Below are 138,033 nucleotides of genomic sequence, written 5' to 3'. Positions count from 1 at the left end.
TTCCTCCCAGGCCAGGCTCAGCAGGACGGCAAAGCTTTCCTGGGTCTGAGTGTGACACTGACAGTGGACAAACACTGGTGTTTATGAAGGGGTGATTAGTGTAGCAACTGCAGCTTTCTCCTCCAGATGTTTATAGTCTTAGCCGCTGGCCTACAAGCAACTCCTCCCTCTGTGCTGTCCTTCTGAACACACTGAGGTACCAGGCTGCCTCCCATGGGAGGTACCACGCCACCAGAGTGCACTTGGCCACCTGGCCTCAGCTTTTCTGTACTGTGTCTGTGTGTCTGTCCTTCCTTCATTCCCTTGAGCCCCCTACTCAGGTCAGGGCCCCAAGCCGACAGGACATAGCATATGTCTGTGCATTATATGCATGCCTGGTGCCCACTGAGGCCAGAAGAGGGTATTGGATCCTCTAGGACTGGAGCTACAGATGGTGCCAAGCTGCCATATAAGTTCTGAGTTACGGAATCCTGGGCTTACCGTATTTTTCGGACCATAAGACATACTTCCCCCCCCCCAAGAGTTGGGGAAATTAGGGTGTGCCTTATGGTCCAATTGCTATCTATCAGGTATCAACAAAGAGGTGACTTACCGATGTCTTCGGTGTGCTGGCTGAGGAACTCATGGAGGATTCAGTGTGTCCACAGGAACAGGAAGAGTCGTGGGCAGTATTGCTGAAATCCTTCTCCGACAGAGCTTGGTCTCCACCCACCCATCCTAATCACGCTGATCTGAGCTGAATGCCAATCCAAGCCTGCTGGGTAAGCGTGTCAGCTTGTTGCAGGGAGCGGGGCAGGGGGAGTACAGTAAAATGTGTAGCAATAAGGAAGCTCTAGCTACCGTTTGTTCCTTCTTAACTCCAGTGGCGCCACAGTGCTATGCAGAAATCATTACTGGGCATATGGGAGAAGACAGAATTGTTCATTCTGCATAGTGAGAAGACAGATGGATTGAAAAAGTGTAGTCCAAACGTCCTGGAGGGCTTCTGAAAAAAAAAAATCTGCTTTACTAGTGCTGGACCAGTTCAGAACACATATTAGCAAAACAACAAAAAAACAGGTTTAAAGAGGTGAAGACTCATCCAGCTGTGATTCCTGGGGCTCTTACCAGCCAGTGGCAACCTCTTGATGTTTCTATCAACAAAGCATCTAAAGTCTTTATGAGAGAAGAGTGGAACAAGCGAGTGGCTGCTGGGAATCATGAGCTGACTCCAAGGACAAATGAAGAGGCCTGCTATCACTCGAGTGTGTGAATGGGTTAGAACATCATGGCAGTCAGTGAAGGAGGAAATCGTTGTATGATCATTAAAAAATGTGGCATTAGCAATGCCTTAGATGGAACCGAAGATAATATCAAATATAAAGATAGTGAAGAAAGTGATACAAGTGATTGTCAGCAACTGAGCTTCCTAAATTCTGACACTAATGATGATGAGTTTTTGGGGTTTCCAGAAAACTAGAAAAGTGCTTGAGTCTCTAAGTCTTTCCTCCTATTGAGTTAACATTGTTTAATATTGCTGTATTTTGCTATATTTTATTATACTAGTACTAATTTGGTTTAGATTTTTTTTTTTCTTGTTTTACTGCTCTAAAAGCTGGCTGTATTTCATGGTCAGGTATGTCTTCTGGTCCAACAAATATGGTAGAAAGAATAGCGGATGCTTTCAACTGCTAAGGCATTTCTCCAGCTCCTTTGCTCCTAGATTTGAAGAAAACAATCTGTCATCAAAAAACATCTGGACTGTGCTCATGTCAGCAGCACATATACTAAAATTAGAACGATACAGAGAAGATTAGCATGGCCCCCAAGCAGGGATGACATGCAAATTCATGACGCAGTCCATATTTTTAAGTGGAGGAAGCACCAGAATTATACAAACATATTGTCAATGAAGTATACTTACAGTGTTGTTAGTATCATACTTTCTGTTGTACACATGTATGGGCTATTTTAAGGTGCAGCGACCTACAATGAGGTGCATGTGAAATTCTCTTGAGAAGAGTGGGCTTTGCTGGACCCCTCTCAGAATAGTCTCTGCAAAGATGTGATGCTGGAGACCTGCAGGAGCCTTACTGCTAGAGGCTACAACTAGGAAGAACCCTGATATTGAAAAACACTGTCAAAGTTCTAAAGAACATGGAAGGTAATTTTCATGTGCAAGCTGATATGAATATACTTGTGAAGAAATTTTAATGTGTTCTGTAATTTTTAAAGAAAACTAACAGTGTTTAAAAAATAGCGTGCTTGAAGTTTGTTTATGCTTAGTAAATTCTCACAAATCCATGTTTTGAAAAATTTGGACCATGTTTCTCCATTGCATGTATAACTGTGTCTGTATAGGTATATGACAATAGCGTGGGATATTACCCGTCCAGAATTATTTTGATGAGACCACAGGGAGATGTGAAAAGAAGGTCATTTCCCATACACATGCTATCTCTCTTTCACCACTTTCAAGATGGTGACTCACTTACAACCATGATTTTTATACTTATAACGTATTAATTGCTCCAATTGGCCACATGTAAATATCGAAGGCAGTCTCTTAAGACTTTAGCTTCTGCACAGATTGTAAAAGATGCTTACCCAAAATAGAAAAGCCATTCTCTCAGTGAGAGTTGTCACAGAAGCTGTGTATTCCACCACTTAGACTCAGTGAGAACTTCAGTGTGATATGCAGAATCGCTTTAGGCATCAGGAACCCATACGGGTGCTCATTCATTTATACCTGTAATGGAGATCAGCGTTTCTCCATTTTCCCATGCCGCGCTTTTGGAACATTAGAAACAAGCTCTTTTGACTTCAGAGGCCCAACAATCAGACCTAAAACACCAACCATGAGTAGATCTCAGGCAGCTTGGAAGTGTCTCAGCGGCTAGAAGCAAGGCAAAGCAGGCATTCTACCTAGGTGGAAAGCTCTTTCCTATATTCTCGAAAGTTTCCAAAAGAAAAACTTCGAAGGGCTCTCTTTCTTGTACTTCACTTAGACATACTACAAGGTGAGCGGCGAGGATAATGTCTGAGGACGGATGTACCCTTTTGACCTGGTGGTGTGCTTTTTCAGCCGAGTTGCTTACCGCCCAAGGGCTCCATAGCCCAGGAGAACACAGTGAGAAATCAAAGCCTCACAAACATATCCAGAAGGGTTATCAACACCTCAGCCAATTGCCATACCGTCACCGTCAGCCACCATGTCCAGATCAATACGTCCATCAGTGACAGATGGCCAAAGCATCCTTGTCTGCTCAGGTCATTCTTAGTTCAATGGTCCAACAGGGTTTAGGAGTCTTGTGTCATTAGACTGTCTTTAGAAAACAATCCAGCCATTAAAGGCGGAAGCGGAGTCATGTTGGATGTCAGACAGCACACTGTTGACAGTCTAAATATACTGAGAAAGCTTAAAATGTGCTGATTTTCTGTGGACTATAATTACATTTTTACAGGTGGAGAATATAGCATTAAAACATAAATGCATGTTGAAAGCAAGGCTATAAAAAGACTTTCTGTCACAAAGCATTTCTAGACACACCATAGCAAGGAAGAAAAAGTAATATTGTTCAGCATTGATTTGATCAAAATTGTAATTCCTGTGGGAAGGAAAAGGGACTTTGGTTCCAAACATAATTTTTAATGCGGTTTCTACTTCACAGAATCTGATTTGGGAATCCATTTAGTCTGGAGACAGCACAGGAACAGTGTGCCTACTCTGAAAGAACCTCAGTCACATTACACGAGGACTTGGGAGTTTTCTGGACATTGCTCTGTTGACTGTCATTGCTCTGTCAGTCACACAGGGCCATGTTTCTACTGTTAATTGCTCAGCCTGTCCCTTGAGTCACCTAAGGTAGGTAAGAACAAGTCTCGGAATTAAACAGCAACATTTATACAGTCATTACTCTAATGCCCCCACATACACTGAAAGAGGAAACTTGAAAATAAAAGAGTGTTGGCTTCTGAAACTGCAGCGGGCCTACTCTGGACCTTTGTCTAATTTCTTCTAGTTCATTTGCCTCTAAAAGTGAAATTACTTGCCAGGCGTGTTGGCGCTCGCCTTTAATCCCAGCACTCGGGAGGCAGAGGCAGGCAGATTGCTGTGTGTTCGAGGCCAGCCTGGTCTACAAAGCAAGTCTAGGACAGCCAATGCTACACAGAGAAACTTTGTCTCAAAAAACAAAACAAAACAAAAAAGTGAAATTACTCATACAAGGAAGTGCCTATGAGGCTCTATTTATCCAAATAAAGAGATCTCGCCTATTTCAGACCTCAATGAAGCCTACTTACTAGCAATTAATATCTGAGTACAGCACTTCTATGAATAGTCACTGTATTAGTTATGGAAACAGGGCAACCCACTTAACTAATTCCAAACAGGGCCTTTGAAGGCATCCAGCCAAGCCATTCTATGCTTATGACATACAAATGATAGATTTATTACCATCACAGGGCAAAAGTACCACTGACTTCATTATCTGAAAGTTGGACCTGGCCCAAAGTGTGTCGACTCACAGTGTTTCCCTTCAGGGTGGGATTTCTGTGAGCAGTTGCTTTAAATTGAGAAAACAGATGCAGGGTTGTTGAGGGAGGCAAAGGAAGGGTGGTGGGCCATGCAGCCACTGAACACAATGGGCCAGTTCTGATCACAGAAAGGTCACAAATATTCCATTTAGAAAGAGATTTAAATATCTTAGGAGAGAGAGAAAAAAAAGTTCTTTAGGAAGGAACTTCCTTTGGGCAAATCTCAAAACTAAACAGCAACATTTATACAGTAATTGCTATCATGTCCCCACATTCATTGACAAGAGATGAGACTGGAAAATGAAAGAATGTTGGCATCTAAAAAAAAAAAAAAGCAGTGGGCAGCCTCTGGACCTTAGTCTAATTTCTTCTAGTTACACTGTGAAAAGTTTTTTGAAACTCAGAGTCTCTGGAGCCTCCCTTCTCTGCTATTGAAACAAGGCCAGCTGTGCAAACAGCAGGACTGTATGGACAGACTGTGGGAAGATGCACACTCTGGCTCTTCCTGGGAGGATTTTTGTTAGCCATGCGCATGGGCCTCTGAGTTGGGAGACCGTGGGCAGAGGTGACACCAAACTGATGAGGAGCTGTAAGCAATGGAGCAGCAACGTTGTGATGACTGTCAAACCCAGGAGAAGGATGAGGAGGACTAGCAACTGAAGTGCGCTCTCTCTCTCTCTCTCTCTGTCTCTCTCTCTGTCTCTCTCTCTCTGTCTCTCTCTCTCTCTCTGTCTCTCTCTCTCTCTCTGGTTGTCTCTCTGTCTCTCTCTGTCTCTTTGTCTCTCTCTCTCTGTCTCTCTCTCTCTGTCTCTCTCTCTCTCTGGTTGTCTGTCTCTCTCTGTCTCTTTGTCTCTGTCTCTCTCTCTCACACACACACAAACATTTTTTGTTGGTTTTGTTGTTGTTGGTTGGTGGGTTCTGGTTTTAAGATTGTTTGCTTTGAGGCAGACTCGCATGCAGCCCAGGCTGGCCTCAAACTTACTAGGTCACTGAAGCTGATCTTGAACTGCCCATCCTCCTGCCTCATCCTACCCAGTGATGAGATTATATGTATGGGCCACAGGCCCGTCTTCTTTTGTTTGGTTGTTGTTGTTGGGTTTTTGTTTTGTTTTGTTTTTTTTGGGTTTTTTTTTGTTTTTTTTTTTGAGACAGAGGCTTACTATGTAGCCCAGACTGTTCTAGAACTCACGATCTTCCTGCTTTGGCCTCTCAGGAGCTACAGTTACAGGCATGTATAGCCACCTCCAGCTTTGTCCCTTCTGCCACCTTCTTTTCTACTTGTGAGGTCACAGGCTCTGGGGCAACCACCGGGGTTCGAATCTCAGGACATCAGATAATTCCTCTGCTTCAGGTAACTTACCTAACATCTCTAAGCCTCGGCTTCCTCACCTGTAGAATGGGTAAAATGACGTCACAGTTTTAACGACTCTGTGAGATCGTGAATTTGTCCCTGGTTCATGAGAGAGGGGGTGTTTCCTGCTTCAGGAACTATGAACAGAATCTGAGACCTCAGTGAGCTGAATCCCTGCCTCTGGGATCATATAAGCCCTAAGATGTCTCACCGCCAGCTTAGAAATGCACTAGCAGCTTCCCTCTCCTTCTTGGATCCTGTTAGCCTCGTGATCTGCGTTTCACAGCTGATGTCAGTTTAGGGCCTTTTCCTCCTTACTCATTTTCTTGGGGTCAGAGATGTGGGAAGAGGAAATGTCATAACACCTGGCGTAGGTGGATGGCCAGGTGCAAGGGCCGATTGGCCTCCACAGTTGCCTGAGCTCGAATAATGAGATTTCTGTCGCTCTGATAAAGAACTGCTTACTTTTGGTTTTAGATTTATTTTGTCTTATGTGTATGACTGTTTTGCCTGCGTGTGTGTGTGTGTGTGTGTGTGTGTGTGTGTGTGTGTGTGTGTGTGTGTGTGTGTGTATCTATGAAACCACATACATGCCAAGGAAATCAGAAGAGGGCTTCCGAGTCCCTGGAACTGGATGTATGGATGGTTGACCCTCACATGTGGATGCTGGGAATCAAACCCAGGTCCTCCTTAACCTCTGTAAGAACAAGTGCTCTTAACCTCAAACCATTTCTCCAGCTCCAAGGAACCACTTTTTACAACAGGAATTTTTTTTTTTTTTTTTTTAGAAATCTGGGAATTAAAAACGAGAAATGTCGGATTTCTCCTGATCAGAGTTTGTTCTACTTGGATCCCCTCAAACAATGTGACCCTATGTTAGTCAGAGGCTTCAAGTGCAGGACAGACTTCCACATAGCCTGAACTCAAGCCTCCCACTAATGACACTCAGGTTTGGAGTGGGGGAGGGAGGGAGAGGGGAGACTAGCCTATTAAGTTAGTTACTAAGCAAATTTTGGGAGCAGAGATGTGAGTTATACATAGAGAAAAGTAAATTCTGTGTGGTTCTTCATAAAACCAACCATAGCTCATTTCAGCATGTGTTCACTGTGAACTCGGTGCATATACTGTCAAGTGACTGGGGGGACCCACCTTCACAGCAGAAAAGAGCCATTTCTTAAAATGGGAAGAGGGTTAAGGTAGTAGGAGAAAGAGAAGGAAACATCTCCTGGGGGGGGGGGGCGTTGCAGTTCTCCTTAACTGGCCCTTTGGGATCACCCTATCCCTTCCCCAGCAGGGTGGAGAAGCGAGGAGGCAGCAACAGTACCGGCTGCTCACCCTACCCCACCCCCACCCCGCCACCATGGGAATTCCTAGGGGTTGCTCTCTGTTTGCCCTTTCTCGAGGTTCCTCCTTGCAGCTTTCTCTTCTCCCATAAGAAGTGCATTCATCCTGTCTTTCCAAAACCCACGAGCCATCTTGGCCACCGCCTAGAGTCCGGTGACTCTGCTCTCCCGCCATCCACACCCGGTGTACCCGTTCCCACAGCAACTCTGCAGTCAATTCCTTACTGCTTCTACTCCCAAATTCAGTACTGCTGACGTTGCCTCCAGACTCCCCTCTCTACTTTGTCCCCTTCTGGTGCCATCATGACAAAGGGTTTGTATGAGACTTTCATCACTGCTCGCCTGAATTCCTGATTTCTCTGTTTCTAGCCTATTTCTGATCAGACCTCACGTCCAACTGATCTCTTTACCACCTAACTACTAATATTTTTCTTTTAACAACTTTTTAGAACATCTGATAGAGCCTTCTGCTTTAAAAAAAAAAAAAAAAAAAAAGGCCAAACTGCTTTTCTAACTCAGCCTTGTGATTCCCACCTCTGCTTCTCACACAAACCTTGTCTCAGACCCTAAATCACACCAGGCTGCTTGCTGCCTTCCAAAACACAGCAGGATGCTTTTGTCCTGTGCCCTCTGTAGGAAATGCTTTCTCCTGCCAGGTGGGCTCCTCCACACTGCTCCCGAAAGCTTTCCTCCCTTGACCAACGGGATTCGGGAATCCTCTCTCTGTACCTCTACTGGGACACTTTTAAAAATATACTTCAAGAACTGGCTTCTACAGTCGTCTCCTTGAGACAAATGAGGGGAAAGACTGGCTAGCATCAGCTCTTCCCCCGTTTGGTGTGCCCAGCTGTGCACCAAATACTCAATAAATGCTAATGGCTTGGGAGGGGGCGCAGCTTTCCACACAAAGAAGCCCTGCACCCACCAGGAAGCGCCTCCCTTTCCTGGAGCGGGCTATTCAGGTTGGCGGGGTCTGACCCTATGAATCAGCCCGTAGCTGGAGTGAGGTCAAAACATGGTCCCTTAGCTTAAAATACCAAGGGTGCAGCACCGAGAGCAGTGCTTGGTGGTCCTCTGAGCTTTTCCTCCCCTGTTCCTGAATTCGGACAATAAATAGAACCTTTTCCAGAGCTGTGTTTCGGATTCTCGGGGAGCGCTTGAAGAGATTAAACTGCGGTGAGCTCGGCTTCCCACACCCACCTCTGCCTCCTCCTTTTTCCTGCTTTAGTAGAAGTCACATGCAATAAGCGTAGGGAAGCTAACATGGCCACTGGAAACTTCTTTTAGCTTCTATACCCAAATTCCCCCTGGAAGAATACACTGACTCTGCAGTCACAGTGCGTCCCACTGGGAGTCTTAACTGTAAATCTAATGCAGCAATTGTTCCTCTAAATATTTCCTTAATTGTATGTGAGTAACAAACACAGCCTTTAACGACTGCAGGTTCTGATCGGCTCCAAATGACGGCTTTTCATGCCATTGCTACCATACACTTTCTTTATGTAAAAAACTAAATATTTCTAAACTGCTTCCATTAACATAGAGACAAAAACTTGTTATTTGCTTTTAAATGGCAGAGGGGAGTCTATGCATACTGTCAGAATCAAGCTTTTATTTATTTATTTTTTTTGGTAGCAATTCTTTAAGCACAGTATGTTTGAAAATGCAGTACTTATACAGCAAACACTGCATTAAACCTAATATGCTTTTTCATGAGTTTGTCCTTCATAAACAATTTGATTTTTTAAAAAATACGAGACAACTTTCCCTGCCAATTCCATATCAAAGCTCTAACACTTTGCCTGTCTCCAGAGCAGAGTTCATGAACTCCTGCTAACCTTGTTAACAATCTACCAGGTTCCCAAAGGCACAGCAGGGGGTTAGAGTCAGAAGGCTCTGCCACTAACATCAATAACAGGAGCTGTGACACGGAGGGAACACTTCTATCATGCTCGCCAAGAAGGGTTCGGAACATCCAGAGACTGTAGCTGAGCCTGAAAGCAAGCTATGGTTAGTAATCCAAACAGAGTGCAGAGGGACACATTACTTCAGGGACACATTGTTTTTAAACAGTGGGAGCTTTAAACATCGTGTGTGTGTGTGTGTGTGTGTGTGTGTGTGTGTGTGTGTGTTTGTGTGTGTGTGTGTGTGTGTGTGTGTGTTACACTACAATGGACATACACTATTTTAAAGAGTTTTACCACAGGCTTTCCCCTCCATTTTTTATTATGTTTCCTTTTTTAGCATATACATTTATATTATTACACATGAATAAAATAAACTACATTCATCAGGAAGAACCACCAATCAGGGATTATAAAAATGTTACTTTCATAGTGATTTGGCTATTTGTATTTGGCAAACTGGAAGTAAACATCTTTCCTATCTTGTTGGGTCTAAATTTCTGAATGAAAATCAATATCTATCATATCTCATCTGTATTAACTTAAAACATCTATCTTGATCTAAAAACATCTTAGCCCCTAACCAGCTAAGCTTAATCATAGGACTAAACTATCTGTTCTTCAGCCCCATCAGAGACTTGAGAAGGAATAGAACTTAAATATCTGAATGAACTGGAAGTGCAGGTTAGCAGCTTCCAAAATGAAAAAATAACTGAGCCAGTTTGCTGCCTGAACACTTACCCAACACTCTCTATGATGCTGGAGCATCATCTTCAGCCTTCTGGCCCAATATCTCTGACAGACATATTTGGGAGGCAGGAACTATTGAGGACTTGCCTTCCCTGTCTAGGCTGACTTTGCCTGCATCTAAACTTGCCCATTTTTAGGCAGAATTCTGTCTGTGGCAGAAACGAGGACATTTTGCCCAGTGGCTGGTTTGCTACATTTGAAGCCAACTCCATAAGGAGGTTCTTTGATGCTCATCTTCTTCTTTGGGATAGGCTGGGTGCTGCCAGAAGTTAACTTGTCAAAGAATCTTTAGAATAATAAAAATATCTTTAAATGCCATATTCTGTGGGTCTCTGAGGCTTTTGAAGACCTTATTTAACTATTTTATCCTATGTATCTATAGAGTCATAGCTATCTGTTAGACCTAGGATATATATCCTTGTGATAAAATTAGACTAGCATACCACAGGCTTTTTAAATAGCCAGTCTATCGACAAACTACTCATGTTTGAAGGAACTTAGGGTTCAAATTTTTTGTTTTATGTCATAGGCAAGAGTATGTGAATTAAGTCACAAATGTTCCCAAGGAAAGGCAGAACAGGAAAATGGCTTGTGTATTTAAGATGGGCCCCAGACAGGTAGCAGACAGATTCAAAGACACACCAGCCTTTCTGGCACAAGAGACAGGCTCTCAGGGCTGAGAGCCCCTGCTCTTCCAGGAGAGTTGAGCACTTGAGTTCAGTTCCTAGTCTGACAACTCACAACCAAGGGATGGAAACTAAATCTAGGGGAGCCATGCCCTCTTCTGTCCTCCAAGGTCACCTATAGTCACAAGGCATTCAGACACTTGTGGCGTACAAATGCATGCATATATACATAAATGAAAGCAATCATTAAAGACCACAACAGAAACCAAACAAAACCAAAGAGAATACATCTGCGTTTACGGAAACACATTACAAGCTAATCTTAAAGCATTTCAAAACATTTTAATTCAATTTCAAGGCATTTCTTAAAATTAGAAAAACACTTTGCACCAATATCTATGAATATTTGCAAGCCAGCAAGAAAGTATGTTTCCTACGCTCCTTTTAAAACAATTCTCAAGCTGAGCATAGTGGAGCAAGCATTTAAGGCCAGCACTTGGAAGGCAGAGGCAGGCAGGTCTCTGTGAGATCAAGGCCAGCCTGATCTACATAGTGAGTTCCAGGACAGCCAGGACTATGTAGAGACCTTATCTCAAAATAAATAAATAAATAAATAAACAAATAAATAAAAACAGTTCTCATGTGGGCTAGAGAAGCGGCTCACAAGTTAAGAGCACTTGCTACTCTTGCAGAGGACCAAGGTTCAGTTCACAGCACCCACATAATAGCTCACAGATGTCTATAACTCTAGTTTTTTGGGAGATCCATCGCCCCCTTCTGGTCTCCTTGAGCAGTGCATACACACAGTGCACAGACTACAGGGAGGCAAAAGCAATCATGCACACAACATAAAAATAAATCTTCTTTAAAATTCTCACTCAATTTACTTCAATACCCTTTCTTCACCAAAGTTGATTATTTTGACTGGGTAGTTGAGTCTTAAAAGCAAAGAGTGCAGTATGGGCTGGCAAAATAACTCAGCAGGTAGGGGAGCCAATCCTGATGACCTGAGCTCAGTCCCTGTGACCCACGTTGTAGAAGGGGAGAGCAGACACCCACAAGTTTCCCTTTGAATTCCATATACATATCTCTGTAAAATAAAGCGTTCTTTTTTTAAAAACTGAGGATAATATTCAAATCTTAACACAGAACATTTGAGCCTCTCAGAGGCTCACACATATAAAATATCTGTATTTCTCTGTTGCCTGTGGCAGGAAGACAAGGTGGTGTCTCTCACCAGTTGTCCAAGCTGCAGGCCACGTGATAAAGATGTCAGAGGCAGGGCTTCCTCGCTGGTGGAGCCAGCATGATGGCTGTCTGCACACAAAGTCTGCAAGCTAAGTCTTCTGCAGCTTTAATTTTGAGAACGTCACTGTCCGTCTATTGATAATGGCAGGCTTTTTTCCTTCTAGCTCATCTGCACTGTGGCCATGCCTGCACACTAAACAAAGACTTCTGTGAGACTTTATGGGGCCCTTGTGAACTATCTCCAATTAGACTAAGTAATAAACTCAATTTGGATTCTTTCAGAAAAAAAAAAAAAGAAGCTAATTCAATAAAGCCCAAGCGTGATTTCATAAGAACGTCTACCCACCTGCCTGGTCCAGGAAGCATGACCAGGGTAGCCATGGCAATTTGCACTCTACAGCTAAACTGTCTCTTTTCTAAATTGCCATATGTACAAACTCTGCCTCTGGAGGAAGGGCCCTGTTACTTGCAATCCAAGAACAAGCTATTTACAGTGAAGCCACTGGAACTGGGAGAGAAAGAGAGAGAGAGAGAGAGAGAGAGAGAGAGAGAGAGAGAGAGAGAGAGAGAAGGAAAATAATGTGAATAAGCAGGAAGAATTTACACACGTCTTCAGCTTGTCTTCTGTCACTCTCTTTCCATATCCCTCCCCCACAGCAAAGGGCCACAGACTGAACCATACTGTCACCTCACTCTATTGTCTGGCATTTTTATTCATGTTGCTCTGGCAAAGCAATATATTGTTCCCTTTTGAATTTAAAATAAGGCTTTTGCTCCCTCTTTTTGGTTAACATTTTTTAAGGATGACATTTTCACTCAATTATGGCTATCCATTCAACATTTTAAAATACATCTTTTTGGGGGATTTGAGGATCTCACTATGTATCCCCTACTTGGCCTGGAACTCTCCGTGGATGCCAAGCAGGCTGAACTTGAACTCACAGAGATTCTCCTGTCTCAGCCTCTTGGGTGCTTGAATTAGAGGAGTGAATTATCATCATATACTTTTGTCACATTTAAAATTTATGTCTACTGAGCATGGTGATGCATGACCTTAATCCCAGTACTACGGAGGCAGAGGCAGGAGAATCTCTGTGAGTTCCAGGCCAGCCTGGTCTACATAGTGAGTTCCAGAACAGCCAGAGCTATATAGTGAGACCTTATCTCAAAAAAACACAAAATAATAATAATAATAATAATAATAATAATAATAATAATAATAATAATATTATAGTATAATCATTATAGTATATTTATTATAACATATATTTGTGTAATACTAATACACAGTAAATATTTAATTATTAAAACAATGATTAAATAATTAAAAGACATGTTATATATTAATTATGTTGTTTTTATATCTAAGCCAGGCATAGTGGGACACATATTCTGTAGAGTATAGGTGATGGACACATACTATGATATGCAGTACACAATTTATCCCATTCATAGATGATTGAAGAGTTTCACAATAAAATGCTGGGAAATTTGGAGGTCAAATGATATAATTTAATTATGGAGGATTAATAAAGATCTATTTTAAAAATTAGAAGCAAAATGACAATGCTATTTTCCTCGCATGAATTTTTTCTAGAGATTGTGTTTTTGTTATATGCAAACATTTATTTTGCGGGGTGTGTGCAGGTAAGCACTGCTGCTTCAGAGACCAGAAGAGGGTCTTGGATTTTGTGGAGCTGGCGTTTCCGGCAGTGGTGAGCCACCCGAATTGAGTGCTGGGAACCAAGTCCTGATCCTCTGACAGGGCAGTCTTCCCTTTAACCACTGAGCCAGCCGACCCTCCAGCCCCTCAGCAGAGAAGCTTGATGCATTGATTACCTCCTCTCCTCTCGGAAATGTATTTCCAAGATTTGTATTTATGACCAAAGAGAGCCTGACAGTTAGAAAAACAGTGTTTGAAAACAGTGCCACTGCTGGGCACTTGGGCAGGCCTGTAATTCCAGCACTTGAGGAGGCAGAGGCAGGCAGATCTCTGAATTTGAGGTCAGCCTGGTCTACAAAGTGAGTCCAGGGCAGCCAAGGCTACACAGAGAAACCCTGACTCAAAAAAACCAAAGCCAAAACCAAACCAACCAAACAAAAACAACAACAAATGAAACAAAACAACAACAAAAAACAATGCCAAGGTATTTTGTGAACTTATTCAGATGTATACCCTTTATTCCATAAGTACTCCCCACATACCTGACACTATGTTCAGGAGCAGAGTCACAGTTACAAACAAAACACCCTAAATGCATGATAACTGGGGAAAAAAGAAGGGGGCCAGGAAATAGCTCCAGTATTATGTGCCAGCGTGTGTTTGGCAGCACAGCACAGAGGTGCCACTGCACACCACCAGAGCCTCGGGGAGTAGGTCCAACCCCAGCCTCACAAGTAGAAAAAATGGCTTTCTTGAGTAAGTGACAAGTGAAAGCAGGGAGTTAGATGTTAGCCAGATGGGGCCAACGTGCAGCTCAGCCCAAGAGCCTGTGCTTAGTGCGTTGCTAAGGTAATTTCCAGCACCATGTCAGGTGGCTGACAACTGCCCCTAACTTCTGCAGGGGGTCCAACACCAATTTCTGGGCTCCTTAAGCAATGTGGGCACACACACACACCCTGAAAAATACAATCTTAAAACAAAAAGAGAGTCACGGTGCTCCTAACACAGCTGGTCCACACTTAGGAAAGCTGACCTCGGAGAATTACAGCTAAAGCCCTGAGTTCAGCCCCTGGGTTTCATGTGGTATAAGGACAGGACCAACTCCTAAATTTGTCCTCTGGTCTGAATTTTTGAAAGAAAAGGGGAAAAGAGGTAAAAAGAAAAGAAGGCTTTCCTGGGGATTTTACCTGACATATGTCCACAGGGCAAAGAGAAAATGCCCTTGGTTCAGTTGTTTTTATACGTCCTCTGTCTTCATTGAAGGAAAAATCAAGTCCAAATTTGACTGTCCTTCAGAGTTACTTGAATTTTAATGAATTGAAAAACGTTTTTCTCATGATAGACGAGATGGTGCATTGCCTATAATCCTGCCACTCGAGGGTGGTCGTGAGTTCTGTGTCAATCTGGGCTACGTAGTGAGACGCTGCCTCAAAACAGAAACAAAACCCCCAAGTTTCTCAATTAACCTCAGAAAAGGTTCCTAAAGTCATAAAGGACACAAAATATGCCGTGACTCATTGCAAATGCCAAGAGCCTTGCTATTCTTAATAAGTATATCCATAAAATGCAGTTTGAAAGGCCTTTCCTGGAAATTGAGGCTGGAGAAATTACAAGTGTCATCCATACTACAGCGTTCACTGTTCATCTGCATCGCCGTCTCCATGTCAACAAAGTGCAACCAATCCTTTCATGACATTTCTCTCTCCTTTCGTGTGATTGTTCATTCATTTTCTTTTATTCTTGAGAAAGGGTCTGATGCAACTCATTGCAGCTAGAGTTTACTATGTCCCATCGATGGCCTTGAATTCCTGATCCTTTCTGTCCTTATCACCCAAGTGCCAGATTACAGGTGTCTGCCACCACACCTGCCTCTCATCTGGTTCTTTTAAAATGAGACAGACAGAGAGAGACAGAGAGAGAGAGAGAGAGAGAGAGGCAAACATGGGGGAGAGAGCCTTTGAACTTTTGTCTAAACATCAGAAGCAATGTGAAGTCAGCAGGGCATGGTATCAAACACCTTTAATCCCAACACTCAGGAGACAGAGACAGGTGAATCTCTGTGAGTTTGGGACAAGCTATGAATTCTACATAGAGAGCTCCAGGACAAGCAAGGCGGCATACGTAGTAAGCCCCTGTGGTGGGGGTGAGGGGGGCAGGAAGGATCTTCATTAACCATAAAAATCAGGAACCAGGAAATGCCTTGCGACACAAATAATGTAAATTGAAAATAGTTGACGCCTCACTCAACCCACAAAAAAGCGTTGGTGTAACACTGATAATTTCACATTAGAATTTTCCAGGTGTAGTCATTTCTAAGTACAGCGGTGAGCTGCCGTGTCACCTGACGCGTTATTCCTTTTCTATCCACAGTGGGAAACCAGGGCTTCACACCAAAATGATAACAAAAAGTCCCACACATGTGGCTTCTAACCTTAAAGGGGCAAAGATAAAACTTGCCCCATCCTATCATCAAAATAAAGCCTTTATCACCACATACTGCACATCTAAGATATATTGTTTCTGTTTTAAACACTTTGCCCTTTCCCGGGGCATTTTATTTGACATGTGTCCACGGTACAAAGACAAATCCCTGGCTGCCTGATAAGGTGTCAAGGCTTACTCAGAGCTTCAAGAATGAGCTGGTGAGCTGTTTTCTTCAACTGCAAGTTACATGAGAGAATTGGTAGCAGCCTGTTGAAAGAACCTTACCTGTGAATAATAGCCCTTATCTCTCACGCTATCAATTTCTTTATTACAGGAGTTTACCTTTGGGCAGCTCGTACACCGCCTGTCAATCCGTCCTCACCCCGTGACAGCAAACCAACCTCAGGTGCTCGCGGCAGCTCCACCAGAAGAGGTTGTTTTCCTTCTTTTTCCCCAGCGAACAGCTGTAGCCGGAAGTGCAGCCCCTGGCACTCCAGCTGGGCTCCGTCACAAGGCAGGACCGCTTCGGTTTAGCTCTTTATCCTATTTTAACCTTTGCGGTCTCCCAGCCTTTCACTAAAGCATTTAAAACAGCAACTGTAAAAGGGCCTAAACCCTTCAAATGTCCATCAACAGAGACCTGCTTTAATGTAATGACATTCCATAAAATGAATTACTAGGTACTGAGAAAGGAAGGAACGAAGGGGTGGGGGTGGGGGGGCCACGATGGAGCTGGAAGGAAAAGCAAAGGCTTCTAACTAACAATAGGGAATGGTTTTCAGAATATGTTGGGGGGGGGGGATGAGAGATGCACAAAAATGGAACAGTATTATCTTTTGTGTTTAAAAAAAAGTGGAAAGTCGTAATTATTTCTATACTCATGTAGAAATACTGAAGACACATTAAGGACCACTAAGACTAGAACCAGGGTCCGACTGCGTGTGAAACCAGCAAGAGAATCTTCACAACCATCTTTCTTACACTTTTTATTTTTAAGCTGTATAAATATATAACCTATTCCAAGAAAGGAAAAGTAAGCGATTCCATGCAGGATGCTAGAAGAGTGGAGAAACAGAGGAAACCGTCTGGGCAATGTAGTTTGACAGAAAGAAAGACATTATCGGGAACTCAAAAAACAAAATTTAATTTAAAAAGTCTTTAGATGTATGTATTTTATGTGAATGAATGTTTGCCTGCATGTACCATGAGCATCGTGCGCATGCCTAGTGCCCAAGGAGGTCAGGAAAGATGGAGCCTCTCGAACTGGAGTTACAGATGACTGTGAACTTCCGCGTGGGGCCTGGGGAGCTGACTCGGGTCCTCTGTAAAATCAACAAGTGCTCCTAACTGCCGAGTTGTGTTTCCAAACCCCGGAAAAGAAAAATTTTTCAAAAGCACCATAGAAAGCAGTTCGGACTGGCTGTGGTTGTGGCACAGGCTGGACGACCTCTCGAAAGCCACCAACCCTACGGCTCATTGCTTGTGTCTGTGTTTTAAAAGGGAGCAAAACAGTGTCTTGAAGAAAAGCAGGATGGTGACTGCTCTCTCAACCATCTCATTCCGCTTTCTAAGCGTTGTCCCCGCAGGCTGCCTGCCTCACATCTTGATGGCCAAAGTTGGGGGTTGCCTGAGCCCTGAGGCAAAGCTGAGTAGAGCTTCCAACTCTACCAGCCACTGGGGGGAGGGGGGGCTGCCATGCCTGAATCGTCAGGCATGTCTCAGGGTACTAACATCTGAAGGACTGTGGCAGTTGGTAGCTGCTGCGGGAGGAAGGGTCACTTGCCTTTGGGGACACAGCCACTAGTGTATTGGCCATACCTCAATGGATAGTTCCATGTCTATTTACATACGGGCAACACTATTGGGCTAGGGGGTATTAATAACAAAAAAAGGGGGAGATACATGAAGTTAGGGGGTAAACAGTGTGGAGGCACTAGGGGAACTTGGAGGGAGGTAGTAGTGGATGGCTGTGATTAAACACATTCTAGAAGCTGGACGTAGTGATGCACGCCTTTAATCCCAGCACTAGGGGAGGCAGAGGCAGGTGGATCTCTGCAAATTTAAGGGCAGCCTGGTCTATGAAGCAAGTCCAGGACAGCCAAGGCTATACATAGAAGCAAACAAACAAAAAGCACAAAACAAAAATTCTAGAAATAAATGTATGTTTCAAATACTTTTTTAGTTGTTAAGGAAGAATACCTGCCTCAGAAGGTGGCTGGGACCAAAGAGGTCACAAAAAGCTTTGGCTCCGCATAAGCTGTCATCTACTTTATTTTCTCTTTGACTCTTTTCTTTCCCTGTTTTTGTTGTAGTTGTTGTTGTCTGGGTGTTTTATTTTGTTTTGTTTTTTTAAACATTGCCTCCCCGACCTACCACTACCCTTTCTTTACTCTTGGTGTTTGAGACTTTTTTCTTCCCCTTTCCTTTCTCGCCACCTTCTTTTTAAAATAAAGATGTAGCCTAAAATGACTCCCACAGAGTTTGTGAGACAAGCTCTCCCTAAAGAAAGACCCTCACACAGGAAATGGAACCTGTGGTGTTTGCCAAGAAAATTCAGAATTTAAAAACGTCATCGTGAAGGTAGTTCCTGGCGTTTCCAGCTTACTCTGTAAAACTACAGGTCAGCTCACTTGATCCTGGAAGCAGCCTCCTGAGACCCTCAGGGGCGAGCAGCAGAGGACACGAGAGCTTCAAAGGGTGCCCTGAAGCTATCCTGCACACTGACAATATCTCAACATGCCTTATTGAACAGCTGTTAGTGTGGCTATTATGCCACCCCTGCCCCCAGATTCCAGAACGTTCTGCGCCACAAAAAGAGTCAACAGTAGGAAATTCTTCTCAGTCTCATGCAACGTGATGATCAAGTTACTTAAAGCTATCATGTGGTAGAAAGGACTGGGGTCCCTTAAGCATGGAAGACAAGAACTTAAGCAGACTGCTTAACCAACACCAAGCCAGTTTTTCTCATTCAGAAACCTGTGACTAGTTCTTTCCCACAAGGTGATTGTAAGGGTTAAATGAGAGAATGGCTATAAAAGTACTTTGTAGACTGTAAAGTTCAGTCTCAGGTATGGGGGTAGAGGAGATGTTATCTGGTTTAGCAGTGGAATGCAAGATCAAACGTAGGTTAGAGGTTGGGCGGTGGGGAGGGGGGGTTATTTTTTTTAAAAAAAACTTAAAAGACCTCCCAGGGAGAGTGGCAACATTACAAACACCACACTGCTTCCCCTGCAGGGGGCACTCGGTGAGACACAAAGGCAGACCCCATGGTCAATCCCACCTTGAACAAATGAACTCCTTTCCATTTGATACAGCTGGCTGGTGGTAAGAGGTAAAGGGAGCAGACCAGACAGCTGGCAAGACATGAAACAGAGAGGTCTACGTATCACCTTAATGAGAAAAAAGAGAAAAGAAAAAAACCTGTGGGAAATAGTGAGAGACCAAAAAGTAGCAACAAGTGCTTGGGGCGTTTCAGCTGGGAAGTGAGACAGAGGCAGACCCAAGACAGATGCAGCCCACACCCTCCATCTGCAATCAGAGTGGCTGAGGCGTCAGAAAGACAGTTGTCCTCCCTCAGGGCAATCTTGAAGGCTGTCAATGTTCTAGCCATGAGAAAACAGAAAATCTATATAGAACATTCCACCAAGTGGGGGCCTGATAGAGCTGAGGTGCTGTATGGGAGCCTGAAGATTGCATGCCTCTCACTTGGAGGTCTGGGGATGTCCGCAGCGGGAGGCATCACTGGGGAGGTGGAGAGTGGTGTCTGAACCTGCCTTGGGCCAGGCCACTGCTTCGGATCTAAGAAGCCAGCAGGGCAGGGCAAACAGCCTGGGTTCAAACCCAACCTCACTGCTTACCTAACCTATGTATGCCTGCTTCTTTTTGCTAAATTGCTCAACTCAGTGGCAGATGAGATTCTGCTTAAGAGGCCTTAATTTCCTGGTCTGTAAAACAGGGGTGTCCCACTGCCCAAATGATAGCTGATAAGGCATTTAGGAGGTGCCTGGCACAAAAGCAGCCATCAATAAGCATTGGCTATTACAGAATTGTTTCCAAAGGGATGCTTATTAGCATAGTTCCCTTGGTTCCTAAAGCCTAGAGGTTGGGAGCTGGATGGAAGCAAGTAAAAAGTGTCCCGTACCATCAAGTATACCAACAGACTTTACACACTCACAAATTCCTCAGACACACTTCAAATGCTTCTGTGGGGTTTTTTTCACATGTGGGTGCTACACCATGGCGAGAATGTAAAGGTCAAAGGACAACTTGCAAAAAAAAAAAAAAAAAAAAAGAGTCCTTTCTTTTCCCCCATGTAAGTCCCAGAAAGATCAAATTCTGGTCCTTGGGCTTGGCAGTAAGTAGCCATACCCACTGAGCAATCTGGTCAACCTTCAAATGCCTCTATTTTATGAATTGGTTTAGATAAGTCAGACAAACAGACATCCAAAGGGCAATATACCTTGTGACTAAGCATTCATACCAGAGGTGTGTTTAGATCCAGCTCCATTTCTCACATGTTGTGACACTTTGAACAAGTCACAGCTTTGTGACTCTGTTTCACATTTATAAAATGAGAATAATAAACACAACATATAGCAGTAAGGTTGGTACAGGTTTTCATTCCGTCCTTGGCAAATGAGCTGTGCTTAATAATTGGTTGCTATTATTATTTCATTCACTTCAAAAATAATAACCAGAAGAATATTATTAAGCTCAAAATGTTTTAATTAATCACATTGTGTGTGTGTGTGTGTGTGTGTGAGAGAGAGAGAGAGAGAGAGAGAGAGAGAGAGAGAGAGAGAGAGAGAGATTGAGAGAGAGAGAGGTAGGCATGTGATTTGTGTGCAACCTGTGCAATATAAACCATATTCCTTATTCCTTTGAGTCAAGATCTCTCACTGAACCTGGACTTAGCTGGCAGCCAGCAAGCCCCAAGAACCCATATGTTTCTGCTTCCCATACTGCTGGGGTCACAGATGTGCACACACAGCTATTTACTTGGTCCTGGGAGTCCAAACTCGTGGTCTCATGCTTGTAGGGCACTCTACCCACCAGCCCACCAATCCAGAGCCTCTTTTTATTTTAAACAACAGTGCTGGAGATGAACCTTGGGAAATAAGTGCTCTACCATCCAGCTATGTCCCCAGCCCCTACTCGTGAGAAAGAAAGAAAGAAAGAAGAAAAAGAGAGAATGAAAGAGAGAAAGAGAAAGAACAAAAGAAAAGAGAAAAAAAGAAAAGGAAAGGAAGAAGAAAGAAAAGAGAAATATCCTAAGCAGGCCTGGAGAGATGCCTGAACAATTAAGAACATGTACTGCTCTTACAGAGGACCAGAGTTTGGTCCCCAGCACCCACGTTAAGTGATTTACACATGTCTTTGCCTCGAGGGGGACTGGTGATTCTGGCTTCCACATTCACTCGCACACACACCCCCGACAGACACATACTATAATTAAAAATAAGATAAATTTCTATTTTGAAAGTTCTCAAACGCCTACTACTTGCCAGACACTTGAGCACTACCCTCTGTTGTCCAGATCACTGTCTTTCTCCATCACTGCTGTTGAACTCAGTTTACTCTGCCACGACTCCGCATTCCATTATTTCCCACACTTATTAAAACATCTACGTGATTCGACTGCAGTCAGACTAAATCAGTGAACAACAGCAACAACAAAAAAAGAACCTGCCACTTTAAGAATTTGTGGCGTTTTTCACATTAACATTCCTCTCTGGTTTTATCCACTTGGTCTGTGCTGTGGGATGCAGCATAAATTATCTGCCTTCAGCAAAACGACCAGCTGAAATGCATGCCTGCCTGACAGTGCTTGTTAGACCATTAGCTACTGTGAGTGCTCACCAGTGACTGCCTGCCTTTCAGCTGTCTCCAGATGGCTTTAAGTGATGCAAAGGGTACATGTCTGGTAAGCTAGTACCTGAACAAGTCCAGTACTCAGCATGATGTTGATTAACAAACAATCCTCCGATGTTTATATTTAATGTAAAATATCACCACAAATCAATGACTTTTGCATTAGTAAAAGCCAGCTTTGGGGGGGGGCAGAACAGTGTTTCAGTAAAATCCTTTTAACAGAGGTTCTCTCTCTCTCTCTCTCTCTCTCTCTCTCTCTCTCTCTCTCTCTCTCTCTCTCTCTCTCTGCGTGTGTGTGTGTGTGTGTGTGTGTGTGTGTGTGTGTAATAGAGAGAGACAGAGCAAACATGCAAGATGAAAATATACACATATATATGTGTATATATGTGTGTGTGTATGTATATATTTATTTCAATGGAAAGTATTCACTGTTTATTAACTGACCTAATGACAAAAATACCATAACAGACTTCGTGAACCCTCCATTAACCCTGTTCATCTGGGCACCCCTGTTGCCAGTATCTTTGCCTTCTACAAAATGGGTAGTATTTTTCTTTTTTAAGATAAAGAATAAAAAAAAGATTTATTCATGTGTGGATGTTTTGTTTGCATGTACATCTGTATACCTAATGCATGCCTGGTGCCTGTGGAGGTCCAAAGAGTGGGTTGGCTTCCTTGGTACTAGAATTCAGTTGTGAACAGCCATGTGGGTGCTGGGATACTCAGCCCAGGTCTTCTGGAAGAGCAGCCTATGCTCTTCATTTTGAGCCATCTCTCCAGCATTTGGTAGCATTTTGCCTTGTTCCAAAGGATATGTGTTTCTCTGAAGCACTTCAAGCTAGCTAGATCTCAGAACTCAGATCCTCTCTGCAAATGATACCTTATTAACCAAGTGCTCAGACGATCGAAGTGATGTGTGCTGAGGAATTCTCTCGTTGTTGCTGTTCCTTGTAATAAGTTCGTTTACTGGCTTCAGGTTTGGCTGCTGAGCAATGTCTGGTTCCACAACGCCCAGTCTGTCATCTGAAACCCTGCAGGACTTAACAAAGGTGCTCTGAAGCTCTGGCAAGTGTGATGAAGATGCAAAGCTTCAAGACCTTTGGTTCACACCACTGATCCCTCTCACCCATGGATCAGTGTCTGTTGGGTTCTTCAGGGACACAGAACTTGCTGGGTTTATTCACCACCTCAGCCACTGGGATCTCAGTTCTGGGGTTGGGTGTGTAAATCCAGCGGCAGAGCATTTGCCTAAGATGTCCACAACACTGGATCTGAGCCCCAGCACCACAGAACACCAAGTCCCAATCATGCACATCCGCCTATATTTCTGGTGGCAGTGTTTGCTTTCAAAGATGTTTAAAACAAATTTATTTCCAAGGCACTTGATCTTCAGCTCTGAGAAACTTCTTTCGCTCCTTCTTTCCAGCACTCTCCATGTTCTAGCTAGAAAAGAAGGCGAGTACATTTCTAAAACATGAAAGCAAGATGTTCAGGAGTCGGAGAGATGGCTCAGCAGTTAAAAGAGAGCACCAGGCTTCCGATTCCAGCCCCCAGGTCAGGCTGCTCACCATCACTTGTGACTGACTCTAACTCCAGGGGCATCTGATGCCTCTGCGCTGTCTGGACCAGCATTCACACACACACACACACACACACACACACACACACACACACACGTGATTAAAACATAAAATAAATCTTTTTTTTTTTTTTAAGAAATAGCTGTTCTTTTAGCTAAAACTTATTCTTCAGGTATCATCTCGTTCAATGCCATATTCTTTGTTGCTCTATCTGGACCACCTGGCCGAACTGTCTCTCATGTGCCACTGGTCTTCCATGCCTGAGAGAACCCTTTTCTGCTCTATACAATTCAGTGCAGACACTGCCATCTCCTGCGTCTCCATCCTCACCCAGCTCTCACCCCAAGTTGCTTTCACAAGAGCTTGGGAAGAAATATGAACACCAAGAGAAATACATGTGTGTGTGTGTGTGTGTGTGTGTGTGTGTGTGTACACATACATGCGTACACATATATAATGTGTATGTATACATTATATATCCAACTGAATACAATAGCACTTTAATTTGTATTTATAATCTCACTAGCTTTGCTAGTCTCTGAAAAGCCAACCAGCTTCCCTGCAAACTTCTCAGGGGGTGCTGTGTGAATTAATGGGTTAATGTTCTTAAAGCTTGGCCTAAGTGCCAAACGATGCCCTTAGTGCCCAGTGTCTATCTCCCTGTAATTATCTGCATCTGAAACCTATGGCTTGTGAGGTGCCCCCTCCTGGAATATTTACAAAAGGTTAAAGCTCATGATGAAGAGAGGGAGCAAAGGTAATGTAGGTTAATCTAGAGGAAGGAGAAATTCAAATTTGGCACATTTTCTTGTTCTTTGTTGTATCAAGCTTGTGCTAGAATAAATAAGTTATTCACATATGCTGCGTGTAAGTTGAAAACTACTGGCTGGCTCAGCAGTTAAGATGGCTTACTATTCCTGACAGAGGACCCAGGTTCAGTTCCCAGAATACACATAGCAGCTCACAATTGTCAGTTAACTCCAGTTTCAAAGGCACACACATATACATAAAAAAATAAATAATCTTTTTAAACCCTCAGGTCACAGTCCTTGGAAGACAGCGGCAGGAAGATCTCTATGAGTTTCTGGGCCAACCAGGGCTACACAGTGGGAGCTTGTCCCAATACTCAATGAACTAACTGATTAGTTAACTGATTAAAATAATTAAAAAATCAGTTCAGGGCTCGAGTTATAGCTCCGTGGTGTAACCTACACCTAACACACATGCTTTCCTAACTACACAAGACCCTGGCTGAACCGCTAGCCCTGCAATTACTATGTAAATAGTTCAGTTCAGTTACACCTGGCTCCTTCCCACACCGCCATCTGCCCCGAGAAGCCTGTTCACACTCGCCTGTTCTGACTCAGCCTGAGGATTCCTGCCTTGCATTCTCCTTTCCCAGCTATGCCTATGAGTCTGAAGATTCTAGCAGCTTGGCTCGGAGGACAGTCCTGTTCAACAGCTCACAGACAGCAGTGCACTTCACACCTAAGTGAGACAGATGCTCAGGTGCAATGATGGAAGCATGGAGATTTCTTTTTCAAAAAACATCCATGGGGCTAGAAAATGATTAAGAGCAGTGGCTGCTCTTCCAGAGGATTTGGGTTCAAGTCCCAGCACCCACATGGTGATTCACAGGTCTAGAATTCTAGTTCTAGATCTAATGCCCTCTTCTGGCCTCTGCAGCCAGCAGGCACCAGGCATGCTTGTTAGTGAACAAACATACGTGAAGGCAGAACACTCAAACACATAAAATAAATTAATTAGTATATGTACATATATACACACATGCACACACACACATATCTATGTTTTAGTGGGCATGCGATGCCTGCTTTTGATCCCAGCACTCAAGAGGCAGAGGTCACCAAACCTCTGTGAGTTCAAGGCCAACAGAGTCTACATAACAAGTTCTGTGCCAATCAGGGCTACATAGTGAGACTCTGTCTCAAAAAAACAAAAACAAAAACCAACTCCATCTTAATCCATTTTTTATTTTGAAAGTGAAGAAGATATTATACCTATTTATATAATACTTTGCAAGCATGCTGAGATAATTCAATTAAGAAAAGCCACCGTAGCCCTTAATGCTTCCTTTTAAATGAGCTCTTCCTAAGCCATCTTGTATTGATCTTAGAGCGCACCCCTTTTGTTATGCACATATGTGTTTTCCAGGGGCCCCCAAAAGGTTAGCATCTGTTATCTATCATTATATGCTAACTAATGGGCAAGGACTGAGCCCTATTATCATCCTCTTAGCTCTCCAGCCCTGGCAAAACCACTTAACATCTATTGCATTGTTTTCCTTCCAAGATGAGTAGTAATGGTTGAATAGAGAAGTGTTTATAAAGTACATCTATCATTAAGAGCCTTCCATTAAAAACAATAAATAAATATAAACTATTATAAAGACCCAGTTCTTGAACGATATCTGAGGATGTAGACTGTGAGATTTAAGTCAGACTATGACTAGATGAAGACACTTTGGGAGACAGCAGAACATTTTAACCGGCTTTCAGTGAGAAACCTAACAGGGCTTACAAACACATATAATTCTTCCAACGGGCTAAGATATAGGGGGCTGGAGAGATGGCTCAGTGGTTAAGAGCACTGCCTGCTCTTCCAAAGGACCCGGGGTTCAATTCCTAGCACCCACATGGCAGCTCACAACTGTCTGTAACTCCAAGATCTGACACTCTCATACTAAGGCACATAAAAATTAAAAATTAAATAAAATATTTAAAAAAATAATTTGCAGATATAAAGAAATAAATCTTTTAAGAGGTCTCATAGTACTAAAATTTATGGCAGTAATTCCACAGGTTTGCCAACTATGACAGCAGAGTTATAAAAATCCCCTTATACAAGTCATTAAAGAAATGGAGAAGTGAAGAGCAATTGCCATCTGCTGTGTAAAACATATACCTTCAAGATGTTAAATGGATCAACAGAGACCTACTATGATGTTAACAAGAATCCTGCTCACACTGGCATCATCCCCCATTGCTATTAATAGTAGAAAACTCATCATTTAAAGACATGAAAATTGGATGGGAATATTTTTCAGGCATCTGAAAGGAGTGGTTGCTTGTTTCTCCATACACACCTGCCTAAAATAAATTTTATTTTTGAAATTAGAAACAGTAAATGCTTAGGATTATAGCTCAGAGGTAGAATGCCTACCTCATATGCATAAGGACCTCAGTTCATTGCTGTAAAGAAACTACCACACAGCCTTAGGGATCTATGTAAGGGTTACTTGAATTACAAACACTATGATGCCATTAAAAGTGATCTGATAACCCAGACAGCTACTAAGTAATTGTTGGGTAGATGGCATATACTGGGTGGATATTCTGGACAAAGAGATAATTCGGGTCTTGGGTGGGAGGGAGTTGGACAGTGCAAGATTTCAAGTCACTAAAAATGCTTAGCAATGCTTTAAAAAAAAATCTATGGACTGTTTATTTCTGAAATTTCCATTGAATGTTTTTGGACAGTGGTAGGTGGAGATAACTAAAACCTCAGAAAACAGAACCTCCGATAAGAGGGTACCACTATGATTAACTTGAGATAAGCAGCTGGCAGAGAACGCTGCGCCAGGGGAATGTTTGTAGCTGGAGCAGAGTCTTCGTGGTCAGACTGCATACATTGATAACTTACTCCAGCTTAGAGCCTTCTCCGCAGCATCTCTACAGAACAGAAGTGGCGAAACAGAGGCTTAAAAATGTCAAAGCAGTCGGAAATCTGCTCCCAGGAAAACCTTGTAAAAGCCCTACAACAGAGAAGCCAGCAAAAGGCAGGTGTGGTGGCCCGCGCTGTGATCACAGCCCTGGAGAGGCAGGAGGAAAATTCGAAGTCCAAAGCCTGTCCCGGCAGCGTAGGGAAATTAGTCTCAAAACAGAACAGAAAAGAAAGAAAAAAAAGAGAAAGGCAAGATACAGAGTTGCTTTTTTGAGCTCTACCACTTCAACAGGAGTCAAGGAGGAAAGCTAACTTTTTCAATGAGAAAAAGGGGGGGGGGGGAACCTAGAGAAAATCTGTGAAAATAACAATGGTAGCTTCGAGTTTGAGAATATTGTGGGTAGGGTGGATTTTGGTTGTTGTTTTTCTCCTTAATACCTTTCAGCGTTGTTTTCTTTGTTCTTTTCTTCTTTGCACAGGTACAAGAGTCATCTGTGTGATCTTTTCCCTTTGGAGGGAACAAGATTGGGCCTTGTGCATGCTAACCATGATGAGTTCAGTGGCTGGGCAACAACCCCAGGGATTAACTCTTGCTTGCTGATGCTGGTGTTGATGGGGAGGCTCTCCCTCCCATATGCTACTCAGTGTTCTAGCACTGAGCTGTCCCAGCCTTTTCTACTTTGAGATAGGGTCTTGCTGAGTTATCCAAACTGATCCTGAACTCGCTTTGTAGCCCAAGCAGGCCTTGAATGTCTGGGCTGTGTATGTCTGAACAAGTGTCAGATCTCCTGGAACAGGAGTTATGAACTGCCATGTGGGTGCTGGGAATTGAACCAGGGTCCACTGGAAGAGCAGAGAGAGCTCTCTTAATCACTGAGCCACCTCTCCAGCCTTCTCTCCTGTTATTTCAGCTTGCTTTAATAATGTCAGGCCAAGAAAAAAGATAATAACCATTATGATAATATGCATTTAATTCAAGTCTCTCCTGCTATTCTTTAATCTAATTCATGCATTTGTGGGGTGCGCAGAAATAATTGAAAATGCCTAGTGATGCTCAGGTACATAAAGCCCTCACTATAGTACATGGTAGATTCTGAGTCCAAAACCACCTTGAGGCTCTATCTATGCTTTCCTGGGTCAATTCTTAGATTAAACAAATGTTTTGGGGCCTTGAATTCTTAATTGCCCTGCCTCAGGTGTCCAGGTAGCTGGAATTACAGGTTTGCACTATCAAGTTAAACATTTTTTTCTTTCTATCTATTTATTTATGATGGGTTTTATTTGTTTAGGTTTGAGTATTGATTTCATTTGATTTTTGTTTTGTGTTTTTATGTGCTTTGGTGCTAGAGACCGACTCTGAGTCTTTCTATATGCTAGAGACTGCCACTGGGCTAAACCCACAGCCTTTCCAGCCTCTAAGGGTTGTTTGTCGTGTTTGTTTCAGTTTTTGTTTGTTTGGGGGTTGGTGTTTTGTTTGTTTGTTTGTTTGTTTGTTTGGAGAGGCTGTTTGGTTTGGTTTGGTTTGGTTTGGGTTGGGTTTGGATTTTGGTTTTTCAAGGCAGGGTTTCTCTGTATAGTTCTAGCTGTCCTGGAACTCACTCTGTAGAACTCAGAGCTCCACCTGCCTCTGTCTCCTAAGTGCTGGGGTTAAAGGCATGCACCACCACAGCCTGGCCTTAGTTTTTCATGTTTTGGGGGGGGGGGTTGGTTTTGTTTTGAGACAGGGCCTTCCTATATAGCTCAGGTTGATCTTAACTCCCTATGCCTCAAAACTTTTGATCATTTCACCTCTGTAACCTGTAACCATCTCACAGCCCAGGTTGGGCAATTAATGAATCATCTCAAAATTTTCAAAGTTATTCTGTTTTGTTTATGGGCTTATTTTGATGGGGAGTAAGTTCCTTATAACCCCAGTCCTTAATATTGCTTCTTTAAATCACTCACTCAACTTAGCACAGGGCCTGGCATATCAGAGAAGCCCCAACAATATTTGTGGGATGGACAAATCAATAACTATTTCTAACTGCTCTCTCAGCCCTGCCTCATTTCACCTGATCAATATCAGTGGAAATGCTACTGAGACCAAAGTCTCATGGGATCTTCTGAATCACAGGTTCAGGGGACAGTGTTAGCTGGCACTTGGTAGACATTACACTAAATATTTTACTTTAAAAGATACCGATAACCCTCCTGTGTAAATTTCCATTTATAGTCTCTCTGATAGCAGTCCCAATTAAAGTTTCTAATGAAAAAATTCTGCCCACTGATTTGTTTTTTGTTTGTTTGTTTTGGCAGCCTCACTGTTCCCGCATATCAAATTGTACAGAAAAAAAGAGGTTAAGGGTAACTGGAGTGTCTGCGTTGAAACCAAAACTATAATTAAAAATATTAGTATAAGAGGCTGGGAGGTGGCTCAGCAGGTATAGATCACATAGTAGACAGAGTCAACTTCTTCAAGTTGCCCTTTTACCTCCACATGCATGCTGTAAGAAGGCACATACATCCACACAAAAAAGCTAAATAAAAAAATGCAATTTAAAAAATTATAAATACCCTGAGTGTGTGCTATAGTGCATAGTTTTAAATATTAAAACTCAGGAAGACCAAGGTAGGTAGAATTCTATGTTTTTGAGGCCAGTCTGGTCTACATAGTGAGTTCCAGGTCTCAAAATAAGTAAACAAAATTAAAAAAACAACAGCAACCAAAGAAACACCACACACAATTAAAAGAGTATTTGTGCTCCATAGTCCTAACTGCTTTTCTAAGGAGTTCAGTCTCTAGAAAAGAAAACAATCATGCTGAAAGGCAAAGCCTTGATTCTTCAGGAGAAAAAGCCACAGTTAAAGATGGTTGAGTCCATAAACTTAGGAGCTACAGAACCTTTTAAATGTCTTTACTGCTTCAACCGGAAGTGACCAAAGTCCTGACATGCAGGCCTCATCTTTCTTTTAGTTTCTTTTTGTTAGTTCCTTAGTGCCTTGAAGACCTTTTGAACAGCCTGACAATAAATCAAACACAGCAGAGGGGAGCATGGAAGCACGGGAGGTGTGAAGAAAGATAGGACTTATGACGGTCCTGCCCTTTCAGCTACCTAAACCAAGAAATCACCTGAGGTGCTCTGCCTGGTCCCTAGCTTATTGGCAATCGAGTGTAGTTAAGCCATGCTGTGTAGTCAACTACCTTGAAACAGGACTGAAGTGTGTGCTCCAAAGAAAAGCACACAAGCTGAAAAATATGACTCTTCTCAAAGTACATGAATAAGTTCTTGAAACAAGGCTTCAATGGCCATTAAGTTCTGCAATTAATAATACAGTCATAACTGAATGCATGCACTGCAACCGTGCTGCGCACTGATTACAGAGAGGCCAGGATGGCCCAGTAATGAGGAAAGAATGCAGTTTATCGGTTTATCCAACTGCCATATCTGTGCTTGAAAAGTTTATAACAGAACATTTTAACCCTATAAGAAGACCATCAAGGCTGGCGGATCTGGACCCAGGGAGGCCTGCACAGACTACTGTACCAAACAAGGACAAGGCATGCAGTAAACCTAGACCCCCTGTTCAGATCTAGCCAATGGACAGCTCATTCTCCACAGTTGTGTGGGGACTGACTGTGACATGAGCTGTGGTGCCCCCTACTTGACCACTTTCCCTTGGTGAGGAGGCTTGGTGGCACTCAGCGGAAGGGGAAGCAGGCTATCAGGGTGAGACCTGATAGGCTATGATCATATGGTGGGACAGGAGGTCCCCTTCTGTCACAGGCCTAGGGGAGGGGAATAGGGTGAAAGAGGGAAGGAGGGAGAAATGAGAAGATACAAGTGAGGGGATAATAATAAGCAGGATGTAATCTGAATAAATTATTTAATTTTTTTAAATTGAAAGAAAAAAAGACTATTGCAATAACAAAGCTTACTGGCCTAACTTCCTCCTGACCGATAGAGGCTCGGATGACATCCTCAGACTTTGATTATAAAAATGAAGGTGATGACTGGGGATGTGGCTCAGTTGGTAGAGTGCTTGCCTCCTATACCCAGAGCCCCGAGTTCAATCCTCAGCACCTCATAAACTAGGCATGATGGGGCCACCTGTAATGCCAACACTCTTGAGCAGGGCTTCAGGTTTATCCTTACTAATAGCAAGCTCAAGGCTAGTATAAATATGTGAGACCCTATGCAAAAAGAAAAGGAAGAGGATACGAGAAAGAGGGAGGAAGGGGACTAGAATTGGGATGTAAAGTGAATTAATTAATTGATTGATTAATTTTTAAAAGGGAGGAAGGAAAGAAGGATGGGCATTTGAGAAATACTTCCTGGTGGCTATAACTATGTGCTAGCTAGTTTTATGTCAACTTAATACAAACTATGGATCTGAAAAGAGGAAACCTCAATTAAGAAAATGCCTCCATAAGATCCAGCTGTAGGCAAGCCTGTGGAGCATTTTTTAAATTAGTGATCAATGGGGGAGAAACTAGCCCATTGTGGGTGATGCCATGCCTGGAGTGGTGCTCCTGGGTTCTATAAGAAAATAGGCTGAGCAAGCCATGAGGAGCAAGCCAGTAAGCAGCACCCCTCCATGACCTCTGCATCAGCTGCTGCCTCCAGGTTCCGCTCCACTTAAGTTCCTACCCCAACTTCCTTCAATGATGGACTATGAGTGGAAGTGTAAGCCAAATAAGCCCTTTCCCCCTCACTTGCTTCTGGCATGGCTTTCATCACAGTGACAGTAACCCTGACTGGGACAGACTAGAGACAAGGGACATTCCAAGGTAGTTTCCAGAAAGCAAAGCTGGAGGCAAACAGCACAATTGTGTTAACACGACATGAGGGGTGTGACAGAGCATATAAGTCTCTGTCACAGCTAATAGTAAGATGGCAATACTGTCCTGGGGCAGACAGACAGGTGTCCAGGGGGCACATGTATGTACACCAAACCATTCACTTTGCAGTGTTAGTCCAGTTAACAAGGTCATCAGCACCCACTTCTGGTCACTGCTTCATTGTAGGCACTTAGGACAAATGCTGCCAGTTAATGACTAGGTCACCAAGTGCAGTTTGTAAAGTCCTGACTCCTTACAGAGCTTTGGGGGAAGGGCTCTTCATCAGCCACAAAGTCCTCCACACCGCAAGGTACAGAGATAGGAACTCAGATGAGAATTTGACTAGAAACCATTAGAATATGCTGATCCTGCCTGCTTCTCTCACTAAAAGCACAAGAATAATAATTTGAGATGCTATCACAGAGAAAGCATGGGCCTGAAAGTGCACAGGGCCTTGAGTTCAGAATCCTCTAGTCACCCTGGAGGGAGAGTCAGCCAGAATCCATATAAGGATTTTGTGCAAAGCATTTACCACTTACCAATGCTGCAAGTATGAGTCCCCCGCCCGCTGGAGTGAAATCCCCAAGTCTGTGTTGTGTTGGGATCATACACCCCCCAAAACCTGGGAATCTAGTCTGTCCCCCCACCCCCACCCTAGTGCTGCCAGTAGCAATTTTGAAGTCACTAACCAGTTCCACAGGATCTGCGCACAAACTTCAGGAGCCTTCGAGAAACTGGAAATAAAAGAAACTCGAGAGCAAAGGGTTATTTATGGTTGGTGACTAACTTCCAATGAATTTTACACTGGAGATGTTATGGTTGGAATGTGACGTGTCTCTTGAGGTTAAAAAGCCTTGGTCTCCACTGGTAGCTAGGGCGGGGCAGGGTTGTGTATTCCTGTAAGCTTTAGGAGGTAAGGCTAGGCTGGCTCCTTTTGCCCCCATCCTCTACCTTTCTGCTTCTGTCCACAAGAAGGCAAAGAATCGTCACTATTTTCTCACTTTCATACAATGTTCTGCCCAAGCTCATAGCGCCGAACAGCCGTGGACTGAGCTCTCTGAAACTGTGAGTCAACATAAATGTCCCTTCACTCAAGTTCTTTCTGTCAGTGTATTTGACCAAAGCAAGAAAGGTGGCACATACAGAAAGTTGTTCAGAAATCACCAGCTGCATGTTCAATGATTGACGTGTTTATGCATAAGCTAATAGTACAAATAGTTTACTCTATTATCCTTTTTTTTTTGTTTGTTTCAGGTGAGTATATTTACTACTCCTTCATGAAAATCCTAGGAAAACAGTTCTCACAAAGAACAGGGCAACTCTCCACTTTATTCACTGAAAGCTAATGAGATACCAAGAACCTCAGTTGCTTAGCAACCGCTTCCTAATAACCACTGTATTCAAATAACCCTCAGGGAGAAGAGACACAGCTTAGAGGCATGAGCTAGGGGCTGGATTCAGACCCCAGCACTAAAAAGAGCAAAGAAAGCTTAAACGAAAATAAAAATAAATAGCAAGGAGCTTTTACACAGCCTCTTTCTGACACAGCAGCCTGGTAGTGGCATCCACAGCCCCGCTCTGCAGCCCCATGTGTGCATCCCTGCTCTACTACCATTGTTGATCCTGATACAAATGTGGAACCAAGCAAGACGTGCAGCATGCAAACAAGCCTTTGGGGTAAAGAGCTAGGAAAAACAAAATAAAGGACATACTTTATCGTAAAATGGCACATCACACTTTAGGCACTCCGGAATTAAAATGACTAATTTGTGTATGCACAAACGGTATTTACACTGTATTAGGCATTTGAAGAGAATGCCAAGTTAGAACGTTTTAAATTATATAAAAACTTCATTGTTCTGAGCGTTAAGATGCTGCAAAGCAGAGGTGATAAGCACAGAAGATAACTCATAATGTGTAATAAAGAGTATGACATTTGCCTTCAGTTGGCCACCTATGTGCCCAGCAGACCTTGGAGTGACTCGGCAGTCGCTGCACAGTGGGAGCCTCCAGGCCTCTTAGCCAACTAATTCCTGGGCTCTGTACTAGATCTCACTGCTGCACTCAGCAGAACTCAGGGTGATTCCTAGGTCACAGTGGTTAAAGATAGTTGCCAATTCACTGTTGGGCTGGGTTTCATGTCTCCTTTCTCTGTGTCATATTGAGGATTTCTAGTGATAATTCAGGAAACTAACCATGCCATTCATATGCGTCTTTAGTGGAGTGTCTTGTAGTACAGAAGTATCTATGTGAAAAGCTCCGTGTGCTATAGCGGAAAATCCATTGTCCCTTAAAAGCTAAGAACTGGAACAAATACTGTTTTATCTGAATAAATATATATGGTTCTGTGCTGCTTTGCAAGTTTTAAAAGCAAGGAGATTTTTTTTTAAAGCAGGCTGAAACTAGATCCTCTTTTGGTTTTGTTTGTTTGTTTGTTTTTTGGGGTTTTTTTGTTTGTTTGTTTTGTTGTTTTGTTTTGTTTTGGTGCAATGATAATTATTACTTAGTCAAAAATATGTGCTGAAAAGGAGTAATTAGACAAGAGGACATTATTAGAGTTCCAAGAGTGGCCACCTGGTGCTTTTATTTCAGCAAATGCCCTTTTGGGTTCCCACGCTTGCCCAACTCTGTGTTTGTCACACTTTTGTGTAGATGAGAGACGGTCAAGACTTAACTGTGAACGTGTGTGTCATTGCCAACGTGATGGCTTGAGTGCATTTAGCAGGACCGTCAGTCACTCCATCTAAGTCCTCTGACTGGACATGGGCCTATCACAGATGAAATTGACGGCATGAGTTGGAAGTGCCATTGCCACTGCCGCTTCTTCTTCCTGGGTAAGATCCAGGTCCTTTCCGTGTTCTCCCACTCCATCCCCCTTAATAAGGAGGCAGGGTCTCTCTATGTGGCCCTGGCTGTTCTGAAACTCAGAGATCCACTTACCTCTGTAAAGGTGTGTGCCACCACCCCTGGTGAAAAATAATAGTAATAAAATGGATTTCTCAAATCGCTACCTCCCAAGTTGAGTTAGGTCACGATGTGCAAATAACATGTGAACTTTGTTCGCTTTCCTTCATTAAGAACTATGGCATGCAAAGAAAGCAGCGGGCAGATGAGGAAGCGGGGAAGCGGGTGAGCATCCTGTTTCACTCTCAAAGAGAATTTTAAAGGCTTCATTATACTTTCCCTGAAAGTAGTGAGAAAAGATTATAGGCTGAAAGCTGGCCAGTAGATTCAAGGTGTGAGCAGATGGCCAGGAGATACAACAGGGCTCTGGTAGTAGCTGGTTATTGCTGAAAATTTAAAACTGGCAGCAAGAGGAAGTCTGTGCCCTGGAACCTGCGAGATGGACACATTCTGCTTGAGGGAAGGAGAATCCTCCATGGCGGTGCACCGGTGTTTTATGTTGCTGCATTAAAATGTCTGCTACTGAATCCATGTTCCCACTCTGTTTATGACTCACTAATAAATAAGCAAGCAGCTGGTGTCTTAAAGCATAGCTCCAAATCCTCACTCCTCTGCACATGGAAAAACATTTCTCAAAACAGTTTCAAATAGATGGTGGATCAGAGCATCCTCACTCCTCGGTGTTGCAAACTTGAAGATAAGGTCATATGTGTTTAGACGATTGATCGAGTAGAAATCTACATTTTAAACAGTCTTCCAGGGCCAAGCATGGCGGTCTACACCTCTAATCCCAGCACTTGCGCATGGTGGTCTATACCTCTAACCCCAGCGCTTGCGCATGGCGGTCTACACCTCTAATCCCAGAGCTTGCAAGGCTGAAGCAAGAAGATCTGAAACTCAACGCCAGCCCAGGCGCACTGTGAGACCCTATCTCAGAAGAAGTAAAGGGTGGGCCCAGGAGGCCAGGCCTGTAATCCCCGCTGCTCGGGCGCCTGAGCATGGATGATCACACTGCTCAAAGCCAGCCTGGGAAATTTAGTGAGTGTCTATCCAAAACTTTTTTTAAGGTTAAAAGGGGCTTGATGTTATAGCCCGGGGATAAAATACCTGCCTATCCTGGGTGAGGGTCAATCTTCTGTGAGGAGGCAAAAGGAGCCACCGCACCGGGTGTTTCTGGTCCAAGTTTCTTCCATCTTTTAACTAAGAAACCTTTGCATGTGATATCAATAAGGTAAGGTAGTACAAGAATTCAATCGATACACTATAAATTAATGTAAAGGAAAACACCAGGTCACTGTCCTGACACAATAGATTTATTATTAAAGCAGGTAACACCATGGCCATTCAGTACATTAGTTTTTATAAAGTAAAAGTCATGAGAGATCAATGATCACGCTGCCTTGCTGTTGCTCTTAATGGTTCATTTATAATAGCTACTTATCTCCTGTTATTTCAGCTTGCTTTAATAATGTCAGGCCAAGAAAAAAGATAATAACCATTATGGGAATATGCATTTAATTCAAGTCTCTCCAGCTATTCTTTAATCTGATTCATGTATTTGTGGGGTGCACAGAAATAATTGAAAATGCCTAGTGATGCTCAGGTACATAAAGCCCTCACTATATAGTGCATGGTAGATTCTGAGTCCAAAAACACCTTGAGGCTCTATCTATGCTTTCCTGGGTCAATTCTTAGATTAAACAAATGTTTTGGGGTCTGACCTGCCCACTAGTTCAGACTGACTTGCCTCTGTCAACATCAAGGATAACAGCTGAATCCAGAATGGACCCATTAGCATCACTGTGTTTCCAAGGAACCACCATCTTTACAAATAAATGGCCTATTTTCCATCCATAGATGGAGCTTCACCCACCCTTATTCAAGAATTATGACATCATCTTGCCACTTTTGAGTGGCTGTTCCCTTGACCTCAGTGGAAATTGAGTGCAGACTATAACACCCATCTTAAATGATGGTCCATGAACTCTGTTTCTCAACAGGACTCCCAGATACGGCCTTCTGGGAACAGAGGTAAAATAAATACTAAAATGAAGAAGAGACTCTCAAGATAGAGAGGGAAGCCTCTCTGCTACCGTCACTGTGGCAAAATAGTAACTAAAAGGAATATGGGCCCTTTTGGCAACATAAGGCAGGTTCCATTTGCTCCTGCTGGTAGCTTTGTGAAGCCTCTGCCAGAACCGTGAAGAGTAAGAGTAATTCTCCACACTTGTGGGTGGCACTGTTCATCTTGTACATATGATTTCAGTCTAAGGGAAGCAGCCACAACACACACACCAAAAACAAAACCAAAAAACCAAAAAACCAAAAAAAACTAAACTTAAGGCTGGCTCTATTGGAGTTGGAGAAATGGCTTCATGGTTAAAAGCACTGGCTGTACTTCCAGAGGACCCAGGTTCAATTCCCAGCACCCACATTGCAACTCACACCTGTCTGTGCTCCAGTTCCAGGGGATCCAACACTCTCACACAGACATACATGGAGACAAAACACCAATGAACAAACAAATTTTAAAGTAAATTATATGTATTTAGAGAAAGTGGAGGAGGAGGGGGAGAGGGAAGAAGAGGGGAAGGAAAAAGGAGGAGGAGAAAAAGAAGACCCTGATCTCTGGTTCTAACCAGCACCCAGCTTATCCCACACTAAATCAAGTGATGTGAAACGTCCAAACACCCTAAAAACATATTAAAGCCCAGTCTCTGTTTTTATTTAAAAAACAAAAACAAAACCAAGCACTGGCTGTGTTAAGCATTGGCAAGGAGGTGGAGTAATTGCAACACTCAAACACTGGTGATGAGGGTAAAGTCAGTATAATCACCTTGATAACTGTTCAGCAACATCTATGAAAGTGTCCTATGCTTCACCTATGCCACAACAGGGTTACACTTAGATTCAGGGACAAGAGCATAGGGCCTGACAGAAAGGCAATGACAAGAATGCGCACACAATATTTACTTAAATAGGTAAAGGATGGCTTAGTGCTGACAACTGCACACTGCAAAGGCCCCAAGTTCAGCTCCTAGCACCCATGTCAGGCAACAGACAACTACATGTAACTCTAATACCAGAGGGAATCCAAGGTCTCTGGACTCTGTGGACACCAACACTTGCATGCATATCACACACACACACACACACACACACAATCTCTTTTAAAACTGAGTTATGTAAAAGCTGAAAGTGTAGCCCAGCAGCAAGTACTTGCTCGAAATGGGAAAAGCCCTAAGTTTCTTCTTCATAACCACAGAATGAGGAAGAGGAGGAGGAGGAGGAGAAGGACAACAGGGAGGAAGGTGTGGGGGGAGGAAAGTATAACAACTTAAATACCATCACAATAAATAGATGGCTTATATTTATTTCTACAACGAGCTACTACACAATGGCCTTTTTAACAGAATGGTTATTGCTAGTTCTAAATATCAATGAATCCTAGGGACACTAAGAGATATATAGTACTGAGCTTGGGGTGTAGCTCAGTTGGTAGTGTGTTTGCCTGGCATACATGAAGCACTGGGTGTGCTACCCAGCACCATAGGCATCAGGTCTGATGGTACATATGCCTGTAACACCTTCGCTCAGGTGATAGAGGGAGCATCAGGAATTCAGGACATCCTTGGCTACATAGAATTTTGAAGCCAGCCTAGGATCCATGAGACTGTCTTCAAAGAAAGATAGAAAAGAAGGAAGGAGGAAAACATATGACACCTACTACACAATTTGATTTGTATGGAATTTTTAAAAAAACAAGAATATCAATCCAGGGGGGCAAACTAGGGGCAGTATTAAATGGGCAAGGACATAACTGAATGGGGGGCCTTAGGGGGGCACTGTAAAAGTTCTGCTTTATAAGGGCATTCTAGGCAGGAATAGTGGTACACACCTTTAATTAGCACCCAGAAGGCAGAGGCAGGTGCATCTCTCTGAGTCTGAGGCCAACCTGGGTTACATAGAGAGTTCCAGGACATCCATCCAGACATTTGTAGAATATCCTGTCCCCGAAGGAGGAGAAGGAAAAGGAAGAGGAAGAGGAAGAGGAGGGCATTCTAATTCAATCTCCGCTACTGGTCTGCTATGTGAACTACTTTAGTTATTGCTATTGAATAAAAATGTAGAAAATTGTTTGACTTGGAATGGGCTCCAAGATCCACTAGTTTCTCCAAAATCAGGAGAGAAAATGTTACACTGTTGGTCAGAAATAAAAACCTAGGACATTTGCCTCCTGAGCTCTGCTTCTAGTTCAAGGAAGATTAGATAGATAGATAGATAGATAGATAGATAGATAGATAGATAGATAGATAGATAGATAGCTGATTGTTTTGCACAAGGTAAACAACATGATTTCAGTCCGTTAACTTTCTCAGGACCTCAGTACCTAATAGCTTTCTACTTTCAAAAGTTTGCAAAGTGCCCTGAGCTACTTAAATAGCCCTATGGGAATAATCTGATAAGTTGAAGGTTCCTTGGTATTAGCCATTTATCATAATATTTATTACCCCTCACATTTAGGGAGCTCAACTCAAAATCAAGTTATGTTGCATCTTCAAACCTTCCTAGTCTAGGGTATATCCAGCATTATTTAGCTAATCATATAAAATATTCTGTTGAGATGTTTTAGCATCTGATTTAGATTACAAAAGCCTTTATTTAGTTCCTCTGGAAATGTAACCTCTCTGTAAAGAAGCCACTTGTTAAAAGTGTGAATACAACACACACACACACACACACACACACACACTTCAGATCTTAAATTTTCTGGAAGGATGAGAAGCTCCTGTTCTCACAGGCTGCAAGCATAAGCATCTGTGTACTATTCCACATGTCTACCATCTCTACATATGAGACACTAAGGAAATGCAAAGCCCAGGTCCCCAGGTCTCCTATTCTATGTTTTGTGGCTTCCCAGATGACCTTTTGAACTCCTGTCCCTGGGAAGGCCCAAACACCGACTTCTCTCTGACCTCTACCCCCTGTCAAAACAGAAAAGACCCTAGTATCAGTTATTTACACTTTTTGATTGACTGATGGGTTACACTTTAGTTTCAATAAGCTTTAGTCTCTATGTTAATTCAAGTGACATTCACATTTTAAGCCCTTTAACCCCTCATTACATAATAAAAATAAAACAGCTGATTGATTCTACTTAGAGAATTGTAAATTAATTTACCTAATTTTGAACTTCAAAATCAGTAAACAGTGAGAAAATATTCCAGAAACAAGGAGAAAAGTCACAGCCTTGTGAGAAAAGGGTGTCATAAACCACACTGCAGTGCTACAAAAAGCACCCAAAGGACCATTTGTTCTTTCATTCACTTATTCACAAAATCTGCATATACTGCCAAGTACTCACCATGTGCCAGGTATAGTGGCAGAGAGAAGCCGGGGCTAACATGATCTTATATCTCTATGCTAGATGGTTTATAAAGGACAGTGTCTCATCATCATCATCACCATCATCATCATCATCACAACAACAACAGTAATAATAATAATAATAATAATAATAATAATAATAATAATAATAATAAACCAGGCTGGAGAGATGGTTTATCAATTACGAGAACTTAATGTTCTTGCAAAGGACCCAAATTTGGTTTCCAGCACCCACCAGTTCACAACTGCCTACAATCCCATCCATGGGATCTGACTTCCTAGGGCTCCTACACATAAGCACCTGCTCCATATAGACTCAAAGGGAAAAAAAAACCCACATAATATAAATAATAAATAAATCTTTTTAAAAAGTAAGAATAGTCACCAACAGGTCAGAAGAATGTAACATCCATCAGTGGGAAGAGGAAAATGCTTTAACAGAACACACCAGGGCATAGAGAGATTCTGTCTGAGAAAACAAACAACAACAACAGCTAAAGACAGCATAGGAAAACATGGTCTTAAAAAATAATAACCGAGCTGAGTGTGGTGGCGCGCGCCTATAATCCCAGCACTTGGGAGGCAGAGGCAGGCAGATCTCTGTGAGTTCGAGGCCAGCCTGGTCTACAAAGTGAGTACAGGACAGAGAAGCCCTGCCTGGAACAAAAAGTGAAATAAAATAAATAAATAAGAAGGAGGAGGAGAAGGAGGAGGAGAAGGAGGAGAAGAACCAACACTCAGGGAGGCAGAGGCAGGTGGACAGCCAAGGTTACACAAAGAAACCCTGTCTTAGGAAAAAAAAGATAAGTAAATAAATACCATAACAAGTTTTTCATAAAATATTTATACCAATTAATTCCTTTCCTTTGGTTAATCCTGTAAAGAAGCATACAGCAAAGTTAGTAGTTTTCGTTCTGGAGTCAGTGGGTGAGTTACTCCACGTCCTGGACCACTCCTTTTTCTTATCTGTAAAATCAAAATAACAAAAATACCCTCTTCTTGGGCCAGCATAAAGATTATCTGAGTTTGTACTTGTAAAGTGTTTGGCATAGGGCTTGGCTCAGAACAGTTCTAACTCAGATTTCAGGAACTTGGAGGAAAAAATGCATAAATTGGATTGGACAACTTTAACCATTAGCAAAACATAGTCACTTTATGATTTAAGACTCTGAGAGCCAGAGATATAATTCAGTGACAGGGCACACGTGGGAGACCTTGGGTACAATTCCCACCCCTTCTCTCTAAGTTTATACTGTAAGCGAGGAAAAGGAAAACACAGGTTTGGGTGCATAATCACACTCACAGAAGCTGAACATGGAATTACCAGAGGCTGTGCAGAGTACAGGGGAACAAAGTTGGAGAGGTCTATAAAAAAGTGCCATGCTCTTCTTTGACAGAGGAATAAACTCAGGGGTTCCACTGTACAACAACAGCATATGTAATGAACAATAATGCCTTATTGAGTTCCTATGAGGAATCTGAAAGTACAACAAAGAAATGGTGACAGTTTAAGTTGTTGACTTTGCTCTTTACCCTAAGCTGATCACTATATAATGTATACTTCAATCAAAAATATCACATTGTACTTGAGACTTTTTTTTTCTTCTTTTTACTTTTGTGACAGGATTGGTTTGTTGTTGTTGTTGTTGTTTTGTTTTGTTTTGTTTTTCCTGTGTAACACAGCCCTGGCTGTCCTGGATTCACTTTGTAGACCAGGTTGACCTCGAACTCAGTAAAGGTATGTGCCACCTCGCCTGACCTGGTGTTTTTCGTTATTTGAGACAAGGGTTTCTCTGTGTGGGCCCTGGCTGTCTTGGAACCCACTTTGTAGACCAGGCTGGCTTCAAACTCGCCTGCCTAAAAAGTAAAGGGTGCTGAGAGTAAGGCTGCCTAGAAGTTTATTTATATGTATTTTATGTGCATTGGTATTTTGCCTGCTTGTATATCTGGGTGAGGGTGTGGGAGCTCCTGTAATGACTGGAGTTGTGGGCAGACCATGTGGGTTCTGGGAATTGAACCAGGCTTCTCTGGAAGAGCAGCCAGTGCTCCTAACCACTGAGCCATCTCTCTCCAGCCCCATAACCTAGCGTCCTTTTTGATGACAAAGAACTGACTATGTTACCAGAAGTCAAAGCTGTGCCCCTCAAGAGGCTTAAGATCCATCTGGAGAGTCAAGACTAACATTATGTACAGCCTAGTTAGGGGTTACACAAAAACAAAACAAAACAACAACAAACCAAAGCCAACAGCAACAAAGTGTATCTATGAGGGGTTTAACGAAAAGAAAGGAAAGTAGACCAAGAAACATTTTAGAAAATAAATAAGTTGCTAGATAGATAGATAGATAGATAATGGATAGATAGATGACAAATAATAGATAGATAGATAGATAGATAGATAGATAGATAGATAGATAGATAGATAAAGACTTGAGGGTCGGACATGGTGGCATCTGCCTTTCATCCCAGCAGTCGGGAGGCAGAGGCAGGCAGATCTCTGGTCTCAATCCAGCGAGTCCAGGACAGGACAGGACAGGCAAGGCTGTCTTGAAACACAAAAACAAACAGAAGACTTGAGGAAAAGTTCTATGACGAGTTAGATTCGGCTGTGGAAGTAGGAGTGACAAGGATGTTTTCCAGAATCTCTTAAATTTAGGAGAACTCTCAAAGCACACAGGAAGTCCTTGGAGATGGGCTGTGGCGGTGCACACTTGCAATCCCAGCACCCGGAAGGACAATCAGAAATTCAAGGTCCTCAGCTGAATTCCAGGCCAGCCTGACATCCTGGAGACTATCGCAAGGGAGCTAGCAAAGGCAGAGGCTGTAACCAGCAGCAATGCTTACGGGCCTCTTAGAGAGGGAGCGGTGGAGGCTGCTGAGGAAATGAGCTGCCCTCTGCATCCTGCATCCTGCATCCTGCCTGCCCGGCTGCAGGTACCCTCGCACCAGCCAACCCTGAGTCCCGAGACCGGGACCCTGCAACTGGGAATCTGGAGCCAGAGCCCAGCACCCACACAGGCTGACATCACTGCCCCTTACCCCCTCTGCACCCTGAAGAAGGGACCCCATTTGCTTCTCGGAATGGAAAGTTCCCTCCAAACCTTATCATCACAGTTACTCTGTGAGGCTGCGGGAGGGGGCGGAGGAGTGGAGTCTCCCTCACTTTAAACTCCTCCTCCTTGTGCTGCTGCGATGATTCTTCCTTTACCACAAAGAAGGCCATAGTTTTAAAAAATGTCCACCGCAGCTAAAAATATCCCCGTTTGAAAAAGAAGTTCATTTTTTTCATTTTGTGTTGCAAGCAGTTGCATAATTTTTTCCCTAAGCCATTAACCGAGAAAGGCTGATTCCTATAGATTAGCTTTGTGACTGAACCGTTGTGTAGCATGTTTTTTAAATCAGAATAAATTAAAATTTTGAAAAATGGACACAAACGTTTTAGTTGTGCCTGGAAACGTTGAAAAAGAAACATGGGTCTTTTCATGTATTTCCAATAAACTCTAAGCACAGAGTCAAAAGGTAATTCTCTGAGCTATAATTAGAGCTTTGGATTGTCCTGTATATCCATTCCCCAGGCCCCGCCCCAAAAGCAAAAGCAGTTAAGGATTAACCTCCAAAAAACCGGGGTTGCCCGATTGTTGGTACTCGGTTTGCAGTCCTGCAATCCAAAGCCAGCTGTACTTCATGGCGTCATTAAGAACAGCGCTACCTCTCCGAGGACTCTCCAGTTCAGCCCTTCAAACACTGACAGCCCCTGCCTGATGTCCAACAGGTTCTGCAGAGATAAGCAGGGCCCCCATGAGAGTGAGATGAAGAAGAAGGTGAAAAGCGTTCTCACAGGGAATCTATATGCTAATGCTTCAGATTTGGAGTTTGTCTTGGGAACGTGAGTGAGTCATGGATAAATTATGAAATATGGGTCAGAACAAGTCAGGAGGCAAAAACAACAAGAAAAAGAAGGAAAGAAAGAAAACAAGGAAGATTCAGGGCTGGGTCCCCTCCTGGAATGTTGCTTGTATTTTGAAGCTCCTTATATTTTGAAGGCCTTGTCAGTTCAATGGAGACCAAATTTAGGTGGAAAAAAACCTACTATTTCAATTCTTTTCAAGTCTGGGTTTTTAAAACAAATTATGCATGTGTAGTGTGGTGTGTGTGTGTGTGTGTGTGTGTGTGTGTGTGTGTGTGTGTGTGTGCTATTTCTGGGCATTTTAAGACTGCATGTCTTTAAGAGTAAGAGGCCAAAATTGTACTACTTAAACAAGATGATAGAAAACATTTAATTTAAATCTTATTTGAAAGATTCAGTAGTCTCAGTGTAGACACTATGTAGAATAAAAGAAGCCACATAAGATAAATAATGGATAAAAGTATCAAAATTAGAATTCTCAGCCTTTAAAGTGAGCTGAACTTGGGTTCCAAGTTCCCCTGGTTTTTATTTGGGGATTGGGTACCTATCACCGATCACCGGCTCCCCTTCTATCCAAGTATCACTGGGGTCTCCTTCTGATCCTTAGAATGAGTGGTTAGGAGACGGGCCTCATTCAGTTCTGATCATCCAGGCACAAGGAATTACAAAGCAGAGCTTCTGCGAGGCACAGAGCAGGGGCATAATCCATGGGGAGTCACTGGGTTAACAACGCAACGAGTGGCTTGTCTGGCATGGATAAGTCCTGCTCTTGTGTGCACTGAAAGAGCCTGGGCTTTTCTAAGACTGAGAGACATTTTACAGTCCCATCCAACGTGGAGAACGATACTGCCCGCTCGCTGACTTCTTCTTCTTCTTCTTCTTTTTTTTTTAACAACAGAAAGGTCGCCTGTCTCTCAAAATGGTAAATTAGACTCAAACACCCAGAGTTTCTACTTCAAGAATGATTATTCTTAAGGAAGAAACACAAAGAGCAGTGACCATTTTTCACAGGCATGCTCGGCCATCAGGAAAGTTTAATAAACCCCTACTTGGTATGCATTTATGCAGTGATTACATGAACTCTGACCTCCGAAGAGCTGTAGCAATTAGGTTCAGTGTCCAGCATCTTCCACACACCAGTCCCTACAGGCTTCCTTTCTTCCCTCTAGTTTATGCTCTAGGAGGGTGCAAATTATTAAAGCTTGGTTTCTAGCCCAAGCTTTCCTTCCACACGAGTCAACTTTGCCCTCCTCTCCTGTCTGAATAGCCATCTCAGATATTAGGGCATCTATATTCCTCAAAAGCAACGCATTTATGCCAACCCAGTCTTCTCCCACACTTCCGCAAAGAGGAGCCCTAATGACCAAACGAGTTTCATCTCTTAGCTCAAGGAATCTGAAAGAAGTTGGGACTCTTCTTTCAGACGAATTTCACATTTTAAAAAGAATTTGGTGCCATTTATTTTAACTGAAACCTGAGTGGATTGGTAGGGGGAAAAAGCTAGAGAAGACACAGTGGGAGAGCAGCTAGAAGCGCCTCTTTTCCCCTTAAAAAAAAAAAAAAGAACTAAGAGGGAAGAGGAAAGTGTTTTAAGTTTCTAGTAAACACTGTTTAGCAAAAGGATAATAGGAAAGTTGCCCCTTTCCCAAAGAGGAATGGAACTGTAATTGTTGCCTTTAGCTGAGCGCTCAGATAAAGTGCAGGGGGGACTCATTCTAAAGTGACCCATCACTGCATTCATCTCTTCTTGAACTTTCGGTGAACCTGAGATTAAACAGGGGTGAGCAGCTAAGCAGTTTGTTGTTAGCAGCCTTTTCAACAACCCTTTCAGACTGAGTAAATATTGATCGGTTTGAATCTGATTGCCCCAGAGGAAAACACCGCTGCATCTGAATGGCCTCCAAAAGTAAACTCTCAAAGGTGAATCCGAAGCCCGACTTCTCAGTCACAGCGAGACCCTAACTTAGGCTAGTTTGAGGACACCTTGGATTTAGCCAGTACTTCAGATGAAAGTAGAGACAGAGGGGAAAAAAAAAAAAAAAAAAGCATTTGAAAACAAATTTTGTATTGCAATTGGGAGGGATCCTTAATTAAGATCTTTGTTTCATTTTTAACCTTATCAACAAAATGTTACTTTCTGTTTTCCCTCCGCAGGTTGTTTCAGTTGCCATTGCTGTCATTTTTCAAGGCGTTAACTGTGCCCCTCAGAGACCAGAACAGAAAAGACCTTGAAATAGGATGTGTTAAGCGCCTTTGATTTAATCGATTGGGACAGCTAAAAAGATACAAATGTTTTTCTTTGTTGAAAGGTGTATTAATGTCTCCTAAATGCATTACTTGTTAGCTGATTTATTCTATGGCCCAGGAAAGGCTAGGGATATTTAGGCATGATTTATTGTTCTCTTCCCTCTCAGCTACATTAAAACCAGCACCTTAAAGATTGGAAGCTCCAGGATTCCAGCAGGTCCGACCCTGCTTTCAGATATTGAAATCAAGGCAGCGGTATGCAAATGACACTTTAACACATTAAAGTATTTGAAAACCAGCCATCTGTTTTGCTTTGTGGCCTTACACTAATAAACAAAAGATACAGTATAGCCAGGCGGGGGGAAATGAAAGAAAGGGGTGGTGTCTTTGAAGTTCTCTCCTTCCACTTGAATCTTTTCAGGCAACCTAAGAACCCAGCAGCTGAGGGGAGGGTGCCCAGTGCCCTTGATGTGCACGCAGCAACTGCTCCCACAAAGTCCAGGCTTCCCCCATTTAACAGGGATGTGCAGGAAATCTCACAAGTCTTCTAGAAGGCCTGCAAATTCCTATGCTTGGTAGGTTTTCCTCCGCAGCCCATCTTTTCAAAACACCCTCTGAAAAGGAAGGAGGGGTCATATGTCTGTGTTGCTGATGCTATAGGTTTTCTACCCTGCTTTTAGGACTCAAAGCCTCCAAGTATGTGTGGAAAAATAAGAATGAGGATCCAGCTTGTTGGTCCCATACTTGCCTAGAATGTACAAGGCCCCTAAATTCCATCCCCAGCACCAACCAGGGAAAAAAAGTTAGAAAATGTTGCTTAAACCCTGAAATATGTTTAAACTAAAAGGGACTTGGCAAGAGACATGCTGAACTCCCTGTTGACTTTCTCTGATCTGACACATGCCTGGATCAGAAACAACTTGGCTATACAAAGTCTTGGTTTGATTTCCACAAGCTCACCTGGAAGAGTCTGAGTCTAGAGCAGAGATTTTTTACCTTTCTTTACAGGTTATGTGGCATAGAGTTAGAAATGTAGAACCTTTACAGGTATGGTGGCCATGAGATGACAGTAGAATCTGAAGGAGATAAGCTGTGCAATGCCCGAGATGTGAGGCACTAACTGCTGGGAGGGAGGGATGACTAGGAAAGCCTAGGGAAAGAAGGCAAGGCTTTATCGACAACAGATCATCAATTTAAAGGGCAGAAGACATCGAGGCACTGCCTGACATCCAAAAAGAGGAAGCGAGTGGGGGAGGGGGGGCATCCTGACCACAGTTTTATACTGAAACTGATTACATGTGAATCTCTTTGCTCTTGGGTCACTAATGTGAGGAAAGACTGACTGAAGACAGTTTTCAGCTTTTGAAGGGGGCTCTGTTTATATATATGTCAACATTCAGCTGGAGGTGAAAAGGTTAGCACTTGACCCAGGAAGTATCCATGTTTGTTTCAAAAATAGAGCTCCTTCATAAATTTCTTCACAATTTTTTTTTTCATTTTGAGCTTTGATTATAGTAAAGGAGCTGTTGTTGTTAAAAAAAAAAGATCAGTGCATTAAATAGACATTGGTTGGATAAAAATATAGTTATAGGGAAAGCTGAAAATTACATGACAGTGAAAGGCACCACCTTTCTGCCCTTCCCCACTTGAAAGAAGTCAACTTTGTAATAAGCAATAACTATAGCCCAGTCAAATAGACAAAGCTGCTTAAGCATACCTGAAACTTGAATACTTTTATTACAGACATCTTAAGACCCGTAAACTCTGCTCTGGACCACACCAACTCGGGATCTCAGAGCTGTTCATGATTGTACAGGAAATGGGACTCATCACAGGCTCATAAAGGATAACTGATAGAACTCAGTGTGAGACTTCAGGGACATCAAGACATTGTGCGACATGCAGAAGACTGTTCACGAATCACACAAAATATACATTCATTGTGCCACCCATCACATTAACAGTTAGCTGGGAATACATTGTGTCCAGCCGAGATAACGCTGGGAAGGAAGGGCGATGGAAAGAATATCTTTAGGCCACACAGTTTTAAATGAGGGTGGCCAGAGAAGCAAGAAGAAATAGGTGGCATTTGGGAAGGCTTGGAGCAGGAAAAGATCTGAACTTGGTGCTTTGCAGGCCTTCTCAACTCTGAAAGAACAAATTGAGGCTGCCTTCTGAGGCATCTGACTCTGTTGTTTGAATGAGAGAGGTGGTGTGTTTTTTTTTTCCCCTTCTTTCACCCATAATCATACATAAACTAACTGTACCAGTTTTGAAATTTTGCCCACCCTGTTTGATTGTTACCTACATGTTCCTAGAAAAGTTGTATAAAGATAAATCTCTCAAGAGAAAGCGTTTACAACCAGCAAACTCACACACATGAAATCAACTAAGTTAAGGAGTGAATTCATTGTGTAAACACATTCAGTGCATCTTTTCTTCATGAGCCTTTGGACACTCTTTTCTCTATGTCCTCCTTAAGGGCCAGGTAGAAAAGAACAATACATAGATAAAAGGTGAGATGCCTCCCTCTTGCAGATGTCTGCTGGCAAAGGGAACTGTTGTTCTCCAACAGACATCTGAAAGGAACCATAGGTCGTGTGGAAAATCTCACAGCAGAAATTAATGTGGGTACCCAGTGTGGATTAAGGAGTTAACTTCTAATCAAGTCTCCAGAATTCTCTGGAAATACATTATCTTGGCCAGGAGCTCCCAGATAGGACCAGAAAGGAAGAGAGACACTGTAAAGAAGGAAGATAAGCTAAGAATGTGCTTTGGGTAAGAAATTCCAGCCCAGGGAGAAGAAGCCTGGGCTGCAGAGTTGGGCTGGGGCAGCCTCAGTGGGAGGTAGTCAGGGTGTCTGAGGTAGATGATGCCGGGGAAGGGGCGCAGGGTGAGGAGCTGGATTTCTCAGAAGATTCTTCAGCTTTCTCCTCGCTTCCAGGAGGAGTGGCAGGAGAGATGGGCAGGAGCCCCTCCTTTTCGCGTTTCTTCTGCTTCATGCGGCGATTCTGGAACCAGATTTTCACCTGGGTCTCGTTGAGCTGCAAGGACGCGGCTATCTCTACCCTGCGAGCTCGCGTCAGGTACTTGTTGAAGTGGAACTCCTTTTCCAGCTCCGTGAGCTGCTTGGTGGTGAAGTTGGTGCGCACTGTGTTGACTTGACCCACGTAGCCGTACTCTCCAACTTTCCCTAGTGTAGGAGAGAAAGAGAAGAAAGGTAAAAATTCTTAAACTCTTATCCGATTGCCCCGTGCTTGAGGCAATATTTGGTTAACTGCTCAGCACAACCCCCCCCCCCCCGCCGGGAAGCCCCAGTGACCAACGTGTAAAGTGTTAACCTGAAGTCAACCATTAGCGATCAAGCTCGTGATTAATGGAGCCTGCAGATATTAACAGAACACCACTACCATCACCGACGCCTCCCACCCCAACACACACACACACACTTTCTACCTTCAGACAGCTTAAACCCAGGCCCCTTTGAAAAATCCAGGCCCAGAAAGTCCTTTGCCCCAACACACCTGGACACCCTAATACCACACACTGCAACTCTACATGACATTAGACTTAAGCAGGAACCCGTCTCTTAAAATCATTCATTTTCCTAGAAAACTAGGTGCACTGGCCCCTCTCAAAAGCATTTGTTTGCTAGCTAGCCGGCAGGACTCACCTGTTTTGGGAGGGTTTCTTTTAACTTTCATCCAGTCAAAAGTCTGCGCTGGAGAAGACGTCTCTGAAACAGGGGAGCGACAGGCTTCTTGGTGGCTGGCGTGGAGAGGGGATAAGGAGTTATTATACGTGGCCAGGGCCAGGCTCTGGTGCTCTTGTCCGTATGAGTGGTGAATGTACTGGGGCGATCCCACCGTGCCCCCAGCATAACCCTGGTGGTGGTGGTGGTGGTGATGCTGGTGATGCTGGACCATGGGAGATGAGAGGTTTCCAGAGTAAACAGCGGGAGCGCACGGGGGGTACCCACCACTTACGTCTGCTTCCTGATTTAATCCATAGGGGCTATAAGGCGCGCTGAAGTTCTGCGCGCCAAAGCTTGGACCACAACTCGAGTGGGAATAGGAAACCCCAAGGTTCCCAGAAGTCTGGTAAGTAGCCGGCTGAGGGTGGTGATGGTGGTGATGGTGGTGGTGGTGGTGGGGCGAGCTGATTTGCACCCCCCTGCCCACTAGGAAGCGGTCGTCGCCGCTGCAGCTGTTGGCACTGACCGCGCAGGATTGGAAAGTTGTAATCCCGTGGTCAGAGGGGTAGGCTCGTGCTGAGCAGGTCCCGGAGTCGCCACTGCCAAGGATGGGGTATTCCAGAAAGGAGCTCATTCTTGCATTGTCCATCTGTCACTGAGTGACTGGGTCCTGCGAAGCCCTGGGTGACCGTGTGCCAACTTTCTCACTTCCTCCATAGGACCAGAGAAGAAAAAATGATATGAATGTACAGTGCGCAAGAGGCGGGGCGGGAAGGCTAAGGGCTCCAGGGGAAGGACACGTGACTTTGTCAGCCAATGACTGAGCCGCCTGCGAAAGTTTACGGGCTGCGGCTATGATGGATCACCGTTTCAGTGGCATTTAAATCCCTGGCGCTCCCTCAGTCTAGGTGACGCGCGCTCGCCCCCCCAGGCAGCCCGGGCCGCGGCGGTAGATGCGGCTGCTGCCAGAGCGGACTTAGAGCACTGGGACCACAGGGAGTCAAGACTGCCTTCTGCGCGCGCCCGACTCCGCTGGCCTCCGCCTCCAGGATATGGGGACGGGGGGGGGAGGGATGGGAGGCGACCCTCCGCCACCCCTTCTCCACCCAGCCCCGAAAGCTGAACTGCAAAGAGGTGAGAAGGGACGGGGCCTCCCGGCTCTCTTGAGGCGGCATCCGTGGGCCGAAAATCTCTGCCTTAGTCCCAAGGACCTTGGCGGAGCCGGGAGCAAGGCGGGTGGGAAGGGTGGGAACCCAGCAGATACCACGCCCTCAGCTCGGTGACCGCGACCAGTACGCAGGCCGGGCGGAGAACTGAGCCTGGAACCGCGGCGCCTAGGGCGAGGCTGCGTCACTGGCTCACCAGCCTCGGAATGTCGAGGGGCGTGCGCAGAGGATTGACCGGGAGGAACAAGGGTGGGTGTGCTGGAGACATGAGCAAGAAAAGAAACTTCTGTCCCCATCCAGAGGGTCTCTGAGCCCTCTTCCCAGACTCCTACCGGCCAATAGCGTGGCAGTGGGAGCTTCTGTAATTCGACCCCGGGAGGGGGGGGGGCCTAGAAACTTAGCTCTCTGGGAAAGGCCCAGCTTCCGCTCTCTTCCCTACCCTCCCTGGTCCCTCGTTCTCTTCCCCTTTCTCCACCTCAATCAGCTTTGCTCTTGGTAGCCCGGCAAAATCCGGAGCAACTGTGATTCTGGAATTTGAGAGAAAGAAGGCAGAGGAGAGAGATGGCGCTAGCAGATGTGGCCGACGTGAGAGCCAAGCCTGAGCTCCCGGCCATCTGCCGACTCTTAAGAGTCTCAGGAGCTTGCGCCCTCCTGGGTAGGCCTCAGAAGGCCGGATCACACACAGCTCCTAGAAAGTATGCTGACCTCCCCCGTCACGTTTTTCTCTTCCAGGAGGGGCATGTTAGGAGTGGGAGAACCTCCTCTTCCGCCACCCCCTATTGCATGTGTGAAGAGGGTGGGGGGGGCTGAGGACTGGCAGGTGGGAGGGGCAGTGGACAGATGGCTGAGTGGGTGGAACACTTTCAACCGACTGTGTAGTTGCTTGTGTGAACCTTCAGGTCAATCCCCAGAGGGACACGTGCAAATGTGAGCATCATCCCAGGACAGGGGTCCTGTTTTCCATCAATCTCGTCCTACAAGGAGGCTGATGGTGTTGGTAATTGCTGTTTACTATTAGATTTCATGCCAACTCTGGGCTTGGAGAAAGAAAAGGCTAAACAGATGAAAATGGACACATTCTTAAGTAGGGGAAATTCAGAGGTCACCTAAGAAGCCTGGCAGACAATTCTGCACGGGTTTTACTCTAGCTTTGGATCAGACATGAAATGAACAGTGTAATTTATGTGAACGTTTGGGGGGTATCCTTCTCTATAGAAAAAGGAATTTCATACTCTGGGCAGACACTTTTCAAATGTAAAGTCAATCTTCAGACTTCTGTGTTGTCCCCTCCCCCACTTCTCAACCCCTCCCCCTCCGTCCCACCCCCGTCTCCCCCACCCCCAACCCCCCACCCCGCAAACCCGACCAGCCTCTGGGAAACTTAAGCAGATCTTTGTCCCTGGTCTCCCTTGGTGGCAACAGAACTTTTTCTCCCAACCACTTCTCTGGGAAATGGTCTTTCTCTGTGAAGGTTGACTCACCCCAAAGCATGGTTAAGGGGGAGCAAGGGCTGAGAAGTTTCCCCTGCCTTAGCTTCAGCTCCTGAGGAATCATCCAGGAAGAGAAAAAGTAAGATAGACCTCCCGGAGGAGGTTCTCTTGGGAGGGCAGTCCTCCAGCTATGAGGAAAGAGGGAGTCCTGTAGGTCAGGAACAGGAAGTGAGAGAGGCTTCATACCGTGAGTGAGGCTGAGTTGCTCTCTTATCAGAAGGCAGCTCCAGGCCCTCTGTGTGTTTCCTCGGTCCAGGTTTGTGTTAACCTCCTGGCTCCAGGACGCCTTGCCTCAAAGCTGTTCCGGGCCTGCGCTGTCCTAGGCCTCCTCTTCCACCTTTCGGCTACTTCTCGCTCCCTGAAGCACCCCACCCCCCCCCCCCCCCCCCCCACCCGCCACCTCTGTTTTTCTGGGCAGCCTAGGTAGGGTGTTGTCCTCGGAATCACAAACACACACTCGAACCAGGTCCATAGATACCGTGCACTGCTCGCTCGGGCTTCCGGAGACCTTGCCCTATTAACTACGGAGCTCCGCCTCTGCCGGCTTGTGGGTCCCTGTTTTCCCGGGGAGGCTCTCCAAGATATCGCCGCCCCCCACCCCGCAACCCCCAGCCTGGAGTGGGTAGGCTTATGCAGGTTAGGATTCTTTCCCAGCCCCCAACCCCGGAGAAATCGGAAAGGCCACCGTGCAGGTTAAGAGACCTTTGGTCTTTTGAGCAGCGAGGAAGCCAGCGACCCACGCAGGAATCGAGCTAAAGTCTCTTTAAATAGCCCCAAGAGAGTGGGTGAAAGGCGAGCTTAGGCCATGAGTGAAGTAATCCTCTGCAAGCGGCATGCTTGGCTCCAAGTGCCTTTTTTCAGGCCCCTTCTACTGGAAAGGGAATGAGGGAGGAGGAGACAAACCGAGGCCCAGAGCTGTTCTTGGCATCCGCGGCTCAGCCAAGCTGTTGTTTTAAAAGAGCAATAAAAATGAATTATGACTAAACGCCTTCTAACTTAATGCTTTCGGACGGGGATCCCCGGCAAATACGTAAGAGGATTTTTATTTGTGCATGTGTTCCTGCAATTGATCTCTTTGATGACATTCTCATTCATAGAAAGCGTTTGATTTATGAGCTTAGGACGAATCGTATCCAGGAGCTGAGCAGCCCTGGCCACAGCCGGGATACTCTGTTCGGCTTTCAGAGCCTGGGGCCTGAAAACCGCCACTGTCCCCACACACCAAGGTTGCTGAGGGATTTGGGGAGTGAAGGGTGGAGGTAACGTTGGGAGCAAACCCCTGAAGAAAGATTGAGGTTTCCTTGTAACTCCCAAGCTTTTGCTGCTAAGAGCAGGGTTCTTACATCAATCAGCCCTCCCAACGCATGCACGTGTTGCTGCAGTTTCTCACGGTAAGTAAGTCATCAAAATAGAACCCAGAAAGGAAATAAATGAATAAACGTGGGGGGAGGAGAGACAAAGTAAGGGGCGAAAACAGAACAGCCCAATAGTACACCCTAGATCACATTTTATTGATAATATTTCATTTAAAGTGCTCCTTTCTCTAAGAAACTGGGTTAATTAATAATCTAGGATGCAGAAACACTCTGTTTTAAAAATCTCAACTTGCTAACCTGACTTCAAACCTTTAATGATTTATTATTAGCAATGTAAACAGATTTAAGAACTAAATATCAGTGTGTGGGGGGGTGTTGTCTGTGTGTGTGGCGTGTGTGTGTGTGTGTGTGTGTGTGTGTGTGTGTGTGTGTGTGTGGTGAAGGCAAGAATCTTGGGATGACTGGGAAGAACCCTTCCTAGCATGCATTTTTTTCCAACTAGTAACTAATTGCTTTGTTTTATTTTTGTTTTCTTCTATCTTTTAGGTCTGTTTTGCTTGAGCCCATCAACAGCTGGGAGATTAATCAACCACACTGAAAAACAGGGGCAGAGAAAGGAGGAGTTGAAATGTAGCTGTTTGAAACAAATGTGTGTAAATAAATGAATTGTTGATAACTTGGTTATTGACCTGGAGACTGGTAGCTTGTTAAGGGAGCTCCACTTTACTCATCCCAGAGCTGGGAGGGTGTTTCTGTAGGCACTTTATTTCTCCACTTGGGCTGGGGCCAACTCAGGCTGGCCAATCCTGTTTCTATTACTGATTTAATTCTGTGGCTTGAGTCTCAACATTGAAAACCAAATCCATTCCCTGGGGTGGTGTTGGTGGTGGTGGTGGGGCAAATACTTGCCAAAAGCTCTAGCCACTTTCTGGCTTTCTTCTTTGTTGCTATCTATTGCAGACTTTGAACATGCCACCATAATAAAATATATTAAAATTGAAAAAGGTAAATTGTGACCAGACTTTTTATTTACCATATTAGACTAAAGGGAGTATGAGAAATCAGCCTGAGCCTTGAGAAAGAGGGGAAGAAAAAAAAATAAGAAAGCTACTTATAGCAAAGGAGAATTTATTCTACCAAAAATACGCATGACAATGCATCCTAATGTGATACAAAAATAAAAAGAAAGTGACAGGACAATTTATGGTCACTTTCTTGCAGGCCTCGTTTTGTTTCCAGGAAAATCACATAGAAGCTTGTTGGGGTTCTGTGTAAAACGACTAAAATGCCAACATAGTTTGTAAGAGATGGCTTTAAAACTGGGTCAGGGAAGAACAGTAAACAGAAAATCCTGAACATTAAAGAGAGTCAGGGTAGATCAGGAAGAAAATAAAACAAAAATCAACTCCCGGAATAAAAGAAAGCGAAACCACCTGGTCAAAGGCAGTTTGTTTTGTTTTGTTTTGTTTTGTTTTGTGAAGCTTTGCTTTGCTTTAATGTTCTTAGTAATTCAGATGCTGTAGGTCGATTGTGGTGAGTGTGTCTGTAAAAAAGTCAAAGCTGTCAGCTGAAATATCTACAGGACTGTCCAGGGAGCCTGGCAAGCTGGGCGACAGTGCATCTGAAAGCTGCAGGCAGGAATCTGTGGAGAAAACATTGAAGTCCTGTAAAGAGGGGACCTCGAGGGCCTCGGGACTGTCATTGTTTAGGCCAGCTCCACAGTTCTGGCCCATTGTTGACAAGCAGTTAGGAACAGTGGGTGACTGATGCTGAAAATGTTTCAAATTTTTCTCATTGCTGGTTAAAGGCGAAACTGGGAAAGTTTGGGAGTCGCCATTGTGTCCGTTGGGAGCCTGCTGTTGAGAGAGCGCGTTTTGCTGAAAAGTGTAACCCTCCCTCTCCAGAAGAGCCCCAGAGACACTAAGGGCTTGCTCAAAGAGTGACTTCTCTTCCTCGTCTTCCTCCACTTTCTCCGAGTCCTCCAGGTTTTTAAATTTTCCTTCGCTGTTTTGGTTCTCTTTGCACTGGGTTTGCCTCTTATGTTTCATCCTCCGGTTCTGAAACCACACTTTCACTTGTCTCTCAGTCAAATCCAGCAGCGCGGCGATTTCCACCCTCCGGGGTCTGCAAAGGTACTTGTTGAAATGAAATTCCTTTTCCAGCTCCAAAAGCTGAGTGTTGGTGTAAGCAGTTCTCAGGCGCCTGGAGCCCCCGCCGCTGCCATCAGCTATTTCCAGGGAGTCTGCAGAAAGGGAAACCAGCAAGAGACACACGTACAGTTGAAGGTGGAGGGGTCCCGGCAGGGTTATTCCACTGGAGAATAAATACAGCAGAAAAGATATACAGCAACAAAATGGCCGCCCCTGGATGCCGCGCTGCTATTGTGCTGCCTTTACTGGGAGCCCAGCCGGGAGAAGCCCAATCTCTTCCACCTCCATCAAATCCCTGCCTGTGGCTCCCCCCAACCTCTTCATCCGGGAGCAAACTTTATATTAGCTACAACACAATTTATAATTAATGCATCAGCTGCTTAGCTGAGCAAGAGCGGTCTATCACTCTTCATTACTGTCAAAAAGCCAAACTCTAGGACAAGTAGACAAGAGGAGGTCAGTTCCAACTCAAATAAATCATCCTACATTACACAAGTTAGGGAAAGTCCCCCCCTCCTCAAAATATATATGTCTCATTGTGGAACTCGGGATCTATTTTCCCTTCCATCAAACCCACTCCTGAGCCCAGAGGGGCATGAGACCGACCACCAGGCATCTCTCTCTCTCTCACTCTCCCCTTCCCTCGAAGCCCATGGTCCCCTCCCCCATAACCGCTCTTAAGGAAGCCCGAAGAGGGACGAGGGTCCTGGGGACCTGGGGCCAAGTCTCCGGACTGACCTTTATGGCCGAGGCAGGCTGGGCCCGTGGAGGCGGTGGCGGGCGGCAGTGCGGTTTTCTTGGCCGCCTTCTTCTCCTTCATCCAGGGATACTCAGGCGGCTGCAGGGCGCCGGCGGGCACCGGGCTGCCGCGACTGCCCGCGGGGCTCGACTTAGGGCGGCCGCCAGCGCCGTGGCGAGGGTGACTGCCCGGGTTCAGGGTGGGAATGGTCTGCTCAAAAGGAGGAGGAATCAGTGTCGAGTGTGAAAGCGTCGAGGTCTTGATTGATGAACTTTGAAATGTATCAGCGACAGGGGGAAAAGATGTCAGGCACTCAGCGAGCGACGGCTGGCTATTGATAAAACCAATCTCTCGCTCAAATTCGTAATTCATGGCCTTCTCCTTGGAGCCCCCTCAGAGAAAAAGTTCCCTCTTTTGGAGGGGCTTTGGGGGGGCAAGGCCCAGGAAAAAGGCGAGCGCGGAGGTAAAAAAAAAAATCTATCATAGAAGATCGCTGCTGGGGTGTTTTTTTTCTAATTCACTGATTACAGCCGTATGGGGACCGCGCTACTATTAAACTATTGAATTCATGGAGACAAGGTTGAAATTGGACCGAATTGGCTGTCACATGATTGCTTCTGCCCAATGACAATTTGGGCTTTAATCAAAAGAAGCCACTGTCTGTTTGATTGATCCAAAAAAGTCAGAAAGGAACGCCTCATTGGGGGCCATCGAGGCTTTATTTACACTTTTTTCAGGGCAAAAATACATATATGTGGGTGTGGATGGGAATGCCCCGGAGTGCGTGGGGGTGAGAGTGCCTGTTTGCCTCCTGATCTGCAAGGATCTAGTGTGCTCCCTGGAGTGTGTGTGAGTGTGTGCGTGTGAGCCCTACTGCCGGTCCCGCCAGCGGCTGCCCTCTGCCTCCCCCGCACACTCCGCGCATTGTTTGGGACTGTCGGGAAGACGCCTCGCACCTCACAAATCATTTAAGCACCTCAGCCTGACGCCTGTAGTCATTAACAAAGTAATCCATTAATCTTCAAAGTTTTGACACCCGAGGGCCCTGCATCCCAGCCACATAAGTTCTGCTAAGGCAAGAGAAAGGAGCAGAGGAGAGAGAGAGAGAGAGAGAGAGAGAGAGAGAGAGAGAGAGAGAGAGAGAGAGAGAGAGAGAGGGTATTAGGGGTTCCTCCTTCCTTTTCCTCCTGTACTTTTCCTAAAATCAGTTCCTGGATCTCAGAACCATTCATATTCATATTCTCTCTCTCTCTCTCTCTCTCTCTCTCTCTCTCTCTCTCTCTCTCTCTCTCCCCCACCCTCTCTCCTTCACTCCATTCTCCTTTACTCTTTTTCCTCTCTCCTTCCTCCACCCCACTCTATCCTGTCTCCCTCTCCTCCCTCTCAGCCTCTCGCCTCTTCTCAGTGTCCAGCCTGGGATCTGCATCCCGGCCCATTGTTAGCCAGCTTTTCCACGGGCAGCTTTGCATCTGGCTCCTGCGGGCAGCGGAAAACGAGAGGCAGCTCTCGAAGCTTGCCGACCTTCCAACGCCATCAACTTCTCAGGAGTGGCTGGAGATTATAGATGCTTGTGCCAAGAGAGACAGCAGCCCCAGGTCCTTATGTCCAAATCCCCGTAGCCTGGGCGGCGGCCAGCCAAAGCAATGCCGCCCCGAGCAGGCTGGTGCGGCTCCTGGCACTCTGGGTTTCATACCCGTAGGGCTCGGGTGCGGTGAGTATTTCCGATTTCCAGGAAGACTGCTGGAACTTATCAGCAGGAAGGGAAAGGACTCTTGTTCCTCGCTCCCTTATCCCTCCTACTCTTCTTGGGCTTCTTGTCGCTCTGGTTGGGGACTGGTTGGTTCAGATGCAGCGAGTGTTTCTTGGCAGCCTGAATTGCCTCCCACACCTTCCTGCTTTTGGGCACCAGGGAGATTTGCACCCTGGTTCTGTTGTGGGAACCAGCACTGCGTGGGAGAGGGCGACTCAAGGAGGAGTTGCATCGCTTCAACTTCTCCTCCTTTCTTTTTCTTCCAGTTCTGAGACAGGACTTCAGATTGAGTGCTGAAGAATTCAAAAGATAACACCTTTAGATATCAAGGAAGCACTTAAAAGAAAAACCACCAAACCAGAAAGGAGAGAGGGAGAGAGAAAGGGAGAGAGAGAGAGAGAGAGAGAGAGAGAGAGAGAGAGAGAGAGAGAGAGAGATCTAATGAAGGTACCTTCTCTCCCTCAAGCCCTAAGGATGGAGATTCGCTTTTGCTTCCTTTGAAATGGACCAAGTGATCAGAGTGCCCCAGGCCGGCAGGCATCAGTGGCAGGAAAATAAATCATTCTGATGGCCAAGGAGAGAGAGGTTGGTGGGGGAGAAAATTTCTATGCAGAAAACAAGAAAGGCCGACCAAGGAGCAAGGGCAGAGCTCCATCTCTGAGGCCATCATTTAAGGGTTAGGGTTGGAAATGACTGTAAAATGGTCCTAACCTTGACCAGCTCAGAGCATTGCCTTGCAGATAGAGACGCTATTTTGGAAAATGTAAGATTTTCCAGTTTTCTTGCTTTTATTCCAAACAAAGCTCTGAAGGAAGTCTGGGTGTGATCAATCTTGCTCACCAAAAGCCTTGACAGCTTCTGGCCCTTAAGAACACATTTCAGCTTCAAGCTTTTTCCAAGCTCAAATGTGGCTGAGCAAAGGGGAGAGCAGGAAACGCAAGTAAACAAGGAAAATTTGCCCTTTTAAAGATTCTGGATTTTGGCAGTAGAGCGGGTTCTAAGGTTGCTTTTAGGAAAGGTGTTTTGCAGATTCAAAGGTAGTGGTTTTGGGCATTTGCTTTTACCAGAAAGAATTGAGGGACAGGAAAGTTAGAAAGCAGGGTTGCTCACTTCATTGGGTTTTGTCAGGCTGCGTGGGTGAAAGCTTTTTTTCTCTCCTCTCAACTGCCTTAATTCAAAAGCCATCTGGAAGAAAACCCTTTTCTGAGACTGCCTAACATTCAGATCTTCTCCCAATCTACTCCTTTAACTCTGGAGATATTTTAATAAAGCTTATTTTTTAATGTCCAGGAAGCTGGAAGTGAGTTGGATTTTTTTTTTTTTTTGAAAGCCAAAATGAACGCCTTGACTGGCAAGATATAGGAAATGGTATTAGGATCTCATTGTACACTCTCTACCCTAAGGGCAGGAGGAAGCTAAAGGGAAGATTTTTAGGCTCGGTTTCTAATGCTGGCATCTCTGATGGGTTTTCAGTCGAGGAGAACCAACACACACCTCTTCCCCTTGATGCTGCCCTTTATTTTCCCAGGTAATTTTGTCCATGTTTTTTAAAAATGCTTACATAAAAAGACTACTGTATATGCACGGGTTGATTTCAACAACCAAAAGGCTCCTCACAAAGACTGGCTTTCCAGCCTCTGCATTTCTGATGTGTGTGCCATATTTCTGGAAGGGAGGTTGAGGGGAGGGGAGCAAATCCACTTCCCCACAGGCCAAAAATCTTTTAAAAGAAAAAAAACCACGAATCAAGTGCAGGAGTACAGACTTGGAGAAAGCTCCTTCGGTGTGAGACTCCCAGCTTTCTTCAGCGGCCTAGTTTTGGATCCTCCGAGGTTTTTCTTTTTCCTAAAAGAAGAAAAACGGTCCCTAAAAGCTGCTCTCTGTGCCTCAGCAGGTACCCCAAAATGACTCCATGGCTTGCTGTTAAGGATTTCCTTAGGGCGCTGGGGTGTGGGTGGGTAGAGGCCATGATGATAGATATTTGAGATTGCAAACAAAATGGCGACATTCTCCACTTCTGCCTCTGAAAGATACAAACCAGGGAGAATGGGGACTCAAATGCCCCTCAATCTGTGTAGATGCAGACCAGCCGATCACTTCCAGCTCTGAGGAGTTGGTGACGGGATACAGCTGTGAAGCTTGCTTTTTCTGAATTTGCCTTCTTGAATCTGTAATGCTTTACCTTGAAGCTGGATTTTTTTTTTTTAATCTGCCTTTGACTCTGCCAGCCTGGGCATCCTATCTTAAATCCAAACGTGGAAATGTAATATTAAGCTTGTGTAGCAGCAAATGAAAGAAGTGCGTGTACAATTGCATTTTTATTAGAATGATAACAGTATCCTTTCTCTCTCCTCCTCCCCCTGGGGCCATAAAGAGAGAGGAAATAAATCCACAGAACGGCAAATGCTGAATTCCGGGAGGAATCTGATGCTGAGATTCATGGAAGGGATTCCTTCCAGCGCAAGGAAGGCCTGGAGGACTCTCTGGAGCCCAGTCCTTTTGCGGGCGACCTGAGGGAGCATCGGTCCCTTTGGAGCTGGATTTGGAAGAGCCCTCCTCCTTTCTGCGGGAGTGATAATGAACCACAAAGCATCCACAATGGAGACCCGGAATGCGGTAGCTTGTTGAAAGAACTCAAGCCCTTGCGCAGCTCCCAAGGTTTAGACGTTGGCCGTGTGGGCTTTCAGCGCGTGGTGGAAAATGAAGAAGAGCTCCAGTTTCCTGGTACGCGCCGCCCGGCACCTGTGCGCCCCCCGCTGAGCCTCGAGTCCGCCGCCTTTGTTTCCACCGCGCCGCCCCGCACTTCGCAGCCAGCTTGGGCGGCAGCTGGAAACCAGGCAGCCCAGCAGGCCCAGAGAGCAAGGGCATTTCCCGGAGCTGCGGCGGCTGCCTGAAACCTCGGCCTCTATCCCCAGAACTCCCTGAGCTTCCAGGCCAGACGCTCCGGCTAGGCCTCACAGTGCTGCCGCTGCCGCCTCGCTTCTGCCAGAACTCCACGCAGAGGCCAGTCTTCAGCCCAAAGAACCCCTTTTGACACGGATCTTAATCAGAATAAAAACTTTATTTCTTTTTGTCTTGTTTGTTTCTCAGAATGTGAGCAGCAAGGAATGTAAAACTCTCAAAACAAATCTAGCATTTTTTTAGCGTTCAGTTTTGCCGGATGTTACAAACCTAAACCACTGTTTTCAAACTCTGGGTCCTCTCTGTACTTATTGCATCGCTACGGTTTTTATAAAAGAATTTTATTTCGCTTTGAAATAAATTTTATATGTATGCCAATACGCCATTGAACAAAAGGCTCAAGAAACCTTCTGAACAATCAGGGTACAGAATTTCTTTAATATAAATACGAACGGATGGGGATAAATAATATTTAAAACTTAGACTATTCAATGCTTGCAAAAAATATAAATAAATCTGACTGTTCACCAGCATACACACACGGAAAGACGTACACTTAGTCATCTTAGCACAGGGAGTCCCTGTTTCAAAGCGCCTTTGATTTCTTTTTCTCGCTCATTACAAGAAGTGCAATTTTTAAAACTAAAACTTAAAACAAAAAAAAAAAAAAAAACGCAGTTGCTTCCTTTCGGGAGCATAACGTATGAACAAATTCACATTGAAAACTCGACTAAAAAGTTTGTTCGTATACCCTGTTTCTTATCAAAGTGTAGAGAAGGGAAAAGGTGCTGGGCCAGAGGCTGGGGCACACGGGGGGGGGGGGGGGGAGGAGGGGAAGTGTGGGTGGTGGCAATTGTCGCTACTGATACTGACAGCCTTTACAGCAACCAAGATTGCTACGTCACATAAACTATAAAAACGCATTACCAAAGAAAACAAAATGTGGGAGGGGGTGCAGAGGAGAAAAGGGGGGGAGGCAGGAGGAACATAAAACAAAATAAAGAAAAAGAGAAACCAAAGAAGGTGAGGAGGGCAACTCTCTTGGCACGCAGCCCGAGCCCATCATCACAGGTGGGTGAGCTTGGGCGCTTCCTGAATTCTTCCCTGAGAAGGATGGTGGGCAGTAAGGTCCGTGTAGGTGGGGTGTGGCTCCCCAGGCCCCGGCCCATGGTGGTGACCGCTGCCCAGCGGCCCAGTGCCCCCGTAGTCCATGGCAGCCGAGGTGGTGTGGGGGAGGTGAGTCAGGCCAAAGAGTGTTGGCCCAGAATTGCTCATGGGCTCCACATAGCTGCCCCCTACGAAGACGGGGCTTCCCTGTAAGTGTGGGGTCCCATAGCTGCCATTGCCCTGCAGGCTGTGAGCATGCGGGTCGTAGTCAGGGGTGCCCCCTGCGCCTGACCCCGCCGCTGTGTAGCGCTTCTGTGGGGGAGGTGGTGGGGGAGCACAGCTGGGCAGAGGCGCAGGATAGGAGGCCGGAGGCAACCCGTAGGCGCCTTGAGGGGGCTTGGAGAAGGGTGGGGGTGACTGGGGCTCATATGGGACACTGTTGACCAGCGAATGCATAGAGTTCAGATAGCCTCCCGCATTGGGAGGCACAGGGCTGCGACTTGGGGACTGGCCCCCAGACGAGGTCAGCATGCCCTTGCCTTTCTGGTCCTTCTTGTACTTCATGCGGCGGTTCTGAAACCAGATCTTGATCTGGCGTTCGGTGAGGTTCAGCAAGTTGGCCATCTCCACTCGGCGCGGCCGGCAGAGATAGCGGTTGAAGTGGAACTCCTTCTCCAGCTCCACCAGCTGCGCGCTCGTGTACGCCGTGCGCGCGCGCTTGGACGAAGCCTGCCCAGGCGGGCTCTTGTCACCAGCGCAGCTCTCCCCTGCCGGGACAGAGAGGAAGAGCGGTGTCAGGGGCTACTGGCGACCCCGCCCAGCTCCCCAGCCCTAGTCCGGCCCCTATGCTGTCCAAGACCTGAACAGAGCACTTCAGCACTGCCTTCCTCTCTTGGTGTGCGGAAACAGTCTAGTTAGCCTGCCCTTCCTTCCTCTAAGGAGCGAATCACGGAGTTCTTCAGAAGAGCAGCCGAGCCTCCAGCTTGCTGGCCTGCACTTTCTCTCTATTCGTCTAGCTTATGTACTGGCCCATCATTCGACTAGAAGCTTCCTGTGAGCAGGTGTCACCATCCTTGTTCCTTCAGTCGCCGAAATGTGGGAGACCTAGTGTATACATTTCATCCTCTCTGTTTGCCTGAGTGATGAGCCATTAGCTTCAACTAATCAGTTTTAAAATCGGCCGGGAGGAGATGGACAGATTGGCGGAGTCAAACCGGAAGACCTTCTCTGAGCAAAGGAGACCAGAGCGCTGGCACAAGCTGTCTAGCTCTGGTAGGGAAGGCCAGGCTCTTGGGAAGTGGTCATGAGGTTCTCAGTGTCATCAAGCAGGCTGCCCAATGTGTGCCTCCTGTCCCCAAATACCTGTTCTAGAGGTTCCAGACACTCACACACAGAGGGAAGCAGTAGGAACTAGAGGGGGAAGGGGCCAAGGTAACCAAGGGGCTTAAAAGCCCAAGGCCCTGAGGCTGAGGCTCCCACCACCACCACCACCACCACCACTGGAGTCCAGTTCCCAAAGCCCCATGTGGTTCCCATTAGGATGACAAGCTGACTCCCCTCCCCCAGGAGATGCCTGGCTGCCTCCTTCATTGTACTGAGACTGAGCAAGGCCTTCCCAGAGGTAAGGCAGCCAGTCCATCTGCTGCAGCCAGCATTGGCCCTGATTATAGACAAAGCATTGATTCTGACTTGGGTGATGATTAGGCCTGCTTTTATTCTGCCGTGCCTAGAAAAGAAGGGCTGTGTTCTTAGAGAGACAGTGGCCCTCAGGATGGTTCTCTCTAGAGGTCAGAGCTCCCAACACTGGAACAGGGAGGGATTCCAACTTCACCAGCCTTTGAGAGGCCCAGGGCGATTTTAGTCAGATTTATGTCTAGGGAATCCTTAACACAGAAACCTTTTCACCTCCCTAAGTAGCATAGATTCTGAAACATGTTTCCCCTCGTGTGTGGGGGGTGGGGTGGGGAGGAGTGGGGGAGATAAATTTCTGGAGATGTTCCACTGCTTCTAGGCTGTGCAACAGCCTGGTAACAGCTGGAAGTGGCTTGGTGTGTGGAGCGCAGCCAGAGGTCCCACCTCCAGAAGGCACCCATTTACCTGAGCTGGAGCCGCTGGTTTTCTGCTTAGTGTTCTGTCTCGACTCTTTCATCCAGGGAAAGATTTGTTTGCCCACGGTGGGAGAGTTGAGCAGGGGGCTCTTGGCTGTGCTGGCAGGGGTAGGGTTGTTGTTGGCACTTTGAGGGGGAGAGACAGAAGAGGGAGGCTGGGGAGCTGCAGGAGTGGGTGCAGAGGGCTGTGGTGGGGGCTGTGGAGGCTGGGGGGCTGGGGGGGCTGCCTGGGGAGGAGGGGGAGGCAGAGGAGGATCACCCAGGCCTGGGGGTTGGCTAGGAGGACCGCTCAGGGTGCGTAGACACGCTTCGCTCAGCTCATGAGGTTTGGGGTGTCCCCCAGCGTTGGCGGGGGACTGGAGGGAGCAGGCGGGTCGATGGTACTCAACGCCATCGGTGCCCAGAGCGGCAGACGGCGCGTATGGCTGCTGACTGGCATTGTAAGCGAACCCATTGGCTGCTTGGTAGGGGTAGCCACCGTAGATCGCCGAGCTGTCGTAGTAGGTCGCTTTTTGCATCGCGATGTTTCACGATCGTGATCGCACACTCTGACAAGGGCTTGACACCCGTAAGGGAGCACATTGGCACGCCCCCGCGGTCACGTGACACTCCGTCGCCAATGGCCGCCGCGCGCAGACCTGGGGGGGGGGGGCGGGAGAAGTGCAGCGCCGTGAGGGCTCCGCGCAAATCCATCTTACTCTCAATAGCTAAGTGACATGAAAGCCATAAAAGAAAAAGTGGTCAGCAATATTTAGCAGCACGACGTGGCCCCGGGCGCAGGGAGCCGCGCTATAAAAAGCTGCTGGAATTTACTGGCAGCTACAAATATTTGCTTAACTTGCGTCTGGAGTTGGGGGATTTTCCGCGGAGAAGCAGAACCTGTAAGGGCTGGAAGCTGAGTCTCTGGAGCCGAGGTCCAAAGTGAGACAGGCTCTGGAGGCTAGGTTGCGGGGAGGGGGGCGGGGGGTGCCTTTCTTTTCCAGAAGAAACCGTGGTGTCCCTTTATATAGTCTGAGGCTTTCTAAAGAACTTGGGGGAACTCTCAAAAGGGCAAAGGGTCTCTATTTTTTTTCCAACTCCCACCTTAGAATTTGGTTTGTTTGTTTGTTTGTTTGTTTTCAAAAGACCTAAGATGGTCGGATTTCCTATCCTGGTGCTCTCAAAGGTCTGAACACACAAAAACCCTTTTGGAGCTCAGTGAGCTTTGGAAGCTGAGTTTGTTGGGCAGCTAACCTTCTCTATTTTAGGGAAGAGGACCAACCTCTGCTAAATAAACTCTAAGAGGTCAAGAAGTGAGTGGGTGGGAGAGAAAACTTTGGGTGGGACCCCCCCTCTGTCGTGTGTGTGTTGTTGTTATTGTTGTTGTTGTTGGGAAAGAGCAACACCAGCACTCTACCACAAGTCACAATTCAAATCCTGTAACTTTCTATATACCCTTTCTCCCACCATGTTTTCCAGCCAATTTGAAACAAAAACACCTCAACCTCTTTTTCAAAGTTACAGGATATTCCAGACTCTCCTGCCTTGGGTTTTCTGAGGTGTTGTTCTTCCAGGCAACTATCAAATTCTACCTGTTAAAACATGATGGATTAGAGAGAAAAAAAAAAAAAAAAAAAACTAACCCACCAGGAACCTGAAAAACCAGCGTTCGTCTCCATGACCACGGCTTGAACTCTCCTTCCAACTTAACGATAATAGGTTCTGTCTTAGAAACTGCTATGTAATTTGATGTATGGGGGTCATTTGGCTCCAGAGGAGGCATGGAAGCACAAACCATAAACTCCTGCCAGACTTCCCTGATCTGTGTATGCTGGTGTTGATCATATTTGTTATTTGGTCCATTTTCCTGCTTCAGAAATACTATGTAAAGAAAAAACCTAAAAAGAGCAACCAAGAATCTATTTAGAGAGCAGTTTGTAGACGTGAACTCTGCGGTCTCTTGGTTTTCAACTTTTGCATGGTAGTAAACTTCTCATCCCAACAAGAAAAGTTCCTTGGAAGTCTTATCTGTTCACACAGAGACATGCACACTCAAAATGCTAGTCCCTCTGACCACTGAGAAAATTATAACGACAAATCCATATAGATTATGTTTTACATGTCAAGACCTAACTATGGCTATCCAATACCAGGATTATTCTGGTTTCCCAGAAGTGGCAGGTATCAACCAGGGGGGAAAAAAAATAAACATAACAAGCACCCACCAATGAGTGATTACAATTTTGTTTTAAATAATGAACCCCCTTAGATCTCATCATTAAACCAACAATCTGATCAACATCTGGAAAACAGGCGCAATTAACTTTCCAGAACCTCAATTTAAAAATTACACCAGCACTTATCCAGAATTATTGTGCATGGTCATGAACCCTGGGGTATTGTTTCCCTTTTGGAAACATCTAGGAAGTTACAGATAGCACTATAGAAAGTAAATAAAGGGTAAAATAAAATTTAAGAGTGAATTACAATTTAATATCTACTTTTCTCCTTCTTAAACTGACAACAGTTCCTATTACATTTGGCAGCATTAACGTCTGTCATTATAAATTTTTTGAGATACCAAGCTTGATTAAGGCAAAACATCAGGTTAAGAAAATTACTCTAGACATTTGAACAGCAAAATATTAGATAAAACAAAATTAAGTTGATTTTGAACGTGCAATATTTCTAGTGACTTTCTACGCCATTAGCACAGGCTATACCAGCTTGCAACTTGCTTAAGCCTTTTTTATCATACTGTACATTGTCTTGTAAAATAACAAAAAATATCTTTAAATTCAAAGAGCGTAAGGCAGCGTCCACAAACTTAAAATATGAATTCAACCCAGAGATTCCATTGTTTGAGGTTTGCAATCACTTAGGAGCCCACATAATCTGCCCCGCCAGCCCCCAAAGTTTTCAACCTAGTAAAGAAGTTGGAGATTTGCCAGCCAGGAAACTTTGCTTTGTCGTCCTCCTCACCCACCCACCAAGCACGGGCTACGGGTGGAGGGCGATTCCCACGCAAAGATCTGATCCTCAACAATACCTCCAGGTACAAGAGCTGAGGCCAGTTGAGGAGGCTGAACTGAGTCCAGGAAGCAAGCCCTGTTGTCTCTACATAAGGTATGCCCAAATTCGACCTCTATTCCAGACTCCTCTCCTTCCCTTAGCTGCTCTCACCCAAGTTTGAAAGGGGACGTGGAGGTAGAAGCCCCCGTTCCCAACCCACTCCCCTCTCCCCAACCCAGAAAAGTTGAGGCTGGGCTAGGGAAGAGGGGAGAGTGGGGGCGGGGATGGGAGCGCGGCCTGAACTGAAGTGTGAGGGTATCAGTCACTGCCGGCGAGGAAGCTCCGGCTTGTGAACTCTTCTTGAACCGAGATTTAAGTCTGCAGCCATAAATCACCAAGACGTACACTCCACCATTCAGCGCTGAGAGCGGCCGGCGGTGGCCCCGCTTACCTTAACTTCTGACGGCCGCCGCGGGCTCGGGCTTGGGCTGCGGCCCCGTGTCCCCTCGGCGCGGGATGGCCACAGACCCTCAGCATCCGCCAAGCCGGCGGGCGGGCGTGCGGGCTGGAGACCCCAAGGCCGGGACTCGGCGGAGAGCCGGACGGCTAAGCTACACTGGCGGCTGGCCCCCGGCGGACTGGGGCGGCTGGACCCCCTCCCCTCCCCTCCCCCACACCCGCCCCCGCCCTACCCGCGGCCGCGGCCCCAGATAAGCGCTGGCGCGGCCGGGCTCCACGGGGCTAGTGGCACCGACTTGGGTATGTTTCTTATGAATACTGCGCCGAGCAGGGGTCGGTCGGGGGGTGCGGTAAGGGGTGCCGGGGCGGGCGGGAGGGGAGATCCAAGCGGCTAGGGAAGCGCCGGCGTGGGGGGATGGGGCTGAGGCGAGGGGAGGAACAGGAGCAGAGCGAGCTCGGCGGCAGCGGGAGGAGGGCGGCCTCCCCCACCCCACGCCCTCCCTTCTTCCTAGGCGTCACTAAAGTCCAGGAAAATTATGCTAATGAGGACAAACGGCTCTCACAAAGGGGCTATCTTGCGGGGGTTCTATTTTTTAAGAATCTGTCTGAGAAACCACGCAATTCCCTGCCACGGACATTTTCACGGGGTGGGGTGGGGATGGGGGTGGTTAGGGAGGGAATAGAAGGATAAATGAGTTGCCCTGACTTTGGACAGTTTACTTCACCTGCCGCTCCCATTACAGACACTCTCAAAGCCAGTTCATGTGGTGTAGGAGATAGGGCCTATTTCCAGACACCTCCCAAATGCAACTCAACTGTCTTTGGTTATGATTCTAGTCCTAAAGGAGGAAAGTGTCCTAGGGTGGCGGACAAGAGGGATCTGAACCTCTCTGGGCTCAGGCACACACAAAGATACCCAGACACTTGAGTCCCCGTTTCTTGTGTGCCCATTGCACAGTACTGGCACGGAAGGAGGTCACCAACACAATTTCGTCTCCTAATTAGTCCAGTGGCCTTCCTTTTGCTGGGTTAAGCAAAGGCCTAAATTTCCTTGGTAATATGTTACAACTTTCAAGAGGATGGGATGCCCACCTCGGCTTCCCAGCAACTCCTCTAGGGTAGGTGTGTGGGGATGGGGGGGGGGGAGCGGGAAGGAGAGAAATGGAGCTTTTGTGCAATCTCCAGGCGTCAACAAGGGTCCTTCTCAAAGGAAGGTGTTAAAATTATAAGTAGTATGTTTAAACTGTCAGGGAGCCAAAGTGTCACCTTAGAGCAAAAACAAAGCCAGGGGAAAAGGGAGAGAAGTCAAAAAGCACTCGGGCAGGGTGGCCTCATGCATGCCAATGGTTTTTGTCATTTATGGCTGGGCAAGATTTATGACTCGGCTCCCCAAAGCTGTAAACAGAGCACAAAACAGCAAACACTTGCTCCTTATGGCATATCGCAGCAGCGCAACTTGAAAGGGAAGAACCGGGGACGTGTAGGAGGTGAGAGCCGGCGGCAAAAGAAAAAAAGAAAGAAAGAAAGAAAAAGGAAAAAAAAATCCCTTCGGCGGGCGTTTTCCCTTCTAACCCTCAGGGTCGGATGTGGCATTTGAAGAAAGAGGGCGTGGGTCAATAATCAACCCGCACTTTCTCCTCCAAACTGCTGACGCGACTCTCACCGCCTTCTCAGCTAAACCAGCTGCAGGGAAGCCGTGAGAACCAGACCTAGGAGTGGACTGTCTGGTCTAAAGGGGCTGAGGGCGTTGGAGCAAAGGGCTGGGGAGTCGGCGCTGCATACCTTTCTGGCTCGACCAAACCAAGGCCAGAAAAGCAAGCGCAGGGACCAGGCCTGACCTGAGGAGTCGAGGAAGCTGCTGGAGAACTTGGGTGAGAGCTCAACTCAGACCAGGGCTTCCACCCCTCTCTCTCGACTAGGCGGCTTCTGGGCGGTGGGCCCCAACCGGCAAAATAGATCCCTGATTTCTAGACGCATCTGGAACCTAAATTGTGGGTATCCCTGCCTTAACGCCTCTCATCTGAAATCCAAAAGGCTGGCTTCGGAGCAAGTATAGGCGAGATGATTAAAATTAATGATATATAATAGCATGTTTTTTGTTGGTTTGTTACAGTATTGTGATTGAAAAAAAAAAGTTTGATTTCTGCCTCTAGAAACTGCTCACATAGCGGTGAGCAATTCTAGGCAAATCCCCACCGTTCATCAGCTTCTCCAAACCCGTCAAGCTTTTCTTTGCTCAGCACCCTTGAGCTTCTTTCTCCTAAGTCCCATGATTTCCAGAGGGACTAGAAGAAAACATTCTCGCAGGCACAGAAGAGTACTCGGAGCAACGGAGGTGCCTGGTGGAACCTTTCTGCCATTCAAAGGGGTGTCCTACCCATCTCTGAGAGGTCTCACCTCAAGGCTATTTGTGCAAGCCAGGGAGGAAGGTGAGGAGTAACTTTTGGCAAGAAGGGACATTAAAATCCAAGAATGGGGAGGGAGGGTACTGAGGAAATACACTGGCCTGTGAGGTTGAGTCTTTTTAATAGCTAATCGGTTGGCCATAACCGATGGCTTTAGCTCTTTCCTGGGAGGAAAAAAAAACACAACTGTGCTCTAGGAAAGCAGTTCTCAATTTGCATGCTTTTTCTACAGAACCAATTTGGAGAGTCTGTCATTAGATATTTATTCCGCTTGCCGGCAGTGATGGCACAATAAAAAAAAGATGCCTCCAACAAACCTTCACTCTATTTCTTCTTCTTTCTATTGAAACTATATTATTTATGAGTCTTTAACTGGGTCAAAAATGCACCAGAACTGGGTCATAAATCATATGAAATGCTGACAAGTAATTGAACAGCAATTAAAGCTTACATTTTATTTCCAAAGGGTGTTTTAGAGCACTTGAACCGGCCTCAGTTAAGCGCGGTTGCCACCGAGGGACGGCAGAATAGGCCATTCCTGGGAAAGTAAATCTCACTCAAGTAGAGGAAGCCTAATTTGATTTTTTTTTTAAATAAAGAAATATTTTTTTTTAATTAAAGAGAGCAAATTTAATTCCTAACTCCTCACCAGGCATCCCTTTCTTTGCTCCAAGGAGCAAAGTAAAGCCCAATTTCTTCCACCTTTCCAAAGACTTCCACTCTTCCCAGGAGCAGAAGGTCCCCAAAGCCCAATTAGCCCCAGCCTGGCCAGCACTTTGGAAGCAAGCACTTTAACTCATCTCCTCCATGCTAGCAACAGCTCCCTTTGAGGGAACACGGCTGTCTCCGCTTGCTGAGGACTACACTGACTGAATTCCCTCCTATCTTGGGCACACAGGCCGATTCTTTAACTCTCAAGCGGGCTTAGGTGTGCACAGAAATCACCCAAACCAAAACACACTGATGGAAGCCTAAACTGAGCCCTGGGTCCCATTCTGAAAATCACACTGACCCAACCTCCAGGCAACTGGCAAGCTCACCAGTACCCCAAGCTTCTCCTAGGTCTGAGCTGCCTTTCTCCATCCCTCCCAGGCAGACACTGCTCTGGAAACAATGGCACGCCCTCCAGGTTGGACTCCCTGGGTCCGGCATGGGAACTCTGTCCCTGCAACCCAACACTGAACAAAGTGGCCGGAAGCATCATCAATAAAATGGCAGCGCATCTGCACATTTTCTTCATTGATTTTCCTCTTCCATTTGCTTAGGCTGCCCACCCAGGTCAGCCCTTAACCCCTCATCCTGCTCGGCAAACACTGGCCAAATGGAGAGAGACTCTCCTTCTCAGCTACTGGCCCCCACCCTTTTCATGAAGTCTGGCCCTTCTAGCTTCTTTTGCCCGCCACCCCTGCCTGACCACAGCATCCAGCTACCTCTGCTTGTCTGAGCATCAGAGCCCTCCCTCTATCTGGGGCTTAGCTCCTGAGACTTCAGCCCAGCCGGCTGCAGTGGGACAAAGCAACCCTAATACTAGAGACTGCTGGGTCCATCTTGTAGCCCCCAAGTGCCCTCTCTTTTACACCCCGATAATACTAGACAGGGAATTAAACTCAGAGTCTGAGGAGCTGCTGGGAAACCTTCAAATGCTTTCAGTCCTAAAACAGAAACAAAGGAAGACAGAGGCTGGAGGGTTCTGTCCATGATCCAGGGTCTCCTCGCCTGACCTTTGTCTCTCATAGCCATAACTCACCCTAGATATGAACAATCAGAGGAAATACCTTAAAATAAATTCCATCCTGGTGTGGCCTGGAGTCCCATCGGCTAGCTTGCCCAGAACTGCTCCATAAGAACTGAAAACTGCAACCCGCTGGAAGAGCGCTTGCTTGCTCCGGAGAAAGAGAAGGAGAAGGAGGAGGTGGGTGGGGGGGGGGGAGCTCTCGCTCTAAAGAGAATCTAGAAAACAACGTAATCAGAGACGAAGCCTGCCTGGGTCTCCGCTCCAAATACCACAATAATGTGCGTTATTATGTGCTCACGTGGTCATACGTCAACTTAAATCCTTTTATTTGAAATAGGGAGTCACTGAAGGAACCAGGTTTCCAAGCAGAACATTTAGGAAAAGTAGAGGACCTTGACCAGCTGAAGTCAGAGTTCTGTCTTGCCAGTAGGACCATGAGGGGGGTGCCCACACACACATACATACCACAAAGTTGCGTGTCTCCAGTTACATTTCCTTATACACACTCCAAACACAAGGGAACAGCAATGCTGTCTGTCTTCTTAGTGTCCACTTAACTTTCCCTATGGCCTCCCTTTTACAGACAAATTGAATGCAGCATGCCCAATCAACACCCTCTCCAGGCTTCTCTGACCCACAGAGTAGCATATGAAAAGACAAGAGCCCAGCCCAGAAATGACTGGCTAGGCAGTGATCAGTCAGCAGATTTCTTTATGGCCTGCAATTGTATGCAGTTTGCTAACACCCACGCCATACACCACAACCACTGGAGAAACCCAAAAAGCCCACAATTACCTGACAAAATGTTAATGTCTCTCCTCCAAGTCCAGTTGGTTTTGTTCAGTGACAGCCTAGTAGGAAAGCTGGGCTTTGCTATAAAGTTGTGGGTCAGGATTTCGGTATATCTAGAGAGACCTAATGCCCTAGCCAAACCCATACTTATGCATTTCCTCAGTGCCCAGCCGAGTGATACATGAAATTACATGCCTCTAAAAATGAAAAATGTAAGAGGAAATGATCTAATTGCCTCTGAAATAGGAGGGAGCACTGAACTCCACTGGATTCGCATGTGTTAACCTACAAGTCAGCCCAAGACCTGCAGACTCTTCTGAACAATCACCCCTAAGACAAGGCCACAGCTACTAGTTGAAACTGACCTGAACTGGCTCTGCTTGGTAGAACCTGGCTAAAACAAATAAACTGTTCTGCCAGTCTCCACCCATACTCTTGCCTTCTGTTTGTTTCAACCTTTTCACAGGCTGTCTAAAAGTTCCCTATCTTGATTGCTGAACACTGAGTGTTCTGAGCACGCCTCAGTCTTATTCCTAGAGAGTTGGTCTTCAGCTGGCTCTAAGTAAAGGGGCTTACTTGTTTAGCACCTGCAGGAGACTGGGTATGAGCCTCCCCATCTTTTCTCTCCAGAAGGAACCCAAAAAGGGTCTGCTGAGAATGCAAGGTCCTAAGTAAAGAGACTTTCTCATGATCAATGGGGGGGGGGGGCGGTGTCCAAATCATCAGACCAGTAAAAAGGGAGACCGAAGCCCTTGGAAGTGAGCACTAGCCTAAGCTGGAGGCAGCAGCATCCTTTCAAGGTCCTGGCTGTGGGACAGCTGGGAGAAGACTTCTATATAAACTCCCCAGCCATGACTTAAGTCAGATACTGCAAAGTAAGAATCCAAACCTGCCTGGTCCAGGGGTGAGAGATAAGGAACAGACCAAATTTGGCTTCCAAAAATATATTCTTCTGTCCTCCGAGGATCCAATCCACTCATCTTTGTGTCTTCTGCCCCATGTGATACCTATTCCCCAGTGACAGTCACTCACAATGAGCTTTCCAGATACCATGAGAAGGATCTAGAAATGTGCTCGTTCACTGACAACACCCTCCCCCCTCCAAGGTTGTGCAGAGGCATCAATTCAAAGATGAGAAGGGCCAGTTTCAGAACTCTCTCAACTCTCTCTTTCAAGAAAACCGAAACTCTCTCGATGCCATAAGACCATAGCGGCAGTGTCTAGTGCTGCTTCAGAGACACCTCTCTGACTTCATCAACCCCGTTGGCATCTCAGTCTCCTGCTGAAGCCTCCATGGCACCAGCATCACCATCAGTGCTCCAATTGTTGCTTAACACTTCACATTAAGGGTTGATGTCGGTGACTTGGTGGGATGAGAGGAGGGAAAGAAATCTGAGGAAGTCAAAAGAAATTTAACTTGTGAGTTAAAAAAATAAAAGGAGGAGGAGGAGGAGGAGGAGGAGGAGGAGGAGAAGAAGAAGAAGAAGAAGAAGAAGAAGAAGAAGAAGAAGAAGAAGAAGGAGCAACTCCTGTAAGAGTGAACTTAGGCTGGCCAACCTACACAGGGATCCAGCAGCTGAGAATCTTCCTTCATCACTCTGAATCCACTTTTCTGAAGCAAAACTATGCAGGGGGGAGTAGAAAAGTCACTAGCCCCTTTCCTGTCCCCTCCACTCGGGGGCCAGGGCTGAGAGCCCACACTGTGAGCCAGGACACCAGAGCCAAACTGGGGGAAAGTTGGCTTGGAAGGAGCAGGTGACCAAGCATGCAGACCATTAGTCAATATTTGCCAGGCTGTTGGCAGATTAAATATATCTGTACTCAAACATTGTGATCTGATTTCTCTATCAAAACTATACTCAAGTGATAAATCTTTATTTAACATGAGATACTTCCTGTGGGTACAACTGCAGTACAAATGGGCTCCAAGCTCTCCAGACACAAGTGGGTGTGTATATATCATGTCATGTTTCTGCAGCTTTTAATATCAGCAATTGTTCTGTTATTTGCAGATACGCAAATCATGTATACACACTGAGTTGTAAGTACCTAAAATGTTCCATCCATACTTGATATAAACAGGCACCCGTAGCTGAGAAAGTATCTCCATTACAAGGATTTCCCGTCAGATAATAATTGTATTCTAAACCACATGCCAGCCTTAGAGCACCACTGAGTAGCATGTGGAAATTAATTAACACTCTGATATCTTTCTGGGGAGCAAATTTTAGAAAAGATTTGGACCTAGGGAACAGAAAACAAAATCTGAAAAGTTTGTGTTTTGTTTTTTTTAAAGATGTAATCCCTGGGTTGGAAGTGCCTCATAACTCAATGGGAGATTGCTTGCCCAGCGTGGGCAGAGGACTTGGGTTCCATTCCCAGCACCAGAAGAAAAAAAAATTAACCCCTGAAAGAACAAAGCAAACTCATTCGTTCATATGGAGCTTCTGAAAGCTGTTCCAGCAGCCCCGCCCCCAAACAGGCTTGTAATTTATGGTTCTTTTACAAGGTAATAAACCACAGTGATTACCTCCCTGCATATCAAACTAAGAGAACAAATTAAGCCAGAACTTGAAAAGAATTTTTAAAGAGTCCCCCCCCCCCTTGTTCCAAATAGAAAAATGAAAAACATTCAGATATAGAAGAAGCACTGTGTTTATTCTCTGATGGAAGACTGGTGCAGACGGCAGGGCCTACCCACCGGAGGAACTGCAGCTTCTCTCGACTGGACTGCCTGCCAAGGAGAGGCAGAAAGACCAGCAGAAAGGCAAGTGATGGAGACAAGTTTTCTCATCCCAGAGCTGGGACTGGCTGACAGCTTCGGAACTCACAGCATTCAGCCTCCACAGCTATGACCTACACTGCAGCCGCCTTGCCGCCCTGGCTCCTGCTTGCTTCTGTTTTACAGTTGGGTGTAGTGGCCTATTGGGGGGGGGCTTGTAGGAAGACACGAACACACCCCTCTGGCTCTCACTGCCTCATCTTTAGCTTCTGCAGCCCCTGCTGTGGCCTACTGCAGGCTTTGGAGCCTGCTCTTTGTCTGCCTCATGCCCACATGGTCCTCCCGGGAGCCCAGCTCTAAACTCTCCCAAAGTTAAATATTGACCAAAACCTCTTTCAGCCAGCTCTAGTTGCCAGGATGGGGGAAGTACACTTTTCTCAGCCTCCCGGTGCAGAGTCCCAAGGCTGAGGGAGAGTTTGGCGAAGCACTTACCTCCAAAGATGTTTAAATCTAAACCAGGAGTGGTCTCCAAATCCAGGTGTTCAGGGAAGCGTTTTTTCCAGTGACCAGGCACTCTGCAGACAAATAAACACCAGAGGGTGAATGGTGCCTCTGAAGGAAGGGAATTGAAGACTGGTGCTAGAAATGTGTCCTGTGTGGGCGCCAGGGTGCCCCAGGGTGACGCGGACATGGAGTTGTCGCCAGGGCACTGGTCCATGAGACGCACTCATAGCTCGAAATATTCCAGTCTACAAATGGCCCAAAGATGGTGATTTATTTTTGTAAAACAAATACATACTCCATCTCTGCCCTCGCAATCTCCTTTTCCTTTTGTATAGCTTGGAGTTGGGGGGCATGGAGAGTGAATTAGAGGGAAAGAAAAATAAGATGGCTTTGCTGGTGATGCAGGATCCACTGGCAGAGCTCTGCGTGTACCCCAACTTGGGGAATCTGAGGGCAAGCTTTATTTTCTTTTGCGAACAATGGGAACCCTTGTCTGGAAGCATTCAATCAGACTCTGCTGAAACCTCACTAATAGCGTTCATTTCTGTTGGCGGGAAATCAGACCCCTGCTCCGTCCACAGATCGCAGGCAATATTGGGGGCTTTTGTCCTCTGGTTTATTCAAATGCCGGGCAAGCTAAATCTTGGTCCTGGGGGGCTGGCAGGACCAAAGCAGCGCCTGGCCCCTAAGAACAGACCAATTATTACTGCTAGAAACCTGGCAAGACCAAAGCGTTGGACAATAGATACCACTCCCACCCCCTGAATACTACCTTGCGTGCTAACCAGGAAATGGTCAAGGTACCTCCAAATAGGTTTTCTGGGGTTAGGAAATGGCAGAGGATGGTCCCAGCTTGACAGTCCTCTGTTGAGACTGTGTGAGACTTCTGCTTCTTCAGTTCTGATCTTAACCCACTCACACCTGCCAGCCTGCTCCAAACCAGCCCTGTTAGGTTTACTCCACACCTATGTAATCCGGCTGACAGCCAGAAAAAAACAAAAACAAAAAAACCTACCAAGTAGCTAAGGAATCGCCTCTCTTGGCTGGAGAACCTCCTAGAATGCTGAGGGGTGGCAGCAAACTGGCAGCTGCCGTCTGCCACAACTCCACCTGCAGCTTTTACCCTGCATAAAGGCACTTAGGACCAGAATCCACTCTGGATCTCTTTGCCTTGATCAAACTCCCAACTCTGTGTCTTCTTCAAGAGGAGAGTTCCCCTGGCCTTGGGATTCCTGGGGTGATCCTGAGAAGGGTGGGGCCTAGTTGTTATGCACTTGGATAATTTAACTCCATCCCAGAAAGATGTGCTGTGCCCCAACCCTCCTCTTCCTCCTCCTCCTCCTCCTCCACCACCACCACCATCACAACCACCACCAAGCACAAGGCTTGGGAGTACTGTAATTATTATGGTTATTACTGCTATTGCTATCTCTTTATTCTCAAGTCTAATATTCATGGTTCCTGTTCCCCATAAATCCTTCAGACTAATGAGTCACGGAGAGACGCTGCTGCTCGCTGCCTGGGTCTCTCGCTCTGCAATGGCTGCAGCCCCGTTGTGGTCTCTCTCCGAGTTTTTTTGGCGTCTACTTGCTCCCTCTCTCGCCTAGCGCTGGTGATTTATGAATGCCGGGGGGGAAAAACTGAACAAAGCCGCGTGCTTCCCCTTCGGTATCTCCGCAGTCTTCCCCCAGCGTGATTCAGAACATTACCAACTGTCTGCGCTTCTGTCCCACTTCATCACCAAAACCAGGATAAGATGGTGTGGGGGTGTGGGGAGGAGGGGGAAGCCTGAGCCCCGAACTCACATTTCCCTGGACACAGAGTCTCCCGGCACTCCCAGCAATCTTGTGAGAAAGCCTTGGACCTGGTGAGCACGGGACTGCTCAGTTCTCCACGTTGAAGGGCTCTTGTCTGCCTTCCTGAAGGAGTTAAACGCCTTTGGAGATAAATCTGAAGGTGTGTGTGTGTTTAAAAATCAAATAGAAGTTGGAGTCTCACTACTGGGAGATTCAATCCTAGTGAGGCCCTGACGGCTCAGATCCATTCTTGACGGCCTGGATTAATTATTTAACGAGTCACGTGATCACAAATGATCACAATTCCAGTATCTCCCTCTACTCTAACAAGCGCTACACCTTTACAGTTGCAACCAAGGTCCACACTTGGCCTGGTTTGTTCTCCAGGCCTCCAGAACACAGCAACCCTTGCCCTGAAAGGGAAGGGCATGCAAGTGCTAGGTTGAGCCTAGCAGAATTAGTAAGATGGGGCATTCCTCGCCTGAACTCAGTGGTCAGCCCACCTGTTTGAGTGCCGAGAGCAGGGCTGTTCAGTTACATAATCTCCGAGGGCAGCTTTAATGAGACATCCACTCTTCTTCCGCGCTATACACTGTGGCTGTGTAAACCTGTGTGTATGCCTGTATACACACTTGTGGCTATGCATACCTGGGACCCTACAGATCAGCATATATCTAGGCTTCTGTTCTTGTTTATTGCAATTGAAAACAGAATAGCTCCTGCAGGAGAAAGATGCCTATGCACTTATGCCTATCCAGAGTGATGAGAGGCTTTGCGACCTATGTGCTCATTATCATAAGGAACTTGATGAGAGGCATTCAGTTGCCTCAGTTTCCTCTCCTTGTAAACTGAGGCAATTGAGCCAAAATGGCCTCCAGTTCTCTTTCATCTTGAACACTTGGACATTCACTTCAGAGTGGAAGTTCCAAGGCAGAGGTTATAGACTAGAAGGGTTCATGGCACCTCCCTGGTGCTATCCAATTTCCTCCTGCGCCTCCTGCTCTTTCTCCTCTGATTTTTATACCATCCTCTTTTGTTGTTATTATTGTTTTTCAAAACAGGGTTTCTCTGTGTAGCATTGGCAATCCTGGAACTCGCTGTGTAGACCAGGCTGGCCTCAAACTCAGAGATCTGCCTGCCTCTGCCTCCACACTGCTGGGATTAAAGGCCATACCATCCTCTTTGAGGTACAAAACAGTTTTGTTTGGTTTGGTTTGGTTTGGTTTTCTTGACCGGTGTGTAATATAGGAAAGAGATGCCAGCAGCAGCAGTTGGGAAAGGCTAAGCCTGAGTTTTTCCTTGCAGAGCCAGACATCAATGGGATGATGGAAAAGGCCTTTGTCTGTACATTCCACTCTAAAGGGTTGAGGATCTGTTTCCATGTTGGAACTGCTAGAGGAAAAAGCAGCAGGGGACTATTGTACAGTCTGAGGGCTTAGGGGGACAGAGGTGCCCCAGAGCCGTGAGGAGAAGGGAAGAAGTAGAGGAGCTAGGACACCCCAGGATTGCTGATATAAAGACAGAGACAACGTGAGTGGGCCCACCCCATATATCTGGGTAATCTTCCCATGAGCTCCATCCTGGGTATTAAGTACTCCACTATGCCTGTCACAGATGAATTCCCACTGTAATAAAACACTGGGTATATCGTAGATTTCAGCAAAACTAGCAAAGAACGCCTGCAAATTGCCATTTGTCTTCAAGGGGGAGATTGTTAAGTACTTAATTCAAACTGTGACCATTAAAGTGTCTTCTATCCGATTTAGGTTGATTTCAGATGTTGACAAAACTTTTCTCTCCAGAGTCATGCACAGTTTGGCTCTGCAGCTAAAACAGATGAACTTGTACTAAAGAGAGAGAGGAAAAAGGGGGAAGAAACAGGAGACCATGTCAAGGATCGTTTTTTTGGTGAGAGAACTACAGAGCTTACACAAAATACTGTCTTTAGAGGTCAAGGGTTTGAAGGAGTAGTAGGTTTACTTAAAAAAAAAAAAAAAAAAAACAATTAATGAGATAGAAAATTTGTCCTCTCAGTGAACTCTTATGGTTGCCCTGACAAAGGGCAGACAATGAAGGATTTTAGAGCACACAGTGAGATTTTTTTTCTAAGCTGTTATAGCAAGCTCCCTTAAAAGGCTAGCTGAATTACAAACAGAACACCTACGACAGATAATGAATGACATAATCATTCATAGCATTTTCAATAATTCTGGTTTTTCAAAACACCCATACCTCAACAATCAATACAAAAATTGCCATCTTATTTCAAAACAGCAGAAAAATTATGTTGACTCTCACTTCCTCTTCTGAATGGACAAATGAAGACTGTCCCCTTTACCTACCTACCTGCCATGGTCTCCAGAATGAAGGCAGTGAAGGCCTCATGTCCTTCCCACCCCTCTGAGGAGAATGTAAGAATTCACTTTAAGTGATGAAAATCTGCCATTTGAGGTTTTGCGGCTTGATACTCAATTTCTACTAAGAGCCTGGGTGTATGTATGCTGCCTCTTTGCCTGAGAAAGCATTATTTGCAAGAAGATCCCTCTCTCCCCCAAAGACTTTTCCCAGAGAATGCCTTTCAGAATTGCTGTTGAATTACAAAGAAGTATTTATTGTATGAGGTGATTAATGATTCGGGGGAAATTGCTATTTTCAGTGTGATTTCATTTTGCTTTACAAGTGCATGTAGTAGGGAGGTTAGTAAGTTGTAGCAGCAGCTACATTGCCTCCAGAAATGCTTAGCGCCAGTTCACACCTTATAAAATGAAGTTTATGCCAGGTTCTTCCTAACCTGGGAAGGCTTGTGCATACTCCTTTCTTTGTTAATTCTCTTGGCCTCTCAGAGACTAGAGAGCATCACTTCTTTCTAAAAACTGGCTTATCTACAGGTAGAGAAAAGATCCCCCTGGCTTGTACTCAAGGCAGCACAGTGGCTGAGGTTGTCCCATTTATGGAAATGGTTTGAAATCTCCTCTGACATTAGAGATGTAGATAAGCATCCATTCTCTCTTTTACATTTACTATAAAGTCCCCAGAGCTGCTCTGTTTCAAGGCCAGGTGGCACTTCTAATATTCTGTTTTCTCTTTCTCCCTCCCTCCCTCCCCCCCATCTCTCTCTCTCTCTCTCTCTCTCTCTCTCTCTCTCTCTCTCTCTCTCTCTCTCTGTGTGTGTGTGTGTGTGTGTGTGTGTGTGTGTGTGTGTGATGGTTGAGGACCAAATTTTTAACAAATGCACAAATACTAGGGTTACAGAGATTGAGAGGTGAGTGTTTATGTTTTCAAAGGTCTAGATCTTTGAGGAAAGTGGCCCTACTCAAAGTTTGGCTTTCTTCCAACAGTGAACTCTTCCAGATCTACCTTGCTTAGGGTGCATTTTGGGGTGTCATGCTTCTTATTTTCTCAGAGGGTACTTTGGAGAGTGTGGTGAGAAAGCTTACTTTGCTCTAAAAGCTCTTTTAGAGAAGCAAACAAAAATTCCCAAGCCAAGTTCAGCACGAAGACCTTAGGACCAGCCAAAACCCCAAAAGCAATCTCAACCCTTTGCATAAACTATTTTTTATCTCCAGGGAAACAGGCAGATTAAGTGTGAAGGTGCAACAAATGCCAAGGGAACGCTTCTTTCCAAGTCTGCTCAGAGTTCATCCTGTAGAACAGCTGCAGGACTGCCTGGGCCTCTGCTCTGCAAGGTTTCACCTTTCCTTGCAGGGACAGGCGCATTTCTATGCCTTACAGAGATTTGAAGGCTGAAAGCCTGGCCAAGTTTGGGAAGAAGAGGAGTGCTCCCAGGGCTCAAGAGCCTTCCTGCTTTTTGGAACACTTCCACAGTGGGTCAAGCTTGACAAGAATTCAGACCAAGTTGAACACACACACACACATGCACACACAGACACACACACAGTGAGAATACTGAGTGTGACCCCAGCTCCCACTGTCTACAAGGCTTCTGCATACAAGGTCAAATATCTCAACCAAGAGGTTTGGGGGGTTCTTTTCTTTCTTTTTTTTAAGCTTAGAATACACACAAATCTGTCTCCTAGGTTTTTCATGTTTTTTAAAATGACGTTTATTTTTAGCATATTCCTCTTTATACAGCCATATTATTTTGTACAGTTGCAAGTGGGTCTAAACGCATCTCCCTCTCCCCCAAGATTGTGGCCCAGAGTGAGACAATGACATCTCTCTAACAGTATCTTAAATAAATGCAAGGAGAGGAAACCACATGCCACACCTACCATCAAGTTCTACACACTTTGAGAATTAAATAATCTGGTAGGGTCCACAATGTCTACTAAGTAAAGGTCTGGTGGAGCTGCCTTAATAATGTAGAAGAGGAAGGGAAGGAAACGGGCCTGCTTCTGCTGGCAACAAAGATAGTCAGCCTGCACCGTCCAGCTGACTCAAAGGTATTTATTCTATGGCAAGTGCTTCCTCGCAGGTATCCAACCCTGGCAAAGCTGTCCAGGTCAGCGGGTTGTTCCACTGAGCAGTATCCAGAACAAATGTCCTCTTGGGAATCGCACACAGACGCTTACCAGGGACGATGTCTTCTTTTTTTTGGTTACGGTTTCCACCAAGTTGAATTTTGTTTTGGTGTCTGTTATGGTTTTACTTGGGGAGGAGCGGATAAGGATAGGAAAAGGAGATGAGAAGATGAGGGCAGGTAAGTGACAGAAACTGATTTAGGTCTCTAGCGGATTATATGGATGAGGGGATGGGTGTGGAGGCACTAGGAAGAGGGTGGGGATGAGGGTGTGGGCTGTGAGTTTGTGCTTTCCCAAGCGGGCCGGCAGGGGCCGAGGCTGAGTTGGAAGATCGCATCTTGGTGTTAGGAAGTTTATGGTCTTTCTTCCACTTCATTCTCCGGTTCTGAAACCAGATCTTGACCTGGCGCTCGGACAAGCAGAGCGTATGGGCGATCTCGATGCGGCGCCTCCGGGTCAGGTAGCGGTTAAAGTGGAATTCCTTCTCCAGCTCCAAGACCTGCTGCCGGGTATAGGCTGTTCGAGAGCGCTTGGGCTCACCTCCGTTATAACTGGGGTTGACTGAACGCCAGAACCCCAAGGAGAAGGCCAAGGAGGAGGGAATGGAAGAGAAGAAGAGGAGGAGATGGGAGATGGGGTGGGGAAGAGCAATTGGACATCATTATATAATAACCTGACACCAAGTTCACACAAAATACATAAAACGGCAAAGAAAATGTTTCACAGGCTATTGACAACGGGAAACACCCGAGAGCCATAAAGAATGGTGCTGGGCATTGGGGCTGAAGAAAAGCTTCAAAGACACATGGCCCGGAGCCTCTGCCAGGGCAATTAAATTTATGGGGGCTATAATTACTGCCCTAACAGTTTGGCGTCTCGTAAATCTCGGGATAAAGGGACCCTGGGTACAAAAGGGTTCTCACGATGGGACCAGGCTGCTGGGCGGCGCGCACACACCCACAGCCAAAGCGCGGGCCAGATTGAGGGGGGTCCCCTCCCGCGCCCTGCCCCGCGCCCCCTCGCCCGCTGCCCTCCCAGCGGCGCCACATACCGGCGCTCACGTGGATCTTCTTCATCCAGGGGTACACCACGGGCTCCTTGCCCTTCGGGCCCGCCGGGCCCTGGTCCGCCAACAGCAGCGGGCACGCGGGGGCGCTGCCCCCTGTCGCGACAGCCGGGGTGGCGGGACCGGGGGCGCAGCGCCGAGGGGGCGCAGGGGGCGCAGGGGCCGGGGTGGGGTGCGCGCCGGGGGCCGGGGACTGCTCGGGTCGCGCGGGGCTGGCGCCTTGGCAGGCGTAGGGACAGGCGGCGGCGGGCGCGGGGTACAGGCCCCCGGGGTAGCTGGGCTCGCGCGCCCTTGGCGCGTAGTAAGCAGGGGGCTGGCGGGCCGCGTGTAGGTTCGGGGCCGGCAGGTGCGAGGCGGTCTGAGGCCGCGGGAAGCCAGGACCCCCGCCCGCGCCGCTGTCCCCACCGCCCGGGCCGCTGTGCGGTGCGAACTCCTCGAAGGGAGGGAACTTGGGCTCGATGTAGTTGGAGTTTATCAAAAACGAGCTCATGGTCATTAATTTGTGAAGTGCAAAAATACTAATTTTTCTCGCGGTGTCGTTTTTCTGCTCTCGCCGAGGCCCCTCCCCCTCTCGCCGCGCTTCCCATCCCCCCCCCCCCACCTCCCCCCCCCCCCTCCCCCCCCCCCCCCCCCCCGCTGTCAAACGCCTGCCCCTCCCCCTCCCAATGCCGCCGAAGTTCGCGCCGCTCTTCTCCCGCCCCCGCGAGCTCCCCGAGGCCCTGCGCGCCCCGCCCCGCGCCCCACGTGCTGCGATCAGGCCAATGGGCGATCCGCGCGCGCGGACCCGGATCAGGAAACACGCGGGGGCGTGATGAATGCTGCTTTCCACCGGGGCGGGAGGAGCCAGCAGCGCTTGTGTTCCTCGGTTCCCCCAACTTGGATTCTGGCTGAGAAGTTGGGGCCTGTTAGACTGTGGGTCCTTTCGAGCTCTGTTCCTCCCCACCACTGCTGTGCTAGGCAGCTGGTCGCCACGGCTCAACGCTGACCTCCAGTCCAACCAGGCCTCGAGTGGTCCTCCGAGGGTTCGAGGGCCCCAGGAGAGGGAAGGATACTGGGACCAAGAGACAGACCTTGGCATTTTATCCTAGCCCAAGAATAAAACGAAGGAGGCCTACAGACCCATTTTTCTCGCCCCCGTTGATTCTTTACCCACGCCATGCTCATCCACCAAGCTGTTGGGAAGCCCCTGCTTTGCGAAGCTGGGCTGGAGGCGCACTGGGAGAGTGTGGGTGGGTGGACTGCGGAGCAATCGGGTCGAGGAAGTACAGCGAGGGCGGTCCACTAAAACCTAATGGATACTTTCTTTTTTCTTTCTTTTTTTTTCTCCAGAGGCCGAATTTGCACAACATTTTTCATTTAAAGATTTGGAAGCTTCCTATATTGCAATTGATGGAGATGCTGACAACAGAGCAAAACATGCCTCCTTTACTAGGCGCTATTGTGAGACCTCCACCCTAGAAGGGGAATGGAGTGAGGTGACGCCTGCACAAAACCGGCTTTGAATCCAGTGACTTCGCATTTCAGAACAACTCCCAAACAAAACCAAGCTTGAGATAGAATAAGACCCTAGCAGGTGTGATCGTCAACCGATCTTTTCTAACTTTCCCCCTGTTTTCCTTTTTTTTTTTTTTTTTTTTTTTTTCCCCTTTTTGGATGCTGTTTCCTCAGGCAGTATCTAGGAGGAGGGCTATATTTACAGGACTGCCAGTAATTTTTGGATTGCTGAAAATTAGCATATTAACGATATCAGTAGCTCCGGAAAGGAGGGAGAAGGGACTGTTGCCTGCCATTTGGTAATTGAAATTTGATGGGTAAACTAATTATGCCATTATTAACAAATAAATTACTTATTAATTCCACCTAATGTTGATCTTTGAAGTAAATACTGATGCCTCATTCGTACTGTGTTCTTTCTTTTTCCTTTCTTCTGAATAGCAGACACGCCTAGATCCTTTGCATGATAGTAAGGCAGTGCAAACTGGCACGTCACCAATCTAAAAATAACTCTCATGTTGGCATACAAAGCAAAGGTAGTTCAGCTGGTGCACCTAGTTGATCTTTCAGAGTGCAGGATAGAACAACTGCCTGCTCACAACGCAGACAAGGAAAGTTATAACCCAGGCCTGGAGACACTTCAAGAGAATGTCAGTTCTGTCTTCATTCGTATCCGTTACTCACTTGGGCTACTAAATACTGGGATGTATCTATTTGATGGATAGTCATTTAATTTTTAGCCACATAAAGACTATTATATGAGACTAATCTTTAATTTAGGGAAAGAGGTTTAAAAAAAAGGATCATGTTAGTTTCTGACTGAAATCGCCTTAAAGTGGCACAAAGAGATTTTCCACAGTGGGCGTATGTGCCAGTAAAGAGAGCTGTCCACTGACATGCGGCACCATGAAATTTTTTTAAAAAGTGAAATCTGAGCCGTAGACAAAAATCAACACTGATTCTAATCTTTAAATATCCTCTCTAGACTGAATGGAGGAAATGCAGCCTGTGGTGCTGTGGCTGCTCTGAACCGGCATCTCTCTCTAGAAGGAAAATAGAGGCATAAAGTATACATTATCTAACATAAGTAGCATATATATATATAATCATACATACAAATACATATGTATTACACATCTGGCTATGTTTCAAGTTGGAGGAAAAGCATAAGAAATTTTTGTTTGGCCCTTGTGTCACCAACCTTGAGCACACAAGTCCTAGCCATGTCTGTCTGTTCAATATTATTTACAGACACTAAAACACAGAATTCGTGTTGTTTAGCCTCAGAATTGTCTACAGAGTTTTCTGCTTTTAAGTATTAAGGAGACACTGGCACTGTTTTGTATATGGTTAAGCTGGATGAGTTAGCTCTGCCTGTTTCCTGAGGGTCTATTAGTTAAGGAAGATGGGCTTGCACAGAACCCCTCAAGGCCTGTAACTTGTCTTTGCGCTTCTATCATAAACACAAACGGAGCCAGGACCACCAAGTGTTATCTCACACACCGACATTTTGACATTTTACTGCAAGATTTATGGCTGTAATAAACAACCCCAGTACCTTTCTTGAACCTTCCACAGCCTCCCTCTGCAAGCAAGCCATAGCATAATCACACTGAATCGAATAATCTTTTGAAAAACATTAAAACTAAAGAGAATCTCTAGCCTTTACAAAAGATCCAAGACACCAAAGGAAAGCTAGAAAGAAACTAACTCAATTAGAAAAACAAACCAAAGTTTACCAGCTGCATCTTGCCAAGGGAAAAGATGGGATGCCCCCCCCCCCCCCAGTGGAGCTGAGAGGGAGTGTGCTAATCTTCACACACCAACTGGCTCTAGTCCCAAGCGGGGCTGAAGCCCTAGCTTTTCCTTGGGAAACTAGTAAGCACATTTGTTCATTTCCATGTGCAAGGATAATATATATTTCCCAACATGCTATCCTAAAATCCCATTAAGTGAAATAACTTTTCGTCATGTCCTTGTATTCCAGATGGAGCAGAGGAGTCTGGGCAAGGGAGGGCGAGGAGGAGGCAGTGCTTGCTTGCGGCTTGCTTTGAATCTGATTTGAATCCTTTTGAATATATTTGGAACAGCCTTCCCACTTGAATGCAACCCTGTCCCAAGTTTCAAAGTGACCGAACAGTGACACCGTGTGCATTTTGTTTCTTATTAATCTTACACATTGACAGTCTTTGTTAAGTCACAGGCGCGCCCTCACCAGCCGACATTTTCATATTTGTTAGACGCGCTGACCTGAAGTTCACCTCGGCCTTGGACTTTGCGCTTCTAAAAGGTCTATACAGTGTCTTTTAGAGAGTGGGGTGCTTTGCCCAGGTCAGTCCTTCCCAGGAAAAACCAAGGGGAAAAGGCAAAGGAAATGTAAGCATTATGGGATGTATTGACTGTATTTGTCCTTTGTTCTTTAGAGTGAGGGCCTCCAGGCTGTTCTCGATCCCCAGTGCTTCTCTAGAGCAAATAGAGCAGCAGGATTTTAGGCTGCCTGGTAGTGCCATTTAAGTGCTTCCTCCCATCTACACTAGGTGTTTGGTTATAGAGAAACAACACTTACTAGCCATTTTTGCCAATTAATTTCTTTAGGGTGTAATTTCCTGATGACGGTTTAAAATAACAATATAGCCCAGGCATCATAGAACTGATACTTACTTAGGACACACACACACACACACACACACACACACTGATCACAACCCTCTAAAAAGGTAGGCACTCTCAAAGCAGTGACTTCCACAGGAACCTTTTGTCACTAGACTAGCTTCAAGGGTGTTTTTGGGTATTGATGCTGAAATGTTTCTTGAGTATTGGCTTTAACCAAAAATACAATGAGAAAAGTCCCTGGAAGAGTCATAATTTCTGGATGAGCAAGTGGGGCCTGGGTTCTGTTCTTTTCTTTTCAAGAGAGGAGATGTGAAGTGCTGTTACAGCAGTAACCATGGTTGTTTTCTTCCATTTCATCAGCCTAATGCCATTTGCTTCCAAGATCCTTGCCAGGGTAAAAACTTTACACATCGCACAGTAGACATATTCTGGTTACTTGCTTTCATGAAGGCAGCATTTGGGAAATATTTACTTTACCACTGAATATGTACCTGGTACCATTAAATCCAATCAGCCCGAATATGTAGAGATTTGTCTTAAACATTCCTGCAAGGTTGGCCTTCTGAGCCCTTAAATTATTCCCAAAATTAAGAAGAAAAATATTTTTTTTCTCATTGTTGTTTTCCTACCTTGATCATTTGAAGGTCAGCACATAGGAAAGGAAAATACCTTCCCTAGAAAATAGATCCCAACCCAGACACTTAAAGCTAATCTAGATGTATGAAAAATAAAATATCGGTTAACACTTGACTTGCAACAGACAAATGAGGCATGATTCCCCGTCTGCTTCTTGAACACACTGTTCCTTTTCTACTCCTCCCACCCTCCTCCTTAGCTTGCTCCCCACTCGCTGTCCTTGGTTTGTCCTCCACTCCAGTTCCACACCTATTTTTTAGAAGTGCTTCCCAGAGAACAGAAACCCGGTGGTTCTCCAGTGTGGCATAGCACGGAGACCCAGTTTCCTGCCTTCTATACCATTACTCTCTTACAGAGTGTAACAGTCTTTTATCCCACATATATGGCCTCTCCTTAGAGCTTCCACTTCCCTGCTCTGACAATAGTCGCATTTAGTGAACTGCAGGTGGGGGTGGGGGCGGGGAGGCATAGTCTATGCTTGAAAATTACCAGGAATACACTTTCCCCCCACACTTTAGAGACCATTATATGTATTAAAACATTAAAAAAAAAAAAAAACACCCTGACCAATCAGAATCACTCTCCCCTTTTCATATAAAAGGAACATAATGGGGGCATTAGAAACTTGCTACTTGGCTTTTGAATGGTCCTCTGATGAGCTCTTAGCATTTTTATTTTGTGACAAGCCCACAAACCATTCTTGGTTCTCCAGCATTGAAGGTTTTGGTGTTTTGGTAATCTATGCCTATTTACCTGCTGCTGTTCCCTCAGAATGGCAGTGATAATTCAATATGAAATACAGCATGTATTACTCCTGAAAAGAGGAATTTTCTATCCTTTCCTCCGTAATTGAGGTCATTCAACCACCAGGGTTCACCTGGAGTCCACACCGTGATGCACGCATCACTCCAAGCCATTTTATCTTTTGTGCTGATAGTTGAGATCGCAGCTCTAACATTGACATCAAACTCTGTCTGGGCAGATGACTAAGAGTGCTGCACAATGTAAACTTTTGACCCTCACTTTTTGACCTGCAGTTGTAACGCTAACCACAAAGATACACAGCACTGAGCCTCTTCTTTAGGGGGAAGGGGCGCTCTAGATCCCAGGCAGCCCTGCTCTTACCACTGCCTCTTGGAATTAGAGGATGGAGTGCATATTTTTGTGTATTTGTGACCACGTTTCCTGTCAAACCAGCCTCCTGTTTCTTCATCATCATCATCTTCTTCTTCTTTTTTTTTAAGTCAGGATTTAAGAGCTGGGCTAATTTGAAATCAGTCATGATTCCACTAGCAAGGGCAATTTAGGGGAGGAACTGAAAAATCTTTTGAAAGCAAAAGTGCAAGGGGGAAAAAAAGAGGGGAGAGGGAAATGTGAGCAAAGGAGTGGGGGTGAGTTTTGGTTTATTTAGAAATAAAGCCAGAGCCTTAATTGTTGGGAGAGTTGTCCCGGGCAGGCCGGCTGACTGTGAACTTGTACTAAAGCGTGCTCTGCTGGCGATTCCTAGGGTGTGCAGATTTATCTTCCTTGCATTTACTTAACCCGGCAGTGAACTGCATGAGTGCCATTTGTTAAGCGATGACAGCCTTCACCTCCAGCAAGGGCTGCTTCACAAAATCGCAATAATTACCCAATAACCCTCATAACAAATATTATTACTGAAAAGGCCAGTTTGTAGGGAAGGGACTTGATACGGGGAAGACAAAGTTCTTTTCAGAAAACATCAAGCAAAACAAATCTGAGCTTCTCTTCCAGTTCCGGAGTTTAGGACTGTGGAGCCCCTCCCCTATTTGGGTGGGAGCCTAGGCTGAGCCTCTCACTCTTTCCTTGGCATCCTGTTTATACTTTTGTCGTTTGACTAGAAGTACATCCCCCCCCCCCAGAAGCCAAAGGGCTGCATCCCAAGATACTCTGCCTTCTTTATGGTGAGCAAGCCATGAGAAGACCCCAGCCAGAGAGGGTGTAAGGGGTGTGGCGGGGGGGGGGGCGGGGAAGAGATGCTAAGGGCATCTTGCAAGCTGAAAGAGTTATCTTCATTTCTAGCAGCCAGTCTTCTGCACTGTCCTTGTTTGGATGTAACAGTCTCCAAATCTCAACAAATGAGCACAACTGTTTCTGGTAGAAAACTCAGTCTCACTCTCTCTGTCTCTGTCTCTGTCTGTCTCTGTGTCTTTGTGTCTGTGTGTGTCTGTCTGTCTGTCTGTCTGTCTGTCTCTCTCTCTCTCTCTCTCTCTCTCTCTCTCTCTCTTGCTCTCCCTCTCTCTCTTCTCCTCTCTTTTCCTCTCCTCTCCCCCAAAGCCAAACTGAGTAGGGCAGGGCAAAGTGGGAAACCACAGGAGAAAAGGAATCTTGGCATAATGTTGTGAAATTAGACCAGGGAAACCCTAACAAACCCCTAAGTAAGTGTGACCAGAAGCTCTCTGTGGTACTCATAGTTGAGGGAATATATTCTTTTTGGCTTGTAGAAACAAACACAACCCTGCACATTTCCGCCACCTCCTCCTTTTACAAAAGAAGACACAGATTTTCTGCTACCAGCGGGAAGGTGGATATCTTCATAAAGCCCTCAGTGGGAGAGGGTTTTTTTCTCCTCTCTCTCTTTCTCTCTCTCTCTCTCTCTCTCTTTCTCTCTCTCTCTCTCTCTCTCTCTCTCTCTCTCTCTCTCAGTTTCTCTTTTTAAAAAAAGACTCAAAAAATCCACAAGAAGAAGATACAATTCATCTACAAAATGAGTAGAAACCCAACCACCTTCTTAAGTATGCTTTCCATGAAAACTGTAAGAAAGAAAAAAAATGTCCTCAAATAACAGTTCACACAGATCAGACTGGATGTTGTATTTCTTAAAAGTCACTTAACTCCACGTGGGTTGACCTGCCCTCTTAAATTCTACTTAAGCCTTGTGAAGATTAAAACAGACAGATGTAAGCAAGCTGACAACACTCATAGCCTGTTTTTTTTTTTTAATTTGTGGGAAAGATCCTTAGGAATGTATCTTGTTGGATATTATTCCGTCAGCTTTTTTCTGCATCCTCACATCTCAGGGTGTGGCCAACTGATGTTGCTGGTGCTTTCTTTCTCCTAGGTATACCCATGAACCTATCAGCATGACTCTTGGGTATTTATTTTTAATTTTTTGCTCTTTATTTTGACAACCAAGAAATTATGCAAGTAAAATCACCAGACATATAACCAAAACAGAACCACAACCCAACATTATCTAATAACCCAAACTCAGAGCAGCAAAACAAAGACTCTAGCATTCACAGGCACATCAGATAATAAGAACCCATTTCCATGTAATTTTTTTATTCTAGTTCCTTCTAAGAGGTGGACACATCTTCCTGAGTGCTGAAGCACCAATATTCACTTCACAAAAAATAACTTTATGGAGTCTTCAGCTTGCCACTATACAGGAAAAGTGGAATTTCTGAGAGGTTTTTTGGTGGGAGGGTTGTTTTGTCTTGCTTTTTATTATTCTGATTTTGTTGCCTTTGAATCTCTGAATTTGGGGCTTCTGTAGATTTATATTGAATGAAGGAGATTTGTGTATAATAATGCTTGTTAAGATTTCAAATCAATACTTCAAAACATCTCTCTTTAAGCACTTGGTGAATACCTTTACCAGCTTGTAAAGCTCCAGAGAAAAAGAAGAGCCCTTTTTAAAGTTTTGTTTGTTTGCTTGCTTGCTTGCTTGCTTCATTTTGAAATATAGTTGGAAATTTTGGCTTAGCTACTCAGACAAGATGGGAGGGATTTATTAGGTCTCTGGTGGGTACCTACCCTAAGAAGACCCCAGGACAGGCCAAAGAGTTCCCAGTTAGGCTTGGCTTGCCATTAAAAGACAAGGGAGGCTGGGGTCCGGATGGCATTGTACCCAGGAAATTTATATTTTACCTAACTTTACTCATTGGTGCAATTTTGGAGACTGTTTTGGAAAACATAGATTATGTAAATTTCCTGAGATCAAACAGAAAGCACAAATAACAAAAGAGAAGAGGAAATCTCCTACTGACAAACGAGCAGTTTCTTCCTAAACTACCCTTTATGATGTGTCAAGAAAAACAACCTGGGGACTTTCAAGTTGGGCATTGAAGACACCTCAATTTCCCTTAAAACTTTAGGCACAGTTTTAGAAGAGAGAATTTGTCTGCAAGTTGAAGAGGGGTACATTTCTCTGTCTTTAAGTGTTATCTAGGGAACCGCTTAAGTTGCCTTGCTCCTGTGCATAGCCGTCTTATTCCTACAAAGAAGTGAAGGAAAAGGAAAGAAGGGAATGAGAAGAAAGGCAAGGCGGAAGAAAAAAAAGCGCTTTAACCCCTTTCAATTAGCCTGGGGATTCAAAGACTAAAGTTAAATCCGGCCATAAAGTTTATTGCTTCAGAATCACAGGCGGTTGAGAATGCTGCCAGCGAAATGAAAAGAGCTATCAGGAGAACAGGGTTCAGGGAAGCTCAGTACCTCCTACAGCCTAGGTGGGGACCCGCTGTTCCCAGCATCCTGTGGGTGCTAGCAGCTTGGTCCCCCGCCATGTAGCCAAGGCCCCAGCCAGCTTCCACTCTCCCCAGCTAGTCTGAAACCCAGCCCCGAAGGCCGCCTCAATTCAGTCCTGCCAAATGACCCTGGCCCGCGAAGACATATTGCACAGCCCCATAAGGAATCCCGCCAGCGTCGGCCTCAGCCCTGCTCTGGCCTTTCTTTCAAACTCTCCAGTTCAGTTCAGCCCTCTGCTCTAGTGGCGTCCCTTCAACTCCCAGAGCTCCGCGACCCCCGAAGAGCCTGGGCCTGACCAAGCTTAGAAAGAAAGGTGGGAGCTGCCACGTTTTCACACACAGACCCATACACACACACACACACACACACACACACACACACACACACACACCATCATCTTTTTGCACGCCGGCAGGAGCGGAAGTCATTAACATCCACGATTGTGCAGCAATTAAAGTTAGGCCTGGGGATGCAGCTCCCTCGGCCACAGGCGTAGTTCACTGTGCTGCCCCCACAAAGCTGGCTCTGCTTTGCACATGTGGCCAAAGGGAAAAGTTTGTTCTCCCATTTTGAATACAAAGTCAGCTTCAGTTTTACTGAACCAGAGAGAAAGACAGAGCAAGAAACTTTTTTTAGAGCGCAAATTCAAGAGGCGAGCTTACCTTAACTTGGAGGGAGCCATTTTTTTCAGAGAGTTTTGAGAAGTTGTGGTTTGGACACTTCTGGGCCTAAAATTGACAGTTTGAATGACCAGGCAGCACACGTAGCCTGCAAAAGAGTCAAATGGAGTCCAGCGTTAGTGAGATTGTATGTTATGTGGTATAATGTTGGATGTCAACTCCCCAAAACCATAAAACTTACTTTAATGGCCCCACGTGACGTTTTATAGCCAGTGAGCCGATCTGTCTGTGCTATGGATGATTTTACGATCTAATTCATAGACAAAACCCTATTCATTTGGCACCCAAATGTCATATAGCCGGAACTGGGGCTTATAAAGTTTACTGTTTTATAACTTTTAAAAGGAAAGACGGCATCCGTGCAAGCAGTCGGTAAATGTGCAAATCTCTAGTTGGCTTTAGCTGCTCTGAGGAGTTTCCCCAATGGAGCTAGGATGGGGTAAGTACTTTCCATTTGTAGCAAATTAATTGTGGCAAAAGAAGCCAACTGGTTCAGTGAGAGGAGTGGGGAAAGGGTGCTGGTGTGGATTAGTGGACTGAGGGGTTGGGGTCTGCAGCCTGGCAGAAAAGCCTCTTCAGCAAGGCCTAGAAGAGCCTTAGGAATGAAGGTTCTGTGTGGGCCGGAGTGTGGCTAACAAAGCTCTGGCCTTTCTCTCTTTTCTATTCCTCTCCATTTGGGTACCCACTAAGTCAACTTGGTTTCCTCAAAGATGACCCGAGTGGGCCCAGGTTTTGGAACCTCCTACAGCTTTCCCCTTCTTTTGACCTGACTTTTCTGATGGTTCAGAGTAAGGAAGGCTGTGAGTCGAAGTGTTGGTGAGAACTCCACCATGAAGAGGCAGGCTAGTCCAGGTAACCCCAGACTCAGCAGCTTCCAGCACTACTGGACAGACAGAAAAACAGAAAGAGCCGCGGACAGACAGAAAAACAGAAAGAGCCGCTTGCTATTTGGCACAAATCAGACCAACAGCACTTACAATAGAAAGTTTATTTTTTTGTTTGTTTCCAGTCAGTATGTTTTCCTTAAAAACAAATACAAAAGAAAAAAAAAAAAAGCTGATCACAGTTTGCTTAAACAGCCAGACTTGGACAATATTTGTAACTTTGTTCACAAAAACATACATCACTGAAGCTGAGCTTATAAGAGCCACTTCCAGAGTTCGTGCAAAGGGTCCTACAAAGGCACGCAGGGACACACCGCTTGGAGTCACAGTTTTTGTCACAGAGTCACTAGCCACTACACGTTGAACAAGTTAAGTTGTGTCTCATCAAGTCACTTCTACAACAGCATTAATTACACAAGGAATATAGGTAGTTTGAATAAAAATATCTTTAACAGCTTGGAGCTATTGAGACAGGAACACTTCCACGCACATGCACATTAAACAACTCAAGTGCAACACACAACATTGGCACTAACCGAGGTCGAGGGGGGGGCATTTTGTGTGTGTGGATTTTTTCTCTCTCTCTCTCTCTCTCTTTTTTTTTTTTTTTTTTTTTTTTTGGTTTTTTGTTTTTTTTTTTTTGTTTTGTTTTAGTTACTTCAAGTAACACAGCTTGCTTCATATAAATAAGTTAAAACATCTATTTTTTTTTTCAAGACAAAGCCATTCAGGACAAAGAGATGAACAGGAGCAGATCTACTTTATACAGGCGCTATAATGGCAATAAACAGGCTCATGATTAAAAGATGAATTGGGGCAACGAGAACAGGGCTTCTTCACAGAAGGAACACAAGGGGGGTTTCAGAAAGTCACCTTAGTACAGACACTACGGAGAGCTCCGCTAATACTGCTCAGTACTTTAACCGCTCACAGACTCAAGGGCGGAAGGCCCCGCCCGCCGCTGCCATGCTCATGCTTTTCAACTTATTATCTTTTTTCCACTTCATTCTCCGGTTTTGGAACCAGATTTTAATTTGTCTCTCGGAGAGGCAAAGAGCATGTGCTATTTCAATCCTTCTTCGGCGGGTCAGGTAGCGGTTGAAGTGGAATTCTTTCTCCAGCTCCAGGGTCTGGTAGCGCGTGTAGGCCGTCCGGGCCCTTTTGCCTTCTGGGCCACCTATGTTGTCTGCAACAGAAAAGTCAGCGGTTTAGCCACCAACTCCTCAGCACCTGGTTCCAAAAGTCAGCCAGGGTCCTGAGCTGAGCGGGGAAAGGCTCAACAAGTCCTCCCTCCCCAACCATCCTTCCCGAGTTTCTTTTCCTCTTTCTGAAGAGAAAAAACAAGATGGTTTGGACTCTCAGAACAAGCGGCCCACCTGAGACTGGAACTCTGTCTTGAAGGACAGCTTGGCTTTCCCTAACCCCCTACTCTGCTCTTTGGCTCTGCACGAATTGTCCTAAGCAGGGGCACTGCCCTCCCAGGCTGCCCACCGCTCAGAAACGCACTGGAGCACTGCCTTTTTCTGAGTTCCCAAGTGGCCTCCAGGTCACCCTCCGTTAAAGTTACAGCCGCTCTAACCGTCTCCTATTCCAGCCCATACGCTTGGGGCGCCCGCTTTCTTTTTCTTCCCTTTCCTTCCCTCTCCCTCTTGCCCCCAAACTTCAGAATCCTGCCTGCCTTCGCCGGGATTATCACCCCCCAACCCCCTTTTAGGGGGCTCTAATTAGTAACGCTGTTTCCCCAGCGTAGCCCTTCTCATAAATTATCCACCCCTGACAAGCCCGATTCACGGCCCCTACTGCCATCCCTACCTCTCCATGCCCTCCCTGCTCGGCTGGCTTGCCTGACCCTGAAGCGAGTTGCGAGGCGCTGGGGTTCCAAATGGAATTTCTTCCTCTTTTAGCATCTAAACTTGCTTGGCCACCCCATTCTTCTCCCCCTTCACCACCCCCTCCCCCAGTATCTGTGAATGCTGGACTCTGCTGCAGTCAAGGGGAGGAAGTAAAGAGGAAGGCAGGGAAAGGAAAACCGCAGGGAGAGACTCTGCGGGCTGGAGAGAGGCGAGACTAAGAGAGAGACCCGGAAGGAGGCTGCAAAGAACAGAGGGTGATCAAGACCCGCGCCCCCCACGGACGCGTGGATCAGAAAACGGCTGGTTTTTACCGTGACTAATGTGCAGCTTGCGCATCCAGGGGTAGATCTGGGGCTGAGCGGGCGGCGCCGGGCTCGGCTCGCTCTGGGCGCTCGCCTGCTCGCTGCTGGCAGGGGCGTCCTCCTCGGCTGCGGACGCCGTGCCAACCCCTTCTCTGCTGCTGATGTGGGTGCTGCCGGCGTTGGCCGAGGCGCCGCTGGAGTTGCCCAGGGAGTTTTTCCCGCTGTGATGGCTGTCGCTGCCCGGCGAGGGGGCCACCGCCGAGCAGGGCAGAGGGTCGGGCGGTGGCGAGTGCGTGGACGTGGCCGTCTGGCTGTACCTGGGCTCGGCGGGCGCCGCACTCGCCCCTGCCGCGTAGCTGCGGGCGCGCTCGCCGGAGCCAAAGTGGCCGGAGCCCGAACGGCCGACGCTGAGATCCATGCCATTGTAGCCGTAGCCGTACCTGCCGGAGTGCATGCTCGCCGAGTCCCTGAATTGTTCGCTCACGGAACTATGATCTCCATAATTATGCAACTGGTAGTCCGGGCCATTTGGATAGCGACCGCAAAATGAGTTTACAAAATAAGAGCTCATTTGTTTTTTGATATGTGTGCTTGATTTGTGGCTCGCGGTCGTTTGTGCGTCTATAGCACCCTTGCACAATTTATGATGAATTATGGAAATGACTGAGGCATGTACTCGGTTCCCTCCTACGTAGGCACCCAAATATGGGGTACGACTTCGAATCACGTGCTTTTGTTGTCCAGTCGTAAATCCTGCCTGATGACCTCTAGAGGTAAACTCGTGCACTAATGGGGAAGTTGGGTGGAGGCGAGAGGGGTGGCGCGCGCGCCCTGGGCGCGTGCCCGCCACCCTTCGCCGCCGTTCAGTCGGACTCGAGCGCCACCCGCTGGAGACAGGGCGCATCGCTTCGCTTCCGACCTCGGGCTACAAGGGCCGGGGTCGAATTGAGGTTACAGCCCATTATGGCAAAATTATTGCATTTCCCTCGCAGTTCCATTAGGATGTACCAATTGTGAGGCCGTCAGCTGCCGATCGCACGCCCGGCGAGGATACAGAGGATTAGGGGGAGGTGGTGACTTAGAATTATTTACAACAACTTTACTTCCCCGGCTTTGTAGCCCCTCTTATTTTTGTATAGAGGTTGGGGTTGGTTTGCCCGGCCGGCCAGCAGCTGTGAATTTTGAAAACACAGATATCACCTTCGGGGAAGGGAAGACGATTTACCCAATTGAAGAAATAAATCCTGCCCACAGCAGCAGCCACAATTACGGCTCTGTTTTTGTGAGCGCATGAAAAACAATGTCCCTGCCGCTTTTAAACGACAGGCATCTATTAAAGACAGCTTTTTGTGTGTGTAGTGTTTCTCCGAGGCGAGGTCAAATTCCATACACTCATATAACCAGAGTCGATTTTTCTTTCGTATAAATACGTTTTTCCTGTCGTTCGTTTGCTATCTGATTTGATTATTTTATCCAGCCTGGAATATCTTCACCCCTGGTCCGGCTCCTCCGGCCAGCCGGGCTCCAGGTAGCAGGGTTCTTGGTGAACCCAGAGAGTGGGCCCTGATACCCTACAGCTTCCGAGGCTTCTTGGAAGCTGGGATCCGTGGACAGAGCTATTAGGGTCTCACTTAGACATCCGGGAGAGTAAATTGCGGGAACAAATAGAATCATTTCGTGGTAGTACCTAGTATCTCCGTGGTTATTTTCCTGGGCTAAGAAAGACGAAAGTAAATCAGAAATGTAGCTAAGAGGCGAGCAGACTCTCCCCACTAGAGGCCTGGCATCTCAGGCGTCCTTGGCACATTTGGAAGCCAGGACTCTTGCGGCTTCCATGGTCCTGGGCCCCCTCTTTCAGTCCTGAAAACTGATAGGTGGTGGCGCTCGCGCTGTACGAGGCAGGGAGTGGGAATTGGGAGCTGGGAGCCTGCGGGAGCCTAGTTGCTCCCGCTCCCGAGGCTGTAATGTTCCACTCGAACTCAGGTTGGCTTGCCTTGGCTGAGGCTGCTACATACCGGCAGAGAGACTTGGTTTTGCCGAGAAAGTGGGGAGTCCCCCTTTGTTCCTTCGGCTTCTTGTTTAGGGGCATCCTGAGAGGCCGGGACGAGGCTGGGGCCCAGCTCTTAGTCCCTTTCTTTCCAGTAGCCAGAGCCGATTTGGCGATGCCCTTCAGGATTTGTTGGCGAGAGACCAAGGCGGAAAAGCAAAGACACCAAAAGGGGCACTGCTTGGGGCTCCTTCTTCCCCCAACAACCCCGCGTTTGTAGCTCAGGGGGCGCCAAGGCGCTAACACAGCTTCAGGGTCAATTCTAGGTGCACCCCGGGACTCCCAAGCTGGCTCCGGCAGCCTTGGGGAAAGAACCTGTGTGTATGTACAGTGCGTCTGTCCCACGGCTGACATTGGATGTGCGGGGGGGTTCTGTTTGTTTGTTTTCTGTAATAAATAAATGCGCAGACGCTTGCAAAGCTTTGGATTTCCCTAGGCTGCAGAAGAAGCAGGCTGGAAGAAAACTTGGGGAGCAGGCAAGGACACCAGGGGGCAAAGCCGATAGAGGCTACAAGGCTGGCCTGGTTCCTGCCCTGGAGTCTACTCGCCCGCCTTGGCCTCAGAGTCTTCCCCGCTGGGCTGCGTGGAATTGATGAGTTTATTTTCCTTTTTCCACTTCATGCGCCGATTCTGGAACCAGATCTTGATCTGGCGCTCGGTGAGGCAGAGCGCGTTGGCGATCTCGATGCGGCGCCTCCGAGTCAGGTAGCGGTTGAAGTGGAATTCTTTCTCCAGCTCCAGCGTCTGGTAGCGTGTGTAGGTCTGGCGGCCTCTGCGCCCGTGACTTCCATACACGGCACCTGCAGGCAGAAATGCGGTGCGGGTAAGCGAGGCCAAATCAATTCAGCCTGTGTGCCTCCCAGCCAGCAGTCTCTAAACCTAGAAACTACCTTACTCCTACCCCAGCTTTTCTCGCACCACAAGCGAGGGCAAAAAGTCGGCTAGATGGCAAAGATTATTTCATACCAAGCGAGATGTTTTTCACCTAAAAACGACTTGGGTAGGAAGTTACCGCTTTTTGACAAATGTAGTTTGTAAGAAAACCATTAGAAGTGAAGAAATAGCATGGGCATTCTTAATTTGAGGGACCAAAGTCACTGTTTCAAGGGAGTGTGGCGTTTATTTGTCTGTGAGTGGAGTGGGGATCCTGGGAGCACTATGGAGACTGAATTCTCACATTGGTGTCAGTGAAAAATGCTATAGAGGCTCCTAGTGTCAGATCTTGACATATTTTTGGAAAGACAAATGTGGCCAGCCTTCTTTCAAATCTTTGCATATTATTATCAGTTATGTGATCCATCTGAGTAAAAAAAAAAAAAAAAACACTCCACTGGGCAGAGTGAGTTTTCAAGCGATGACACTGTGCAGTTTTAATGTCCCCATTAGGCTCTGTCCTGCTCCAAGAGGGAAAGGGGACTCCCAATAGACCTTGCTGTAGGTTGGGTGGTGTGGTCCTGGCAATGCAGGACTGTGCTAGGCTGTCTGGAGGCCAGAGGTGCCCAAGGGTGAGAGAACTCCCTCCCAGGCTCTCAGGCAGTGTCTCAGGAGGAGGCAGAAGTTGGCTAAGAGTGTGAAGTTGAGTGGAAGTTAAAAAAGGGAGGGGGAGAAAGAGGGAGGGGGGAGAGAGAGAGAGAGAGAGAGAGAGAGAGAGAGAGAGAGAGAGAGAGAGAGGAGAGAATATGACTATTCTGAGAAGGTGGCCCTTCAGAGCTTTGGTGGAGACACTGGAAGAGGTCAAATGAGGAGGGGATGAGGGCCTTTGCCTGACTGGGCTTCTGGGGTTCGGAAGGGCAGCAGAAAGAAGACTAGAAAAGTGAAGGGGTTGGTCTCTGATGCCTGCTGGAGGCCCTCTCTGCTGGGAGACCTGAGGGGGTGTTACAAGGGTGCAGCTGAGCACGATTTTTCATCTGAACCAGTTTTCTCCTCTCTCGTCTGTTACCCCTGTTACAGGTCTCATATAGCTTGTCAGTGAGTCCTTCACTCTTCCCTAAAGTGTCACCTTACATGGATCTCATGGCTCTGCCTTTCTTCTGGCTGGGCCTAATTGTCCCACTGGGAATGTTTGGGTTTTTTCTTCTCTCTTTTTAAAATTTTCTTTTAAGAAAACACGGTGAGAAGAAAACTTTGTTCACCCTTTTCTTCTTTCTCCCTACTCTCTCCTTCCTTCCTTCCTTCCTTCCTTCCTTCCTTCCTTCCTTCCTTCCACCTTTCCTTCCTTCTTATCTCCTTGCCAGCTTTTCCTTCTCCCTACACTCTCTAGGGTGGGGAAGGAGGGAAATGCCTTACCCGCACAGGAATTCATCCGCTGCATCCAGGGATAAACAGGGCTCGTGTACTTCCGGTCGGTGCCTTCCTCGTGGAGGGCTTTGCCCTGCACGCTGCTGCTGTCAGGTTTGTACTGCTGCTCGGGAGAAAAGTGCAGGTAATCCCCGGGGCCCCTCTGCTTGTTATTGCCCGAGGGTGAGGCGCCACTGAGGTCCTTATCAGAATAGAAACATGAGGCCCCGTACTCGTAGGATGCCCGGTTGCAGGCCAGGACAGAGTTGGACTGTTGATAGAAACAAGGTGAGGTGTACGTCTTGTCCGGAAGACTCGACGCCCCGTAAGAGGTCGGGAAGGGCCTCAGCGCGTCATAGCCGGCCGGGTAGAGGGGCAGCTGGCCCAAGAAGGAGTCCTGGCCGCTGGGCAGGCTCCCAGGGAAAGTGGGATTCACAAAATAGGAACTCATTTGCGCGCCCCTCTGCTGGACTGTGATTTGTTGTGTATTAGTACATCTGGCTATAACTATTAGTAGTCATCGAACTGGTTTGTTTCTGGATGGCCGAACGCCAAAAGCGACAGCAGCAAATCGCACCAGCTGACGCAGCGGCGACCAATGGGAGCGAGCGCCGGAGCCCGCTCCCCGGGGACCGCGGCGACCGAGGCAGCAAAGTTACAAACAGCCCCCAGCCCGCCTGCCCGCCGCCCGCCCGGCAGATTAATGGGCGCACACAGCCAGCCAGCCCCGCTCTCCCCCACACACCCGAACGCCAGCGGCGGGCACGGGCCCGAACGAGGATGTGCAGATCAGAGGCGAAAAGAGGCACTAGTGCCCAGGTCAATAAGAAGGCCCCATTAGGCCTGCTCTTTCCTCTTTCCTTTCTTTTGCCTTCTTAGGTTTTGCTGGGTTTTTCCCCTCAAAACAGGAAACCTGACAAGCCTGAGCCAGGAGGGGCGGTGACAAGGAAGGCTTTGCTCTAGAGAGCCTCCTGTCCTAGTCAGGTCCTGGGTTGCCCCTCCCCTGTGCTCCCTTAACAGTGGGTGTGGGATTTTTGAGATGGAAAAGGAACTCTGAGAAGCTGGGCCTTCCCTCTCTGCTTTTCAGCCCTGCGCTTTAAGGATAGGGAAAAATTCTCTCCCATTCTTACTACAGGTTGGACCTTACAGCCCAAAGCTGAAAGATAACCCCTGCTGACCAGGCCCAAGCCAAAGGCAGGGCTTTCCGCAGGCCCCTTCTTCCTAAGCGTCGCACTCCAGGTTTGACTTCCCTGCAATGGCCCCGTGCCTGCGTGGCCTTAAAGCAAACACTTACACCCTTACTTGCTAGGCATCGCATCCTGTCTTTGAACCCAGAGAAAGGAAAAACTTAAAGCCACGGTTTCCACAAGAAACCAGCTACAGCTCTACAGCCGAGGGGGAGGTGTTTATGAAACTGGAGTAGGAAGCCATCCATGGGACTTAACTCCCTTCACACTGCGTCCCAGGACTTCCCTAGGCTACTGGAACTGCTTAGAGCAGCTCCCGGTAAAAATCCAGATGCAGTCGTCTGCCCCCTGTCTCACTGCAGAAGCAGGGGAGATGCAGGGCCCTTGGTGGAGAAGGGCACGGAGTGCTGCTCCTGGGGCCCAATGCTTCGCACAGGATAATTAATAGGCACTGTCGTAGGTCCTCTACCTTCCCAGCCCCTAACAACTCCTGATGCTGCAGGAACTTGAAAACCAGAATAGTCCTGTCTCCCTGTCATTAGCTCCAGGGTCCTGAATTGCCCTGACCATCGGCCCAAGCCTGGCAAACCCCAGATAGGACATGGAAAATATGTCTTGGTCTTGCCTGCACTAAGATCAGTCTCATTTTGTTTAAAAAAAAAAAAAAGTGATATCGGTTCAATGGCATTTTCACGACTGTGTTTATAGGGCTTGTAAAAAAAAAAGCCCTTGAATTAGCTTTAAAACTCCCAATTGTGTGCACGTTGAAGAGATATTTATAAGACTTGGTTGGGGTTCAGGAGGCTTTTTGTAAGATCTGTAAAACCCTGACCCATGCCGGACTGATGGTTTGGGGGAGGTGACAATTGGCAATGGTCCTATAGGAATCTGATACCGACTTCCTTCATCTCTCTTTCCCCCTGACCTTCCTCCCACTCCACCCACCCCCACTCCCCCAAAAAGAGAAAAACTGGAAAAGGATTTGTCAAAGGTGGGCCTCCAGAGAGCCTGTGAAGGCACAGCGAAGGGAGGGTGCCCCCACAGGCCTTGTGCCTAAAGTCTTTATCTCTCCAACCCAAGAAAGTTTTTCCTTTGCTTATAAGCAAGACTTAGCCAGGAAAGGATACAATTTAGTGTTTCTCAAGGAGAAGATGCAATGAGTGAGAAATGAAAACTCAGGAGGAAAAAGGTGGATTTTTTTCTTTAAAAAGATGTTTGAAGAAAATAAGCTAGAGTTATTGGTTCATAAACAAAAATATTCATATTACAATTATTTCAACCAATATTATTTGAAGTAAAAATAGCCATTTTGCAGGTATTGCTTGTTTACATTTGTCATTCTCTTTCATGATTCCAGGCGCCCTGCACAGGGTTGGAGCTGGTGACAGTTTATCACCATTATTGCTATTTTTTATCTGAATTTTAGATTTAAGTGTCTCAGCCAATAAGAAAATTTGTTTTCTCAGCTAGGAGGCAGGAAATGTATTTCTAGCTTCTGTAAACAATAAGAAGGAAAAATAATAAATTGAAATCTTTATGTGTAAGCCAAAGCTGGTGCATATTTAAACTGGCTGCCAGCCGATCTACTTACACACACACACACACACACACACACACACACACACACACACACACACATATATATATATATATATATATATATAGAGAGAGAGAGAGAGAGAGAGAGAGAGAGAGAGAGAGAGAGAGAACAGGAACTCCACACCCTCAATAGAACCTCTCCTGAGGTGATGAGAATGACCACCTCAGGACTCTCTGCTAGGTCAAAGCCACACAGAAAACATACCTTTTATCTTCTCTTCGAAGGAGGTAGGATGGCAGGAGGGTCACTCAGGTTACCCTTGCCCTGGGCTGCCCTTTGAGCCCCTCCACTTCTGCCAGCCTGGAGCCTGGCCTGCAGGTGTGTGGGCGACCCCGAAGGCTCACCTCCATCCAACCAAATCTCTAGCCCTTAACCCAAAGCACACAGGTGTGGCCTCTGCCAGTTATAGGCCCTCTCCTGAAGCCGCCTTCCACGCCATAGCCAATCCTCAGGGCGAGCCAGGCCAGCAGGCCTCAGAGCTACAACTGGTCTTTCCGATGCCAGAATCCCCAAAGCCAGAGCGTTCCCCAACAGGCGTGAGTCCCCAGAACGCCTTTGGGACACGCAGTTTGGACAGAAACAGCCAAGACCGGCCAGGCGGCCTGTACAACCAGTCTCCATGGTGCTGGGTTGGGGGCGAGGAAAGGACCCGAGTCTATTCCGGCGTCTGAGGTTTCTGTCATGGGTAGCCGAAACAAGGAGATTTCACAGCCAAATAGACTCTAGAAGACTGCCCCTCAGGTCCCCTTTTGTCCCCCTTCCCCTGCTTCTGGGGAATCTGAGGGGCCCCGTACAGCAGTCACGCCAGGCTCAAAGAGGCGGGCCGCTGCTGGCGCCGGTCCCGGCGACGGCCACAGCGTGGCAGCAGCGAGCTCCAGCTAGGTCGCAATAAATAATCTGCCTGCGGCAGCCGCAGTCAGACAGTCAGCGGCCCTAGGAGGCAAATGCGGCGCTTTATCTACCCCTGCCCGGGGCACATCCACAGCGCTGTCCCTCGAACATCCCAAACATCTTTGTGTCCTTTTTTAATTGTCTGGCCTTTGTCGAGATACTATCTTGAGATAGGAAAACAACAACAACAACAACAACCCAAAACCAAAATAAACAAAAAGAACTATAGTCCAGAACCTCGCGACTGATTTTCGAGTGACTTTGTCTCCGGGGACAAATCTAACCTGGTCAGATGCGCTTTCAGGCTCCCCCACCATGGCTGGTGCCCCCTATGCAATGCAAAGCCACCGCCAGGCCAGCAGCAGCATTCAGTGCAGCCTCGTGGCTCGCTATATAACCCTCTCCCTGGTGGCTCAGGAGACAGGAGACCGTGAGCGCTAGCCTGCCACTGTACTTAGGTTGGTTAGGGCTGCGAGCCTGCTGCTATTGCCCAGACTCCGTTTTGCAACCTTTCTTCAGAAACCTGAGACGTGATCCTTGTACCTACACCAACACAACAGTCCCCAGCGCGAAACATCTCCCAGCAGCACCCAATTAACTCGATTCTGTCCTCCACCCAGAATTCTACAACGCGCTACTAACCCGTTTCCGGGGGCTCCGGACACCACTCTGGTCAGAAAAATCAGGCAAACGAAGCAAGCAATCACCGGAGAACTCTGTATTAGTAAGGTTTGTATTCGTGTTCGCTTGTTTCCCCCTTCTTCCTTTCTCTGAAATTAGCCCCATAGGCAAGAACAGTGTACTGAAGCTCACAAAAACGCCTGTGCGTTAACTCGCTTGGCTCTCCTCTCTGCCCACATTCCTAGCTCGGGAAGTCGGGGAAGTCAGTAGAATCAATTTAGGCATGAATGAAATAATCCAAAGCCCCAGAGGTGATAGGGAACAGCAGAATGCCAGATGATTTCCTTCTGGACTTCCCCGGGGTCACTAGGGAAGGGAGAATGAGGACCCAAGCGCGGGGCGCTGTGCCACAGGGGGAAGGCTGATCTGCCTTGAGGAAACTATGTAGGTGGTGGCCTTAGTGCGTGAGAATGAATGACGTGTTTGGGCTGCGGTGTGTATTGGGGCTGAGTGTGAAGGGACAGTACCGATGAGGAGGAGAAATGCCCCTTTTCAAAGTCGCTCTGGGTGCCCTCTCTCACCACTGTGGTACCTCACCCAACCTCTGCCCTGTCTCCTTCCCGCATGTCTCACCTTTAGACCACGGCTCCCAGAAGCTCCTGACTCTCTGACAGCTGTCGCTTCGGCAGCCCAAGAGACGAATTGTCCTCCTTTCTGATGCCAGAGGACGCAGGAAATTAGCCAGGTTGCGAGTTGCAAAGCGCCCGCTGCTGCTCCAGGAACTGGACGCGCCCCACCTCCAGCGACAGCGGCCGGCCTGGGCCTGGCAGCGGCTTCCCTTCTCTCGCCATCGCTGGACAAAGCGCAGCCCAGGCAGGCTGGGAAGGCAGAGCTCCGAAGCACGCAGGACGAAGCGGAGCAAAAGAATGCGGCTCTATTCTCGCAAGGGAAATTATAAAAAAGTTCATGTTCACGGTTCCTATCCACATGACCGACAGCGGCCAATGGAAGGGCCGAACAACTCATAAAGTTGTATTGCAAAGTTGTAAATTTTCATAAACAACAACGGATTTATGACCCTTTCCCCATCACTAAGAGGAGGCAGCTCTTACACCGGCGCCATCTTACCACTGAGGCTGTCCCGGTTTGGGGCTTCAGGTTTTACAGACACTTTTAGGTCCGATTTTATTAAAAGAGTCCTAAGAAGCTGGCCCAACCCAGCCAGGAGATAAAAATGGAGATCTTCTCGGGCTAAGCTCAGGATGCTCTTAACTACTTCCACCGCCCCTCGCCTTTAGTCCCTCGCCGCTCGCCCCTTCTCCAGCCAGAGTCCTTCCTCAGCAAAAGGACTTGACTAGGTTGTGTAGCCTTGTCTGAGGCCCATGGCGGGCCCCAGAACCGCTCCGCTGCAGTTTTGGACCCTGGGGCACCCTCGCCTCTACTGAGGGCGAAGTGGGGGTGGTGCAGCAGGGACCCCAATCCCATATCCTACCCTGGGGCTGGACGTAGGGCACATGTGGGATCTGGGATCAATTGGAGGGTAGGTGATATACCCTTTTAGAGCTCAGATTACACCTTTAGAGGAAAGTTGAATTTGGAGTTCGTTCATGGAATTTATGGAAGTTTTTGGGAGGCCGTAGATAGATAATACAGTGTATCAACAAATAGTCTTTTCAGTGGATCTATATACTGGCGCACATACAATAGACAGACAGAAACATCTACAAAGAAGAAGGCACATATACGATTATAGATGCATGAAAATGCACACATAGACACAGAAAAGCACACAACCACTGACACAGATACCCACACATCTAATTACAGACATGGAAAATGTTGGCACACAACAGATATACACACACTATGGATGTGGACATGCACACAATTATGAAAATTATAGACAACCACACACAGAAATAGAAACACGTGTTTATACAAACCTACACATAGAACATGTAAAAAAAGAAAAAGAAAAAGAAAACGACACATTTACACATGAATATCTAAAACTTAGATTCAAGGACAGTTCTCCGTGTGTGTGTGTGTGTGTGTGTGTGTGTGTGTGTGTGTGTGTGTGTTTCCCTTGTTCCTTTGGCCTACAACCGGGGCTTACCATTCTGCTATGGCCACCCTCCCCTTGCCCCAGAGCCTCTGGATAAAGCAGTCCGTGCTTCTTTGTCACCAAGCATCTTTATTGTTACATAAAACACAGGTAACTGGGCTAGGAAGCACACCTTCCCTGAGCCCAAGGCTGGGTCTAAGGGGGACACGAGACAACAAGTGAGATGATGGGTACTGGGGTGGGTGTAGGACATCCCCCACCCACTACAGAATTAGTTCAATACAATACACCATGCTACAAAGTCATCCCATTAAAACAAGTCTTCCCAAGTCAAGACATTCCTTTACAAATGAGCTCCAAGATTATAGAAATGACAAAAAAAAAAAAAAAAAAAAAAATCCGGTTCAAATATACAGTTTTTGTCCTTGTAGGAAAAATCAGGGTGTACATATTCAACACAGCTGAACAGTTGGACACAGAAGCAAAGGGGGAGGGGGCGACAGTGAGACTGAGTACAGCTCCTTAGTCTCACAAAACCGAAGTTATCTATTCCAGAGGTCTGCAGCCAGCTCAGGAATGCTCCCCTCCTGGAGTAGGGAGGGGTAATGGCCCTCAACTTGAGGTGCCAAAGCCAGAGAAAGAGGGATTCTAGGTTGCAGCACTTGGTATGCTTTGGAATAAATATATTATTTTTCAATTTAAATAGAAGCAAATGCCCTGGTCCCTGAACCTCATTGCTTTGTCAGTGAAGCCTCGGTGACCCCAAAGACTGCCAGCTAGAAGCATCAAGGCCTGACCTGGAAGGAGTGGGCATGGAGAAGCAGGCAGGCTAGCCAGCACAAAATAGGTAGTTTAGGGTTAGTAGGTAGTACTGATCATGTTTTTGCAGGTATTGGGGGCGGGCAGGTGCTGGGTGTCTGCCAGTGTTCGTACATGAAAGGGGCTACTTAAGAGTGGTGGCCCACTGGGGCTGGGCCCATAGGTAGTTTGGGGGTGCCTCTCAAAGAGGCCTGTGCTAGGTAGTATTTTGGTTGTGCCCGTGCACAACACTGGGACAGGGTTGAGGGTATCAACTGGGGTCTTCAGAGGCAGAGAGGGTCCCCAAGGTGAGCTTGAGTGGTCCCCTGGGAGCTAGAGTGGGTGATGAAGTGGGTGGGATGGGGTGGGGACTGATTTTTTCTTTTTTCTTTCTTTCTCTCTCTCTCTCTCTCTCTCTCTTTTTTTTTTTAACACTTTATTTCCCCCATTTTTTTGTAATCAAAAATCAATGAGTCTCTTAAAGACGCTTTTCCGACTGTCCTGTGCAGCCAGGGGCCCCCGTGCCTGGCCCTTTTTATTCCTCTTCCTCCTCTTCCTCCTCCTCCTCCTCCTCTTCCTCCTCCTCCTCAGCCTTGTCAGCAGCCCCGGAGACTGAGGGCGCCGCCGCCGAGTCTTCAGTGGCCGCAGTGGGAACCTGGCTGTCGTCTTTATGCTCTTTCTTCCACTTCATGCGCCGATTCTGGAACCAGATCTTGATCTGGCGCTCGGTGAGGCAGAGCGCGTGAGCGATCTCGATGCGGCGCCGCCGCGTCAGGTAGCGGTTGAAGTGGAATTCCTTCTCCAGCTCCAGCGTCTGGTAGCGTGTGTAGGTCTGACGTCCCCGCTTTCTATCGGGTCCTGAGGGCAGAAATTTGGACACATAGACAAACAGACAAGCAAACTGGGATGTGGACAGAAGAGTGCTTTAGTCAGGCCCGCTGCCCAAGAGCTTGTTACCTTCCAACCTGCCCAAGTCGAGGAGCAACCACCGCCCCCCCCCCCCGCCCCATCATCCCCAATAAAGCTGAGGGAGGAGAAGTGTGAGCACAAACCCCGGTGCCAGACAAGCAAGCACGTCTGTGAAAAGCCTTAGAACAGAATTCCAACTTTACAACCGGTCTTTCCAGCCGGCTACGTTTCCACAATGTCCTGCTTCCCCCTGACAAAGGGAAATTGTAAATATAAAGTGTGGCTAGTGGGAGACCCTGCACTTTCGCCATTCAAAGGCAAGCCTAGGCGCTCCCCAGCCTTGCTAGACAAGTGAGTGACCCTCCTCAGCAGCCCCATCCACAAGACCGTCCTATGCCATATTCCCTCCCTCTGTCCCATCCCCTCCAGCACGGGACTGCAAATGGCCTCTGGTACACGGGTGGGTGAGGGATCCCGGAGGTCCTGGCTCTCTTAGCCTTTAAGAAAGAAAGCCAGTCCCGAAAGAAAAGGAAGAAGGGGAGAGAGCTGGAGTCAAGAAAGGATAGAAAGAGAGAGGCCAGGGGAGAGAAAAGGAGAGGGAGAGGAAGAAGGGGGAGAGAATGTGAGAATGAGAATAGAGGAGAAACTTATTGTAAAAAAAAAAAAAAAAATTCCAAGGCAAATGGAGTTAAATAAATTTACGAGGATCGAACCCATTAATTGGGCCATAAAAAGTTTTATGAGCCTCATTTACATACAATGCTATGGGTCTCTCCACGCAATGGCGCCTCAGCTCTAATTAAAGCCAGAAAGGCAGCGCCAGCGGGACTTGCGGGGCCGCCGGCTGGAAGCCGCGGGGCTGGGCTCTGTCAGCCCCCGCACCCCGCACCCGCACCCCCTCTCTTCCCGCACGCCGACCCCGCGGGCCTCTACTACGCCTACCTGAACTGCGCATCCAGGGGTAGATGCGGAAACTGGCCTCGGCCGGGCCGTGCAGCACGCCCTCGTCAGCCTTGTCGCAGGCGCCTTTGGCGAGGTCATTGCAGAGCCCAGGGATGTTTTGGTCGTAGGAGGCGCAGGGCAGGTTGTAGGCGTCGGCGCCCAGGCCATAGCCAGACGCGAATGGGTTCTGATAGAGGGGGCTGTTGACATTGTATAACCCCGGCACGGTAGAGGCGAAGGCGCCGGCGCCCGGCCCGTAGCCGCTTCTCTGCGAGTTGGGTGCAAAGGAGCAAGAAGTCGGCTCGGCATTTTGGAAGAGAGAAGCCCCCGCCGTATATTTGCTAAAAAGCGCGTTCACATAATACGAAGAACTCATAATTTTGACCTGTGATTTGTTGTCCGGCAGCTTTCAGTGTCGGTTTTACGAGGTAGCGTGATATATGATAACATTACACCCCCAGATTTACACCAAACCCCATTTTCTTTTGGACGGAGCTCGCCGCGGCACGTGACCGCCCACATGACCGCCTCCGCCAATCTCAGCAGCCCTCACAGGTGGTCTCGCGCCACGGGCCGGCGGGCGCCAGGAATGGAAGGGGAAGAGGATCAAATACGCGGCCTGCGCCTGGCCCGGCCCGGGACGCCCGACGCAGTCAGACCTCTAAGGCTACACGAGAGCCCCACCCTAGTCGCCAAAACCTGACGGCAGGGTTCGCCTCCTACAACCTCATACCTATTCCAGAACCGCAGATCCAGTGTGTGGACTCCCCCTATCCTTGCCCTCCTTGCAGACCCAAGCCCCTGCAGGGTCTCTGAGACCTGACGGCCCAAAGACGGTCTAGGGAGAAAGATCCGACTCTTTGCCCACCTCTCTCTCCTCTCTCTAAGCAAGAGAGCATTTAAGGCCGGATTTGATGCTCCACTGCAAACTCCACAGGCGCGGGCGTCTTCTCTAGCTGAGCAGCGAAAACCCTGCCACAAACTGGAACCATGTGGTTCGAATAAATTCAATGTCTCACAGCTTCCTTTCTTTAATCGGCGGCGCACTGTTTATCTGTCCTAAAGGAAGCAGTGAAATATTTATCTATTAATGAGCCTCATTTGCCAACAGATTTATTAACATGGGATTCCCTTTCCTCTTGCCGGACACTGCCGCCCTTCAGTCTCTCCGCATTCGCTCCCGGGCACCTGGCTGGCCCGCAGCCCCCCAATAGATGGCTCAACACCCCTGTTGCCCTTCTCACAACCCCCGGTTTCCCCCTGGATCAAGGGAAACTGGGTCAATCCTCACGCAGCGTGGAAGAAGCTTGGGTCTATAATTTTCTAAACACATCCTTCCCATTGGGAGGTTCCTGGCAGCTCCTCGGCTAAGCTACCCCCTGGACTTCCACCTTGTTGGCCGGGGGAACCGTTTTAGAGGTGATTTAGAAAGAAGAGAGGGGATCTCAGGGCCTGGGTTCTGAAGCCCACTGTGGAACGCCCGTTCTTTAGGAGACAATAAAAGCAAATAAGGGAGCCCTTTCACGGATCCCGCGGCTTCGTCTTTCTAAGCACTGGTTCCCAGACACAGTCTCGTCCTCTCCCAAATAAGTCGCTCTCCCTGGGGACTTACTTACCTTGCTGGCCTTCAGGCCCCTGTGGCAGTGATAGGCCAGATGGAAGGCCACCCCCACCCCTATGGCCCAACGCTCTCTGGAGGATATTTTGGTGACTTCTTTCCCTAAATGCCTCATAAACTGCCCAGGCCATGCTGGAAGACTGGCCACCTTTTACTGCTTAGCTCGATTGCACATCATAAACCCGACCTCACAATGGAATTGCCCCGGAAATTCTCTAAATTATAGAGTTTGGTTCCTGGTGTAGAAAGTGCTTTCTTATCACTTTCCGTGGGTTCAGGCTATGTCCACACACCCCACCCCACCCACCCCACCCCCGTTCACCATATCCTCTCAGGGAGTCTTGGGAGGACAAAAGACAGAAAGATAGTTCAAATCCCGCTGGTAGAAAGCCCCGGGGGCGCCCACCTAGTAAAGGGCTCTCAGGCTTTGGTGGAAAGAAGGGCAGGTGGGAATCACGCTATCTCCCCTGGAGCAAAGGGACCCCGAGGAGGCAATATCCGGGACCCTTTTTATGATGGATCAGGATGGGAAACAGAGAGGATAAAACAGGAAGAAAAAAATCAAAGTAACATTGTCTTCTAACAGAGAAATAAAAAGAAAAAAAATTTTTTTAAGCCAAAGGAAGATGAAGCAAAGAAGAAGAAGACTAGGAGATCAAAGAGGTGAAATTAGCCGGCTTTAGACCAATAAATTGTTCCTGGGGTGACACAGAGCAAGGCGCAAAGTGAAAGACTAGGCAGGCAGAGGCAGTCTGTCTAGACTCAGACGAATGGAGCAGTCCAAAGCAACCATGTTTAACGTGGAATTTTCCTTAAGAAGGGGACTTGACAAGCAGAGTGCGGACCGATTTGAGGTAGCACAGGAAAAAAAATCACACTCACATGTCTAGGGCGGCCGGCTGCTTTTGGCCAGGCAGGACCGAGAAGTCTCGGCAAGAGACTCTGTCCCCATTTGCCAAGGCCAAATAGGTTTCAAATTCTGCTGCTTTCAAGGCCTTGACACTTCTGAGCCAAAGTCTTTCCTATGAGCTGGGTCGGGGGTCACAGAAAACCTTCCCTTCCTTTTTTTTTTTTTTTTTTTTTTTTTTTTTTCTTTTTTTTTTTTTGGTTCTCTTTTCCGTGGCTAGACTTTGAACAAAATCAGACTCTCAATAAAGGACTATTTTATTATATGTTCTCTGGTCATTAGTTTCCTACTTATTTGACTTACTTGTTACGAGTGATAATTTTCACACACTATCTAACCCAGGCTCTGAAGAAGAGGCCTTATGGGCCAGTTTTTAACCTAACTATTTCTCACCACTTTCCCAGAATTAGCTTTCAAACGCGCTGTCAGAATGTGTTTCCTCTGTTTCCTGTGGCCAAATAGATCTCGGTGTTTAAAATCTAGGTTTAGAATGTAAACCCAGCCCTTGGCAGAGAATAGCGCCTTCTAGACTGGTTCTGAGTTTTGGATCTTTAAATGTTTCTAACCTCCTCCCCTGTGAAGACTGCAGACTTTGGGCTTTGAGTCTGTCCTGGCTTGGACGCGGGGCACCAATTCCTGCCCGGGAGCGAATAAATAAGCTCAGTCCCTTGCCCGGCCTTGCCTTGGCTTGACAGGCTCTGAAAAGCCTCTCGGCAGCGGCAGCGAAGACCACAGAGCACCTTGTCAAGCCGCCAGTCAGTCGGCCAAGGGCAAGGGAGGCTGGCGGCGGCTTAGGCGTAGGCACTTCACCAGGCCTCTGAGGCCCTGGAAGCCTGCATCTACCTGGGGCCTCTGTGACCCGCGGAGGGAAAAGGCTGCCGCTAACCTGTGACTTCCATGGTTAGAAAAAAAATAGAGCTTTCTATTTGTGTCCACTGGTCAGCGATTTCGCCTGTTTGCAGTAACATAAATAGAGATTTCTGAGGATTAGGACAGGCAAGCACCAATCTCCCTGTGCTCTCTCTCCAGAAGCTACTAAACCCTCCCTTCAATCTGATGAAGTACAGGGAAGTAGCCTGTATTACACACGGAAAGACGATGATGATGTGTGTCTGTATTAACCACGTGTATGGAGAAAGAGTTTTTAAAAGGGCGTAGAAGGAAAAAGAAGAGGGAGGGAAGGGGAGAGAGAGAGAGAGACCCAGAGGGAGACCCAGGAGAGACGTCAGCCAAAATCGAGTCCCTAGTTTTACAGCGTGTTCGGCATGGAGATGCGAGTCATAAACATTTTGTGGGCTTGGCCGAGACTATTACGACCCAAATAAATGCACCGCACAGTCTATGTTCACGGTGCTTCGAAGGATTGGTTCTCTTGTTTGTTCTTGTGTTTTCTTTCTGAAACCGTCCTATACCAGAGGCCGATCCTAGGAAGCTGGCCCCGTTTGCTCTGGAGCTTGTCCCCCATGTAGCATTAAAAGTAGTCTGAGAGTGGATTGGATTTTTTTTTTTTTTTTTTTTTTGTACCTAGCTTGCTTGGCTGGCGATGCCAGAGTAAGTAGTCTTGGCACTTCAATGCCAAAGGAACACCCTGGCCAGAGAAACAAGATCGACTTCAAGCACGTGAATGCCAATTCTGGAACCAGAGTGTAATTCTACCTATTTGAAGGTATCATTCATTTTTGAATAACCTAACAGTTCCTGGTCTATGTCCCGAGTTACCCCAACCTGGCCAAACTCCCGGCAGATCTACTACACAAGACAGCCACCAAGTATGATTTCATAACCAATTTTTAGCCGCCTAATTTTAAGGTCAGGTAGTCAGACCAACTGAGTCCCTATGTCTCTGTTCTCTCTCTCTCTCTCTCTCTCTCTCTCTCTCTCTCTCTCTCTCTCTCTCTCTCTCTCTCTCTCTCTCTCTCTCTCTCTCTCTCTCTCGTGCTGGCTCGCTAGGCCCGGTAACCGACCCTGGCGCAGTTTTGGGGGGCCTCGAGGGTCGTGGGAACCCGTGGCCACAGGGTGCCTTCTCTGCTGGGTCATCTGGTCCTGGGGCCGTAGGTGTTCGTTCCCTTGTCTGTCCATCGTGAACGACAATCCCCGCGTGGCTCGCTGCCCCTAGATCTCTGCTGTGGTGAGGATTGTGACCCTGGAATGGAACCAGTGCTCAGAGCTGCAGTCCCGCACCATCCGCACAGCTGCTGCCACGCAGCGCACCGGCCTCGGAATGGGGCCTGGGAGGAGCGAACGCCAACGGTCAGGCAAGCCCTTGCGCATGCTTGTGTCCCCTGGAGGCTTTCAAGCTGGCATGAACAGCAGGGAAAATATACGACTGCTGTTCAAGCAGATCCCATTCCAGAAAGGCTCGCTTCAAGTCGACATTTTAGGATCTTCCTAGGTCGCGGCGGCGGGAGATGGCGGAGGGAGCGCCTCTTGCGTGGAGCCACACTGCCATCTCCTGGACTTTTCTTGGCACTGCAGCCGCAGCTGCTCTGGCCGGCGTGAACTTCGGCAAAGCCGGTGACCCCACCAGTGTCCCATTCCCATGGGTTCTGTCCTCCAGGATCCTCATGGAGCCGGAATCTACGCTGCACAGAGAGCAATGCCCATAAAAGAGGGCTGTTTCCGCAGTCTCTTTATCGGCAGCAGACAGAGCAAACAAATGAAAGGGTTTTGGTGGGATACCCTAATTGGAGCTGGACAGTTGTAAACTCATTAAGAGCCGAATTCCAGACAGTTCGCAGACCTTCCTTTATAGCACACCCTTACTGCCCAGGCTTTGAAGTTCTTTCTGTCTGCAACAACAGAGGGCGTGCCAACCTGGCGGCGCATTGCGGGTGGGGGCTAAAGGGAAGCCCCATCCACCCTCACTCTGGTCCCCTTTCCGCATTAGAAGACAGTTTACATTGCAGAGAGGTGTTGGGGGGGGGTGGAGGGAAGAAAATGAGTTGCGGGTGGGGGGGAGTGAAGCGAGGCAGAATCCTTTGGCTATATCTAGAAGGCGTTTGGGCCTCCGAAGTTGTAGCCGGTCCCCCAACGCAGCCCTTTACACCCCATAAAGGGTAACAGCCCTCATTTTCTTTTATGGCGCTTCAGGGCTTGTCGGTTGCTAAGGCCTGCTTTTGTGGGGACTTAAGCTCCGGAGGTGGCTTAGCAGTGTAGGATGCTGATCCCTACCCCTCCCAACCCACCCCGGGCTAAGTTGGCAGGACCCAGTGCGGCACAAGCGTGCAGCTTTTACACTCTCTGAAAACCCCTGAATATTTGAAGGAGCCGCCTCATTGTGCGCATCTGGCTCCTGTTTGTCTCTTCGGGGCTTCCTTAGCAGGCCACAGGCCTTCGGCTCCTTGTCATGCACCCCTCAACTCGACCACCCTACTTCCAAAGACCTCAGCTTTTTGTGTGTGTGTGAGTCCAGATTTGTTTTTGTTTTTGTTTTGTTTTGTTTTCACCAAAAATGAAAAAAAAAAAGTGGTCCTTCCACTGCTGCGGGCCGATGATGCCCAGCACTTCTGCTCAGCACCTCGGATCCTTCTCTGGTCTTCTGGCAAATAGACCCGAGTGCCTGGCTACTCTGCGGGCCTTTGTAGCTTTCTGCTCCTGCTTCTGCTGACCGCAACCTGCTGAGTCGGGAATGCTTAGGCCTGGCCCGACTAGCTACAGCAGGTCCCTGCTGGAGACAGAATTAAGGCTCTTTCCACTTCAGCTCAGCGCCCCACAACCACCCCAGAGAGAGAGAGAGAGAGAGAGAGAGAGAGAGAGAGAGAGAGAGAGAGAGAGAGAGAGAGAGAGAGAGAATGCAAAAAGCAGACCCGCACAAAATAAAAGAATCAATATATTTTATTTGGCAAAAGTTAAATATCTCAACACAACAATTTGGTCAGTAGGCCTTGAGGTAACTATTGCAAAATATACAGTGTATGTTCAGTCCGATGGAAACCCCAGATTCATCAAGGATACAAATCTACAGTAGCCCAATAGCGGTTTCATGTTGTATAATTTATTATCAATAAAATTAACTCCATTGCAGTAAGCACTCACTCTCCCCCCCCCAATTAAAACCAAGCGTAAACCATAGGTAGTAACCATCTGCATGTATGTATAGCTCCGAATTTCCTCACTTCTCCTCTGGTGCAAAAACAATATTCAAGCTTGCCTGACTATGAATATCCATTTAATATAGAGAGTCTATATACACGGAACAAGACTTGAGTCTGGAACCCAGAGTGCCGAAGAAGCCCACGTTTCAAAAGTAAATAAATCATGAAGTCTACGTATCCTGGAGAACTACCGCCCCTTCCTCTCCAAATTTGATTTCACTGGGAAATCCTCATAGCTAGTTTACAATCGCAGGTTAACAGTCTAGTCACACAGAAGACATATTCCACTACAGAGCTCTATGCAACTGCCTCCCCTCCTCCGTAAACAACCTGAGTTCAAATTGAATTCTAGCTTCCACAATCACAATGGGTGCCTCACCCAGCACAGAAGTTTGAGTCACAAAACATAATTACCACAATAAAACACAGTGTTCAAGTATTTTGGCAGAACGATCTGCCACACAAAGAGCAAATTAAATTAACTACAGAGACTAAAAATTATACAGCCCACCATGAACAATTGTGCATTATATAAAAAGGTAGTTTTTTTTCCCTTTTGCTTAAAGTCAGAAGCAGGTAGATTTTTTTAAATATATATATATATATATACACACAAGCTAGCACATACAGCCATCAGCGCTAATGCCCTCCCTTGTGGTGTGTGTGTGTGTGTGTGTGTGTGTGTGTGTGTGTGTGTGTGTTATAGAAAATGGAAAGCTTACAATACCTCCTCCATTAAAGCCGCAGGCCTAGGAGCAGCCTAAGAAGGGACTGCCAGAGAGAGAGAGAGAGAGAGAGAGAGAGATGAGGCCTAGGGTTTAGAGCCGCTTTGCGGGGGTGGTGGAAGCTGGAGTAGGGGAAGAGGAGGGAGAAGGAGATGGACAGTCCTTTCTATTACTTTCTAGATTGCTCTTTTTCAAATGAGCACCAAACGGCTCACTCGTCTTTTGCTCGGTCCTTGTTAATCTTCTTCATTTTCATCCTGCGGTTCTGGAACCAGATCTTGACCTGCCTCTCGGTGAGGTTGAGTAGCCGGGCCACCTCGTACCTACGGTCCCGAGTGAGGTACATGTTGAACAGAAACTCTTTCTCAAGTTCCAGCGTCTGGTGTTTTGTATAGGGGCATCGCTTCTTTCGTGTGGAGCGAGCGTGAAGCCAGTTGGCGGCCGGGTTATCTGCGGGCGAGGGGGGGGGAGAGAGACACTGGGTTTAGAAGGAAAAGCATGCCTGGTGGGTGTGAAGGAGCTTCTTGCGGGTGGGGGGGGGGAGCCTCTGGCCGAAGCGCACGGAGCGGCTGAATTAGAGAAAACACAGTGAAGCCCTGGCAGACAGACCCACCCAGGGTCACTTACAACAGCACCCCCTCCCACATCCCCTTTCCCGTCCCCTGCTCTCCTTCCTCCTCCAGTCTGCATATTGTGAAAGGGTGAAATTCGGAAACCTTTTTTTCTTTTTCTTTTCTTTTTGCCAGCGAAGAAAAGAGCAGGCCGCCCTGTGTTTCTACAGCAAGATTAAATCCCTCCCCTACCCCCAATCATATCAACTGTTTTTCCCTCCCGAACTTCCCTGAAACTGTCCCCACTCTTTATTTGACCTTCCCGGAAGGCCGTGGGAGCTACGCGGGAGGCAGGATGCCCCCGGACTTTTGATCATGTCTCCACTTTATTTGAATATATCTGGCAAAGGGACCCTCCTGGCTCCTTAGCCCGCAGCCTCATCTTGGGCAGGATTTATGCCGCCACCGGCCGAAAGCAAGAACTGGAAGGTATCGGCGGTTTCCCCCAAGTATCCCGGGTCAGATTGCCCGGCTGACGTTGCTGCAGCAGTCCGTGAACAATCTAGCTGCACAAAAGACTTCTCTGCGCTGCTTTCGAAGAACCGCCCAAAGTTGTCTGTCCTGGGCCTGGGCAGCTTAGGAGAGGGCCGGCGGGTCTCGGCTCTACTCGCGGCGCCCGCCCCGCCCCCTCTTGCTGCAGCGTCCTCCTCCCCTTCCCCCAGTCGGCAGGGCCTGCTCCACACAGTTCTCTGGACTTGGGGCCCCTATCGGAGGTGTTCCAAACACCAACTTCTGCTTCTCGGCCCCAGATCCAGAGGAGAGGCTCTCATCGAGGACGAAGGCAGGCTCCAGAGAAAGCTGACACGCTGGTAGATCCTGGTGGCCGGCATGGAGGCAACGGCCGGTTTGTAGGAAGGAGACACTTACTGGGATCGATGGGGGGCTTGTCTCCGCCGCTCTCATTCTCGGCATTGTTTTCGGAGAAGGCGCCTTCGCTGGGTTGTTTTTCTCTATCAACTGGAGGAGAACCACAAGCATAGTCAGTCAGGGACAAAGTGTGAGTGTCAAGCGTGGGACAGTCACCCCTTCTGGCCGACAGCGGTTCAGGTTTAATGCCATAAGGCCGGCTGGAGGACAAGCCCGCGAAGGAGAGCGCACCGGGCGTGGGCTCCAGCCAGGAGCGCATGTACCTGCCGTCCGGCGCCGCCGCCGCCACGGGCGCCTGGGGGTGCACGTAGGGGTGGTGGTGGTGGTGATACACCGCAGCAGGCACCGCATTGGCGCCCGCCGCGTGCACCGGATTCCACGAGGCACCGAACACCGCCGCCTTGGACTGGAAGCTGCAAGGGCTGAAGTCGGGGTGTTCGGCCAGCGTTGCTGCCTGCCTTGGGGGTTGGCCTAGGGCCCCTGGAGCATAGCGTCCAGCGCCCAGCTCCTCCGCAGCGTCGGCGCCCAGCAGGAAGGAGTCCACATAGTAGTTGCCCAGGGCCCCGGTGGTGGCCATCGCAGTAGCCCGCGCCTGGCCGGCCCAGCCCGACCCGCCGAAATTATGAAACTGCAGATTTCATGTAACAACTTGGTGGCACCAGGGGGGGTGAAGTACAGTCACCTAATAAGTTGCCGGCGCCCGCGCCCCCATTGGCCACGCGCGTCACGTGTCCGCCCGGCAGAACAATAACGCGTAAATCACTCCGCACGCTATTAATGGCCCGGTGTTTTGCAGTCATAATTTTTATAGCAAAAGCCATATGTTTTTATGCAAAGGGATCGCGCCGCTCCACGATCTGGTTTGTTTTAATTGTGGCCAACGAAGATTAAAAGATCAAATCTGGCCTTGCCTCTGTACTCTCCCTTGCCACCAACCCCCCCCCCCCCTTACACACACACACCAGACACACACACTTCTTAAGCGGACTATTTTATATCACAATTAATCACACCATCAGGAAGGCGCGGGTCCCGTATGCGAGTGCGGCTAGCAGAGCCCCTCACATAAAATTAGACAATAATTGAAGCCATAAAAAAGCAGCCAAATCGCATTCTCACTCTACTGTATTTAAATCTATATTTATGATATTTCATAAGGAGTTATTGTTTCGGAAGCCACACAGGCTGGTGGAAAGTCAGGACCAACCAACAGATTCGTTTGCCTCTCTGTGGCTCCCTGTAAAAATTTACGAGAACTTGGAAAGGTTAAATTAGACTGTTGTGTTTGGTTGGTGAGCACCCTGTAAATAATCCTTGCAGTCCTCAGAGATGCGAGCCCCCCCCCCAAGGCCGGCCTCAAAAAGTCAAATACAAGGCTCTCTTCACCTCAAACAGAGCAGCCACCGCCCCTGTCCCAATGCACCATACATGGTACGACCACCTAAATTGGGCTACCGTGCCTTGCTAGACTGTAAAGCCAAGCAGGCACTAGCACAGCACCCAAATAGCCCTTGCTCCACAAAGAAAAGCCCCACAGAAGAACTTCCAAGGAGGGACTTGCCAGCTACCCTCAGGCGTTTGGGGAACTGATTGTGTCACAAGTTCGTCCCTGGCCCATGGTCTTTGAGCACAAGCTGATCAGAGGATTTTATTCCTCAGCCAGCGACCTGGCTCTTAGCTCCATCATCTGTAAGCCTAGTTGCTTCCCCAGCCCCACGCTGGGAAATATCCTCAGTCAACATCAGTACCAGAGGAGCTAGTCCTGCTGTGCGGCAACCTGGCCTAAAAGAGGAGTGCCAGCACTTGAAGTGGCCATTCCTGGGCCCTGTGTGTGCCCTTCTGGGATCCTTCCCCTGCTTTTCCTTTCTTTTCTCCCATTCCTTTCCCACCCCACTTCTCTTCCCTTCTCCTTCCTTCCTTCCCTCTCTTTTCCTTCCCTTCCTATCCCCAGCACCCCTGCCTTGATTGTCCATGAAACAGAGCAACAGAAATCCGGAGAATTAAAATGAGGCGACTATAGCTCAAGTCCAGTGCTACAAATTAACCTAGGAAGAGCACTGGACATTGACTTTAATCTCATCCTTTGGCCAAATGGAGGACATGATTTCTCACCTCTTAGAATCTTTGGGGATGAGAGAAAGTAAAAAGGCTACAGCCACTGTTGTTAATTGGGGGGAGGGGTGACCCCGTCCCAATTCGGAACACAAAGCAACAACTCCTAGAAACTGTGTAATTAAATTCACGTGTGAATTCTGTGCCTTCCAGGAGTATGTTTCTCATTACTTCACTTTGCTGTCTGCAAAATAGCTAGCCCAAGACACTTCCACCTTTCTTTTTGCTTTCTTTCTCACAAACAGTCCAAGTAAACACTGTCCGGTATTCTGACACATTCTGCCCCCAAATATTAGGCTATGAAGCTCCTGGAATATAGACCTCTCCTTTGCATGTCAACAGGAAGAAAAAGTGGCCAACACCAGGAACTGGACGTGGCCTGTCCTGACCGCCTCAGTCCCCTCCCCTTAATATTTTCCTTTCCCTGCAAAACCCTCCAAGTCATCCCCCTCCTCCAACACAGCCCAAGGTGTTCTAAATATCCGGCAGTCCTCTGAAGTTCAGATTTTCATTTAAGCAATCATCCTGAAGTATAACTCTGCTCTTAATTTTAATTGTTTGTAAATGGCAGAGAATGCCTGGCTGCCTTTTTAAATTTTTGGACCCAGAGAAAATATGTATTATTATTGTTGTTATTATTATAATTATTATTATTCATAGTAGAAGTAATTAAAAATTATTTGAAAAAACCTTTAGTCTCTAAATAAGAAAATTACAAAATAAGGAATAGACGCTGAGTATTAAGCAGCTGTTTACTGGTGGCCAGAAGGGGAAAATTCATAAAAGCAGATGTTGTTCTTGTGAACCCAGAAACTTGATGCTAAAGTATACAGGTTTTTATTTCTGCTTCCTTTGGGCGTGAAAGGGGTGCTATGTACACCTAGAAATAATATATGGGTACAATTACAAACCACCCCATTCTCGACTGAGAATCTTCCTAAAAGCCTTAGTCTCTGAAATGAATCCAACACCCTGGTCCAGAACATGGCAGAGAAGAGCTGGAGGAAACCGGGTTCACTGGTCTTTCGGATAACAGGTTGTTGGACTGAACAATGAAAACAATTCCAGGGCATCAGCCTGAGCTAGGAAGAGAAACAGAGTTCTGTGGGCTCCAGGTAGTGCCCATGTTGCAAGGGGCAAAGGGTGGCTTGTTATCGGTTTTCTGTATTGAAAGGGTTAGGCTGGCTTTCTTAGATTACAGTTTGGAACCAGCACTCAAGTTTGTCCCCTTTTAGCTCTTGAATTTGGGGTTGTTTTCATTCATTTAAAATATATTGGAGCTGGGAAGGGTTCCCTTTCTCAACCGCTCAGCTGCACAAGGGAGGACGTGTCTACCATTTTCTGAATCTGATACCGCTGGCCAGGCAGCAAGCAGTCAAGCTTTGGCCCTGGTGAGGCTCTTTCATCACGGTCAAAGGCCGAGTTAGGACCCAGGAAGCTGGCAGAGGCGGTCAGAGGGCTTCCGGATGGAGCTCTCTCAATAGCCAGGCTCCTCAGAACCCTGATTTCGGCTCCCGAACCAATAGAGCTGATGAAAGGTTCCCTGCCCTCGTGTGGGCACACAAAGACGCCGCAGTGCCCATTCAGCGGAGCTCTCAGGCAGCCGAAAACGCAAGGCCGCCGCCATCCGGTCGTGATCATAACCGAGGCCTTGTCTACGCAGAGGCCCACCAGGCCAAAAAACACGGACCTGAACAGCCACCCTTATGATCCCCTTCCTGGCACACTCAAACCTGTGCACCAAGAGAAAAATAAATAAAGAATAAAACCAAGCCCTCTCCAAGCCAGCTCTTTCCCCTCCGGAAGAACGATTTGGAAAGGAAACAGAAAGATAAGAGAATTGCACAGAAAGATGGAAGATGGAAAGAAAAAGAAAGCAAGAAGCAGCGGAAAGGAAAAAGAAAGAGATAAGAAAGAAGAAAGGAAAGGGGACAGAAAATACGTAAAATATACAGCGGCGGCGACTCTTGGGAGTAGATGGCGCCCTTGCAGAGGGAAGAGCAAACGACAAGGCCAGGATACCAGCCCCGGACTGTCCTAACTCTCCTATCTCAGCCTGGGTTTCTACTGGCTAAGCACTTTGTTCTCTGCTCATAGAGGGATTACAGTGGTGGGCCTGTGTTCTAGCCTAGCCATGCAGGAGAGTGGCAGAGTCCCAGACAGGCGCGCGCATACAGTAACGAAAGCTCTGGCTGCAAGGGAGCGCCCCTGACCTTGAATGGCCCGGGGCCCAGAATTCTTACCACGCCCCTGGCGTCCAAGAATCAGCCGCCAACCTGACCGTACCTGCTCCAGCCAGGTGCGGGGCGGAGAGGGTGAGGCGGGCTGGATGGCATAGCGGGGAGGAAGACCCGAAGCTCCTCCTGCACTGGGAATCCGAGGTTGCCACCGCTGGCCTGGCAAGGTTAGGGCCTTGAGGGCCCGCCAGACCACCCCGGCCCTGTCCAGGTACCTGGAGACGCTTTCAACTGAAGTAATGAAGGCAGTGTCGTGCTGTCGAGAGAAAGGTGGATCCCAACAACAGGAAACTACCTAAATCACCGACCAGTTCTGATGCTGCTGGCTCGGGGCTGCCTCGCCCCTCGCCGCCTCCGCTGCCGCCACCGTCGCCGACAAGGAGATACCCCTGCTACCATGCCCAGACCAGCCCTCCGCAACCTGCGCCAGACAGAACCCCAAACCCATGGTGGGTGAAAAGGGATCCGGTCCCCGGAAAGGTACTCCTAGGAGAAGGGGGAAGAGTAAAAGGAGGGGGAGGGGACAAGAAAGGAGGGAGGAAAAAAGGAGGGGGGAACTGGAAGAGAGAGGAGGCCGAGAGGTGGGCGGCGGGTTCCCCAGATTCAGCAGATTCGCGAACTAGAGCCGTGCAGGAGCCGCCCTGGACAACCGGAAAGTGCAGGGGACAGCACCAAGCCAGGCCCTGCGTCTGGCTGCGGCCTCTACGACTGGCTTTCGGCAGGCAGCCGCAGCCGCTCACTCTCCCCCACTTCTCTTTCCTAGTCACCCGCCCGCTGAGGCGCGCGCTCCCGCGACCCTCCGCCCCCCCCCCCACAGTGTCGCCCCCCCCTCCGGCGAGCAGGAAACGCGTGTCCTAGCGGAGGGCCGCCAGGTGGGGGAGGCCGGGCAGGGGGAGGGGGGTGACCCTGGACAGCTCGGCCTGGGTCCACTTAACCGCTGCCGCAGGCACTAGTGGTGCTCTGTGAGTGGGCTCTCCTCCGCGGATATCGGGCGTGGGGTCTTCTGAGACCTGGACACCCGCAGGAAAAACCGGCCTCTGCGAGCCTTTCCGGGGCTCCCGAAAGAAATCCTGTTTAGCTTCCTCTATCTGTGCAGCTCTCCTCTCAACTGAAACCACTGGTCCAAGACAGCCACAATCCAGATATACTAGCAAGTCATAAAACTGAACAAAAGCCGACAAACCTTAAGGCACCAGGGCTATAGGGCCCAGACAAATTACGACCGTCTAGGTAATATTTAAATAGATGCCTAAAGTAATTGCAGGGGGCTCGGGCTAGCCCTCCTGTTGTAAAACTGGTGGACAGGATAAAGTGGAAGGTGAAGATAAGAAGTCAAAAAAGAGGTAAAATTAAAAAGCTTCATTCCACGGCTTTTATTCTATAAGAACATAAACATCATCTTTTTTTCCACGCACAGCAGCAATACAATATTAATTTATTCTGATTTAAGATTTGAAGTAAATAAAGCTAGAACTAACATTTATAATAACGATAGAATGCATTTGCTTAAACAAGATTGGCAATTTTTCATAATAATAGACATTTATACAGATTTGTATTTATACTTTTTTTCCTTTTCTGCACCTACAGGTTTGACCCTTTTATGCATGTAACTTCACAGTATAAAGGAAACCAAACAACATCTCCCTTCTCTCGTTTTTTTTTTTCTTGCCCCAGCCCACCTAGGCGTCTCTAAATTTCAGAGAGCCTAAAAAGAAAGAAAAAAGAAAAAAGTGAATTAAAGCAAAGCAAAGCAAAAAACAAAAACCCCAACTCCATTAAATAGGGAGAATCGTGGTGTGCTTTTCATGTGTTACCATTTAGTAACAATTTCAATGGCAAAAATCCACTAATTCCACGTGTCTAAACAAACATGTTATTTACCAACAGCCAGGACATGGAAATTCAAAGGTAAATGAAGGGTTTTAATCAGGCAAACAAGACCTTAGACAAACGGGAAGAGAAGGTTCCTTCTATTGGCCATTTTTATTTTCATTTAAAGCTGAGAGATCTCATAGAGGAAGGAAAAATTAACTTTCTGATTATTATTATTTTTTTCTTTCACTTTTTAACTAGCTAGGTCAAGCCCTTTAGCTAACCTGCATGTCCACGCTTTGACACTCTGCTCTTGGCCAAGGAAGAAAAGAAGGAAGAAAAGAGAAATCAGGCCTGTACTCCCTGATTAAACCCAGCCCAGCACTCCAGGCTGGCGAACCCGGTGGCGGCTCCCTGCACCATTGACCTCAGGCCAGACACCTCAGCGCCGACAATGGGACCTAGGGCTTCCGGCTAAGTTTACCCAGGGCTGGGCAGGAAACCAGATCCCCATAGAGGAGTACTGGGGCCTTTTCTAGCAGTGGGTCCCCCCCCCCAGCCCAGTCAAGACTTGACAGTGAAGACAATCTCAATCTCTATAGAATTTTTAGCGATATGGCTTTTTCCCCCAGAAAGTAAACCAACACCAAGCAAACAGACAAAGAAACAAAAAGTCAGAACAAACCAGCCCTGCACAGACGAAACGGCCTGGGAGATGGCGAGTGTGAGTGGGAGAAATGGGGCTCCGGCACAGGTGCGAGTTCTGGGGCAGAGGCTGGAGGCAGAAGGAAGGGTACAGGCCTCTCTGGAAGCGAAAATACGGCGGGCGGCCGTTTCCTGGAAGTTTCATCAGGAAAAATTAAAGTTGGCTGTGAGCTCCCGGATTCGGTTTTCTCGGTTCATTTTCTTCAGTTTCATCCTGCGATTCTGAAACCAGATTTTCACTTGTCTGTCCGTGAGGTGGACGCTACGGCTGATCTCTAGGCGCCGCTCTCGAGTAAGGTACATGTTGAAGAGAAATTCCTTCTCTAGCTCCAGCGTCTGGTGCTTAGTGTAGGGGCAGCGTTTCTTCCGGCCGCTCTTTGCTGTGAGCCAGTTGGCTGCATTTTCGCCTTTGGAATTGCCTGGAGTTTAAGAGAATACAGAAGGGAAGGTTAAGTCGAGGCCACTCGAGGCTGTCCAAGGGGGTGTGTGTGTGAATTTCAGGCCTTTCCCAATAGAGGACCGCCCGAAGTCATAGAGAGAGGGTTATGGCCTTCTTTGACTTTCAGAGAACAAGAAACCCCTCCAAAAGGCATGACAAAATCGAGTGGGCCTCAAATCTACACCCGGTCCTCTCAATTTACATTTTCCTCTACTTTTTTTTCCAGGCACCTGTTTTAGCACCACTCCGCAGGGCGCTCAGAGAATGAAAGGCCGGGGAAGGCAAGGCCGTACATCTTGAACTTAACGCCTTTCTCTGCCTCTCACCCAGTGGCAGGGAAGCATTTCCTGCGGGGGGGGGGGCAAGCTGGGAGTAAGAGATGCTTATTTGGATGAGAGGCTGGCAGCTTTCACTGCTTTACCCTGGCCTTCTAGATTGCTCTAGGCCGGAGGAGAAGGACATAGTTGGTCCAATAAAGAAGTCCCCAAAATCCGATTCTGAGGTCAAAGGCTGTTCCGCTCCTGTCTCCCCCAAAAACTGGAGTGTGCTGCTGGGTAACACCGAATTCCAAGAGAAGGGAAATGGCCCCTCCTAGGTTTTCGGTTCAGAGCCCCAAACGTCCATGGAGGACGCTTTGCCTTTTCTTCCCCCTTGCAACAAGGGAGGATTCCCGCCCCTCCAGGAACTTTGAAAAAACGCATGGGGGATCGTAAACTCGAACTTCGCCGGTTAATGGGCTTATTTATTGGCGCTGGCGGCTGCTTATTTTGGATGCCTTACAAACATCCGTGCTATCTGCAGGCTAGCCACTTTCCCTCCCTGCCCCTCCCCCCCCACCCCCGCGTGGGCCGCGTTGAGCAGGCTGGGCTGGGGACCAGGGCTTTGGGGGGTACTCAGGGCCACAAGAAAGTGTATGCACAGGAGAAGGGCTCCTCACCGGTGCCCTCACCCCTCAAATCAGGGTGAGCTAGGGCCAACGCTGAGGACGTCTTGGTGTGCGGCACTAAGCCGGACATGGATTTTTACTGCGTCCCCACGCCCAAATATTAAAAACAAGTTCAGAAGGTCAGCCTGCCTTCAGCTTGGGCCAAGGCCTGTGGCTGCCGCGCAGGCTCCTGGTCCTCTGTTCCTCGTGGGTCTGACTGTCTGCCCGTCTGACTTGAGCCCTTGGTTGAGCTCTGCTTACCCAGGGAGTCCTTCTCCGGCGAGGCTTTACTGTTTTCGGAAGGGGCTGGGGACAGCTCCTCAGCCGCCGAGGATGACGCGTGCGCCTCCTCGTCGCCCTGTGAGCCCCCGCCGCCGCCGCCACCGGCGCAAACCAGCGTGGGTGGTGGCGTGGAGTCTAGGACTCGCTCCTTCCCGGCTGCCTCGGCCGAACTGGAAGCCAATGCGGGCGGTGGGTCGAAGCCGCGCCCCGGGGGCTGAGCAGGAAAAGGACTAGCGAGCTGCTGTGTGCCACCGCCACCGCCACCACCGCCGCCGCCGCCAGTGCCGAAGCCCTTGGCCGTGCCGTAGGCCTGAGACAGGCGGAAGTAGCCCGGTACTGGCACTCCGCTGGAGGCGCCTAGGGCGCAGCCGTCGGGTGGCGGGCCCCGCGGAAAAGGGGCCAGATCCGCGGCGGCCGAGCCTTTGGGGCATTTGTCTGCAGAATCGTAGAGACAGTAGGAGCTCTCTTCTTTGATGTTCTGCGCAAAAGAACACGAAGTGGCCTGTGGCGGGGGCTGAGGCGGCTGTGGCGGGGGCGGCGGCTGCTGCTGGGGCTGGGGCTGCGGTGGCGGCGGACCATCAGGCGGTTCCATCCGGCAGGAGCGCGGTGCGTCTAGCCACAGGTCTAGGGGCGCGGGCGCGTAGCCATGCGTCCCGGGACCCAGGCCCCCGCTGCCACCACCGCCACCGCCGCTGGGCGACGGTGCCTCATTGCGCTTGCTGCCCAGCGTCGGGAAGAGCCCGCAGCTCTGCAGCCCGTAGGGTAGGTCGCTGGCTGGCTGCAGGTAAACCCCGCCGTGGGCGTAGTAGCCGCCTCCACCGCTCCCGGCGCTACCGCCACCGCCACCCGCCTCGCCTCTGCCGGAGCTGATGAGCGAGTCGACCAAAAAAGAGTTCGCGGCAGGGCTCTCCGAGCATGACATTGTTGTGGGATAATTTGGCGAAGGGAGCAGATAGCCCTTTCTGGCTGACATTTCTTGTGCAAAACATGCTGAATACGATTAGCAATCCCCCCGCACCGCGGCGGGCGCCTGCAGCCAATCCCAAGCCAGAGTTTCCACGCGACCACTCCCAGTTTGGTTTCGTAGGCGCGGGGCCGCTCTCTGAGGGCGCCCTCGGAGCCCGCGATTGATATAAATATGTAATCTGTATTGATGGGCCAGAAGACGCACGCCTGACACCTATGGCCCGAATGCCGGAACTGTGGGGACTACCTCAAAGTGGCGGTCAGGGGGACCTGGCTCATGAGTCTGTACCCTTTCCCCCCCATACAAGGGTCTATTTAGGAGCGCCCTTGGGCCCTGCGCTGTTAACAAGTGGGGTGTTTATGATGCGCACCCCAGCTGTCCTCGGGTGCTCCCATGTCTGCTGTGGAGTGGCCATGAGTCCCCATAGCCCCTTGTTCATTTAAGCGGGCTCAGACGCAGTCTAGCTGGTCTGTTTATTTCTGGAGCCAGAGCTGGTCCCAGTTCTTAAATTTGGCTTCCCAAAGTGGCTGACCAGGTAGGTCCTAAGGCTGTCAAGACCCTCAGAGTGTCCAGGACCCACAGTGAACTGGAAACTGGCTAGTACCACATCCAGCATCTCAAAAAGAATATCACTGCCTGGCTCCTCAGGCCGCACCACTCTTACTGCATCCTTTAGCCAGTCAAGATTTTTTTCTCACTCACTGTGCTCAATAGGCTCACGCTCTCTACTTCTGTCATCTAATTTTGCACAATTGGCTTGGTGAGGTGAAAAGCAGTGGACTGGCAACCCTGGCAAATCCTCTTGAGGAGACCCCAAACTCACTTCCGTTAGAGGATTAGGATACTGGGCCTTGGGTCTCTGGTCATTTTGCGCTGGAGGAACTGGGAGTTGGGGCTGGAGGGGGTGGTGGTGATCTTGGGAAAATGTGTCCAGCAAACACCTCTGCCACCCTACTTCCTCTCTGGCTCTCCTTTTAGCCTTAGCATCCCTCCGCTCCCAGAGGTTATAACAAAAACCCATCGCTGCACTCTTGCCTTGCTGTACCCACCCCCACCCGCAAAGACATGGTTGGGGCAGCTCTTGTTCCAGCCCTTTTGTAGTGTACAATGTGCACATTTTAACAAGGTGGTGATGAGAAAATCCGTTCCCTGGAAGGCTGAGCTGGGTCTGGGCCCTAATATAAGAGACTGCAAAGGCCAGGTGCCTTGCTTAGCAGACACTGGGTTCTACTCTGGGGAGCTCTCTTACACAATTGGAAGTGGCCAGCCTGGGGCATGCTAACCAGCAACTATGGGCCTCATATCAAGCTCAGGAAATGTGACCTTTTCCGGCAGGATCCAGAGGAGCTTGTGCAGTTGATGCTTTGGCTCTGACCTCCGAGTTACAAGGTCTCCAGGATGCCCCAGGCCTGCCAGCTCCAGTTGGAACTGGAGAGGTGCTGACCGCCCAGATCCCAGAAACTATAGTGTTTAGGGCCTCTGCAAATGTGAGGGAAAGACTCTTGTTTTTCAGATGTCATATTCTGGTTCCTCCCAGAATGAAGCTCGGACAAAGACAACCCTGAGAGTGAGAGCACATAGGAGAGCTGGCTAGGTAGAGGTCAGGCTCTGGCTTCTGAGATCCAAGAAACTGCAGTTGGCTGCAGCTGCTTGGCTAGCCATGTCCAGGAGGCCATGCCTCTGTTAGCACTAGCGAGACATCCCTGCCAATTCAACCTCTGTCTCTTGAGAGGGCTGTCTGGGAGTATCTAAGCATCTAAATGAAAAAGAAAGGGATGGAGAGAGAAAGGCGGGGCAGAAGGGAAAGAAGAAGGAGAAAGGAGAGCACGAGAAAAATATCAACACAGATGAGCATCAATTCTCTCCAACCTGGATTTTCAATCTGCAGCAGCCACTTTGTTAGGTAAAAGCTCAGTCTGTGTGAGACATCACTAACTATCTGATTTGCTTCTGTACCCAAAGCCAAGGTAAATTTTCATTTGCCTAGGCCTTAGGGAGCAGAGAGCCAGAATGCTACAAAGCTTCAGAGCACTGCAGCATATAACCCTGCCTTAACTTTCCAGGCTGTGCTTGGTCCTTGCTCTTTTCACCAGATAGGTGGAACTTTTGTATTCAACAGGGCCAACTGGAAATGTCCTGCAGCTGGGGCTGGCTGCCTGAAAAAAAAAAAAGGCACTTTGCCTTTTTCTGATACCTCTCTGGAAAGCTGTTATACGGGGAAGTAGGTCCCAAGAGCTCTGAACTTTCTGAGGAAAAGGAGCCCTGTGAGGCCAGGAGGCTTGTGAGCCAGGATTCTGATCTGTCCCTGTCTGGATCTCATGCTCAAAGGAGTTCCCCTGGCTGAGGGTTTTTTGTTTGTTTGTTTGCTTGCTTGCTTTTGTTTTTTGTTTTGTTTGGTTTGGTTTGATTTGGTTGTGTGTGTGTGTGTGTGTGTGTGTGTGTGTGTGTGTGTGTGTGTTTTGAGGGCCAGTGATCACTGGAGAGTGAGTATGCTCTCAATAGCAGAGGCTACAAGAACAAAGTGAAAGGTAGTGATAGAGACAGCATCTTTCTTAACCTTCTAGGTTTTTAGGAACTGCTATGAGGAATCCAATTATCTTGTGGGAAAAAAACCCCACATCTGGGCATTCCTATGATTTGACCCATCCTTTCAAAGAGTTCCCCTTCCACCCCCACCCCCTTAAAAAAAAACATTTTCTTCAAATTCCTAGAGCATCCAGGACTCTCCTGGGACTCAGCACTCCCCTGTCTATTTGTCTGGTAAAGCAAGCCTGGTGCCCAACTGCAAGCCACTTAGGCTAGTCCTAGCCAAGGACTTGCAGGATAGCCAAATGGATTTTCTAGGCTGGATGGGATCCAGAAGCCTGCACTTGCTGACCAAGGTTAAAAAACTCAGCTTTGGTACCGCATACACTACAAACGCCATCTCTGCCAAAGACTGGATGAATTAGATTGCTTGCTAGCTGCCTCACAGACTATAGCATTGACACTTGTATCTTCATCCACCTTTGTGGAGAGCAATTATGCTGTTCTCCACACTCCCATTGCAAGAAATAGAACAGAGTGTTTCATTTGAGCTTTTTCTTTCCTTGTTTAAGTATGGAAGTCTTTATGGCAACCCCTCTCTGACTAGGGACCTCTGTCTTACTCCCAGAGACTTGCTGAACAAGGGAACAGCCAGACAGCCTAACATGGAACCCTGGTATCCAGCAGACCAGCCTGATGCAGTTGTCTCATAGTAAATACAGTGACTCAGAAGCTCAAGTTAATGGGGTTGGAGGGTTGAGTGCCTGCTCGGCTTTCTTGGTCTGGAGCGCCAGGCATCCCGCAACCACCCTGTAGTCTCCCTAGACTATAACCATGAGGTGTTAGTCTCCCCAGTAAAAATATCCTATTTGTTGAGCGCTTTGGCTTTTGGGAGACTCGCTATCCCCAAAAGTTTAAGTCTAGCAATTCCCCTTTCTTTTCTCCTTTGCCCTTCCTTTCAGCAGCCGAATTCCCTTTTCTTTCTTTAGATGCCTTTGACCTAAAAACCCTTGGTGCCTGCTGCCTTTAACTAGGCTCATGCAGCAATCGCACTGCGGCTGCCACTGCCAGAGTCTGTGTTTGTTCGGAAGTAAATATTGCCGGTTTCTGCCTGGTGATAACACCCATTCTCTGCATGGCGCCACAAGAAATGCCAGGTACAAGAATCAAGAAAGTTTGAGTAATTCCTTGCATTTTACTTGATAGCAGATTCTTCTTCCCTGAGCATGCCCTTGGGAGCCCCCAAATACATTCATAATATGAAAATAAGTTGAATTTTTCACTAGGACAAAATAAACAGCAAACAAACAAACAAAAATCTAGTTCCTCAGATTAAAATACAAATCACTTTCTCTACAGAGACCATTCTCAATGTTTTTTGGGTTTCAAATTATCCAGAGGGCTGTAGGGCTGCATCGCAGCATCATGAAGAAAAATTAATACAGCTTCAATATGTCCAGCACTAGCAAAATTTAGGGAAAATCCCACTCATATATTTATGAAACACTGCAATTTTCATAAGTGACACTATTTTCTTGTTCTTCTTTGAGAACATGCACATTTTCAGTGATATTTAATATGTGGGCCTTTTGCTTCTTTCTTTTTTTCTTTCTTTTTTAAAAACAAGGTTCAATCTATCCTCAACTTGAAATCTTTTTCTATTTTTTTTCCTCTAAATTGAACTGGCCCTCGACCTTTAATGGGGGAAGGATTGCGCCCTTTTGTCACTAATCTTGAAGTACCAGTGTTCTTAGTTTTGTAGGTAAGAAACTAACTGGTTCTGGCCTTAACCCTGGAGGGTGGGAAATGTTAGGGGGGGTCCTGTTGTCTGCAGTTCACAGCCCTTGTTTCTGCTCAGGGTTGCTTTTTCTCTGGCATGGCTTGGGAGCCCATGCCTAACAAAACTGGTGATTCATTAACACAAATTTTGCTCACACACTCGTGAACATGGGAAGTACTTAATTGTTCTGGAATTCTTACTCATCCATAGCACTGTATATATGGGGAACAAAAGGAAACTATTTCGAGAAACAAACGAAAAAATACTAAAATAAAAATTTAAATATGGGAGAAATGGAAGATTTAAATCTGGCCTTCACACTGTAAGCGCTTTTGGTTATTTAAAACTTGCTTCATAAACGTAAGGAGCCAGACCTAATCCTCATGCTGTTTAAACAAATATACCTATATTTATCAACGTATTTTTTGCACAATTTGCAAAATATGCAATAAAAACGTTTCTCGTTTTTAACAGCTAGGAAATTGTGTTGGAAAACGCCAGCCAGGGCTATGACACCACATTCCAAATACGCACCACGGGGCTGTCTCCAATATCCTCAGAAAAACCAAATGCGACTTCTTTGAATGGCTTTTTTTTTTTTCCAACAAAGCTTTGTGATAGCCTGCTAGGCAGACTTCTAGGCTGCACCTACCAGAAAAATCAGTAACCTCTGGAGCGCTGCCCCAGGGAAGAAACTCACTCCAACCACCACAGATACAGACCACTCTATTGTTTCCACGCAGAAACTTTGTTTTCCCTAGTCTACCATCTTTTTCCTGTCCCAATAGCCCTAATCCCAGCACAGCTGAGTCCCCTTCGCCAGGCTTCGGACCATACCTAACTCGTTCAGATCGGAATATTTCAGCAAAATCGGAGAGAAGCTTAGGGGAAATGCTGGCACTCGGAGCTAAAACCGACAACTTTTCCTCTTAGGCCTCCCACTGTTTTCTAACCATAGAGAGCCATGGGGCGGCGGCAGGGGTCGGGGGTGGCAAAGGGGCATCACCCAAGAAACTCAAGCTTTGTTTAGGCATCAGTACGTCCCCGCACCTACCTCTACGACAGTGAAATTGATAAACTTGTGGCCGCTTACCTTGACTCATTTCTGAAATCCCTGCCAAAGGGCAGCAGCTTCTCCACGCCGCGATGAGGAGAGGCCTAGCGAAGGCGCTTTGCCTTAAATTACAACCTCAATCACTTCTTAGCGCGAGCCCCCCCCCTTTTTTTTTTAATAGGAAGGGGACCAGGACAAGTGAAATAACGTACCGTGCTGCTCTTAGTATCAGAAGCGAACAAAGGCCAAGAATCTCGCTGGGGTTCCAGGCTCCCTGGCGGCTTTGACATTGATCGGAAGTGCGCCATCTCGTGGCGACTGTAGGCCTAGCCGAGGCTGGAGATCCAGGCTGCAGCCCAGAAAAGGAAGCTGGCTCCGGGCACAGAAAGAGCGAGAGAATGTGCCCAACCCGCTGCTATTGAGATCTCATTTTTACATCTAAGAAATTGCTGCAAAACCCCAGCCGGGTTTATAGCGGCGCATTCCAAATATGCAAATTGGCCGGCCCGGGACGGGTTTACGACCACATTGTCACAGCCATCGGAGGATGGGCTTTTATAGGGCTCGGAAATCAAACCCGCGCCGCCCGCCGCCCGCCGCCGGCCGCCCGCCTGGAAGCAGTTCTCCTGGCTAGACTCTCTCTAGCAACTTGAGAGACTTTGGTTAATCTTTAACCATCCCAAAGGAAGTCTTTTCCTAAACCAGGCTTCCCTGCCCGCCCCCTTTAGCCCCCAGGAGGGCCCTTGTTCTTCTCAGCGTGTCCATCAACCTAGACATTCGTCTAAAGGTCCCGTCTCTCTCCCCTTTCAGCTAGCTTTCCCCACCCCCGTCGCGCCACTTAGACAAACACACAAACAAATAAACAGAACAGGGTCTGGAGTCGAAGGCCTAAGGCCTCTTTGCTGCTTTGGCTCTGCCTGGGTGGCTGAAAAGAGGGTGGGGTGGGCAACAAAAGGCTCTGTCCCTTCCGCCCTGCCCCTCAAGGTTATGGGTGATGTCCAAATTTAAGGCAGAAGTTCAAAGACAGCAAACAAAGAGCAAGCCCACATCTCTCTTTGCCCAAGGGAACAGCGAGGGAGGTGGTGGGGGAGGCACACTTTGAGACAGCTCTGCCTTGGTAACCCAGAGTCTTGTTTCTCTTCTTGAAAGGACCCAGAGCATACACCCAAAGGGGTTCTATTCGGTCCTGAGGTGAGCAAGGTTAGCCTGGGCTAGGTCATTGGTTATTGCACCCCCCCCCCCACCCCACCCCCGGCCTTCCCCGGGGCTGAGGTCAGATGGAGGTAGAGAAGTCTCACACACTAGGCCCTGACATATCCCATCCCTAATATGATGCTTTCCACAAGGATATATAGCCTCGGCTTCCTATGCTTAGCTTCTATTGTAGCTCAGTCCTAATTCTATCACCTCCATGCACACCTCTCAGAGGCCTGGTAACTCACCCGTGTTTTGCTAGTAAAAGGATGCTAGCTGAAGGGAGACATTTGTCAGGAAAAGGCAAACCGGAAGAGAAATGTGACACTAGGACCCAATACTCAAATTTCTATCCGTTTTATTTTTCGTGTGTTCTACTGTTTGTGTGCTTGTTAAGACACATGAGAAATGTATGGCGGGAAAGAACTGGCCAAAGGCACTCATTACAGAGCCACCAGGGAGTTCTTAGCACAGGAGGCGGAAGAGATTTCCTTGGAGAGCAGCCGGCTCCTCAGAGGATGTTCTTAGGTCCTAGTAGGCTGGCTCCCAGCATGCCAACCCTTTCCAAGTGTTACAATATTGTAGGAGATTAAAAAGACCATCCCCAGGCTGGAAAGATGGCTTAGCTGTTAAATGCTAGGCTAACAACAACAAAAATAAATAAATAAAACAAAATAAACAAACAAAAAGACCATCCCCAACATCCTTCCCACTTCTCTCTCTCTCTCTCTCTCTCTCTCTCTCTCTCTCTCTCTCTCTCTCTCTCTCTCTCCCTCCCCCCCAGCACTCTCAAAGAAACCAACAATGGGGAAGGAGAAGGAATATTGAAACACACTAGGTTATGGTTTCTTTATTTACAAGTCTTTTGAACACCATCCCTGTATGAAGCATACATTCAAATATTTCTAGCAGTGAGCGAGTTTAACCTTGGAACACTGTAAACAGATAGAGCCTTTAAATATTTTTATTATCCCCGCCCCCTCTACATTGCATCTTAAAATTCGCTTTGGTTCCTTTGGGGAAATATATATATAATATAATATTTATCTTTTAAAATAATTCCAAATCACTCTCTGGCTCTTAGAAGATTGCCAGAAGCTTCCAAGCTCAGTTCTGAGTCAACAAGAGCGGAGTGCAGTGTAGGAATGAGGGATTTGGAAGTGGGAAGACTTTAGCCTCTCACAGCCAAAGCCAAGGACCCACTCACTGGCCAGGCCTGTTGCTCTGCTGCCACACACACACACACACACACACACACACACACACACACACACACACAGAATCCAAGTTCCCTTAATGTGGTGGAGACTGCCAAACTGTAGCACTCCACAGGCATTTCCTGTAGAGATTGAGGGGCCAGCAGCAACCAGCACAGCCTCTGGATTTGTCAATGTCTTCAACCCAGGTGGGGGGGGGGGTAGTCAGCTCTAAGATCAAACTTTGGGCTTGGGTGAAACCCATCACCACCATTGGGAGGCAGAAAATCCAGGTGAGCTGCAGAAGGTGGCTGCCAGGAGCTCAGGCCTGGGTACAGCTCAGTTGGTAGCTAGGAGGGATGGAAAGGTATTAGTGTAGTCTGGATAGATTTCTCTTTCTTCCAGGACCTCTGGCTTTCCCCCATTTCACAGCCCACCTTTTAGTTCAACTGTCTTTCACATTACCTTTGGAAAGCAAGCCCATTTCTGGATATCTAGGAACCCTCCTTTTTCTTCCTACCCCTGTCCCCCAGCTGAGCTAGGCTTGAAGAGCTCACAGCTTCTCCACTTAGGAGACCTGAGGGTGGGTAGGCTCTGTGCAGAGGGTCCTAAGGGGGGGGGTGGCCTCCAAGGGGCTTGGCAGGGGCCCAATCCCCAGTGACCACACCCAGCCTAAAGCTTTTGAAAGCTCTACGAGTGAACCACCAGGGGTCCCAAACCATTCATTCTGTTGATTCACAACTCTTAGAATCCAATTAATAGGAAGTTTAGCCGTTGAGATCTGAACCAAGAGAGTGTCAGGTTCCTTCCCATTGGGCTATCTCTGCAAAGAAAGCCTCCCCTCTCTCCTACATCACCCCCCCCTTTTTTTTCCCAAGTCACCATGTGTCTTGACCTTGTCAAGGGCAAAATCTGCATATTATTTCAAATGTATGAAGAAGATCCTCTCCCAATTCCAGTAGGCCGGAGCCTTAGAGAAGTGGGTTAGCGGAGTAGTATTGTAGCCGGTCTCTGTTAATCTTTTTTTCCTTCATTCTTCTGTTCTGAAACCAGATTTTGACTTGACGGTCGGTGAGGTTGAGCATGCGGGACAGTTGCAGCCGCTTTTCTTTGTTGATGTAGACGCTGAAGAAGAACTCTCGCTCCAGCTCTCGGATCTGGTACTTGGTATAAGGGCAGCGCTTTTTGCGGGTGCGTTGGCCACCTAAGGAGGGAGAGTGGTAAAGAGTGAGCAAGGGACTGGGGGGAGGGGGATAGAGGCTGCCACCCTCCCCAGTAACCCCAGGACCCCCAGTGGAGAAAAAGGTCTGGCTACAGGGACTGGAGACCCAATCCAGGCCCCTCAAAGTCTTTCCAGGCCCCGGCCTTCAGGCTCCTATTGCTGGTCAGGGACTAGTTGCAGTCGGAGCCGGCTTCAGATAAAAGCCAGCTCCCTAGATAGGCCCCCAGGGAAAGGACTCAGGCTGCCCCTTGAGCAAAGAGGAGGGCTCTCCACAGCAACAGGCGAGTTTGCGCTGGTTGAAGCGCTTTGAAAGCAGGCAAGTGGGGGTTGCGGGCTTTGCCTTGTCCCGCCAGACTAAACAAACAGCCGCCGGCCCCGAAGACATTTCACCTTCAGCACCTGGGCCGCCTGTTCCTGAGGCAGTAAAGGCATGCATCCTGGCCCCAGGCTTTGCCGGCTGCAGCCATGATTTAGCCCTCCTTAACATCTGGGGCGGCTGCGGGGTCTTTGTCAGCCTGACTCCTGATCACCAGAGCACCAGCTCTGGCTTCTTCCTCTAGCCTCCCAGCTCTCTCAAGGTGGGAGGTGGCAGAGGAAACCCCCTACCCAGGGCCTTCACTCAGCTCTCACCGCCACCACACAGCCAGAGGACCCTCAGCGGGCCAGGGATGCTATTTTAGGGAGGGTAGAGCGAAGAGAGGCTTTCATAAGTCTCAGGCAGGAGCTATTTGTTCACCCCCTCCTTAAACACACACACACACACACACACACACACACACACACACACACACACACACCAACCATTGCTTTTGACTGATTTAATAACAATTGTGAATAACACAAGGCGGCACGTAATTGCCACCGCGCCAGAG

At 47.4% G+C, this 138,033-nt stretch overlaps 10 protein-coding genes, 1 long non-coding RNA gene and 1 other non-coding gene across 19 annotated transcripts in view; 2 read left to right on the top strand and 10 right to left on the bottom strand.

Moving 5' to 3' along the window:
• The first annotated feature begins 1,742 nt into the window (after positions 1–1,742).
• LOC127194950 (U6 spliceosomal RNA) lies at positions 1,743–1,849 on the top strand. The gene has a single exon (XR_007831330.1). It is a non-coding gene; the product is annotated as a U6 spliceosomal RNA (small nuclear RNA).
• Positions 1,850–48,271: 46,422 nt separating this feature from the next.
• Positions 48,272–50,944, bottom strand: Hoxa1 (homeobox A1). 2 transcript variants are annotated; one of them, XM_051152367.1, is made up of 2 exons: positions 49,897–50,944; positions 48,272–49,416 (listed from the first exon to the last, which is right to left on the bottom strand). In XM_051152367.1, the coding sequence occupies exons 1-2, from the start codon at positions 50,564–50,566 to the stop codon at positions 49,061–49,063; spliced, it is 1,026 nt and encodes a 341-aa protein (XP_051008324.1). In that variant the 5' UTR covers positions 50,567–50,944; the 3' UTR covers positions 48,272–49,060. The 2 variants fall into 2 exon arrangements, with proteins under 2 accessions (XP_051008324.1, XP_051008326.1); XM_051152369.1 differs by lacking the exon at positions 48,272–49,416 and having other exon boundaries at positions 49,932–49,991; positions 50,210–50,944.
• Positions 50,945–55,348: 4,404 nt separating this feature from the next.
• Positions 55,349–59,289, bottom strand: Hoxa2 (homeobox A2). 3 transcript variants are annotated; one of them, XM_051152365.1, is made up of 4 exons: positions 58,980–59,289; positions 58,300–58,821; positions 56,778–57,845; positions 55,349–56,131 (listed from the first exon to the last, which is right to left on the bottom strand). In XM_051152365.1, exons 3-4 carry the CDS (start codon positions 57,148–57,150, stop codon positions 55,392–55,394), a joined length of 1,113 nt encoding a protein of 370 aa, XP_051008322.1. In that variant the 5' UTR covers positions 57,151–57,845; positions 58,300–58,821; positions 58,980–59,289; the 3' UTR covers positions 55,349–55,391. The 3 variants fall into 3 exon arrangements, with proteins under 3 accessions (XP_051008322.1, XP_051008323.1, XP_051008321.1); XM_051152366.1 differs by lacking the exon at positions 58,980–59,289 and having other exon boundaries at positions 58,300–58,890; XM_051152364.1 differs by lacking the exons at positions 58,300–58,821; positions 58,980–59,289 and having other exon boundaries at positions 56,778–58,048.
• Positions 59,290–62,256: 2,967 nt separating this feature from the next.
• Positions 62,257–94,408, bottom strand: Hoxa3 (homeobox A3). 2 transcript variants are annotated; one of them, XM_051152356.1, is made up of 5 exons: positions 93,492–94,408; positions 78,058–78,171; positions 76,241–76,323; positions 64,634–65,282; positions 62,257–63,303 (listed from the first exon to the last, which is right to left on the bottom strand). In XM_051152356.1, the coding sequence occupies exons 4-5, from the start codon at positions 65,160–65,162 to the stop codon at positions 62,495–62,497; spliced, it is 1,338 nt and encodes a 445-aa protein (XP_051008313.1). In that variant the 5' UTR covers positions 65,163–65,282; positions 76,241–76,323; positions 78,058–78,171; positions 93,492–94,408; the 3' UTR covers positions 62,257–62,494. The 2 variants fall into 2 exon arrangements, with proteins under 2 accessions (XP_051008313.1, XP_051008314.1); XM_051152357.1 differs by lacking the exons at positions 76,241–76,323; positions 78,058–78,171; positions 93,492–94,408 and adding an exon at positions 68,087–68,283.
• Hoxa4 (homeobox A4) lies at positions 82,701–84,151 on the bottom strand. Its single transcript, XM_051152362.1, has 2 exons — positions 83,581–84,151; positions 82,701–83,090 (listed from the first exon to the last, which is right to left on the bottom strand). The coding sequence occupies exons 1-2, from the start codon at positions 84,089–84,091 to the stop codon at positions 82,744–82,746; spliced, it is 858 nt and encodes a 285-aa protein (XP_051008319.1). The 5' UTR covers positions 84,092–84,151; the 3' UTR covers positions 82,701–82,743.
• Positions 94,409–95,014: 606 nt separating the features above from the next.
• Positions 95,015–98,555, bottom strand: Hoxa5 (homeobox A5). The gene is made up of 2 exons (XM_051152358.1): positions 96,558–98,555; positions 95,015–95,579 (listed from the first exon to the last, which is right to left on the bottom strand). Exons 1-2 carry the CDS (start codon positions 97,450–97,452, stop codon positions 95,329–95,331), a joined length of 1,146 nt encoding a protein of 381 aa, XP_051008315.1. The 5' UTR covers positions 97,453–98,555; the 3' UTR covers positions 95,015–95,328.
• Positions 98,556–98,562: 7 nt separating this feature from the next.
• Hoxa6 (homeobox A6) lies at positions 98,563–106,602 on the bottom strand. Of its 3 annotated transcripts, none has more exons than XM_051152359.1 (3): positions 105,805–106,602; positions 100,882–101,143; positions 98,563–99,395 (listed from the first exon to the last, which is right to left on the bottom strand). In XM_051152359.1, the coding sequence occupies exons 1-3, from the start codon at positions 106,195–106,197 to the stop codon at positions 99,136–99,138; spliced, it is 915 nt and encodes a 304-aa protein (XP_051008316.1). In that variant the 5' UTR covers positions 106,198–106,602; the 3' UTR covers positions 98,563–99,135. The 3 variants fall into 3 exon arrangements, with proteins under 3 accessions (XP_051008316.1, XP_051008317.1, XP_051008318.1); XM_051152360.1 differs by having other exon boundaries at positions 100,882–100,996; XM_051152361.1 differs by lacking the exon at positions 105,805–106,602 and having other exon boundaries at positions 100,882–102,165.
• Positions 100,862–105,368, top strand: LOC127194774 (uncharacterized). Its single transcript, XR_007831296.1, has 2 exons — positions 100,862–100,986; positions 105,171–105,368. It is a non-coding gene; the product is annotated as an uncharacterized LOC127194774 (long non-coding RNA).
• A 1,841-nt stretch (positions 106,603–108,443) lies between the features above and the next one.
• Hoxa7 (homeobox A7) lies at positions 108,444–110,531 on the bottom strand. The gene is made up of 2 exons (XM_051152355.1): positions 109,886–110,531; positions 108,444–108,892 (listed from the first exon to the last, which is right to left on the bottom strand). The coding sequence occupies exons 1-2, from the start codon at positions 110,259–110,261 to the stop codon at positions 108,570–108,572; spliced, it is 699 nt and encodes a 232-aa protein (XP_051008312.1). The 5' UTR covers positions 110,262–110,531; the 3' UTR covers positions 108,444–108,569.
• Positions 110,532–117,304: 6,773 nt separating this feature from the next.
• On the bottom strand, positions 117,305–119,631 carry Hoxa9 (homeobox A9). Its single transcript, XM_051152354.1, has 2 exons — positions 118,708–119,631; positions 117,305–117,679 (listed from the first exon to the last, which is right to left on the bottom strand). The coding sequence occupies exons 1-2, from the start codon at positions 119,282–119,284 to the stop codon at positions 117,441–117,443; spliced, it is 816 nt and encodes a 271-aa protein (XP_051008311.1). The 5' UTR covers positions 119,285–119,631; the 3' UTR covers positions 117,305–117,440.
• Positions 119,632–125,720: 6,089 nt separating this feature from the next.
• Hoxa10 (homeobox A10) lies at positions 125,721–133,712 on the bottom strand. 2 transcript variants are annotated; one of them, XM_051152353.1, is made up of 2 exons: positions 133,589–133,712; positions 125,721–125,995 (listed from the first exon to the last, which is right to left on the bottom strand). In XM_051152353.1, the coding sequence occupies exons 1-2, from the start codon at positions 133,596–133,598 to the stop codon at positions 125,721–125,723; spliced, it is 285 nt and encodes a 94-aa protein (XP_051008310.1). In that variant the 5' UTR covers positions 133,599–133,712. The 2 variants fall into 2 exon arrangements, with proteins under 2 accessions (XP_051008310.1, XP_051008309.1); XM_051152352.1 differs by lacking the exon at positions 133,589–133,712 and adding an exon at positions 127,202–128,710.
• Positions 133,713–136,473: 2,761 nt separating this feature from the next.
• Hoxa11 (homeobox A11) overlaps positions 136,474–138,033 on the bottom strand; it is a 3,000-nt gene continuing 1,440 nt past the window's right edge. The window contains exon 2 of the mRNA XM_051151606.1: positions 136,474–137,143. Within this exon, the coding sequence (XP_051007563.1) occupies positions 136,911–137,143 (233 nt within the window). The 3' untranslated portion in view covers positions 136,474–136,910. The remainder of the gene's footprint in view (positions 137,144–138,033) is intronic.

This window comes from Acomys russatus, chromosome 10 (genome assembly GCF_903995435.1).
Source record: "Acomys russatus chromosome 10, mAcoRus1.1, whole genome shotgun sequence".
Lineage (NCBI taxonomy): Eukaryota > Metazoa > Chordata > Mammalia > Rodentia > Muridae > Acomys > Acomys russatus.
Note: the sequence above shows the minus strand (reverse complement) of the source record. Positions and strands in the feature narration are given on the sequence as shown.

Excerpts from the sequence above, each read along its gene's own strand:
- Hoxa6 (XM_051152359.1), bottom strand. The coding sequence starts at position 106,197 with ATGAGTTGTTCGGCCCTTCCATTGGCCGCTGTCGGTCATGTGGATAGG. Across the intron at positions 101,144-105,804 it reads CTGGGAGCCGTGGTCTAAAG|TCCAACTCTGTCCTGGCCTG; the intron begins GTGAGACATGCG and ends TTCTATCAACAG. Across the intron at positions 99,396-100,881 it reads GCGGATGAATTCCTGTGCGG|GTGCCGTGTATGGAAGTCAC; the intron begins GTAAGGCATTTC and ends TTCTGCCTGCAG.
- Hoxa7 (XM_051152355.1), bottom strand. The coding sequence starts at position 110,261 with ATGAGTTCTTCGTATTATGTGAACGCGCTTTTTAGCAAATATACGGCG. Across the intron at positions 108,893-109,885 it reads CCCCTGGATGCGCAGTTCAG|GACCCGATAGAAAGCGGGGA; the intron begins GTAGGCGTAGTA and ends TTCTGCCCTCAG.
- Hoxa9 (XM_051152354.1), bottom strand. The coding sequence starts at position 119,284 with ATGGCCACCACCGGGGCCCTGGGCAACTACTATGTGGACTCCTTCCTG. Across the intron at positions 117,680-118,707 it reads CAAGCCCCCCATCGATCCCA|ATAACCCGGCCGCCAACTGG; the intron begins GTAAGTGTCTCC and ends CCTCGCCCGCAG.
- Hoxa10 (XM_051152352.1), bottom strand. The coding sequence starts at position 128,195 with ATGTCAGCCAGAAAGGGCTATCTGCTCCCTTCGCCAAATTATCCCACA. Across the intron at positions 125,996-127,201 it reads GCCGGAGAAGGACTCCCTGG|GCAATTCCAAAGGCGAAAAT; the intron begins GTAAGCAGAGCT and ends CTTAAACTCCAG.
- Hoxa4 (XM_051152362.1), bottom strand. The coding sequence starts at position 84,091 with ATGACCATGAGCTCGTTTTTGATAAACTCCAACTACATCGAGCCCAAG. Across the intron at positions 83,091-83,580 it reads GAAGATCCACGTGAGCGCCG|TCAACCCCAGTTATAACGGA; the intron begins GTATGTGGCGCC and ends TCTGGCGTTCAG.
- Hoxa1 (XM_051152367.1), bottom strand. The coding sequence starts at position 50,566 with ATGGACAATGCAAGAATGAGCTCCTTTCTGGAATACCCCATCCTTGGC. Across the intron at positions 49,417-49,896 it reads AAGAAACCCTCCCAAAACAG|GGAAAGTTGGAGAGTACGGC; the intron begins GTGAGTCCTGCC and ends CTCCTACACTAG.
- Hoxa3 (XM_051152356.1), bottom strand. The coding sequence starts at position 65,162 with ATGCAAAAAGCGACCTACTACGACAGCTCGGCGATCTACGGTGGCTAC. Across the intron at positions 63,304-64,633 it reads AACCAGCGGCTCCAGCTCAG|GGGAGAGCTGCGCTGGTGAC; the intron begins GTAAATGGGTGC and ends CTGTCCCGGCAG.
- Hoxa5 (XM_051152358.1), bottom strand. The coding sequence starts at position 97,452 with ATGCGCCCTGTCTCCAGCGGGTGGCGCTCGAGTCCGACTGAACGGCGG. Across the intron at positions 95,580-96,557 it reads CAAGCTGCACATTAGTCACG|ACAACATAGGTGGCCCAGAA; the intron begins GTAAAAACCAGC and ends TTTCTGTTGCAG.
- Hoxa2 (XM_051152365.1), bottom strand. The coding sequence starts at position 57,150 with ATGAATTACGAATTTGAGCGAGAGATTGGTTTTATCAATAGCCAGCCG. Across the intron at positions 56,132-56,777 it reads AGCCTGCCTCGGCCATAAAG|ACTCCCTGGAAATAGCTGAT; the intron begins GTCAGTCCGGAG and ends CCCTTTCTGCAG.